Source organism: Macaca nemestrina, chromosome 7, assembly GCF_043159975.1.
Source record: "Macaca nemestrina isolate mMacNem1 chromosome 7, mMacNem.hap1, whole genome shotgun sequence".
Lineage (NCBI taxonomy): Eukaryota > Metazoa > Chordata > Mammalia > Primates > Cercopithecidae > Macaca > Macaca nemestrina.
In genome coordinates, this window is record NC_092131.1 from 176,558,132 (window position 1) to 176,662,781 (window position 104,650).

At 42.9% G+C, this 104,650-nt stretch overlaps 1 protein-coding gene across 5 annotated transcripts; it reads left to right on the forward strand.

Moving 5' to 3' along the window:
• Nucleotides 1–17,761: 17,761 nt before the first annotated feature.
• On the forward strand, nucleotides 17,762–99,242 carry LOC105497448 (gamma-aminobutyric acid type A receptor subunit alpha5). Of its 5 annotated transcripts, none has more exons than XM_011768543.2 (11): nucleotides 17,762–18,424; nucleotides 19,767–19,826; nucleotides 20,208–20,367; nucleotides 31,978–32,099; nucleotides 34,230–34,297; nucleotides 34,401–34,621; nucleotides 64,078–64,160; nucleotides 87,015–87,158; nucleotides 89,739–89,891; nucleotides 92,983–93,194; nucleotides 97,968–99,242. In XM_011768543.2, exons 3-11 carry the CDS (start codon nucleotides 20,282–20,284, stop codon nucleotides 98,265–98,267), a joined length of 1,389 nt encoding a protein of 462 aa, XP_011766845.1. In that variant the 5' UTR covers nucleotides 17,762–18,424; nucleotides 19,767–19,826; nucleotides 20,208–20,281; the 3' UTR covers nucleotides 98,268–99,242. The 5 variants fall into 5 exon arrangements, with proteins under 5 accessions (XP_011766845.1, XP_011766843.1, XP_024653607.1 ...); XM_011768541.2 differs by having other exon boundaries at nucleotides 18,045–18,151; XM_011768544.3 differs by having other exon boundaries at nucleotides 18,261–18,458.
• Nucleotides 99,243–104,650: the final 5,408 nt, after the last annotated feature.

Below are 104,650 nucleotides of genomic sequence, written 5' to 3' on the forward strand. Positions count from 1 at the left end.
AACATCTCAAAGTGTTCCTCCACCAATACTTCCTGTCTACTTTCATTTTATTTTTCTCCTTATCTTTTATCACTAGCTAACATACCATACCTGCCTTCTTTTGTGTTTGACATCTCTCCGCTGGAACATAAGCTCCGTAAAGTAAACATTGTTTTCCATTTTACAAACAGCAAGGCTGGGACTTAGGGAGTTGAAATGACTTGAACAACATGGCAGGGTTAGCAAGTGAATACACCTGGGTCCAAGTGATGATCTTTCTAGGATTTCCACTAAGCAGAGATGCCTTAGAAATGTGATGAAGAACTGGATAAAACTTATGTGGATGTGGACACATGGGACATGGGAGAATGTTTTAAGGGGACATTAAAAATGATACTTTATAACAATTCATGCTTTTTGGGGAAGCAGAGAGCGTTGTTTGTTTTCATTTTATGCCCGAACTTTACCTTCTGTGTCAAAGTGTATCCCCTTACTTGGATGAACACAGAGTGTCAAGCGAGCAAAAGAGTGGTCTGAGAGCTGAGAGTTTCTGGGCACTTGGACTAGGTGGGCACACCATCTTCACATGCATTATCTCAGTTTCTCCTCATCTCCCTCCTAGGAGGCAACTGTCATCATCCTATTTAGAGATGAAAGACCAAAGGGCCCAAATCCCTTGTGCAAGGTCACCCAAATGGTAAGGCGCAATGTCAGTATTTGGACCCAGATCCGTCGGACCCCAAAATCTGTATTCAGAACTGTTACTCCTGCCTGCCAATATTGTTTTTGGTAGAACAGAGTCCCGGGATTCTCAGTTTCCAGTCACTCAGCAGCAGCTTCCTCTGTTGAGTGTATATTGGAAGGCTTCTTTGCTTACGTTAGGAGAAATCATTATGTTTCTTTTAAAACTATGTGGCTCGTTGATGTTAATTTCTTCTAAGCGCTTAAGAAGTATTTTAATTTATGCTGGCATCTGAATTAGTATGGCATTATTTCAAAAGATGACAGTAATTCAAAATTCCGAAGGCTGGAAAACATCCAATCAAAACAAAACCCAAAGCTAACAAAGCCAACAACATCATAGCAGGCAGCACCTTTCCCTGAGGAAGGCAAAGTGTTCTGCAGGCACATGCCCATCCGGAGATGTCTCTGCTATTTTGACAAAGTGGGGATTTTAACCACATTTAGCAAGTGCCGCGATAGTCTGCGAATGTGAACGATTTAACTCAAATGGAAGTTTAGTGTGAGACTGCGTTTCCCGAGTACTTGCCACCTCTTTTGTATCACATTCTCAATTCAGATCAGTGTACTGCAGTCTATTTTTACCTCTCCCAACTCAACATACCGTTGGTTCTGTACAACTATGTATCGGGTGTTCCATTCATCAATAAAATAGTTTTATTGTTCTTAAAAATATACGACAAACTGGTCTTAGGTATCACTCAGCATCTTGTTTCAATGAAGAACTTCTGTATTTTATTCCTCAGCTTTCTTTCTCACAGAAATAGATACCATTCCAAATCTTCTGGTATTTATTTTATTTAATTAATTAATTTTTTTGAGACAGAGTCTCACTCTGTTACCCAGGTTGGAGTGCTGTGGTTCGATCTTGGCTCACTGCAACATCTGCCTCCCAGGTTCAAGCGATTCTCCTGCCTCAGCCTCCCAGGTAACTGCGATTACGGATGCCTGCCACCATGCTCATCTAATTTTTTTTTTTTTTTTTTTTTTTGGTATTTTTAGTTGAGACGGGGTTTCACCATGTTGGCCAGGCTGGTCTTGAACTCCCGACCTCAGGTAACCCACCCACCTTGGCCTCCCAAAGTGCTGAGATTACAGGCGTAAGCCACTGCACCCAGCCTCTTCTTTTAATTTTTTTAACCTGTCATGGCTTGCTAAATCAACGCAGCTGAATTTGATACAAGTTCCATGCTATTTCACTTAGGAATTAACTTGTTTTCCTGGGCTTAAAATATCAAGCAAGCAACACCTGACCTCATCCAAACTCTGCAGATATATTTTTTATCCAAAAAGTTGTGAATGTCAGCAAAAATCCTGGTCTCCTGAATGATAACTTTGTCGGGAAGGTGGATGCAGGCAACCTCATTTTGTAGTGGAGATCCTTGATCATGTTCGGTCAATGACAATATGGAGTGCAAAAAAGAGCTGATTTCTTTCTTTTTCCTACCATTCATCAACCCAGGGTTGCTTGTTTTTCTTTCCAGGGAAGCTGAGTTTCACCTTGATGTGATTGAGGTTCCTCTGCAGGACTCTTCCGGGGTCCTTCATAAAATGTGGATGTCCCTTCTAAGTGATGTTGACATTTTGTGAGAGGTCAACTGTCTGGTTGTTGAGAATGATGATCATTCTCACCATAGACGCTGCAAGAATGGACCACATGCTGTTATTCCCACACTCTCCTCTGTTACTTGTTCAGAGCCTTACCAATGGTGTGTGGTCAAGGTATGTTAAACTTTTACATTGGACCTGTTGTCTCTGCCCTTCCCAGCACCTCTACCCTCTTATCTATTTTATTTATCTAAAATGAACTATTCCTGGTGTGTGTGTGTGTGTGTGTGTGTGTATTTAAGCTACCAGACATGGATATTTCCTCTCCTTCTTGGCAAATATGTGGTCAACTCAACTCTAGATATATTTGAAGTCCTATTTTTAAATACAGGCTGAAACGGGTATCATGCGGTGCAACATTTGTGTACAGGGGAAGCAAACAGGGTGTGAAGCACTATATCCTGAAAGAAAATCATCTTACAATTCCTTTTAGAGAAGCAAAACATATTTATATCCTGACTTGATATGTAAGTTTCCAAGGCTTTCTATATGTGCACCCAGATTAGGCTACAAACACCTAAACCTTTAAAAATAGCATCATGGTACAAGCATTGTTGTGCAATTTGCTTTTTTAAAATTTAAGAATATGTGTATTGAAACAAAATGAATTATTTATAGATAAAAAGATATGATATCTTAGGTTTGATTAGAAGTAATTCTGGCTGGGAGCAGTGGCTCACGCCTGTAATCCCTGCACTTTTGGAGGCCGAGGCGGGTGGATCACGAGGTCAGGAGATGAAGATCATCCTGGCTAACATGGTGAAACCCCATCTCTATTAAAAATACAAAAAATTAGCCAGGCGTTGTGGCGGGTGTCTGTAATCCCAGCTACTCGGGAGGCTGAGGCAGGAGAATGGCATGAACCTGGGAGGCGGAGATTGCAGTGAGCTGAGATGATGCCACTGCATTCCAGCCTGGGGGACAGAGTGAGACTCTGTCTCAAAAAAAAAAAAGGAATTCTGAGGGGATGAGCGAGTGAGGGTAGAGATGTCACAGGACTGGCCGTGAGCTGAGCTGACAATAGTTGTGGCCGGGCCACGTGTGCAAGACAGCACATGTTTGATACTACTACCAAATGACCATGGTTATCCTCATAGAAATAGCGGTATGCATATGCATGATTATTTCTTTTTTTATTTTGAAAATATTTGTATTGTAAAACAAAATCACATGCAAAGTGCACACAACAAAATATTTAGGAAAACAATTTATCATCAAGCGAACATCTGTGGAGAAATGGTGGCAATTTGTGCTCTTGCTCTCTTGCTTCTCTGTGAGCTTAGTGATTTACATGAATCTTTTCTTCAGAAAGAACTTTTGGCTTAATTTTTCTGTTTCGTCTTCCATTTCATTGATTTCTGGCCTTATATTTAGTATTGTCTTTTTACTTGTTTGGCAGATACTGCCCTTTTTAAAAAAAATTATCTTCTTAAGGTAAAATCTTGGGAAGCTGAATTTAGATTCTGTTTCTTATCTAATAGAACCATTTAAAGTTATAAGTTTTCCCCTACACACTGCTTTATCTTTACCACATAAATTTTCATATATTGCATTTTCGTTATTACATTTAAAATATTTTCTAATTTTTCTTTTGTGTTCTTTTTTTTGTGATCAGTAGGTTATATAGAAATGTGTTATTAATTTCCAAAAACTTAGGGGACTTTTTCAGAAAGCTTTTAATTATTAATTTCTAACTTAATTACATGTGGTCAGAGAACATACTCTATATGATTCAGTTCTTTAAAATTATTGAGACTTGCTTACTGCTGCAGCATACGCTCTATTTTGGTGAAAGTATCATGCATACTTGAAGAAAACAAAAAAGAATATTTTGCAATTGTTGAGGGTGACCTTATGTAATATCAGCAAGTCCAGGAGGGCAGTTAGTGTTTGCCACTTGCGTGTTGCATATATATGTGTATATGAAAATTGGTTTTATGCATGAACCTTGTATTCAGCAATCTACTAAACACGTGTATTAATACTAATAATTTGTCTCTTGACACTTGGTTTTTCTATGGACATAATAATATAATCCAGTTATAATGAAAGTTGTATTTCTCATTTTGTTTACTTTTTTTTTTTTTTTTTTTTTTTGAGTTGGAGTCTCTGTTGCCCAGGCTGGAGTGTAGTGGTACCATCTTGGCTCACTGCAACCTCTGCCTCCTAGGCTCAAATGATTCTCACATCTCTGCCTCCTGGGTAGCTCAGATTACAGGTGCCCGCCCCCATGCCCGGCTAATATTTTCAGTACAGACGGGGTTTCACCATGTTGGCCAGGCCGGTCTCGAACTCCTGACCTCAGGTTATCTGCCCAGCTTGGCCTCCCGAAGTGCTGGGATTACAGGTGTGAGCCACTGCGCCCGGCCTTCTGATGCTCTTTCTTAAGTTTCTGTTTATTTTAACTGATGCGTTGATAACAGATCTTTCATCAGATTAAATATATTCCTTTAGATACTTCATGTGGTATTTTAATTATGAAAGATAATTTAATTTTTTCTATATTTACTAAAAGAGAATAAAGTTTTTTGGTTGTTGTTACTTGTGAGCTGTAAGAATTGTGCAAATGTTAAACTAACTTCAGATTCCAGAAATGAATCCCAAGTTGGTCATGATATTTAGAATTCTTATAAATTGCTGGATATTATCTGATATATATTTAATTGTACCTCTTTTTATCAGAGGGATTGTCCAGAACATTTTCTTTCTTATAATTTCCATTTAGATTTTGGTATTGCAGTTTGGCTTTAGAAAAATGTTAGAAAATATTTCTTTATTCTTTGAAGAATATGTGAAATAATTGTTTTATGTCTTTCTAAAATGTTTTATGGAATCTAGGCCTAGAGTTTTCTCCACTAATTTTAATTATGGATCCAATTTTGTTAGTAGTAATGGTATTCATATTTGTATTTTTAGTGCATCAGTTATGAGAAGTGTGTTTCTCTAGGAACTTGTTCATTTCACCTAAACTGTCAAATGTTGACATTAACTTTTATAATTTTTAAAATTATATTTTAATATTTGTAGGATCTGTAGTGATTACCCTTTTTAAATTCATATTAGCAATTATTTGTACCTTGCCTACCTTCCCTCCTTTGTTCCTGATCAATCTGGTCAGGAGTGAATCATTTTTATTTATCTTTTCATACCAACTTTTGGCCTTTTGGATGTTGCTATAGTTTGAACATTTGACCCTCCAAACCTCTGTTGAAACGTGAGCCCCAGTTTTCGAGGTGGAGCCTAATGGACAGTGTTTGGGTTATGGGGGCGGAGTTCTTGTGAAAAGATTAATGCCCACCCTAGGAGGGAGGGAGAGAGGCAGTTCTCCCTCTGTTTGTTCCCTGGAAAGCTTGTTAGAAAGAGCCTGGTGCCTCCCTCTCCTCTCTCTTGCTTTCTTTCTCACCATGTGATCTCATCACACAGGGGCTCCCCTTCCCGGTCCACCTTGAGTGGACGCAGCCTGAGCCCTCCCCAAATGCAGATGCTGGCGCTCTGCTTCTTGTACAGCCTCCAGAACCATGAGCCAAATAAACCTCTTTTCTTTATAAATTACCCAACTTCAAGTATTCCTTTATAGCAACACGAATAAAGACAGCTGTTATTTTAAATTTATTTCTGCTCTCATTTTTATTTTTAAGAGCCAAGTTCTCACTCTTGTCTCCTAGGCTGGAGTGCAGTGCTGTGATCACAGCTCAGTACAACTTGAACTCCTGGGCTCAAGAAATCCTCCTGCCTCAGTCTCCTGGGTAGCAAGGACTACAGGTGCATAATACTGTGCCCAGACAGTTTTTCTATTTTTCGTACTGACAGGGTCTCACTATGTTGTCCATGCTGGTCTTGAACTCCTGGCCTCAAGTGATCTTTCCACCTTAGCCTCCCAAAGTGCTGGGATTACAGCTGTGAGCCACTGTGCCTGGCCTCTTAGTTTTGTATATATTTCTTTTTACTTTCTTTGTATTTAATATGTTTTCCTTTTTGCAAAATTTTCTTATTATTAGGCTTTTTCTGTATATATGTAATTTTCAATTCCCATCAGATCATAACTTTGGCTGTCTCCTGAAGTATTGATGTGGCATATTTTTTTATCATTCAGTTTAAAATATTTTAAAATTTCTTTTGTGCATCCTTCTTTAACTCAAGAGTTATTTAGAAGTATGCTTTCTAACTTTCAATTATTTTGAGATTTTACAGGTTTCTTTTTTCTTATTCTGTGAGGCTTTTGCTTGTATGATTTTTGTTTTTGATTTTCAGCTTAATTCACTATACTCTGAGATCATACTCTTTATTTCTTTGTTACCCAATTGATGTGTTTTCTACCTTGTTGGGTACAATTGATGTGTATTCTACCTTGTAGGGGACAGTGTTTTCAGTGTGTGGCCATGTAACTTTAAACAGTGTTAAAAACAGGGAATTATTTAACTCTTCTGTATAGGTACTTGTTCTTTTCAGTTGCTTTCTAAAAATCACTGCTGAGAGAAGTGAGTAAAACCCTTCCATGATGATTGGAGATTTTTCTGTTTCCTCTTAAGTTCTGATAATTCTGACAATTTATATACATTTGAGTCTAATATTAAAAGATACTACAACTTTGGAATTATTCAGAAATTTGGAATTATTAATTATTTGAAATATGAAATTACTATATCTTCTTAGTAAATTATGGGATACCTCTCTTTATCACTAGCAAATCTTTTTGCTTTAAAGTCTAGTTTATCTGATATTAATATGACCATACTGGCATTCTTTTGGTTAGTGGCTAAATGGTCTATCTTTTCTCATCCTCTACTCTCAAACTTTCTAGATCCTTGCTTTTACTGTGTATTTCCTTCCACAGAACATATGGAAGTTATCTTTAGCACCTTTGCAGGGTTACTTTAGAATTTTATGTATCATGCAATATCAAAGTCTAAGATAAATAATTACTTTTACAAATTTCTAGACAAATGTTGAACTTCATGTTGTGACTTCAGTCTCACATGAGTCTCACTTTTCCCAAAACAATTAGTTGAGAACTGAGAAGTAACCCTAGTCCACAAGTGACTTGTAGGAATTACCGGCTTGATGTAATGGGCCATAAGACCTGCTTTTGGAGGGTGATCATGACCCTGCTTCTACTGAGCTTTCTACGGAGCTGGATAAGCTCCCCATTGTGTTTATTCACAGCTAAAACGTAAATGCTCACCCGCTTTACACAGAACTGGCCAGCTGGAGCTCATAAAACACAGAGGATGTGGTGCACACTCCTCGTTTATCATCAGAATACAGATGCATCTATTAAAGGTCAATTCACTGTCTTTCTTGGTCTCACAGTCACATAAAGAAAACATTAAAACATTTCTAAATGCAAGCTGCATTAGAATACGTATAAAACTAGAATAGAAACTTCTATTTCTGGAAATGTAATGGGATTCTTTAAATGGCTACCTACACAATGAAAGTAAATCAGGGATAAATTATGACAGACCTATTCCATGTAGTGATGTGCTTCTTAGAAAGTAAGTGACATTCCCAAGGGTGAATAACGAAGGAAACAACAAGCTGGATCTGCTGAGCGGTTACCTTGGAGAAACGGAAGATTATGCATTGGACCCAAAGAAAGAGGGGGCCCAACCGGATATTTCTACGTTGAATTAGGACACGTAAACTCCTACAATCGCAGTGAAGGGGAGGGCCAGCTAAAAAGCTGCTTTCCAGAAAAGGCAGCGTTTTAGGAAACTTGTTTCTGCTGTGGCTTCTGAAGAAAAGAAGAAAAAGGAGAAGAGAAGGAGGAGAAGAGAAGGAGGAGGAGGAGAGTCTATTATGAATATGTGAGGCTGTAGAACTGCCTTGGAGTTTGGAAATCAACACTCTACAACCTCTTGGCCAGAGAAAAATCCAAAACAACAACAAAAAATTAGATTAAAGTAAATCCAGGTCGGTAAACCCAACACAAGTAGAAAAAAACCCCAGAAATCCTCATGGAAGAAAAGTATTCCCAATTACAAGTTGCAGAATTTACACACATAAGTACACAATTACCCAACACTAAGTAAACGAGACATCATCACACAGGCAGTCAACGGGAGAAACAAATTAGACCGACAAAGACATCAGGTACTGGAATATTCAGACATCTGTATACAATAGCCATGCTGACATTACTATATATTTTAAATACAAAATTATATATATGATTTATGTGTACATGCACATAATTATTGTGTTTAGAATATATATAAATGTTAGAGGCCAGTGCGGTGGCTCATGTCTGTAATCCCAGCACTTTGGGAGACCGGGTGGACAGATCACTTAAGGTCAAGAGTTCGAGACCAGCCTGGGCAATATGGTGAAACCCTGTCTCTACTAAAAACACAAAAAGACCTATCAGGGTGAGGTGGTTCATGCCTATAATCCCAGCTATTCAGGAGGCTGAAGCATGAGAATCCCTTGAACCTGGGAGGCAGAGGTTGCAGTGAGCTGCACTCCAGCCTGGGGGACAGAGTGAGACTCCATCTCTAAACAAACAAACAAACAAACAAATAAATAAATAAGAAAAGTCAGCAAGGAACAGGAAACTATCAAAATGAGAAGGCACATTTGACAAATAAACCAAATACAACTTTTGGAAAATAAATGCTGTCATTAAGACTAGATTCTTATCCATAGCTTAAATAAATGAGGCAGCATGAAGGAAAATTCACAAACCGGCAAATAAAAATAAATGTAGCACGCAAAAGGAAGTTGAAAATATGTGAAGTTAAGAAATACGGATGACAGAGCGAGAAGTCTTAATGATAGCTCGTTAATATGCTGGAATGAGAAAATAAGTAAAACAAGGGAGCAGTCCGGATTTTTAAAACTGTATTAGAAACCACAAAATCATAGAATAGAAAAGCATCTAAAAATGTACACTGAGATACACTGAGTATACTCAAAAAACACTGAAAGAGAGAGGAAGAAAGAGAGAAGGGGAGGGTCTTACCAAGATATTTTTCAGATTGAAAAAATTCCCACACACACACATGCACACGTGCACACACACACACACACACACACACACACACACACTGAAGCATGTAATCCAACAGACATATACTAAGGAAATCTAAATAATGAACTTCACCAGAGAAGAGGAAGAAAAAAGACTCCAGGAAAAAGATATTCAACAGTAAAAATAGTGAAAGAAAAGGTAAAATTTTAAAAAACACTGTGTAGAAATCACAGTAATAATAGTGTCTAATCCATGGTGTTATAAAAAAGAGGGATTTAAAATAGTGACTGGAAATGGCATGTGTGCCTGGTCAGGGATGATAGGTGTTCAGATTTTAAAAGCACTTAATCAGACAGAGGGTGGACTCTTGATGAATTTTAGACTCTTGAAATTTATTTATTTATTTTTATTTTTTGAAATGGAGCCTTGCTCTTTCACCTAGTCTGGAGTGCAGTGGCATGATCTCAGCTCACTGCAACCTCCGCCTCCTGGGTTCAAGGGATTCTTGTGCCTCAGCCTCCGGAGTAGCTGGGACTACAGGCACCTGCCACCATGCCCAGGTAATTTTTTTTTTTTTTGTATTTTTAATAGAGAGGTGGTTTCATCATGTTGGCCAGGCTGGTCTCGAACTCCTGATCTCAAGTGATCCACCTGCCTCAGCCTCCCAAAGTGCTGGGATTACAGGCGTGAGCCACCGTGCCCAGCTAGACTCTGAAAATTTAAATGGAAAAACACTTAGAGAGTAGAGAAAAAATTCTTCAATTCATTAGAGGAAAAATAAGTGGAATCAGGAAAAAGATAAGAAGGGAAGAATAAAAACGACAGAGCAAATAAAAACATGAAATAAGACAGGAGAAAGTATAAAAATGAATGCAAATGTATACCTGATCATTATTACTGCAAATAGTGTAAACCAGGGGTCAGAACTTTTTTTTCTGTAAAGAACCAGGGAATAAGTATTTTACGTTTTGCAGACCAGTTGGTTTCTGTCACAATCACGCACCTTTGTCATTGCAGAAAGAAAGCATCCGTGGACAATGTAAAAATGGACAACTGTCTTCCAATAAAACCTTGTTTATAAAACTAAGCAGTAGGCTGGATTTCAACAATGGGCCATGATTTACTGACTCCTATTCTTAACTTATTTTAAAAATGCAGAAGTTAAGATTGGGAACAAGGCAAGGATGTCCTCTTTTACCACTTCCATTTAATTTCCTACTGAAAGTCCTAGCAAGTGCAATATGACAAAACAGGGAAATAAAAGGTATGCAGATTGTGAAAGAAGAAATAAAATAGTCTTTGTACATAGATTCCACATTGCAACTGATACTTGAGAAGCTATCAGTTTCTTAAATCTTAAATGTTCTAATCACACACACATGCATACACCCTGTAACCATGTGAGGTGATGGACAGGTCAATTTGATAGATTGTGGTAATTATTTCACAATATATATTTATGTCACATTGGGCTGGGGGCAGTAGCATGTTCCTATAGTCCCAGTTACTCAGGAGACTGAGGTGGGAGGATCACTGGAGACCAGGAGTTCAAGGTTGCAGAGAGCTATGATGGTGCCACTACACTCCAACCTGGGAGGCAGAATGAGGATGTGTCTCTCAAAAAAAAAAAAAAAAATGAGGCTGAGGCGGGTGGATCATGAGGTCAGGAGTTCGAGACCATCCTGACCCACATGGTGAAAACCTGTCTCTACTAAAAGTACGAAACTTAGACAGATGTGGTGGCATGCCCCTGTAATCCTAGCTACTCAGGAGGCTCACGCAGGAGAATCACTTGAACCTGGGAGGCAGAGGTTGCTGTGAGCCAAGATCATGCCACTGTACTCCACTCTGGGTGACAGCGCAAAACTTCATCTCAAAAAAAAAAAAAAAAAAAAGAGAATCAAGTGGAACGTCCTTGTTGAATGCCTGGGACATTCAATGGAGTCACCACAGGAGACACAAATTAGAGTGGGCTAAACTGGTTCTAGAATAAAGCTACTATAAACCTTCTGTAACAAAGCTTAAAAACAAGCTTCCAAAAGATCCACTTGAACTTCAAGTAATTTAAATTTCTGCCAGCATGAGGTACAACCTTCTTGAAAGGAAGACAACCAAACCTAGACACTCAACAACAGGATATGAACAATGCGTAACCTCCAATACGAAAAAGTAGCAGACATGACAAGAAGCACAAAAATGTAGTTCATAATCAGAAGAAAAATCAGTCAAGCAGTCTACATAAATAGAACCAAAAGATGACAAAGTTAGCAGGCAATGGCTTTAAAATGCTATGATAAATATGCTCTTAGATTTAACTATGAAAATAACAAGGAGAGACATGAAAGATATTAAGGAAAAAAACAAAACTTCCACAGATGAAAAATGCAATGCCTAAAGTGAAAAATACATTGAATAGACTCAATAGCAGTCCAGACACTGCAAAAGAAAAGATCAATGAACTTGAAGAAAGAGAAATAAAAAGTATCTAAAGTGAAGCACAGAGAAAAAAAAAAAAAAAAAAGCTGACCAAACTTCAGTGGCCTATGGGGACAATAAAAGGCAGAAAAGGAAGATGCAGAAAGAAAGATGTAAAAAAAAAAAAAAAAGTAAAAAAAATTTCCAAATTTGATGAAAACTATAAGCTAACATATCCAAGACTCAAAGAATTCCAAAACAGAATAGAAAAAAGAAAGAATAAAGGAAAGAAAAATACACCCAAGTCACAAATTCTAACTGAAATACTAAAAAAAAAAAAAGATGAACATCTTGAAATCAGACACAAAAAAAGACATATTGTTTATAGAGAAATAAAGAGGAGTATGACAGCAGTCTTCATGTTAGAAAAAATGCAAGCCAGAAGACAGTGGAACAGGGCTTTGAGTACAGTCATGGGTCACTTAATGATAGAAATACGTTCTGAGAAACACATCATTAGGTGATTGGTGTCATTGTGTGACTATCACAGTGTATTTACACAAACCTAGATGGTATAGCCTACTACATACCTGGGCTGTATGGCATAGCCTATTGGCATTAAAGATAAAAAATGCAACATCTGTTTAAGGCACTTGCCATGAGTGGAGCTTGTAGACTGGAAATTGCTCTGGGTGATTCAGTGAGTGAGTGGTGAGTGAATGTGAAGACCTGTGACACTACTGTAGACTTTTTAAAAACACTGACTATACACTTAGGCTACACTAAATTAAAAAACAATTAAGTAATTGTGTTGTGACATTACAATGGCTATGATGTCACTAGCTAATAGGAATTTTTCAGCTTCATTATAATGTGATAGGACCACCATTGAATATTCATTCCATCATTGACTGAAATGTCATTACACATTGTATGACTGTATGTGTTTCTTGACTTACAGTGGGCTCACATCCTGATAAATCCATTGCAAGCTGAAACTATTGTAAGTCGAAAATGCATTTAATAAACCTAACCTAGGAAACATCATAGCTTAGCCTAGCCCACCACAAACGTGTGCAGAACAGTTACATTAGCTTATAATTGGGCAAAATAATCGAAAACAACTCCTATTTTATAACAAAGTGTTGAATATCTCATGCAATTTATTGACTACTTACTGAAAGTCAAAGACGGAATGGTTGGTGGGTACTTAAAGTGTAGTTTCTCCTGAAGCATCACTTTTACTCTATCATAAAGTCAAAAATCATAAGTTGAACCATTGTAAGTTGGTGAACATCTGTACATATAAAAATATCTGTACATACAGACACATTCAAAAATTTTCAGAATTTTGGAATTCTATACTGAGAAAAAAGTATCTTTAAAAAGTGAAAACGAAAGAAAAACGTTTTCAGAGAAATAAGTTTGTAGAACTCACCACAGAACACCTGTGCTGCAGGAAGTAACGAAGGGTTTTCTATGAGCAGAATTAAAGTCATACCCCCCAAAATTGTTTTCTCATTTGAAAACCTATTTTAAAAATAATTGACTGTTCTACAAGGAACTCAAACAAAACAGCAAGAAAAACAAAGTGTCCCATTAATATGAGGGCAAATGACATAAAGAGACGTGTTTTAAAAGAAGATGTAAAAATGGACAATAAACATATGAAAAAATGCTCAACATAATTAATCATCAAAGAAATGAAAATTAAAGGTGCAATAAGATACCACTTTACTCCTGCAGGAATAGTCATTATTAAAAAGTCAGCAAACAACAGATGTTGGCATGCATGTGATGAAAAGCGAATGCTTATACATTGTTGGTGGGAATGTGAATTAGTACAACCTCTATAGAAAATAGGACAAAGGTTTCTCTGAGAACTAAAAGTAGATCTACCATTCCATCCAGCAACCCCATGCTGTACATCTACCCAAAGGAAAAGAAGTCACTAAATGAAAAAGACCTGCACATGTATGTTTATCACAGCACAATTCACAATTGCAAACATATGGAAACAACTTAAGTGCCCATCAACTGAGTGGATAAAGAAAATCTGGTGCATATATACACCACGGAATACTGCTTATCCATAAAAACGGATAAAATAACATTCTTTGCAGCAGCTTGGATGGAACTGGGGGGCCATTATCCTAAGTAAGTAACTCAGGAACAGATAAATAAATACTGCACGTTCTCACTGATAAGTGGGAGCAAAGCTCTGGATATGCAGGGACTTCCAGAGTAATGAATACTGGAGACTCAGAAGGGAGAAGGATGGGCGGGAGGTGAAAGATTACCTACAGATGAAAGATTACCTACTGGGCACAATGTACACTATTTGGGTGAAAGATACACTAGAAGCCTTGACGTCACCACTGCACGATTCATCCATGTAACCAAAAACAACTTGTGTCCTTAAATCTATTGAATTTTTTTTTAAAAAGAAAAGACATGTCAACAAGACTTGGCACCTTGATATTCTACATTCACAAACTGAAAAAAGAAAAGAAATTGTTAAAGCGAAATATAAGTCACTGAATGCAGAAGTCATATGTGTGACAACAAGAGTGAACAGGACAGGAAGTAAAAAAGAAGTATATTATTGTAAGTTTCATACACTATACTGTACATGAAGTGGTATTAATTAAAGGTAGACTGTAGGCTGGGCGTGGTGGCTCACACCTGTAATCCCAACACTTTGGGAGGCTGAGGTGGGAGGATTCCTTGAATCCAGGAGTTCCCTTGAACCCAGCCTGGGCAACATAGTGAGACCTGGTCTCTAATAAAAATTCAAAAATTAGCTGGGTGTGGTGGTGCATGCCCATAGATCCAACTAGTTGAGAGGTTAAGGTGGGAGGATCACTTGAACCCAGGAGTTCGAGGTTGCAGTGAGCTGAGATTTCACCACTGCATTCCAATCTGGGCAAGAGAGCAAGACTCTGTCTCAAAAAAAAAAAAAAAGAAAAAAAAAGAAAAAAAAAGGTTATGCTAAGTTAAAGATGCCTGCTGTAAACCCTAGGGCCATCACAAAATAAAATTAAATAATGGCATAATAGGGATATAAATACAACACTAATGAAGATAAAATAGATACAATGAAATTAGAAAAAAATTTAGTATCTTTTAAAAAGCCCCATTTGCCTCTATTTTCCTAGTTACACAAAGGAGGCAAAGTGTGAAAAAGAATAGACCATGTTCTTCTAAGGACCTATGTCAGGTGTCAGTAGAATGGAGGTGATGCAGGAGGGTGGGAATGGATGCCCAATGTTGCTAAAGCTGTGGGGTGTCTTCTCTTTTCATTTTTTAAAATCCAGAAATGTAGATATGTTCATTCATCCATTCACTGATGTAAAACCTGGTTTCTGAGGTGTTCAGCTTGCTGACTGATCTATGTATACGTCACCATCACAATCACACTCACTCACATTTCCATCACCTCGCAGAGCTGCCCTCTTTTGTGTGTGTGATGAGAACACATGAGATCTACCCTCTTAGCATGTGTCAAGTATACATCGCAGTGTTGTTAGCTATAGTCACAGTGTTGTACAGTGGATCTCCAGAACTTACTCATCTTGCATAACTGAAATTTTGTATCCTTTGACCAACATCTCCCCGTCTCTCCTTCTCCCAGACCCTGGCAACCACTATATACCCAGTAATCCCCTTTCTGGGGATATAGTCAAAGGAAATAAAATCAATATCTGAAACAGGTATCTGAACTGTCATGTTCATTTTGGCATTTTTTACAATAGCCAGATAATGGAACAATCTAAATGTCTGCCAATGGATAAATGAATAAAGAAACTGTGACATATACACACACACATATATATATGTATATATACACACACACATATATACACACACACGCATACACACACACATATAGGTATATGTATATACATACATATATGGCAGAATATTATTTAGCCCTAACAAGGAAATCCTGCCATTTTTGACCACATGGATGAACTTGGAGAACATGCTTGGTGAAATAAGCCAAGCACAGAAAGACAAATAGCACATGATCTCGCTTATACGACGGCACTGTGTTCATGTCTCAGCCACATCTACCACATCCACCCATGCAAACACAGCCACTGTCTCAATTCCCGCCCCTGACTGGGGTACAGGTGGGTGCTCTGTGAACACATGCTCTACTCCTGGCCCAGCTTCCTCATCTGCAGCTATTTCAGGCTGTCACACTGGAAATGAAATTCTTATCAAGACTGGGCCAAGACCGAGGTTGTGTGGAACTAGGGTGCCCTCTACTGTCTTCCACAACGATCACGTCATTGCTTAATTTCATTCAATAAAGAGAAAATGCTAATGGAACAAATGGGAATTCAACGGATAGCCCATTATTTCTCAGCACAAATACAGAATTCCATAGTAAAACAAAAATCATTGAAATGGTAGTAAGTACTCTTCTAGCAATGTGAGTTTCTATAAGGTTCTGATAGGCCTTACGATTTCACTGTCCCCTCAGGGCAGTCCATCTAAAGTGAGGCTATGTTATGTTACATAAACACTAGGAGGAGAGAGAGTGGCATAGCATTTCATTACAGGGAAGAGAAAAGAATGTAAGCAACATGCTGAAATACAATGTTAAAGAATGACTCTAGCTTAAGATGATTTTTATATATTCAATAATATGTGTTGTGTGGACATAAAGCTGATAGAAAGTGTACCAAAAAAATGGAAGTTTTAAAGATAATCCATCAAAAGAACATATTTACTTACAGCTGACATTTCTTTTATTGTTGAGAATTAATGTCTATAACCCTCACTAATACAAAAGTCATCCCTTGTTTATATACATTTATTTTTGCAAACTCACACTGAACGACTTTGTGTGACAAACTGTGAAGTTTTAAATTGACCAATTCTTCCAACTCTTTGATTTGCATTATGCTGTTTAATCCTGAGAGAAGAGCAGCTGTCGCTGGTATTAGGTGTTAGAATTCCAACACCTAATAGGTGAAAATTATATTAGGCTGATCATAAAACCATGTTGTTAACTTTCTAAAATTTAATGTCTACCAAGGAATTTCACCCTAGTGGTACATCTTTTGAGAAATTAGAAAACGAAGAAATGCATGCGTTCAATGGTCCATTTCAGCATTAGAAAATTCAAATTAGCATCTTATTTCATTCATATTTCCTGAAGAACCACTGGAAACAGTTATTTAATAGTGTGGCTAAATGTATAGTCAGAGAAACACTTCCTGTATATTTGCACATTTATGTATATTTATGTCCTATTCCTGGAATAGATTTACAAGTTCTGTTTTTCAGAAAATTTCAGAGTTTCTGGAATGTGCAGAAGTATTAGTAGGTAACTTAGATTTGGAATACACTGTATTAGAGATAATTGGAAAAATGAAAGGCTTCCTACACTGGAAGGTCAAAGATCTTTCCCGGAGGGGAGCTAAGAATTTGCCTTTGCTTACCATTATTCTGTTAAAAGAGACCATGAACAACGCAGTTTCACAAAAGGAATGGGAGAATGGTGTAAGTAAACCTCCCCATCACGTTCTCAGTGGCTTTCCTTTAAGTCTTGAACGTTTTCCACTGGGTGTTACAGTCGAGAGTCCCCCAACTCCTGAGGAAGCAAGAGCCCGCACCCCCGGACGATGCGCTCTTGCTTGTGTTGTTTGAAGGGTCCCTGCTGCCCCGCAGTTGTTATTAATGCCACCCTCACCTCCCAGGGACTGCACCACTAGGACCGACGACACACCGACGGAATGACCATAGTAAGACCCCATGTACATGGCTAACGAGGCAGTGACCCCATGTGGCTCGGAAGCCCTGCTGGGAAGATCCCGCCCGGTCACCCCAGACGCGCTCTCCGACCTGCACCCCCAGGGCCCTTTCCCGTTGCTTGTTGTCAAGAAACAGAACTTCAGAAAACCCCCAGATAAACACTGCATTAGGTGAGGATTTCATTCTAATCCAGTCCAGTGTGACCCTGGCTGTCCCTCCCTTAGCAATGCATACCTGTCTATGAGGGAGATGGAAAGAATGTCCAAGGCCAGTTTCTTTCAGAAGCGCCTAGAGATGCGCATGTACAGGGGTGTCATGGAGCACCCGGGAAGGACCAGGCCTGGGCAGGGAGGCGCTGGGGCAGACTCCAGGGAGCAAAGCTCTCCAAGTCCCGACCTCCGTCACCCGACTGCTGACCCTGCCTTCCCATCCCTGCTGCACAAGGGAGCGGTGGTGACTACTCGAGGCGCTGAAGATACTGTTGAGGGCCCTGAAGAAACTTCGGCAGGGCAGGGCCTCTCCCCTTGCAGGCCGAGCGCGGGCCCTGCGCCCTCCCCCTCCGCCGAGCCCGGCCGAGGGCGCGTTTGCGAGAGTCTGGCGGCCTCTACCGGAGCGCTCCGCAGAGGGCCGATGCTCCAGCCCGGAGACGACATGTGGCGCTCGGGCGAGGTGAGAGCGGGCGTGAGTGCGCCGGGGGCGCGGGGGGCTCTGCGGCGGGCGGCGCGCGGCCCCGGGCGCGGCGCGGAGCGGAGCTGCAGGGCGGCGGCGGGAGCGCGGGGCGCAGGAGCCGCTCCGCCCGGGAGCGCCGGGGAAGTTAGCGCTGGCAGCATGGGGCGGTGACGCCGCACCGGCCTTCCGCGTCTGCCAGCCGGGCGAGAGCAGGCGGAGGAGAAGGAGGATGCACCCTCACCGACGGCTCGCCTCCCGGGGCCGGCGCGCAGGGTGAGCCCTGGGCGCGCCGGGCCGGGGCAGTGGGGTAAGAGGACGCGAGCGGGGAAGAGAACCGGCGGCCCCGGCTCGGTCCGCACCCCTTCTCCTCGGGGCGCCGGAGCGGCAGGCTGCGTGGCCGGGGAGGAGAGGTGCAGAGCAGGCGGGGCGCGCGGCCAGGCCAGAGCGCAAACTTTACCCCGGCGACTGCGGGGCTGAAGCCGGGCACGGAAGGGCGCGGGGTCCGGGCGGTTCAGCCCTGCCGGACGGGGCACCGGGGTGCAGTGACCAATTGGGGGTGGGGGACACCCGCTGCCACCATCGCAGGAGCCGGAGGGGAGAGATCGCCCACCTGGAAGGCCAGCGTCAGCCCCGGGGCTCTGAGGCGCGCGGCGTCCCGGCGCTGCTCGCGGGGTGGACTCGGACCCCGCGGGGGTGGCGCGCGCGAGTCGCGCGGGGTGCTCGAGGCCAGGGGACTCGGAGCCGCCGCTGCACCGCACGCTCCCAGCCCAGGAGGAAGGCGCTGCCCGGCGGAGCGCTCGACTCGGACCCGGGGCAGGACCCGGGGAGGTCTGCGAAAGCCGGGAGCGAGCAGGGGAGGGCCCGGGAGCTGGAGACCCTCGGCGCGCCGCTGCGGACCGGGCGGGTGGCAGACCGCGGGTGCCAGGGCGACCCAGGCTGCGGCTCCGCAGTGCAGCCCCCGCGCCCACCTGCCCTGGCGCGCCGGCCCTGGTGAGCCTCTGTGGGGGTCGGGAGGGTCGTGGGAGCGCAGCCTCTCCTGGGGGTCCCTGGCTCGGGGCTGAGGGGCGGCTGGAGGCGCCGCCCGGGTTTCCCGCATGCAGCGCCGCGTGCTCGCCGCCTGGCTCTGGCCCGGGCCCCGCGACGAGCCCCAGGACGCGCCCAGGCGACCACCGCATGGCACCCTGCCCTTCTTGGCAGGAGTCGCAGAAGGCCTTCGCTTCCGAGGTGGAAGTACCTGTTGTGCCTCCCAATTCCGGAGTTTGCGGGGGTTGGGGGTGGGGGGGCTTGTTGGGAAAACGCTCTTTTCGAAGCATTCTGTTCGGATGCCGTGAGCACCTATTTGCGTTATGCGCATACTGAGAAATGCGCGTTTTCGCGAAGGTTGGTCGTTGAGCCCAGGGACAATGTCTGCCTGGATCTCAAATGCATTAATTAAGGTCCAGCACTGAGCGGAGAGACTTCCACAGATGCAGTGGTTAAGTTATGTAGTCACGGGGACCGAATGCCGGGAAAGTAGCCACACTCTTTTATAGGCAGTTGTTACAGTATTGTGATCCTGCAGAAAACCTGTTTCTTAAATGTGCTTTTCCCCACTTCTTTCCACATACTTTCTCAGTGCCTTGCAGAGAGAGGAGTAGCTTGCTGGCTTTGAACGCGTGGCAGATATTTCAGAAAGGTAAAATTATTGCACTTGTGGATTTGATGGATACAAAATACAGTCGCTCAGATAACTAAAGCGTTTATTTTAATAATTGGACTAATGGTTTATTTGATAACATACTGAAAGACAAAACAGACTATTTGAGTGGAAAACAATAAATTAGGATGATTCTGCACCCTGACTAGAAGCAAAAATAAGCCTTTTGTTACTTATTTTTATGTTCCAACTTACTGCCCAGTGAGGGTGGTGGAAAATACCTGGTGTGCAGCTGTCCTGGGGAAGGACAGCAGGCTCCTTTCTTTGCAAATTGTTGTGATAGCAGTGTGATTTCATTCCAGGAACTGTGACACAACAGCATTGATGTTCACGTGCTTCCCCGCTTTGTGTGCTTTTCAGCTTCAAGATCAGGCTGGAGAAGGGAAGAGTTATTCCCCCATATTCACCTGCTTCAACTACTATTCTTATTGGGAATGGACAATGGAATGTTCTCTGGTTTTATCATGATCAAAAACCTCCTTCTCTTTTGTATTTCCATGAACTTATCCAGTCACTTTGGGTAAGTTACCATCTGTGCTTTTATTTTATGATGTGAGGGACACTGGTGCCTTTCAGACATGTTGCAGGAGCAGCACATCCGTTGAGCAAGCCCTCGCCTGCCACCATTGCAGCCCCAAGCCCTTCACTTGTTGTAAATAAATGGAGTCCTTGCCCTGACCCACGCTTTCTTCCTGAGCAAGGCTGCTCCTCGCGTGGGGTCTCTGAAGTGAGTCAGAGAAAAAAAGGCAGATTATGTTTTCAGAAATGGAGCTGAAGATGAGATCCGAGTCAGCTGTGATTCTTCCTACTCAGGTTAAAACAAGATTCAGGAGTTCACGTGCATGAAGGATAGTCACTGCTTGTTAGACAAGGCAGTGCCAATATTTCAGTTGCCCTCCGCAGTTCCATTATGCAATCGAAGTTGCCTTGAAAGCTAGGCCCATGCTACTTGGCATTGAAAAGGACTCACAATGGTCCTGGCCTGAGCCAAGGTCCTAGAACTGTGACCATCTGAATGCAGGTGCAGACACTGTAAACCACAGGTGCCCGAAGATCTGAAAGACATCCCCGAGGTTCTGGCATTATCATTTCCAGTAACCCCTCTTTCATTTTAGCCTTTAGTATCCGTATACCAACTCTAACCTTTTTTTTCATGAAACTAGTGATAACCGACATGGTGGATGAATGTTCTTAGGAGGCTGCTGTTCCTGTTCTGACCTGTGCCCCAGAATTGTTCTGGTTAATCAAAAGGATTGTAACTTGAAGTTGATGGCATATAATTAAGAAATTAAATGTCAGGATGAAAGTTGCCAAGCATTAGTGCTGCAAAAATGGGGTCCAGAGGTTTCACAGCCTATCCGCATTTATGTTAATCATCACGGATGGAGAGTAGACAGTGGCTTGGCAACAGCCTGTAGACAGCCTTTCCATCCAGGGGAGAAAGAGGACATCCCCAGGGCCACGATGTTTTTTGTCTGTCCTCTGTACACTTTCTGCTCTTCTGACTCTTCTATGCAGAGGAAGGGGTGGATGTGGGGGCCTTGCTCAGGTGCAGTGGCTGGTAGAAGACCGCACTGGGACTGTAGTCCAGGTCCACCCGGGTGCAAGCCTGAGCCATCAGCTCAGACTTTGTCCAGCGGAGCTGAGCTAAGGAAGATGCCTGTCCCTCAGCAGCAGAAGCCAGGCAGTGTGTGCACTCTGACCCCACTGGCGGGAACAGGTGTGTGGCTAACCCCACTGACGGGGACAGGTGTGTGCACTCTGACCCCACTGACGGGGACAGGTGTGTGGCATGTCTCAGCGCTTTGAGCCATTCTAAGTATTCCCTTGGGAAAGAGCATGGGCTGTGAATATTGCCTTGCTTATCTTGAGTGGACGCCTCCCTTCCTATGCCTTGGGACTTTTTTTATCTGTTAAATGAAGGTTTTCCTTTACAAGTTCTCTGCAGCTGTCAAAGCCTGTAAACTAGCATGTTCACAATGTTCTTCTGAATGAAATGTCTGTACATAAGTGAAATCACACAGAATATTCAAATTTGTCAGCTAATGCATTAGGTAGTTGGTTTTTTTTGATAGACCACATATATTTGGTAGCATTTTGGAGGTGAAGAGTATGTCAGGATTGGAAACTTATATTTTCTTGTATTTTTTATATTTTCATATATTTTCTTTAAAAGGTCTTGGCTAGTGCAGGCGCAGTGGCTCATGCTTGTAATCCCAGCACTTTGGGAGGCCAAGCAAGGGGCGAATCGAGATCAGCCTGGCTAACATGGTGAAACCCCATCTCTACTAAAAATACAAAAAATAGCCAGGCATGGTGGCACATGCCTGTAATCCCAGCCACTCAGGAGGCTGAGGCAGGAGAATCGCTTGAACCCAGGAGGTGGAGCTTGCCGTGAGCCGAGATCATGCCACTGTACTCCAGCCTGGGCGACAGAGCAAGACTTTGTCTCAAAAACAAAACAAAACAAAACAAACAAACAAACAAAATCTTGGCCAAATGTATTACGAATTTTCATTGAATAAGCATGAAATGGTTTCACTGCCTGGTAGATGCAGGTCTGGAATAGGAAGTAATGTCTATAAGGACTTTAGCCCCAAGAAGCAGTTATGCTTTCTTCTTTAGTTCTGTAGCTTTCTGAGGTCATCTTCAAAATAGAGGGGTATCTTAGTCTCTGAAAGCTAACACTGAGTAAGTGGTAGAATACTCCTCAAATTTTCCAGAAAATTAACTGTTGGAGCAGCTTTTAATCTTTTAGGTATATGGCCAGTAGTCCATCATAAAACAGCACCTACTAACTGCAGCAAATACATGAGATACAGAAAACGATAATAAAAGGAATCTCTTTAATTCCGCCACCCAGAGACAACCATGCCTCCCGTTTGGTGCACTGACTTCCCCTTGCTTCTGCGCATGTTTTTATACAGTGGGATCAGGCTGTGCAGTTTGGTACTGTGCTTTTTTCATATCCAATCCATTTTTACAGTTTCTTTAAATGTACTAGTTTAAGTGGCTGCATATTTGACAGGGCAAGAGTGCCTTGTGTTAGCTTCTTCCCTAATTGGGGATGTTTACGTAGTGAATGATTTTGCTGTTATAATTTTTCCTGTAGTGAACGTATTTGGCTTGCAAGTTTTCTTAGGTATTTGAGATTATTTATATTAGAAGATATTTTCATAAGAGGAATTTTACATCAGGTTCTTTGAGCACTTTTCACTCTTGACCCTGCGCGCCCAGTTGCTTTTGAAGAAATGGGGTTTCTAGCAAAGCGGGAAGCCAGTTTCACACATTCTGGCCAGCAGGGCATGTTTTTCAACAGCCACAAAAGACATCATAAAATACATCAAGCCCCTATTTATTTCTCTTCCTATAGGAGGCTCCTCTCACTTGTATATTATCTAAATGGACTTAAGAATAATTGTGTCAAATCCCAATTGAAGTTTCCTAATATTGAGTTAACTTTAAATCTTGAAAAAATAGCTACCACAACGTGGAACACCTGTCTTTATGTTTCGTGTTTTGGTTTTGGATGAATCCTGGGAGCCACTGTATGAGCTAAGCACCGTTAGCCCATCTTCTGGCTGGGAAGGAGGGAGGATGAATGCCTGACCTCGGAAGTCGGGAGTCCTTACTCGGAGCTTCCTGTGTGACTGTGCCCCCTGTTACTTCTTGGGCTCCCTGACTTGAATGCACACAGTTTGCAGGGTAGCTCTGGATCAAACCAGTCTAGACAAGAGGGGATATAATTCTAAAAGGTAGTCCCTGCTTCAGAGTGGAGAGAGTTTTCAGTACTTGAGGATTAGGGGGAAAAAGAGTGTGGGTCAGCTCTGTTTATTTTCCCTCCAAAGAAAGAGTTTATGCGATTGGGTTCAAAAGAAAGGGGAAAGAAGAAACATCAAAGGGTTTAATTTGAACCTGATTCTAGGACAAGAGAAGTGCTCACTCCTGAGAGACCAGAGAGCTGGCACAGGGTGAGGAGGGCTACAGAGAATCAGGCAGGGGAGAAGAAGGAAAAAGAAAAAGTGTAGGGCTATGTGCGTGGACCAAGTCGAGATGCAGTGTTTATGAAATGTGTGTGGCACTGGCAGTTGGAAAATTTACAGATGTGATAAGTGTGCAATGTACTTGGTGATTATATGGGATAACTGATGTGAAATCACTTTGAAAATACATGAGTGTTCTTCTTCTTCTCGTGGTCATATTCTGAATTTGATTGGAGTCACCAGCAGCTCATTTTCAGTAGTCTTTCTAATTCTTCTGTTAGTTTTGACTTATAGAACAGAGCCCGAGTCAAGCACACAATACAATAAGGCCCTTTTTGGACACTCAGCCCTGTGCTAAGGTACTTTTGATGACCTGGGATTATTTGAGACATTCTATTTATTTTAGTAAGACCAGTAAACAAAAGTACATAGTATAGAAAAACCAGTACAGAAACAATATTGGCACCAATATAATGTCAAAATACATAATATTAAATTTAAACTGGAATTAATTTATCATGATTAAGAAAATCATACTTTATCAGACCTGATAGACCAGTGACAATTGTGAGATAAAATTGAGGATTATCAGCTTTAATATTAAAGTCTGAGTCCATTGATTTTATTGTCTTAAATATATTTTGGAGGTTTACTGATTGATAACAAATCTGCTGAACAATTTTATTATGTGGGAGCTGCAATTCAAATAGACTTTGGAAAACAATATTTTATAAGCAGCAATTAAAAGTGTAGGTTCTTGCAGAAGTGGCTTTTGAACATGAACAGATAGAGTCTTCTTTATCTGTCTACACAAGTGTGCCAGTGTGGACCTTTGGTTCTGTGAAGAGAGCCATTTCATACGCGCATTCAAGGACAGTTTCCTTCTTTTAAGTAGAGCAGAAAGTACATTGTCTCTGAATCATGCAGGTACTCACGATATCTTTTTAAATGGAAAGTTCTCCCTTGTGAATCCTCAGTTGACAAATTCTTCCTGCACCATAGCTGCAGGTTCATGAGGCCCGGGACAAACAGTCATGGTAACAATCCTAAAGGCACTCAGAAAGCCCACTGAAGCAGGTAGCGGGAACACAAGTGGTGGTGTGCCTACAGACTTCAGCGGCCCTCAGAAAGCCAAAAGGCAGTTCTTGCATGTGGCAAAAAAAAGTAGGTGGTTAAAAGAGGCCTCTAGGGGAATGTCCAACATTTTTTTAAAGGTACCCAAAGAAAATAATTCCCAGTTGTCTGCTTTATAAAGGAAACTTTCCGCGTGTTCAGCAGGCACTGAGCAGGCAGGAGAGTCGGCCAGCGCAGCGCTCCGCCAAGACCGTCTGGCAGTCAGCTCAGGAGTGAGTCACCGGCTCCCTTCAAGGGGAGAAGGAGCTTGTGGGCTTTGGGTTTTTACAAAGGTTCAAATTGCATAAGATGCTCATTTTAATTAATGAGAAATTTCAGAGGAAAGTACTAGAAGCAAAAATAAAAAAATATCTCATCAGAGAAGTCTGGTGGTAGCAACGATAATTATCAGCATGTATATGAGTGTATCTCCTTAATATTCAGAATGCATTTTTTTAAAAAATGCACCCTTTAATTTACACATAATTCTTGATTTTCAGGTGAAAAGAGCTCAGGCATTAGAGCTTAGAGAAGTGTGTCCAAGTTTCACCTTCTGAAAGTGGTAAAAGCAAGGGCTCCCTGAGAATGTAGGCTGGGCTAGCGCGCTCCACTGCAGGGCCTGCTCCAGAATGTCCTAATTTTTATTATAGCGCCCTGAAATGGGAAGGAATGAGGGGAGGACTATATATGGGAAACCAAAGAATATCCTAATCTAGAACTCACATGTTTACCACTATGAAAACATTGTCTACTGCAGCCCGAATAAACTCCACCACGGAATATAGATTGTGAACTGGAATGCTGTAGACAAAGATCATTTGCTAGTGAGAGGAAGACCTGCAGTGAAACAGCCTTCAGCGGTTCATTGAAAACTCCATTTTATTTGTATTTATTTAACAACCTATTTTAAAATCAAAGGCCAGTCTAAAAGTGAATGAAGCACAGAACCAGTTAATTTTCAGTTTTAATAAGAACAATAGGGCCGTCACTGTACTGTCAGTTCGGTTCCTGTTTCAGGACCGATGGTGAATATTTAGGATGGCATTAAGTGTCATTTTGACAGAGGGCAGTCTAGCTGCCCGGCTTCCATCTCTGTCCACACGCTCTCTGTGTGATGTCAGAAGAGTTACTTCTCCTGCCTGCAACTCAGTTTCTAATCTCAATGTGGGATTAATCATAGGTCCAGGATCACAAGGCTGGTATGAAGGATCCATTGTCAACCTATGCCAAATGCTTACGCAAGCCCAGGTCTGTCAGGGGAAGGTGTGCTAAGTGCACCAAGCCATTCTGGGTACTGTGACCAGGAGATTCCTGGGGTTTACTGGACCCAGAGTGTGAGATGGCACCTGGCCTCAGCCTGAGCACAGCAAGGTCATTGCCTTGCCCACATCTGCAATGTCTCCCTCACAGGGGCATCCTGGGGGACATTGACCTTCAACTACACCAACGTGGATGGTGCCCTCACCATGCACCAGGCACTGTTCCAGGTGCTGAGATGCACAGAGCAGAGCAGGGGCAGAGTGGGGCCTGCCTTCCAGGAGGGTGCACTCTGGTGTGCACGGAATAAGTGTCAGTAGGTTATGGTGATTGCTATGAAGAGTGATTCAGAGTAAGAGACAGTGCATGTGCTGGAAAGAGATGTTTGAGCAGAGATCTGAGGGAGGTGAGGATGTGAGCAAAGCTGTTGGCAGAGAAACCTGAACTGGCAGGAGGAATGGCGGGTGAATCCCAGGCTGTGTGGCAGGTGCATGCTTGACGTGTTAGGAACAGCGGAGGGGCAGGCATGAGGAAGTGAGAGATGGGGAGAGAGCATCATCAGGGAGGAAGGGCTGGGGTCAGGATCACGTTCGGAAAGTAGGCCATACAGGGGAACATCAGGAAGGACAGTTGTCTTTTATCTGGAAGGGCAGAGAGGGCCACTGAGTGGTTTCGAGTAGGTTTGAAACATGATCCAATTTAGACGTGGCAATGATGTGACTTAAACATTGAAACTCACTCTGGGTGCAGAGTGAAAGAATAGAATGGAATCTGGAGTGAGGTGAGAGGGGGTTAACCCAAGACACAGTGGGGACAGTGAAGAGGTGATTGCAGGGGCCCAGGGGAATGGCTGTTTTGGCCAGCAGCATTAGTTGATGGGTTATTGTGGGCATGAAGGAAAGAGAGAAGTCAGGGATGACCCCTAGGTATTTTACTAGAAAACCTGACAGGTTCACCTGCCTATGATTGAGCTGGAGAGGGCAGTAGGGAAGAGGTTTGGGTACAGAAGGCCACAGGTGCAGTGGTGGTATGGGAAGCCCCTGGAGACACTGCTAGGTCTCCCAGTGGATGTAGAGGTCTGGAGGACAGAGAGGGACTGGGCTGGAGGTGTGGACCTGAGGTGTTTCCATACATTGGGAAGTATTTAAGCCACTGGATTGGATGAGACAGTCAGAGGTTAAGTGTAGACAGAAAGGAAAGGGTGTCTGGATGGTGCCATGGAGCATGCTTGTGTTCTGAGGTCAGGAAGGTAAGGGCGGCAGCAAGACGGAGGGGAAGAGGCAAGTAGAGAGAAAGACAGAGCTGCGCCCTGAGGTCAAGCGGAAAGGGGTTGTAGGAATGTTGCCCACAGGTCAACTAAGCTGAGGACCAAGACTTGATCTTCAGATTTGGCCATGTGGAGTTCATTCCTGGCCTCCCGAAGAGAAGCTTCCTTGGGATGCAGGCAGTGAAGGCCTGGCAAAGTGATTGCAAGAGAAGGGAGGGGAGGCAGCGGGGTTTGCTCATACGGACAAACCTCCCAGTGAGTTTTCATGAGAAGACGGGCAGAGAATGGAGCAGTGACTGGAAGGGAATGTGGGGTGAATGAAAGGCTCTTTTAAAGAGTGGTGATATTAGAGCAGATGTGCTTGCTGATGGCCATGGCGAGAGAATGGGGAGAACGTGTGTAAGGACTGGGATGGAGCATCACTGTGTCATCACCTATGCAGGACCCCCAGTGTGTCTGGAAGGAGGGATGGGGCTGAGTTGAGGAAGGAGGGCAGGGTGGGAGAGGTGGCTCTGGCCTGTGGGACCAGAGGACTTGGGTTTTACCTTGTGGGCAGCAGGATTCTAAGCCGGGCAGCAGTGTCAAGGGCAAGAATGCAGAACCTCCATGAACAGTGAGGCATGCACTTCAGCAGGGTTTTGGGAGCTGCAGGGAGAACTGGGGGATTTTAGGATTTGGCAGGAATATCGGAGAGTTCTAGCATGGTGTTCCATGGCACAGACTCAGAGCTTCATAAAACAATGTGGCGTCTGTCCATGTTTTCTACCTTAAGAGGGGAAAGCTGTTATTTGGAACCCTAGGATTGACCCTCACTGTCCAGCCAGTGTGCATCTTGGTTTTGTTTTTCTGTTGCATTGCTGTTATTTTTCTAATATGATGCTTAAGTGATGGGTAATGGGCATTTGAGGAAAACATCACACAATGGTGCCATTTAGAGATACTCATTTAATGACCTGAAAGCAACGGACAAGTAAACGGAAGAGACCTTTTTTTAGAAGTCATTGAATACTGGGGAAGAACAAAATTTAAGAAGATGGATAAGCTGCAGCTTAAAACAAACAAACCCTGTTCAACGTCCAAAGTAATTTCCAATCAAAATACGTCTGCAGTTGCCATTATCGAACTCACTCTACGTAAGTCAGAAGCGGTCATCCATATAAGGAAGATTACATCACAAAGAAGCACATTACACACTGCCTTCACTAGCACCCGTCGTGGAATGACAATACCGAAATGACTTTTTCTTCTCCAGAAGTGACGTCACGACTTGTACTCTTTCAAGTACCAAATAAGGAAAATGTTGGAACTGAGAATATGGCATAAGTGGGACATGTTTTGTAGAGAATATGCATTCAATATAAGGAACTAATTCCTATTTTAAGAGAACCTAGTGAATTAACCCAGACTAAAATTGAAGGGTAAGTCACCAAATTTTCAAGTATTTCTATTATGTCCAAGACTGTTGTTAGTAATAGGGATATAATCTCAGCTCACAAAAATTCGCTTCCCCAAAGAGCGGAGACTTGACTTGTCCTTGAAGCATTCGTGGACTCTGGTGGACTCTGGTCGACCTCAGGATGAGCAGAGCTCCTGGGCTGTACTCAGTGCAGTTAAGCAAAGCAGAAGTGGAGTGTCGGTGAGTCCAGGCTGCCTGCTGACCCTAAACGGGGTGAGCGCTTCCTGGGCCGAGGACATCTCGGTTTCCACCCGTAGGACTCATCCGTCACACACTGCACAGAAGTGGCGTGTCGGCGAGTCCAGGCTGCCTGCTGACCCTAAATGGAGTGAGCGCTTCCTGGGCCGAGGACATCTCGGTTTCCACCTGTAGGACTCATCCGTCACAGGCTGCACATTATTGCTCACCAAAGGCGTAGCCCTGGATTTCTGTTTTTTTTTCCAGTGCTTTCAATGAGCCAAAATGGAACAAAGCCAGCTGAAGTTCCTCCTCAGCTTAGCAGCAGTTCTTAAAGATCATGTAGCTTGATAGAGGCCCTAGCCATTTCCCCAGGCATCTGTGAAGGTCTCCTGTATGAAGGCACTTACACACCAGGGGCTGAGAAAACATAGCATTTGCCTTCTGTGATACAGCAAGGGCCTTTCTCTCCATGGCTGTGGAAGCGGCGTATTTCATAACCACGCACTGCAGATGAAGCATTTTTGAGGATGGTCTATGGACAGAGGAGGGCCCCCAGTTCATGAAAAAACAAAAAACAAACAAACAAAACCCTCTGCTCCTACCCTGACAAGCATCGTCAGAGCTTTTTAAGAATCTGTTTCTTCCCTCCCAGCAGCTATCTTCAGTTAATACAGCAAGGACAACACTGCAAATCCCCTGCCGTGGCCCCTGTCATACAAAGAAAGGTCTACAGGTAAATGCAAAAGGCAGTTATGACAGGAAAGGGCAGACACTGAAATTCCTCCAAGAAAAGTGTAATTATGTGCAGATGTGTGTAGATATACCGAAACTAATTTTGATCAAGAAGTAGAATCCGAGCTTTGAAATTCTTAAGCATAGCATTCTGTTCCACCACTGTGGGAACTGATTAGGGTATTTGTGAGTGGAAATCAGAGCCTGGTGGGATGGTGTTTCCCTAAAACTGGCAGAGCAGTGTGTCTTTATCTCCGCTTCTGGAGAGAGCCACGGAAAACAATGTTCGCAGAGACATCACGGCGGCTGCACGGCCTCCGAATGGTCAGTCATGAAGTCAAGCCCTTGTCTCTGGACAGCCAGGGCTGTTACCATCTAACACAGTTTAGGAACATTTTCACAACAGAGAATGGAGTAGCTTAGAAAACTTTAATTTCAACATTAAGATTTGCTTTTTCTACTACTACCTCAATTGGTACGATAAAGAGACAACAAGGACCTTCCAAAAATTGAGCACCTGGACATGGCCTAAAATTGAGCTGCAAACTCGACGATAATTATGAAGTCCATCATGAGGCCAGATCTGGTTTGACCAATAGTTACACAACTGGGCAGGTACAAAATATAACCTTCTTTCTTCCTCCCACAAAACCCTGAAGAAGAAAGCTGTTCACTGGAAGGAGCTATGCTAGGCTTAGTGCTTTGTCTTTCCGAAGTGTGCAACTAACGGAATGTTAGAGAAAGGGGAATTTAATGTCTTCAAATATGAAATCACAGAGTTAAAAAAGTATACGTCTGTGGGCTCCATACTAACAGGAATGAATTTTAGCTTGTTAGAGCTTCAACTATATGCATTTTTATGGGGATGTGAAAATTAGATCAAAAGAACTTTATTCTTTTATTCTTTATTCTCTTATTCTATTCAAAAGGGAATAGCTTTAGGGCTAGCAAAGAATTGATCTGTTTAGATGCAATCAATGAAAATGACTGACTTTTAAGAACAGGGTGGAGCAGACCGGCATCGATTCTGACCTCAGCATCTCTCCACGTCTGGTGGCTCTCAGCCTGGATTTCAGCCCTTTCATGGGAGAGAAAGCGCCTTAAGCAGAGCTAGGGCCCCACAGCCAGGCACTTCAGGGAAGTACCAGGAATCACGTGTTCTTCTCCCAAGTGCCCAGGGCGCTCACTTCTTGGGAACCACAGCTGGCTTTCAGTTTGGTAAGTCCCCTTGAAGCCAAATTTGCAGTCAAGTGCTCAGTAATTCAAAACCGGTTGCTCTTTGCACATCTGAAAGCAGCTGTGGAAACCTGAGGTGGGATCCATGCTCTTCAGCTGTGGGTCTGTCTTCTGGGCCTGTGGTCTCTCTGTCCCCCCAGATACCATCCTCAGTTTGTCTAGATCTGCTAAGGCAGTTTCTAGTTTTGTTCTGTTCATACTACATAAGCTTTTGGAATCTGGATAACTTAATTGAACAAACAAAAAATGTTCTTGTGTCTTCCCTGAGGCTCAGCCCACTCTTCTCGAGGGTTTATTGTGACGCTGGGTCCCACAGAATGTGCTGGGAGCTGGCCCACTGAAGGGGCAGGACCCCAGAGATGACACAAACTCCATCATGTCTGTCACTCACTCCCCAGTCCTGGCATATCATTCACAGCACAAATGCTCCCAGTCCAACTAAGGATGCAGTGAGGTTTGGGCACAGTGTCGCCACCACGCCCCAGTGCCCAGTTGCAGGTGACTCTAGCAATACCAGAACTCGGTTTTTGTGTGTTTAAACCACACTTCTGAAATCCCCTGTGAGTGGATTAGGCTCTGCCAGTCCATGCGCAGTGGCTAATCGCTAATTGGTTGTTTAAAACGGCTAAAATATTGACATAAACCAACTCCTCAGAATCACAGAATGATAGACTTTGAGCCTCAGGTTAGGTGGTTGGATAACTAGCCCCAAGCAGAGTATCCTTGGATGTTCGAGAACTGAGGTGTATCGAGGCCAAATAATCCCCTAGGCAGTGTGGGAGCTGTGTTCTCAGATCCTGGTCTCAGGAGACAAGCCTCCACGTGACTCCCTGGTTTCTGTATCTTGAGAAGAATTTGTAAGAGATAATATGTTTTAATGCTTTCTCTTGTTTCTCTTTTTAAAAGCTTTTCACAGATGCCAACCAGTTCAGTGAAAGATGAGACCAATGACAACATCACGATATTTACCAGGATCTTGGATGGGCTCTTGGATGGCTATGACAACAGACTTCGGCCCGGGCTGGGAGGTGAGTGTGCTGTCCTCGGCTGAGCCCGGCGAGGATCTAGGAAGGGCTTACGCCTCATCTCAAGCTTGTGTTTGCGCTGATTCAAACGATTTCTGAAAGAGCTTCCCTGCCAGGATTTTGGTTTGATGGCTGTTCCACTCTTGCCAAGGATCATGCCTCCTCTGTTATTTTCTAGACACAAGAACCTGGGGGAAGTGGTCTCCCCCAAGCATCTTTGCAAAATCCCCTCTTCCCAGATAATCTGAATGTCTAGTCTGGTTAACTTAAGGAGGAACCGGCTTTTAGGTGTTACTAACGCTGAGATTACCCTATGTTAAGAAATAATATAAAATCAACCTCATACTCTTGTATCTATGCGAGTCCTTTTCAGAAATCCACTGTGGAACGCAGTCATCCTTTATAGCTTTATGGGTTATACATTTAATGCTTCACTGTGGCCACAGTCCTAGTATTTACTTTGACTTTATGGAATTCAATAAAAATGAACTGATGTAGATTGCTCTCGGTAGGGCACACCTGGCACAGCTTCACTGCTGCGCTAAGAATTGTGTGCAGTTTCCAGTTTAGATGTGGAGTCTGAACTTGTTGGGTTAGGTGAGGTAGATACTTTCCAGTGAATACATTCTTGGAGGAAAAAATTTAGTTCTCTAGTATTTGCATTTTTTTTTTTTTTGAGATGGAGTTTCATTCTTGTTGCCCAGGCTGGAGTGCAATGGCATGATCTCAGCTCACTGCAGCCTCCACCTCCCAGGTTTAAGCGATTCTCCTGCCTCAGCCTCCAGAGTAGCTGGGATTACAGGCGTGCACCACCAGGCCCGGCTAATTTTAGTAGTTTTAGTAGAGATGGGGTTTCACCATGTTGGCTAGGCTGGTCTCAAACTCCAGACCGCAGGCGATCCACCCTGCCTCAGCCTCCCAAAGTGCTGGGATTACAGGCACGAGCCACCGTGCCCTGCCTAGTATTTGCATTTTTAACAGGGAGATCCACTTAAAGCATGAGTGGCTACTCTTTGCCTTTTGGGCACAGGCTCCTTGACAGTCTCTTACTCTGCCCTCTGAATTATGTTCCTAGGCCTCTGTGCCCAGCGATCCAGTCCCTTGAACACACTCAGAAGGGTCAGAGCATCTAGAGGAGCCCTAAGCTGCCGTCAGTGCTTGTGGTATTCTGTCATCCTCCCTGCCTTCCAGTCCTGCAGAGTGGGAGGAGACCACGGAGAGCCTCTCAGGCCACCCTGCTGGGGCTGGCATCTCAATGAGGAGACAGGCACACTGCATCATACAACACACAGCATTACGTAGACACCTGCCCGCGCACAGATGCACTCCATGCAGACGGACGATCATCACACCGCCAGCTGCTGGAGAGGCAGCCCCACAGTGTGGCTGGAAGTTACTCGGTGTGGGCTGGGGTGCACTTAGAATTGCTTCATACTCATGACCTCGGGGACTTACAGGGCCCTGGTAGTACCCAGGGAACCACACAGGTTTTCCCCCAAATATTATTAGCCACTTTTATCACTTTACCTATTTGCAATAATTTTGTTTGAAATCATTGTCTCCCACGATAGGGCTTTCTATAATAATAATTCAAAATGCTACCTAAGGAGAAGTGGGTCTTCCTTCCTGTCTCAGGGCACACTGGGCACATTCTCATCATCCTCTCCCAGAGACCACCCAGGACCTCCAGCTTTGATTGGAAATTCAGCTCCCCTCATCCTGAATTGTCTGACCCTTTTTAAAGCCCCTCTCTGTGGTGATGGCATGGCTCTAAGCTGCCCAGCTGGCATCATTGTTCCAAGTTTACAGAGGAGGAAACGGAAGCTCAGGTGTTTGCAAAACCCCAAGGCCCCATAGCCAGGCCTCAGCCCAGCTGTTCCCAGGACTGCTCCCCAGGGGGCAGAAGGAGGAGGAGAGCCAAGCCGTGTTCTGTAGGATGGGAATTTCGTTTCATGGTATAGTGGGGAGCAGCTTGGTTTCATCCGGCGATTGTCAAGTCCTCCAGGTTCACGAAACGCACTGCAAAAGCCCCCGGTTGCAGAGGGTGGCACTGGTTGATGGACTGCGGGCACGAGCGTGTGACAGACGCGCAGGTGAGTCGCTGCAGCCGAGGGACCTGTGTCTGTGTTTCAGAGCGCATCACCCAGGTGAGGACCGACATCTACGTCACCAGCTTCGGCCCGGTGTCCGACACGGAAATGGTAAGTCCCGGGACACGGCTGGGCGGACAATGCTTCCTCCGCCCCGCGGACCCCGCCCCAGCCCCGTGCCCTCTGACCTGCCTCGTGCCTTCCTTTGCACTAGGAGTACACCATAGACGTGTTTTTCCGACAAAGCTGGAAAGATGAAAGGCTCCGGTTTAAGGGGCCCATGCAGCGCCTCCCTCTCAACAATCTCCTTGCCAGCAAGATCTGGACCCCAGACACGTTCTTCCACAACGGGAAGAAGTCCATAGCGCACAACATGACCACGCCCAACAAGCTGCTGCGGCTGGAGGACGACGGCACCCTGCTCTACACCATGCGGTGAGCGCCGGGCGGGAGCGGGCGGGGCAGGGGACGGTGCGGGGCAGGTGTGGGGCAGGTGCGGCAGGTGCGGGGCAGGTGCGGGGCAGGTGCGGCAGGTGCGGGGGCAGGTGCGGCAGGTGCGGGGCAGGTGCGGGGGCAGGTGCGGCAGGTGCGGCAGGTGCGGGGGCAGGCGTGGGGCAGGTGCGGGGGCAGGTGCGGCAGGTGCGGCAGGTGCGGGGGCAGGCGCAGGGCAGGTGCGGGGCAGGTGCGGGGGCAGGTGCGGGGCAGGTGCGGGGCAGGTGCGGGGGCAGGTGCGGGGCAGGTGCGGGGCAGGTGCGGGGGCAGGTGCGGGGCAGGTGCGGCAGGTGCGGGGGCAGGCGTGGCAGGTGCGGGGGCAGGCGCGGCAGGTGCGGGGCAGGTGCGGGGCAGGTGCGGGGGCAGGTGCGGGGGCAGGTGCGGCTGCCCATCCTGCGGCGAGAGCGGTGCCGCGGAGCTGTTCCGACGGCAGGTCTGAGACGGCAGCGCGTGTGTGCTGGGGGCTCCCCGTTGCCATCTGCCCACACCAGCGCTCTTGGACGTTCTTTTCCTGGGCTGCCATAGGTCCGTGGCCGTTTGTTGTTCGGACTCATTTATTCGGTTCAAGCTCAAGAGCATCTTTGGAACCATGGCCCAGATAATGTCAGACAGGGAAAAATTATTATATAAAAAACATCTAAGGAGGACAGGGCGTGGTGGCTCATGCCTGTACACCTGTAATCCCAACACCCTGGGAGGCTGAGGTGGGAGGATTGCTTGAGGCCAGAAGTTCGAGATTAGCCTAGGCAATATAGTGAGACCCTGTTTCTACCAAAAAAAAAATCGCCCAGGCGAGGAGGCATGCACCTGTGGTCCTAGCTACTTGGGAGGCTGAGGTGGGAGGATCGCCTGAGGCCAAGAGTTTGAGGTTGCAGTGAGCCATGATTGTACCACTGTGCTCCAGCCTGGGTGACAGAGATCCTGTCTCGAAAAAAGAAAAAGAAAAAAAAAGGAATTTTTTCTTTTCTTTTGTTGCAATTGTGTAGCCTTTGAAAGTTTTAAAAGCCCATTTCTCACATGCTTGGATAACATTCCAATGTTGAGGTTAAGTTTTAGTGTTTATAATTTAAATGGACTGTTAGTCATTTTTAAAATTTTGAATTATTCATTGCCTTGGGTAAATCAATAAATTGATCAATGAGAAAGGCTCCTTTAGAGTTTTTCAGTTTCCAAAGTGAGTCTACGGAAGTAGGCTTCAGAAATTTTTTTTTTTTTTTGAGACGGAGTCTCGCTCTGTGGCCCAGGCTGGAGTGAGTGGCGCGATCTCGGCTCACTGCAAGCTCCGCCTCCCGGGTTCCCGCCATTCTCCTGCCTCAGCCTCCCGAGTAGCTGGGACTACAGGCGCCCACCACCTCGCCCGGCTAGTTTTTTGTATCTTTTAGTAGAGACGGGATTACACCGTGTTAGCCAGGATGGTTTCGATCTCCTGACTTCGTGATCTGCCGGCCTCGGCCTCCCAAAGTGCTGGGATTACAGGCTTGAGCCACCGCGCCTGGCCCAGAAAATATTTTTTAAATTGAAAAAAACAGCATTAAAGTCAAGTTAAAAAAAGGAAGCACATTCCTTTTGCATAGGTATTGGAATTTCTCTATCTTGCTACAATTTTTCACAGTAAACTTTATATTTAAAAGTGTAATCATAGTAGAAACTAATATTGATGCTTTCGTCTTTGGAGGATCTGTGTTTCCTAGTATATGCTCTGGTGAATACTCTGACACACTGTGTCCTGTTGATTAAAGGGGAATAAAATCAAGCTTTTAAGGAACTAAAGTTAATTTTGTTCAGAGGTCTTAGAGGGGACTGCAGCCTGAGGCCTGTAGCCTGGGAGCCGCCCTTTGGAGAGGGTTTACCAGGGGCTCCTCGCAGTGTTTCATCCCGCTGCTGTGCACAGGTGGTGGATGATCAGCCTGTGTAACATCTCATCACAGCTTGGGTGCAAGGGCACATCTGGTTATGGTTTGCAGAGGCATAATCACTAACCCCCTCAGACCTTACTTCTGTGTAGGAAAAGGCAAGGACTGGTGCTTTTATCTTGTAAAGAGTGTAATGACTCAGGCAAGAGATGTGGGGGCTGTGTGCTCTATCCTGTTTGGGCTTCAAGGGTCTTTCTGGAGACACAATCAGGGGCTTTGTGAAATGATGCTGGCAGGTGGAAATGAGCAAAGGTGACTTCTCTCACATTTGTTGCCTCGTCTCACAGTTCTAAATCTATTTGGCAGCAGGACTGTCCTGGTAACAGCCCGATAAGGAGCTGTGATGAGGGAGCCTAGAGCACACATCTTGGCATTTTGTCTTTCCTTGCATTGATCTTCAACGTGTTTGCCCAAAGATGGAGATGTGAGTTTTGAGCATCAGTGTCCTTGGACATCTCCTTGTTGATGTAGAGAGGTTTGTTGAAAAGCTGAGAAATGTTGCAAGCGTTGAGAATAAGTCCTTAGCCATCAGTCCATGGAAAAAGGAAGGGTTTGGAGAGAAGCGAGTGTAGTCTTAGCCCTGTGTGTAGACAGCAGGTGTGGAGACAGAGGCCAAGGTGTTGGAGGATGTCTGAGAGTTCACGCAGGGCTGGGAGGAATGCTGGATTTGGTTACTATGGGGATGCCTGTGTTCTGATCATGGAATGAAAATACACTCCCAGTCCTCATCGGACTAGTGCTCTTGATTCTCATCCTAATTAAATCTAAATCAAATCTTTAGATCCAAAGCCTGAAAGGTGTATCACAAGATATGCAGTTTGTTGTTGTTGTTGTTGTTGTTGTTTTTGAGATGGAGTCTCACTGTGTCACCCAGGCTGGAGTGCAATGGTGCGATCTTGGCTCACTGCAACCTCCGCCTCCCAGGTTCAAGCAAGTCTCCTGCCTCAGCCTCCCAAGTAGCTGGGGTTACAGGTGTGCGCCACCATGACCGGCTAATTTTTGTATTTTTAGTAGGGAGGAGGTTTCACTACATTGGCCAGGCTGGTCTTGAACTCCTGACCTCAGGTGATCCACTGGCCTCGGCCTCCCAAAGTGCTGGGATGACAGGCGTGAGCCACTGTGCCCAGCCAAGGTATGAAGTTTTAATTCTAGGAGACAATGGGGCACACTCTCTCCTCTGAAACATTGTTGCCTGAATGGGATGGGGAGTTAGTGTCATTCCTTACAAGGGGGAGAGGCAGGAAGGGGGCCTCATACTGAGTCTGTATAGCAGGCAACTTCACAGACACAGCGTCCTTCAGCCCTCAGACAGCCCTGCCAGCCAGGTGACACTGTGACCATAATTAACAGGGAAAGTAAGGCTTAGGGGTGTTTGATAACCAGCCCAGGATCACACAGCCAGTGAGGAGGTCACAGGAATTTCAGCTCAGGTCTGAGCAGCGTTCTTGTCTAATCCACCACATCTGAAAATTCGAGGGACACAGCATCATTAGATCAAGAGTCGTTTTTTGGGAGTGTCATGCCCAGAAGGGAGCCAAGGAGAGGTGAGAACCAGAGCGACTTGCCAGTGGTAATTAGTGGCTGTTTGTGCGGAGGAAGAGTCTGCTAATGAGCTGCAAGGTTGATAATGAGTTTTCTTTTTCAGTCATATACAACATTTGGAAAGTGGAAATAGTTCCACTTCCAAGTGTTATGAATTTTAATATGATAGAGCTCTAGCTAGAATGCCACAGCAGTTTTACCCATGGATTTCGCAAAGCTGGTGAAACGGCTATGCAAACTACTGGTGAACTAGGAATCACTAAACCACTAGTTAGAATGCCACAGCAGTTTTACCCATGGATTTTGCAAAGCTGGTGAAACGGCTATGCAAACTACTGGTGAACTAGGAATCACTAAACCACTAGCTAGAATGCCACAGCAGTTTTACCCATGGATTTCGCAAAGCTGGTGAAACGGCTGTGCAAACTACTGGTGAACTAGGAATCACTAAACCACTAGCTAGAATGCCACAGCAGTTTTACCCATGGATTTCAAAGCTGGTGAAACAGCTGTGCAAACTACTGGTGAACTAGGAATCACTAAACCACGAATCACCCCATGGTCGAGCACTTCAGTGCCAGGGCCCTTCTGGTCGGGAAGACGCCACACTGTCAAGTCATGGAAAGCCGACGGTATACTTTGATCCAGTCATGCCCACATAGTATCCATCTCAAGGAAATAATTAGGACTACGGAATAAGATTTATGCACAAAGGTGTCTACTATATTACTTATGATACCAAACATCGGAAGAAATCTGAAAATTTGGTTAATTTTTCAAATAAAAATGTATCTTTAATTTTTTTCAGATGTTGGACCTAAGTAAAAAGACAAAATATGAAAGTGGAGAACAAACTAGGTTCCCATGAGGCCATTTATTTATTTATTTATTTATTTTTGAGATGGAGTTTTGCTGTCATCCAGGCTGGAGTGCAGTGGCGTGATCTCGGCTCACTGCAGCCTCCACCTCCTGAGTTCAAGTGATTCTCCTGCCTCAGCCTCCCAAGTAGCTGGAATTACAGGTGCTTGCCACCATGCCCAGCTGATTTTTGTATTTTTAAAGTAGAGACAGAGTTTCACCATATTGGCCAGGCTGATCTTGAACTCCTAACCTCAGGTGATTCACCCACCTCAGACTCCTAAAGTGCTGGGATTACAGGTGTAAGCCACCATGCCCAGCTCCCATGATGCCCTTTTAACCTGAGACAAACATCTAGAAATGTTTGCAGGAGTTCAGTTACCATTTTCTTAAAATTGACTCCATACAGGTTATTGTACTTAAATACAATTGCTTTTAAAAAATTCCCTTTTATTTTTAGTTGACCCATAAGAATTGTACATTTAGATGAAATACAGACCGATACATGTATTCAGTGTATAATGATCAAATCAGGGTGATTAGCATATCCATCACCTCAAACATGTACCATTTCTTTGTGTTGTAAACATTCAAAATCCTCTCCCTCTCTTCTACCTTCTTGCAAATATACAATAAATTATGGTTAACCATATTGAATAAGATTTTTAAATGGGAAATCCCTGCCATGCTTCAGAATTCCTTTAAATTAGTATTCAGAGATACGCACAATTGAGTGAGCTGGAATTCTTTACAAAAGAGATTCGAAAGAGGCTGAGGGAATGTATGCTGTTTGCTCCCCAAATGTCTGGCAGGGAGCCTGAGGCATTTTTCTGGAACTTATCCATGATATTGGCTCTGAAGAACTTCCTACCACGAGTGGGTCATGCATTCACTGAATTTTACCAGTGAAATTCAGCAGCTTCTCAGAATCAGCCCAAAGACAGCCGCAAACATCTCCTATTGCATCCTCTAGAGGCTGCCTATAAAGTACTGAACAATTTCTTTGAGGACCATCTTTCAGCAAATGGAATGAGCCATTTTACAGAGCCATGCCCAGAGTTAGGCTTCCAGCATTAGGCAGGGCAGTCAGATCACTCCAAGGAAGCGCAGAGCAGTTCCTCCCCACCACACCTTCCTCTGTAGGGCTGGAGAAGTTAGGGAGCTGAACCCCGTGACTGGCCTGAGGTCATCTAGGGTCCAGATGGATGACCGTCCCTTAATTATTTTCTTGGGTGAGGGGAGGTAGAACTTCTGGTTGTCATTGTGTAGCAGCAGGTCCCTGGTCCCCCCCAGATAAGTGCCTGAAGTACAGGGTGGCCACCTGTCTCAGACCACACCAGATCTGACCATACATACACCACTATGTAAGTTATAAAGAGCATATAGAGATAATAACCAAGTGAGTTGGGAGGCAGTGGCTCCCTTTCAGCTCCCGTCTTCCCACACCTTCTAAAAGTGCCAACTCATGTGAGAACACACAGTGAGGGTCACCTTAGGGAATGTCCCCCTCGTCTTTGGGCCCCTGGCAGGAGAGCAAGTCCCCTCCGTAGGCTCTTGTGACTGCAACAGGCAAGGAGGGAGTCCCTAGAAGGCTAGCTCTGTCTGCACCACGTGGTTCTGCCTGTCTCAGAGAACCTGGCCGCTGCTCCACCCAAGCTCACTTGCCCGTGCCTGTTTAATAGAAAGATCTGGGCAAACATTGTAGCGTGTTGACAGTTTTACCATTGTAGTAGAATACGCTGCACCAAGTAAAACAACACTAGACAGTCGTGCACTGAATACCACGCTGCATCATCTCTTTTGCACACTATGCTGCTTTTACTTTAAGGAAGACATATTTTTATGATTGCTTACACTCCATTTAGATTTTCCCCATGAATGGAAACCACTGCTTAATTCATGAATTGGGGAAATATGTAGTGAAAAGATTGTGGACTTTGGAGTTAGGCTGACTTAAATTCAGGTCCTGATTGTCATTTAGTAGTCATGAGTCCTTGGCAATTATATTTTAATCTCCTAGAGCCACTGTCTTTTTTTTTTTTTTTTTTGATTGGTTGGTTTTGGTTTTTTCTCTTTTCCAGTGCAGTATAGCCAGCTGCGGGGTCTGTTTCGTTCTTATTTGAAAACGGCTAGTAAATAGACATATTCCTTGAATGGCCTCTTGGGGGCAGCATTGTCACATTTTTGCTTCATGATTGGTATCAAAGAGCATATAGGTAAATATCAAATAGCATAATAGGTAACTTGGATACATATATATCTGGAAGTTTTGAACTAGACACTGAGATGTGTTTGTATATATATACAAGCATGCATAGTTATACATTGTCAAGTTCAAAGCTTCTTTCATGAAACCAGATGTATTGACTGACTTGCAATTTTTAAGGTAACACATTTTATATGGACAAGAATCAAAATATGATTTAAAAATTTGTAAAACATAGAAAATTACAAAGTGTGGAATATGGTTATGATAACACCAAGACCAAAGAGAATTAATTTTGGTGTGTATCATGTTTATATGTCTCTGCATATAGACATACATGAATACATATGTGTATGCCTGTGTATGCGCACATAGTCTCCTGTAGTTTTTGAGTGGCCTCATTCACTGAAAACTTTTGTGAATAGCTTTACAACTTAAAATACGCAGCATTGAAAAAACATTTTCCCATGTCATTAAACATTGTTATGAAACTTTGTGTTATAGCACATCCCATCATGTGGTTATACTGTGTTTATATGATTTCTGTAAAAAATTCATGATACATCTATTTTTTTTCTCTGTGATAACATTCTGATCCAAGCACCTACATATATCCTTTGAACAAATCCCAGGAATTGGACAAAACATAAATTTTTGATATTAATACAAATTTTCAAACTGTTCTCTAGAAAAATAGTACCAGTTTCACTTCCATGAACAGTGACAGTAGAGACCATGTAGTACTTCCTCTCTGGCACCTTATATATAAAAATGAAAATGAAGTTTCCGCCTGTTTTGCTACATGAGATCCAATTAGCCAGTCCATTAAAAACCATACATAACATTTACTCATCTCAAGATTTGTAGTCACTTCAATTTTTTTTTTTTTTTGCTTTGGGACATGCACAGTGCTCCCTTGCTCAGACTTAATTTGGAATGAGCCTTGTTCCCAAGATTGGAGATACGGAGCCTGCCTGGGACACCACTGTCCTTTCCTCTGTCTGGTCCCGCTGAGCTCCCCGTAGGCACACACCCACACCCTCCCTCATGTCCTCAGGCACTGAAGACAGAGGCTTTGCACCAGCCTGCTGTGGAGGCAGGCAGTGGGGCCAGGGGGTGGCACGTTGGGCACACTGCCTTTGACTTCCCAGCTGAAGTTCTGTGTTCCCTGCAGAGCGTCTTTTGGACATATATGTCTCAATCATGTATGACATATGTATGACACACATGTCTTCTGTGTCATTCCATATATTCCATGTCATTCCAGCACTGGGCATTCGGGAGGAACTTATGTGTGCTTGTGAATGAATGAACCATAATGGAATGAATGACATCTCCTTTTCCTATATGAGGCCATCTCACCACCCAGACCCTAGTATGAGGGACTTGGAAAGAGATCCAGAGAATGTCTGGTTCACAGACGTGTTCTGTGCTTAGGTTTTTGCCACTTTAATAAAGAGTCAGATTTATTTTTGCTAAAACTGTACTTGCAGCATACAAATAAGGACATTTCAACACACATTTCTTGCATATTTGGTTTGAAAACGTGACCAGACACACTCTGGGCCTGTTGAGAAGGCCATCAGTCTGCAGCCACTGCAGGCAGTTCCGTCTGGCCAGGCCATGCTTTGGACTGTCGGGCACACATCTCACACAGGACCACATCACCCTTTGCAAATGGACCATCTCCAGCACATATTTGCTTTCTTAGGTCCTGACCCCACAAAGGCTGCAGACATCCTCGTCCTAGTGGGAGAGGAACCTCAACTTCAGAAATATAAACCCATTTAAACTGCGTAACACCTTAACATTTGGTAGTATGTTTATCCCCCTTCACAGATGAGATAAACGAAACAGGTAAAATGAACACATGGTAATTAACCCATTGATAACGTCCAAATGCCAAACCTCCTGGCCTCTCCCTATTTTCATAGATATTTTCATTCATAGAATATACATCAAGCCTGCAACAGGAAGCTGTGCGCGCTATTCAGCCACGGGGATTGAAAATAACGTCCACGAGGTGGCGCCGTGGCCTCGTGCATCGCGGGGAAGACAGGCAGGAGGGCGTTCTAGAGCCCCGTAAAAGCCCCGGATTCCCGGAAGCACGTCCCGGGAAGACAAAGTGCTGCGCGTCTGCCCCGTGTTCCCGAGCTGCTTGGCGGGTCTGCGCGGCCTTGAGGTTGCTCAGAGCCAGGGAGCCCGCGCTCAGCCCCAGGTCCTCCCTAGTGTGCAGCCAGCCTGCACCTCCACTACGCTTCCGGACCCCAGAGCCCCGAGTCCGGGCCGCAGCGCTGCCGCAGGCATCCCTCCCGTCCCGGCCAGCCGGGAAAGGTGAGCCCGGTGACCCGCTCTACTCGTTTCCCTCTGACGGCGGTCCCCGCAGCAGGCCGAAGCTGCTGGTCTCATCTCCTGCACGCTCTCCGTTTGGCCTTGGGCTCAAATGCCCCATAAACGCCGGCCAAGCGCCCCGGGTGGTGGAAAATTCGGAGCAGCCGCCGCCTGGCAGGAGTGAGGCTGATGCAACTGGGATTTCCATGTTTACCCTGAGAGCAGTTAGGCGTCTGCCCCGTGCTGCTGGAGAAGGGAGACTTGGCAGAGGCCTCCGGGCCCCACGTGGTTCCCGGTTGGCCCGGAATCCGGCGTTGCTGTGGTCTTCCCTCCTATAATTTGTGCTGTCTGAAGCGGTGACTAGACGTTTATCACCCTTTAAAATTAAGGTTGAAAAACATTAATAATCCGGGTTCCCCGTCGTGCCAGCCACATTGCCCGCAGTGGGTAGCCGGCTGTGAACGGTGGCTTCCGCGCTGGCGGGCAGTGTGGACAGCGCAGTCGGCTACCCAGCCCCGGGAAAATGCAGCCCCGTGGCAGCCCCAGGCGCCCTTCTCCGGGCCCTGCCCAGCCCGCGCCCCGGGGCCCCGCAGTGGAGGCCGCCTTCCCCCGGCGCGCACGTGACCTGCGAGTCCGCGGACACAGGGAGGATTTAAAAGATTTCGAGGCACGTTAGAGCATTTATGCTACAATCTTTTAACGGAGGCGATTTTTCTAGAGCATTTTAGAAGTTTGAATGAGTCCCAGCTACTCAGGGGGCTGAGGCAGGAGCATCGATTGAACCCGGGAGGCAGAGCTTGCAGTGAGCCGAGATGACGCCCCTGCACTCCAGGCTGGGCGACACAGCGAGGCTCCATCTCAAAAAAAAAAAAAAAAAATATATATATATATATATATATATATATGAAAAGAGTTTTTCACAGCATCCAGGCCAGAGATATTCATGTAGCCCCTGTTGGCCATGCTGGGTACAGCCTCCCTGAGAGCTGGACCAGCCTCCCCCTGCCTCCATGCACAATGGCCCGGATCCCCTTCCACCCTTCCCTGCACCCTGTGGTTGCACATTCTTCCTCCGGGTTATCAGTGCCTGTTGCTCCCACGCTTCAGTCATTCCCCAGCCTCAAGTTGTCCTGGAACCAGGCACCCTCTGACCACTCCTTTGCCCTACATCATACAGAGTTTTCAATGATTTGGAATGTTTTTTTCTTCCTTTTTAAGGGCTCTGAAGTATCTTTGTGTCAGTGTGTTCATGTTGTCTCCAAAGAAACAAACATTTATTGGTGTCTCTGCAAGGTAGCCAAAAATAGCTTTTCAGGCCGGGCGCGGTGGCTCACGCCTGTAATCCCGGTGCTTTGGGAGGCCGAGGCGGGCGGATCACGAGGTCAGGAGATCGAGACCATCCTGGCTAACGCGGTGAAACCCTGTCTCTACTAAAAATACAGAAAACTAGCCGGGCGTGGTGGTGGGCGCCTGCAGTCCCAGCTACTTGGGGAGGCTGAGGCAGGAGAATGGCGGGAACCCAGGAGGCAGAGCTTGCAGTGAGCTGAGATCGCACCACTGCACTCCAGCCTGGGTGACAGAGCGAGACTCAGTCTCAAAAAAAAAAACAAAAAACAAAAAAATAGCTTTATAAAAGAGGTGTATGAAATAGGACATAATTTCTCTCAGAAATTCAAATGTTTTAACCCTGCTTTAAAATCTCGCTGACCAGCAATCACGATTTAAGTAATTGGAATAGATTTCCTCATGGTCTGTGTCAGTCTCTCTCTCCTATCATATGTCAGATTTGTCAGGCCGGAAACCCAGTGGGTTTTAATTAATTAAATGAAAATTAATTGGATATGACTATGGACTGAATTCTGTTGCTTCCAATTTTTTTTTTTTCCAGGGAAGAACAAATAATGTTTACTAGAAATAAACAATCACAAGACTTTCTCCATCTTTTAATTTAACCAGGTCCATGTGTTAGGCAATTACTACTTTGCAATAATTTTTATTATTTCAATTTATAGTACTCCAAAATAGGAGTTGGTAGGTCTGTTTTTACAATGAGAACTGCTAGTGTGATTATACACACTGGCCTACAGATGTTGAGAGAGTATATGAAGGAAAAAAGAAATTGCTGTAGTAATGAGTGTGAATTAAACATCAGAAGGACACTAATGTACCACCTGGTTAACTCAGTCATCACCAAGTTGGCCAAAGGTGATACAGCAAGTACTTCTATCACTGTTCCATTCCCTCAGGTGATTTATTTTTCTGTATGTTTTCAGAAAGTTTTGTTATGTGAATTTAAGCAGTGTAAATTAATATGTAGAGAAAAAAATCTCTACACCTGAGAGATGTAGAGGTGTAGATTTTTACATCTCTAGATGTAAACACATTTACAACACACCCCTTATGAGAGCACCTACTGACAGAGTTCCCTTCACTGCCATTATCATAGCGAATACATGAGCGTGAATTTTAACCAGCCAAAGCAGCTACGTGACATGCCTTTGTTGCTCTCAGTTGTCAGAATGTGACTGCATTTGGAGATGGGGTTTGAAAGAGGTAATTAATGAATTTGAGGTCATTAGGAAGGGCCCTTATCCAATATGATCAGATTCTTATACGATGAGGAGAAGATTAGGACACAGGCACACACAGAAGGAAGACCACGCGAGGACACAGGGAGAGGACGGCCATCTGCAAGCCAAGCACAGAGGCCTCAGAAGGAACCATCCCTGCCGACACCTTGATCTCAGATTTCTGCCTCCAGAATGTGGGAAAATACATCTGTAGGTTAAGCCACCCAGCCTGTGGTACTTTGTAATGGCAGCCCCAGCAGAGTACTACAGAAGCAATGAGAAGCTCCAGTGCTGTGCGAAGGAAGAGCCCTGACTCGGCGGATCTGCTGCACCAGCTTCACCCTCAAGGTGTCAATCCATTTCTTTACAAACTCAACAGGAGTACAAGTTCCTCCTTGATAACTCTTAAAGTTTCAAGAGTCAAATGTCTTTCAATCTTAAAGAGGGTGGAACAAGATACCTCTCGTTACTTTCCCTGTTACACGTCAGCTCCTCCATCACAAGTCTCTGATTCTTTGCTGCACTGACTTAAAAGAAGTAGACCAGTCAACATCACTTGTCAAACATCCCGTGTCCCGGGGATGCAACTGGCCCACCCGGAAGCTTTTTAGTGCCCATTTTATCACACTGTTTTCTAAAAAAAATGCATCTCTTCCAAGATCATGACACTTGGGCACTGGTAACCCTGAGCTCAATAATTTAAACGATGGCAAGAACAACCTGAAACCTTTCCTCATTCACAGAAACTCCAGATGGTCCCAGAATATTTGCCTGGCCACTTAGGGGGAATGAGAAACTGACATAAAACGAGTTGCCATGGTAGAAAATAAAGCATTTTTAGATGTTCAGTGGAAAGAAGAGATTTAGGGTCAGATCACTTTAATAGAAATTGAGAAGAACGCTACTGATTGGCAGATAGGTGGAAAATTGCTGTCAAGTCTCCAAGTATGGAAAAACGAATCCTCTGCTCAGTGATTCAAGGCCCATGGGAAACTTAACTCAAATATTTGCACAGTGGAGGATGCTGTACAGCTGTGCTGGTGAGGCTACCCTCAGGTGGGCTTCTGAGTGTCACTTTATACATCAAATATCTATCCACCCACCCATACACTTCAACAAGCACCCTTTCTCTCCACTCCCCAGAGGGGGATGTGGTGCCATCATTTGAAAGAGTCTGGGTTGTTAAAACAAAGTGCTTAAATGGCATTAAAATATCAGCTCAGGCCGGGCGCGGTGGCTCATGTCTGTAATCCCAGCACTTTGGGAGGCCGAGGCGGGTGGATCATGAGGTCAGGAGTTCGAGACCATCCTGGCTAACGTGGTGAAACCCCGTCTCTACTAAAATTACAAAAAATTAGCCAGGCGTGGTGGCGTGCACCTGTAGTCCCAGCTACTTGGGAAGCTGAGGCAGGAGAATGGCGTGAACCCAGGAGGCGGAGCGGAGCTTGCAATGAGCCGAGATTGTGCCACTGCACTCCAGCCTGGGCGACAGAGCGAGACTCCGTCTCAAAAAAAAAAAAAAAAAAAAATCAGCTCAAATTATTCATTCATTGTCAGAGGCATTCAGAATTGTGGAAGAGGAGATCCAGGGATTGAAAGCTGCAACACCTGTAGGGTGGAAGACTGGCACCTGTGGGCAGGGACCCTGTGGGCCTTCATATCCCCAGTCAGCATTCCCTCTGACCTGCCTGTAAGCCCAACAAGCTATGGGCTTTCTCGTTTCCATTTCATTTACCCAATCTTTACTTCCTTTTTTCAGTTACCTTTGGGCTTAGTGTGCTCTTTTATTTTTCTAGTTCCTTAATGTGTAAAGTTCAGTTATCAGTTGAAATCTTTTTTCTTTTTTAATGTAGGCATTCAGAGCTATAAATTTGACTCCAAGCACTGCTTTTGCTAGTCCCATAAGTATTGATAACTTGGGTTTTTGTTTTCATTTATCTAAACATTTTTTTCTTTTTTTAGGGACAGGGTGCCATCATAGCTCACTGCAGCCTAAACTCCTGGGCTCAAGTGATCCTCCCACCTCAGCCTTCCAAGTAGTTAGGCACATGCCACCATGCCCAGCTAATTTATTTTTATTTTTGTAGAGACAGGGTCTTGCTATATTGCCCAGGCTTGTTAGGAACTGCTGGTTTCAAGCAATTCTCCTGCCTTGGCTTCTTAAAGTGCTGGGATTACAGGTGTGAGCCACCATTCCCGGCCTCAAAAGTTTTTAAATTTCTCTTATAATGTATTCTTTGACCCATTTGTTATTTAGAAATGTGTTTAATTTCCACGTATTTGTGAATGTTTCAATTTTCCTTCTGTTATTGATTTCTAGTTTCATTACATTTGGTCAGAAGAGATACTTTGTATGATTTTAGATTTTTTAAGTATGAGATTTGTTTTGTAGTTGAACAGATTGTCTATCCTGGGCATGCTCCCTGTGCGCTTGAGAAGAATGTGTATTCTGCTTTTGTTGGATGGAGTGTTCTATATATGCCTGTTAAGTCCAGTTGGTTTATAGTGTAGCCAAAATCTTCTTGTCAATGTTCTCTCTAGATATTCTACTCATTATTGAAAATGGGATATTGAGGTCTCCAACTGATATTGCAGAATAGTGTATTTTTATTTGAAGTCTGTTAGTTTTGTCTGATATATTTTTGAGTTTCCATTTTGAGTTTCATATATGTTTATAATTTCTCTATATTTTGATGAATAGAGCCACTTTTTATCATGTCATATCTTTGTCTTTTGCAACAAATTTTGTCTTAAAGTTCTCTTTGGTTTTGATTTCAATGGAATGCCTTCTTCATCCTTTCACTTTTGACTTTTTTATGGTTTGGAACTAAAATGAGTCTCTTGTGCATGATAAAGAATTATTTTATATATCTATATTGATTCTGCCAATACCTGCCTTTTAATTGAAGTATTTAGTCCATTTACATTTAATATAATTGCTGAAAGGAAGGACTTTCTACCTTTTTCCTATTTGCTTTCTATATTTCTTATTCATTTCTTGTTCTACAATTCTTCCATTTCTTCCTTCTTTTTTGTTTGTTTTTTTTTAGTGTACTACTTTAATTTTCATCTAATTTTTTACTGATATTTTAAAATTTTTCACTTAGTACTTATCCTGCAGAATAAAATTAACATCTAAATTTATAACAATATAGTTTGGGCTAAAACCAACTTAGTTTCAGTCATATATAAAAAACTTTGCTCCAATAGCTCTGTCCTCCCATTGTTATTGTCATAAATTGTATCTTTTCACATAGTTTGTATAACATAGATTTATAATTGTATATTAACATAGATTTACAATTATTATTTTACACATTTGTATTTTTAAAATCATATTGGATAAAAATGGGTTACAAATCAAAAATATCATCACACTGATTTTATATTTACCTATGTCATTACCGTTACTGCTGTTCTTGATACGGTTTTGAGTTATCCTCTTGTGTCCTTTTATCTCTGCCTAAAGGATTCCTTTGGCATTTATTATATGGCAAGTCTTATAGCAACAAACTCCCTCAGTTTTTAAAGAATGTATTTTTTAAAAAATTTCATTTTTGGAGCAGTTTTAGGTTTACAGACAAATTAAGAATATGGTACAGAGATTTTCCATAAACCCCTGTCCCCACACATGCATAGCTTCCCTCCTTACACATCCCCAACCAGAGTGGCACATATGTTACAATTGATGAACCTAAATTGACACATCATTATTGCCCAAAGTCCATACTTTACATTAGGGTTCACTCTTGGTGGTGTACGTTCTGTGTGTTCAGACAAAATTATAATGACATGTACTCACCGTTATGATATCACAGAGTATTTTTGCTGCTCTAAACATTGTCTGTGCTCCGCTTATTTTTATCCCTCCCTCCCCTGAGCCCCTGACAACTACTGACCTTTTTTACTCTTTTTTAGTTTTGCCTTTTCCCAGAATGTCAAATAGTTAGAATCATATCGTGTGTCATATTTTCAAACTGGCTCACTTCACTTAGTAAAATGCATTTAAGTTTCCTTGGCATAACTCTGTATTATTTGCATATACTATAGTTTATCCATTCATCTATGGAAGGACATCTTGATTGCTTCTGAGTTTTGGTAGTTATGAATAAGGCTGGTATAAACATTCTTGTGAAGGCTTTTGTGTAGACATAAGTTTTCAATTTCTTTGGGTAAATACCAAGAGCACAATTGCTGGATCATACAGTACGGGTTTGTTTAGTTTTGTAAGAAGTTGCCAAGCTGCCTTCCAAAGTGGCTGAGACAATTTGCATTCACGTCAGCAGTTAATGAGCAAGCTTCTCTTGCTCCACATCCTCTCCAGTGTTTGCTATTGGCAGTGTTCTGGATTTTGGCCATTTTAGTAGATGTGTAGTGATATCTCAATGTTGCTTTAATTTGTATTTTTCTGATGACATCTGTCTTGGAGCATCTTTTCATATGCTTATTTGTCATCTGTATCTTTTTTAGTAAGATGTTTGTTATGGTCTTTTATCATTTTTTAATTGGGTTATTTGTTTTCTTATGATTGAGTTTTATGAGTTCTTTGAATATTTTGGATAACAGCCCTTTGTCATATATGCCTTCTGCAAATATTTTCTCCTACTGTGTGACTTGTCTTTTCATTCTTTTCACAGTGTCTGTCACAGAACAGAAATGTTTAATTTTAATGAAGTTCGACTTATGAATTCTTACTTTCACAGATTGTGCCTTTGGTATCTCATCTAAAAAGTCATTACCAATCCCAAAGTCATTTAGATTTTCTCTTGTGTTATAGGAGTTTTATAGTTTTGCATTTACCATTTAGATCTGTGATCCTTTTGAATTAATTCTTGTGAAGCGTGTAAGGTTAGTGTCTAGATTCATCTTTATACACGTGCATGCATGCCCATTTGGTCCAGCACTTGTTGAAAAGACTGTCTTGTCTTCAGTGTATGGTCTTTTGCTCCTTTGTCAAATATCAGTTGACTGTATTTTTGGGTGTCTATTTCTGGACTCTTTTCTCTTCTATTTATCTGGTTGTCTATTCTTTCACCACTTCTACACTGTTTTGATTACTATAGCTTTTTAAGTCTTGAATTGGGTGGTGTCGGTCCTCTGACTTTGTTCTTTTCCCTCAATATCATTATGGCTGTTCTGGATCTTTTGCCTCTCCATATCAATATTAGAATCAGTTTGTTAATATCCACAAAACAACGTGCTTGAATTTTGATTGGCATTGCATAGCATCTGTAGATCGAGTTGAGAGGAAGTGAAATCTTGACAATATTGAGTCTTCCTATGAATGAACATGGAATTTCTCTCTATTTAGTTCTTTAATTTATTTATCAGAGTTTTCTTGTTTTTCTCCTAAATATTATATACCAATTTTGTTAGATTTATACCTAAAGATTTCACTTTGGGGTGCTAATGTAAGTTGTATTGTGTCTTTAAAATTTCATTTATTCATTGCTGATAGATAATAAAATAATCGACTTACATACATTGACCTTGTATCTGCAAGCTTACTCTATTCATGTATTAGTTCCAGGACTTTTCTGTTGTTGATTTTTTCAGATTTTCTTTTTTTCTTTCCTTTCTTTTTTTTTTTTTTTTTTTTTTTTTTTTTTTTTTTAGACGGAGTCTCGCTCTGTTGCCTAGGCTGGAGTGCAGTGGGGAGATCTCGGCTCACTGCAACCTCCACCTCCCGGGTTCACGCCATTCTCCTGCCTCAGCCTCCCGAGTAGCTAGTAGCTGGGACTACACCCAGCTAATTTTTTGTATTTTTAGTAGAGATGAGGTTTCACTGTGTTAGCCAGAATGGTCTCAATCTCCTGACCTTGTGAGCCGCCCCCCTTGCCTCTGAAAGTGCTGGGATTACAGGCGTGAGCCAATGCACCCGACCCTCTTTCAGATTTTCTACATAGACGAGCATGTCATCTGTGCTCAAGGGCAATTTTGTTTCTTTTTTTCTTTAATCTATATAACTTTTACTTCCTTTACTTGTCTTATTACATTAGCTAGAACTTTCAGTATGATGTGGAAAGGGTAGTGAGAGTAGACATCCTTGCCTTGTTCCTGATCTTAGTGAGAAAGCTTTTAATTCCTCACTATTATGATGTTAGCTGTAGGTTTATGGTAGATTTAAAAAAAATCAAGTTGAGGAAGTCCCCCTATGTTCCCAGTTTACTGAAAGTTTGTATCATGAACACGTATTAGATTTTTGTTAAATGCTTTTTCTGCATCTATTAATATGAACATGTGATTCTTCTTGTTTAGTCTGTTGATGTAATGGATTAATTGATTTTTGTTTTTTTAAAACCTTCATATGAGGTTCAGGGGTACATGTGCAGGTTTGTTGTATAGATAAACTGTGTCACAGTGGTTTGTTAACATATTATTTTGTCACCCTGGTATTAAGCCTAGTAGCCAACAGTTATTTTTCCTGATCCTCTCCCTCATCCCACCCTTCACCCTCAAGTAGGCCCCAGTGTCTGCTGTTCCCCTCATTGCATCCATGTGTTCTCATCATTTAGCTCCCACTTATAAGTGAGAACATGAACATGTGGTATTTGATTTTCTGTTGCTGCGTCAGTTTGCTAAGGATAATGGCCTCCAGCTCCATCCATGTCCCCACAGAGGACATGATCTTCTTTTTGTCACTGCATAGTATTCCATGGTGTATATGTACCACATTTTCTTCATCCATTCTAACTTTGATGGGCATTTAGGTTGGTTCCATGTCTTTATATTGTGAATCATGCTGTAATGAATGTAAGTGTGCATGTGTCTTTATAATAGACTGGTGTATATTCCTCTGAGTATATACTCAGTAACAGAATTGCTGGGTCAATTATATTTCTGCCTCTAGGTCTTTGAGGAATTGCCCCACTGTTTCCACAATGGTTGAACTAATTTACACTCCCACCAACAGTGTATCAGCATGCCCCTTTCTCCACAACCTCACCAGCATCTGTTATTTTTTGACCTTTTAGTAATAGCCATTTGACTGGTGTGAGAGGGTTTTGATTTGCATTTCTCTAATGATCAGTGATATTTAGGTTTTTTTCATATACTCGTTGGTAACATGTATGTCTTCTTTTGAAAAGTGTCTGTTCACATACTTTGTCCACTTTTTAACAGGATGTTTTGTTTTTTTTCTTGTAAATTTGTTTAAGTTCCTTATAGACTCTGGATATTAGACTTTTGTCAGATGCATATTAGACTTTTGCAGATATTTTCTCCCATTCTGTAGGTTGTCTGCCTGCTCTGTTGATAGTTCCCTTTGCTGTACAGAAGCTCTTTAGTTTAATTAGATCCCATTTGTTCATTTTTGCTTTTTGTTGCAATTGCTTTTGGTGTCTTTGTCATGAAATCGTTGCCAATTCCTATGTCTAGAATGGTATTGCCTAGGTTGTCTTCTAGGGTTTTTAGATGGTTGTAGGTGTGTGGCCTTATTTCTGGGCTCTCTGTTCTGTTCCATTGATCTATGCATCTATTTTTGTACCAGTACCATGCTGTTTTGGTTACTGTACATCTGTAGTATAGTTTGAAGTTTGGTAGTATGATGTCTCCTGCTTTGTTCTTTTTGCTTAGTATTGCCTTGGCTATTCAGGCTCTTTTTTGATTCCATATGAGTTTTAAAATAGTTTTTCTAGTGCTGTGAAGAATGTCATTGGTTGGTTGATAGGAAATAGTGTTGAATCTGTAAACTGCTTTCAGCAGTATGGCCATTTTAGTGATATCGATTTTTCCTATCCATGAGTGTGGAATGTTTTTCCATTTGTTTGTATTGTTTCTTATGTCTTTCAGCAGTGTTGTGTAGTTTTCATTGTAGAGATCTTTCACCTCCTGGGTGAGCTGTATTCCTAGGTATTTCATTTTTTTTTGTGGTAATCATGAATGGGATTACATTCCTGATTTGGCTCTTGGTGTGACTGTTCCTGATGTATAGGAAGGCTACTGATTTTTTATGTTGATTTTGTATCCTGAAACTTTGTTAAAGTTATTTATCAGCTGAAGGTGCTTTGGGCTGAGACTATGGGGTTTTCTAGATGTAGGATCATGTCATCTGCAAACAGGGATAGTTTGACTTCCTCTCTTCCTATTAGGATGTCCTTTATTTCTTTCCCTTGCCTGATTGCTCTGGCCAGGACTTCCAGTATTATATTGAATAGGAGTAGTGAGAGAGGGCATTTTTGTCTTGTGCCAGTTTTCAAGGAGAATTCTGGCAGCTTTTGCCCATTCAGAATTATGTTGACTGTGGGTTTGTCATAGATGGCTCTTATTATTTTAAGGTATGTTCCTTCAATACATAGTTTATTGAGAGCTTTTAACATGAAGGGTACATTAATTGATTTTGGAAAGCTCCCTCAGCAGCTATTTATCTGAAATATCATAATTTCTTCTTCATTTTGAAGGATCATTTTGTTAGAAATAGAATTCTTGGTTGACAAGTTTTTTTTTCAGCACATTTAGTATTTCCTCCCACTACCTCTGGGCTTCTGTAGTTTCTGATAGAAATCACTTATTAATGTTACTTAGGATCCCTTGTGCATAAATTGCTTCTATCTTGCTGCTCTAAAGAGTCTCTCTTCATCTTTGGCTTTTGAAAGTTTGATTATAATGCATCTCAGTCTGGATTTCTTAAATTTATACTACTGGAAGTTCATTGAGTTTCTTTTCCTTCATAAAATTTGGGACATTTTCAGCCATATTTTTTTTCAAATATTCTTTCTGTCCCTTTCTTCTTTTTCTCTTGTTCTGGAACTCCCATTATGCATAATTTAATACTGTTGATGAGGTCTTGTTAAGTCTGTTAGACTCTGTTCATTTTTCTTCAATGTTTTCTTTCTGCTCCTCAGAATGGATAATTTCATTTGACTTATCTTCAAATTTGCTGAATCTTCATCTTTATTCTACCTGAACAATCCACTGTTGAAACCTTCTAGTGATTTATTTACTTCAGTTGTTGTTTTTTTTTTCATCTCCTGAAGTTTTTTGGTTCTTTTCATAACTTCTTTTTATTTATATTCTCTATTTGTTGAGACATTTTTCTCCAGGTTTCCTTTATTTTCTTATTTCTTGTTTCTTTTAGATCTTTGATATTTAAGACAGTTGATTTAACATGTTTTCTAGTAAGTCTAATGCCTGTGTGTTCTCAGAGACAGTTTTCATTCATTTATTTTTCCTTTTGAACAGGCCATTGTTTCTTTGATGTCTTTTGTTTTTTTTCTTGAAAACAGGACATTTTGATTATTATAATGTGGTGACTCTGGATGTTATATTCTCCCATGTCCATAGTGTTTTTTGTTTGTTTGTTTGTTTGTTTATGCCTGTTGTGATTATTGTTGTTTGCTTGGTTGGTGTGTTTTTGAGCTAATATTGTAAAATCTGTATTGTTTGTTCTATGGGGCTACTCTTTCCTTAGTTCATTGGTCAGCTAATGATTTGACAGACATATTTTTAATGCCTGAAACCAAAATTTAAAAACCAAAACAATTAAAGCCTCTCTCAGTCTTTGCAGATAGGGTCTGCATGCATGTTGAAACACTCTTTCAGTGCCTAGCCAGATAGTTTACAACATTGCTATAACTTCACTTTCTTCTTATGTGGAGTTTGAAGGTCAGCCAGACGTGAAAACTTTGGGTCTTTTTAGGTATATTTTTAGTATGTGTCCAGCCCTGGGCATGCACGTGACCGCTTAGATTTCCTGGTATAAGTGGGAATTTTACAGCCCTTGTTCTTTATGTATACCTTTCCCCAGTCTCTTCTTTCCTAGCTTTTTGATGAAATAAATGCTTTTATTTCTTAAAGTTAAACTTTGAATTTTATTTTGAGAAAGAACCTTTTTTGTGGATTTGTGCTATTTCTCTTTTGTAGTAATTTTAAAAAAATCATTCAGGCTTATGTGTATTTTCCTACATTTGATCTGTTAAGAAGATTTATTGTGGGGTGTGTAGATGCACATAACAAATTAAACAAAAATATTTCCATTTCATGTCAATTGTTATGATGTCCTCCTGAGAAACATGAGCATTAGAAAAAAGCAACAGCTATGTTAATCAAAATAGATCAATATACTTTATACCTCTTTTGGATAAGAAATATATTAACATCTCAAAATTATCAAACTTATGCTGATTTTCCCAACATAAATAGGAATTGCTGACATCTTATTTTCAGTGGCCAAAAAGGAATGAGACTCCTAATAGTGAAAAGCACAGTGAAAAGTTCTAGCCCAGTATAATTCTGGTGGTTGGTCTCGTGTATCTCCTTACTACATGCAGGGATACAAAAGAAATCCATTAGCCTTAAAATAATTCATGAAATATGTAATTCAAACTCAAAGTAAGTTGTAGAATTTGGATCTATTTTTAAAAAGGAGACAGTCACTTTGTTATCTCAATAGCAGATTTTTTTAAAGCAAGGAAGTCTACAGTCTATAAACCAACACATGGATCATTTTAGTGTATTCTTATTTGAAAGTTTTAAAATTTCAGTAATACATTAAGCTGATTTTTACAAGCTTGCCCTTCACTGAGTTTTAATTCTATTACGTATAAAATAGGTCGCTGTGCACTTTATTCTTCTAGCTCTCTGCTGCCTACTCCCCATTCCCGCCCCACAGCAGGACTTGGTGTCTCATCTATTTCTTATCACAGGCAAAACCCTGCTTTGGATTTGATGGGGTCAGGCTTAGTGCTAAGGTAAAGATCCCTTAGGAGATTGGTGAACCAGGACAATCACAATGGCCAGGCCCTGAAAGAAACTAGGTCTGCAGTTCTTGTGTGGATCAAACACAACTGCAGTGGATCTACAACCGTCACAGAATGGGACCAGTACACACGTCACAGTCAGAAAAAAAGGCGAGGGAATTGCTGAACCTGGCAGTGACCTTTGGGTTCCAACATACACTGTTCCTGACTTACCAACGTTTCTGTTCCCAAAGTTCAGTTTTCATTTGGTTGACTGAGCTTCAGAATCCTTTTTTCCTTGAAATGTTGTAAGCTGAAGCTAGGTTCCTAGAAAATCAAGCAATGCCTAACTACAGGTATACAAATAACACATATGGTTCATCATGATACTGATTGCATATAATAAAACAAATACATCGTGCATTCTGTTCCTTAGTAAACAAGTTTGGAGTTATTTTTATGAGCACAGCAGTACAGGGGAGAAAGGTCTAGCCAGGCAGGATTTAGGCATCAGGCAGGGCTCATGGGAAAGTTTCTGAAGGAGAAATAGGCCACCTGTATTGCTAGCATCAGTAAATTATTAAATATATATGCATGTATGTATGTATATATGTATACATTTGTATGTATGCCTATGTATGCCAGTTCTTTTTAATTGAATATTTGGATCAGTATCTCTTCATTTGCCAATCTTGATCTGAGTCAGTTGTAGGGAAACAGGCCTATAATCCTTACAGCTGGGTTTCCTTTCCAAGACGTCCCACTCATAGCACACACTGTGCTCCCTGTGCATGCTGTGAATCTCCTCTTCCATCCTTTCTGAGGATGTGACTCAGGTGTAGAGTGAAAATTCACCAGCAGCATCCCTGCTGGCGTGCTGAATAAGCCCTGCACAGATCTGCAGCTATGAGTACACCAGAGGCGCCAGAGTCAGGCGCAGCCCAATAGAAGAATAGTGCCTACCGTCATGCCAGCTGCAGAGTGCCAAACCCTGTGTCTCCAAACCCTGCAGGCTTTCCGATGGCCACAGCTCTGGTGCACAGGAAGTTTTCTCTATTAAGCACTGGTGTGTTTTTTACAAGGCCTCTCAGGACTAGACAAAGATCGTGATGAAAGTAAGCCTTATTTCTTTTCTGTGACATCAATCTTTAGACACTGTGTCGATACTGAATTTCAAGGGTCTCTAAATAAATTCCCTATATTGCCTGAGAGTCACGGGTAGCATCTTCACAGGGAGGTCATGTTTCCAGTAATTCCGGCTGAGGCACAGCATGCTGTTCAGTAACCGACCCAGCTAGGACGCCTCGCATGAGACGTCTGTTTCATTATCAAAGTCGGAATTTTCACTGCAGTGAACGTGGTGTCAGCTACTTACAAATTGGCTAATATTACTACATTTATTTGTCAACTTTGTGAAAATGATTTCAAAATATGCATGGGGCTGCTCTTCAGCACAATAACTGCTGGTCATTAGACTTGTATGAGTTTCCTGTTGCTGCTTAACAAATTACTACAAACTTAGTGGCTTTTCAACACCAATTGATTCTCTCACAGCACTGGAGACCAGAAGTCTGCAATGGGTCTTGTGTGTCTAAAATCCAGCTGTGGGCAGGACGGCCTCTCTTCTAGCTTCTCTAGGGGACAGTCTGTGTCCTTGCCTCTCCCAGCCTCTGGATGGGCCAGATTCCTTGGTTCATGGCCCTGCATCACTCTTGCTTCCGCTCCTGCCATCAGATTTCCTGCTCTGATTCTGACACTCCCATCTTCCTCTTCGACGTGGCCTCATGATGACATTTATCCCACCCAGATAAACCAGGAAAACCTCCCATCTCTAAAGCTTTAACTTCACCACATCTGAACAGTCCTTTGTGCTATGAGGGAAACATATTGACAGGTAGGAAGGGTTAGGACATGCACATCTTTGAGTACCACCATTTTGTCATAGCATCAATAGGAAATACAAATTTTGGCTTAAAACACAACAAAGTTATTGTCTTATAGTTCCAAAAAGGGTCCCAGGAGGCTACAGTCAAGCTGTTGACAGGATTGCATTTCTTTCGGACACTCTAGGGGAGAGGATGTTTCTTGCCTCTTCCAGTTTCTAGAGGACACTTGTATTATTAGACTCTTGGCCACTTTACACTGGCCTCTGCTTCCTCATCACATGTCTTTCTCTGAATCTGACACTCTTGCTTCCTTCTTAGAAGGAGCCTTGTGATTATATTGGGCTCCCATGGAGAATCCAAGATTATCTCTCCATCCCAAGATCCTTCAATGAATCCCATCTGCGAAGCCCTTCTGCTGAGTGAGGTAGCACACTCACAGGTTTGGAGTTTTGTGCATTGGCACACGGACATATTTGCAGTGCCATAATTTTGCCTGCCACTGTCACACCTACTGCACCGATGCAGGATTTCCATGAGAATGAAAAAGGCTTTCATTTGAAGAAGATTTTAGTAGAATTTTGGAGACTTTCTTCAGTCACCTCATTGTCATCGAACTGGTCATAGCCAAAGCCATTTTACCCTTTTTATACCTATCATTTATTTATTTCAGAGAATAAAAATTTTTTTTTTCTTTTTTTCACACAAGAAGACTGGACCAGAGATATTAGGCAGTTTTACAAAGGTCACACAATTAGATAATAGCAAAGCTACTCTAGAATTTGGCCATTTTACCCATCATAAAGTACTCTTCAGCCATGAGCTGCTCCTGACCAAGCAGAGAGCGCTTTCGTGAGTTTAGGACCCTAAGCCCTCAATTACGATGATATAAATCCGAGTTGAAGCAATTATCTTAAATTATAAAAATGCGCGACTGGGCATGGCGGCTCTTAATCCCAGCACTTTGGGAGGCCGAGGTGGGTGGATCACAAGTTCAGGAGTTCAAGACCAACCTGGCCAACATGGTGAAAGCCCGTCTCTACTAAAAATACAAAAATGAGCTGGGCGTGGTTGCGGGTGCCTGTAGTCCCAGCTACTCGGGAGGCTGAGGCAGAGAATAGCTTGAACCGGAGAGGTGGAGGTTGCAGTGAGCCGAGATCATGCCACTTTACTCCAGCCTGGGTGACAGAGTGAGACTCCATCTCAAAAAGCAAACAAAACAAAAACAAGCAAGCAAGCAAACAAACAAAAAAACCCTTCTTCTTATCCTAAAATCAAGATGCTCTTCAAAAATGGGACATTATGCTTCAATAAGTGAATGCTTGAATGTCTTAACAGAAATTGGAAGTAAAACAGAAATGGGACCTTTGGAAAACTGGATTCCTGGGTCTTCCAGTAATTCAGTGAAGTCTTTCCACAGTCAAGTTTCTGAACCTTTTGGGCTTGATTTTCTTTATCTAAAAAGTGAGGGTTTCAAGCAGGTGACCTGGCTGTCTCTCTCGCACTGTGACGGTCACCTCCAGCACAGCGGCCTTGATCTCAGCTCTGTGTGGAGGCGGCTGGTTCCACATCAAGGCATTCCACGTTTCAAGAGCCCCATGAATAGAAGGCCTTCTTTCACAGAGAGATCCTTTGTGAGTGTTATAAAAGCATAGGCCATTTTTGAAATGTGTAGAGGGATCGAAAATTTAAATTTATTTCCTGACTGAGGCTGAAACAGTTCTTATTGAGAGATTTATCTGAATAAAACATTCATGTGTTAAAAGAGAGAAACTATCATAGATGAAGTATACTTTCCTGAGGTTTAGAATTCTAATTCTAAGGCGCTCTATAAAATTGGGAGAAGTCACAAGGCTCTAATAATAGCATTTATTGAGATGGTAATGTAAAAAAAACTGTCTTTTTTACATTTTTACTGGAATTATTTTTTCTTTAAAACTGGCCTTTTTTGTAGATCCAGCTAAATGCTGTCCACCTGTGTTTGTGTACCATCACTGTCCCCGCCCTTGCACGCACACACACACACACACACACACACACGCTCCTGCAATATGCTAAAAGCCACCTCCTTGGTGTACATTCCTTGTTAAAATGCCATCTTTCAACATTGTCAGTGCAGTGATTTTCGGAAGGTGGGCAGTTCTCAGGGCCAAACAGCTAGAATGAAGCTCACCGTGGCAGAAAGAGTGGCTCTGGTCCCTTTGCAAACACATGGTGTTGGCCAGGAAAGGAGGAGGAACAAACCAGGAGCTGGCAGAGTGCCTCATGGGCCATTTGGGATGAGGTTTCCCTGGGGTCTGCTCTGAGAGTAGGGGCATGCAACAGAAACGTCAGGTCTGGTGCCTGCAGTGGCCTAGTGGATTGGAGCTGGACACCAGCACAGAGCAAGGGGGCGAGGGTAACTCAGACTCTCCAAGTTGTCAAGAACTCAGCCCATAGACTGGCTTCTAGGCAGCCTCCAGACCCAGTGGGAAAGTGAGTGCCTGCTGGGGGCTGGCAGACATGTTTGTGTCTGGAGAGAAGACAACCATCTCCACATCCACCCTGATGATGGCGTAGACCATGTGGGGTTGTCAGTATCGTTGTCGGGAGACTCAGAGAGTAGAGCTAGGGCTGCTGGTTGAAGTCTTCAGTAGCGCAGCTGGGCTAAGACAGTCGGGTCACTTGAAACGCCCTCCCCTCCACCCCACCTCAGACTGCTCCCGTGCGGGCCCCACGTGCTCCTGTTAGAGCCGAGGCCACAGGCCAGCGCAAAGCATGCCTCTCCTGATCAGAAGTGTTCTCTAAGCTCCCGCAGTGCTGTTTCCTCGCGTGCTCATCTTCACATTTATCGCTATGTATCTAATCTTACAGCTTTGTATACACTTCCTATTTCCCGACTAAAGTCTTCCTTCTTAAGGAAATTCTAGATATTTTGAACTCATTGTGATTTTGTCCCCAAGAACACATCTGACCCCTTGAGATTCTCTGCTCCAGTAACTGCATCACTTGACAAATTGCTTGAATTTGCTCACCACCATATAAAGTAACCTGTTTTCCTTTGTGTTGGCTGAATACCGTCTGTATAGGCATTTTTTTTGAAGTTCTAATTTTCCTAATTCCAATAAGTTTTTTCTTTATTTACCTTACCAATTTCATAGTCTCTAATAACAGCCCTTTTTGATAATTTATGATTGAAGTGGTCAATTGCAGGCTATTTATCAGGTAAAATAATATAAAAGTCCAGCAACAGCTAATTGAAAATTACACATACAGACAGAAACACACACATGCATGCACGCTAGAATCAAATATTTAACCTTTTAATGTCACGATTATATAAAGATTTTGGTGATGGGGAAAGTACTTCTGCTCTAATGTTAGGTGTAAAGAAGACTGACTTATATACCAAGAATGAAAAGAAAATATATGTACATGTCGAAAAACTCAGGGCTAAATGAAGGTGAAATCATAAGTGAGGTGGTAGATGTTTATAATTTTCTTGTTATTCTAGGGATATGTGTGGAATATCATTTAAAAAATCCTCTCCCAGCCAGGGGCAGTGGCTCACACCTATAATCCCAGCACTTTGGGAAGCTGAGGCTGGCAGATCACCTGAGATCAGGAATTCGAGATCAACCTGGCCAACATGGTGAAACCATGATCTCTACTAAAAATACAAAATTTAGCCAGGTGTGGTGTTGGGCGTCTGTAATCCCAGCTACTCAGGAGGCTGAGGCAGGAGAATTGCTTGAACCTGGGAAGTGGAGATTGTGGTGTGGCAAGATAGCACCAGTGCACTCCAGCCTGGGCAACAGAGCAAGACTGTCTCAAAAAAAAAAAAAAAAAAAAAAATCCTCTCCCTGCCTGAATGTGAGACTTTTGTGTTGTGTTCTAGGTTATCTAACACACAGGCCTCTGTGAGTTACTCTATCTTTGGGGAAACTGTCCGTCAAAAGTTTTGGCAACAGAAGATTTCCTATCTTTGAAGGACACGGATCTTCCTTCCACTGACATGTATTTTAGTTTCATTCAGAGAATGCACACACTGACTTCTCAGTCTGCAATTACCGTGTGAATTATGTGCCCAATTTAACAGCAAAAGGTTAATCTGTTTCACAGAAGGAAGTAGTAAAAGCAAAAATGGATGTTTACGTTTTGATTCTCACCCTAGGCTAATCAGGGACATTCAGTCTTAAATAACAAGGAATGAACAATAGCACTAATGTAACCTTGAATTATTATTTGCTCTAAAAATAGAATTATAACATGCACTCGAAGTTGAGCGTTTTGTATCTCCATCTTTCATTGTATGTAATCTCATTTATTTTAAATAATGGAAAGAAGAACTAAGGAACAGAAGATGGACTCATTAATAAAATTTAGAATCATCCCTAATTGGCAAAGGTGGTAGAGAAATGAAAGCACCACGGTGTGGCAGCTCTGGGAGTGCACTGGCTTCCTACAGAACAGAGCCCTGCCTATGCCGCATGTGGTGGTGCCTTTCAGGGACCTCTGCAGCCAGGGCCAGGCAGCCTGGGTGATTGTCATGGCTCCACCACTGAGCAACTCTGCGTTCTTGGCCCCAAACTCCTTAATATCCACACCTCACTTTTCTTCTTTGTATACTGAGATGGTCATAGCACCAGATTCTCCCCGTGCTGTTAGGGTGAGATGAGTCAATGCAGGTAGAATCCCTCACAGGCTGCCTGGCACAGACATGCCAGCACTTGTTACCATCACTATTGTAGTTACCGGTGACAGTGGTAGTGCTCGGTGATACTAGAATTTGGAAGACTAGGCCTGGATTAAAAAATAATAATTCAGGTGTACCAGAAGATTGTTATTACGGGTTCACTTACTATACAGTTTCATATTGGCCCATTACACAATGGTTATAGCCAGGTTCTGGTCAAAATTTGGGCATGTAGGAAAACTCTGCGCTAAATGTACCACGTGAAGTTATAAGTGAAATAGTAGATATTTGTAATTTCATTAAACTTTTTCTGTATTTTCCCATATTCTACAAATATATGTGCATTTATTCTACATTTATATTTTTTGAGCTTATAAGCCATTTTAGAAAATGCTTATGTTTTCAGTCCTGTCAAGGAAAGCTTTATGATAATGCTCAATAAGGGATAGGAAACAAGGAATAAATAACTTTTAAGGGCATCTTAAATTGTTTTACAGGCAGTAATGTATGTATAGACACACACCCTAAGCCACTGAACTGCTGAGTAGATTTGATTTAAGCGTTGTTTCTGAATGATACTCACCTACAACACAAACTTATGCAATTTGGTGGGGTAGTTCAGATAATCTCATAAAAGACATTAAATTTTAAAAGTACTTAATATGGCTTTCTGGGACATGATGGTGGCTCAGTGAATGGCTAGAGTGAGAGAGTCATTGAAAGGTCTTGATCTTTTATTTTTCAGCTTGACCATCTCTGCCGAGTGCCCCATGCAGCTTGAGGACTTCCCGATGGATGCTCACGCTTGCCCTCTGAAATTTGGCAGCTGTAAGTTATTTTCACAAGTAAGAGCCTTGGACATATACTTTGAGTATCAATTCCACATTTATTCAGAGGAATTTAGGTTCTGCATATACATAAGCACAGTAGGATGCAGTCTGTTTAAGAAGCCTGGAGAGTGTTTTGCTCTCCCCAGACTAGCTTTCTTGTTTGTAAAATGGGGTCATTAACACCTGCCATACATCACAGATTAGGATAAACTATGACAATGCCAGTGACATCACTGAACAATCTGGGATGTGCCCCTCTGGAGGTGTTTCTCCTCAGATCTCCAGCAGGCAGTTCTTTTTTGTTTTTGCATCTCAGACTACAGGTCACCTCGTCAATGGTGACCAGTACCCAGTACCCAGCCAGTGGTATTTTTTATTGTGCTGTAATCATTGCTGTGTTGACTCACTTCTTCTAGAATGTTTCACAAGAGTAACAGCCTCATCTGTCATGTTCATAGTCAGTGCTCACCCAGAACGCTCAGCTTTTTAGGAAATTTGTGTTGCTTGAACAAATAAACAAATTATCTGTATCACAATACTATAGATATATACTTACACAATTCTAATAGGAATTCCTGGATTCCAGCCATTCCAGACAGAGGAATTGACAGTTGAGACAGTTGAAAAGTTCTGTGTCTTATGGGAAAATGTAATCTATTTTCTTTACTGTGACAATTAGAATGTTTTAAAATATTCTTGAAATATTTATTTCTCCAGATGTTAAATTTTGTTACACTTATTGTTTCAGCATCATCCCCACATGTGAGATATTTGGAGCAGACTTGAAATTGATCTAGTTCCCATCTTTCTTTTTACTCTTCACTTGCGCACATGCTATATGAAGTTTTCACTTTGAAAGCACAATGTTCTCGTTGAGATGAAGCATGAAAACTATGGGTTTGAATCCTGGCTCTCCCACTCCTCTGCTGAGTAACTGTGGGCAAGTTAATTAGACTCTCTGAGCCTCTCTCCTCATTTGTAAAATAGATGAGAGCTGTTGTAATATGTTTGAAACTGGCAGAGTAACACCAGTTAAAGTGTTCAATAAATGCCCATCATCATCATTACTATAAAAGTTCATTATATTTATAGCTTCTTGACAGGATGCATGTCTCATCACTATAAATCATCTCTCTTTGAACATATAATGCCTATGCAACTAAATTTTGTCTAATATTAATATTGCCACACTAGTTTCTTTAATTCTTGCCTGGGATATCTTCTATCCTTTTTTTTTTTCTGTTTCCTGTTTCATTATATATCCAAGTTGAAAAGTTCTATGCCTTACTGGAAAATGTAATCCATTTTCCTTACTGTGAAAATTAGAATGTTTAAAAATATTTCTGAAATATTTATTTCTCCAAGTATCAATTTTTTTACACTTATTGTTACAGTTATTTTTCCCTTCCTCTTTAAAAAGAAACATCACTTGTTGAAGAGACTATCTTTTCCTCATTTTTGTATTCTTGGCACTCTTGTCAAAGATCAGTTGACTGTGTATGCATGGATTGATTTCTGGACCTTTTATTTTGTTCCATTGGTCTCTATGTCTGTCTTTATGCCCATGCCATACTGTTTTAATTGCTGTAGCTTTGTAACATATTTTGGAATGCCTCCAGCTCTCTTTTTTCCCCAAGATTGTTTTGGATATTTGGGGATTTTTGTTATTTCATATGATTTTAAACATTGCTTTTTCTATTTCTATAAAAACTGCTGCTGGAATTTTGATGGGCATTGTATTGAATCTACAAATCACTTGGGGAGTGTGGACATTTTAATAACATTAAGTTTTTCATCCATGAATGAGTGGTGTATTTCCATTTGTTTGTGTTTTCTTGAATTTATTTCATCACTATTTTGTAGTTTTCAGTGTACAGATTTTTCAACTCCTTGGTTAAGTTCATTAATAAGTATTTTGTTCTATTTCATGCTGTTTTAAGTGGGATTGTTTTTCTAATTTCTTGTTCAGATACTTCATTGTTAATATATAGAAATGGAACTGATTTTTGATGTTGATTTTGTATTGTGCAACTTTAATGAATTTATTGACTAATTCTAACAGTCTTTTGGTGGAGTTTTTAGGGTTTTCTGTATGTAAGATCATGTCATCTATAGATAGGGAGAGTTTCTTCCTTTATGATTTGTATGTCTTTTGGTTCCTTTTTTTGTGGAATCGTCCTGGATAGGTTCTAAAGTATTATACTGAATAGAGGTGGTAATGGTGAGTGGGCATCTTTGCCTTGTCCTGATGCTAGAGAAAAAGTTTTCAGTTTTCCACCATTGAGTATGCAATTCACTGTGAGATTTTCATATGTGGCATTCATCATATTGAGGTAATTTTTTTCTATTCCTTGTGTACCAAGAATTTTTATCATGAAAGGGTGTGGAATTTTGCCAAACACTTTTTCTGCATCTACTGAGATGATCAAATGATTTTTGTTCTTCATTCTCTTAATTGTATTACATTTTGTTCTTCATTCTCTTAATTGTAATGTATTACATTAATTGATTTTCATGTGTTGGACCTTCTTTGCATCCCAGAGATAAATTCTGCTTGATATAAACCTCTTAATGTATTGTTGAATTCAGTTTGTTGAGACTTTATTGAGGAGGTTGGCATCTATATTCATCAAGGACATTGGCCTCTTGTTTTCTTTTCTTGGAATATTTTTGACTGCTTTTCATATAAGAGTAATGCAGGACTCATGAGTGTGAGTTTTGCTCCTCTTTAGTTGTTTTGAAGAATTTGAGAAGGATTGGATTAAATTCTTCCTTAAATGTTTGGTAGAATTCACTAGTGAACTATCTGGTCCTGGGCTTTTCTTTGTTGGGAGGTTTTGATTATAGATTCAACTTCCTTACTAGTTATTGATCTATTTAGACTTCCTGTTTCTTCGTGATTCAGTCTTAGTAGATTGTATGTATTTAGGAATTTACCCATTTCTTCTAGATTATCCATTTTATTGGCATATAATTGTTCATTGTTGTCTTTTACAAATCTTTTCATTTCTGTGGCATCAGTTGCAATGTCTCCTTTTATTTCTAATTTATTTATTTGACTTTTCTTTTTTCTTAGTTTACATAAAAGTTTGTCAATTTTATTTTTTTTTCAAGGGTCAAACTCTTTGCTGATTCTCTGATTCTTTTTTATTGTTTTTATATTCCCTACTTCGTTTATTTCTGCTCTAATTATTATCTTCCTCCTTCTACTACATTCAGACTTAGTTTGTGCTTCATTTTCTAATTCCTTGAGGAGTTGTTTATAAATTTCCCTGTTGGTGCTGCTTTTCTTATATCCCATAAGTTTTGATATGCTGCATTTTCAGTTTTTGTCTGTTTCAAGATATCTTCTAAGTTCCCCTTTGATTTCTTCTTTGGCCCATTAGTTGTACAAATGTGTGTTGTTAAATTTCCACATATGTATGAATTTTCTAGTTTTTCTTCTGCTGTTGATTTCTGGTTTCATTCCATAGTGGTAGGAAATTTCTGTCTTCTTAAATTTATTACATTTGTTTTGTGACATAAAATGTGAATGTTCTGTGTGTGCTTTAGAAGAATGTGTATTCTGTTGCGGTTAAAGTGTTTTGTGTATGTCTGGTGTTGTTCCAGCCCACTGTACCTCTTTGTTGATGTTCTGTCTGGTTTTTCTATCCATAACTGAGAGAGAGGTATTGAAATCTCCTACTATTATTGCACTGCTATTTCTCCCTTCAGTCCTGTCAATGTTCGCATTATATTTTCAGTTGTTCTTACGTTGGGTGCGTATTTACTTATAATTGTTATATCTCTCTGGTGAATCAGTCTTTTTATCATTATATATTGTTCTTATCTCTTGTGACAGTTTTTAACCTAAATTTATCTTGCCTTATGTAAATATAGCCACCCCTGCTCTCTTTTCATGGCCCTTTGTCATGAGATATCCTTTTCCATCCCTTCATTTTCAGTCTATGTGTGTCCTTAAATCTACTGTGAGTTTCTTGTAGACAGAATAAAGTTGTGTAATCCCAGTACTTTGGGAGGCCGAGGTGAGTGGATCGCTTGAGCCCAGGAGTTCAAGACCAGCCTGGGCAATGTGAGAAAACACCATCTCTACAAAAAAAAAAAAAAAAAAAAAAAAAGTTTTAAATTAGCTGGACATGGTGGTGCATGCCTGTAGTCACAGCTACTTGGGAGGTGGAGGTAGAAGGCTCACCTGAACCTAGGAGGCAGAGGCTGAAGTGAGCAATATTTACCCCACTGCACTCCAACCTGGGCAATAGTGTGACACCCTGTCTCAAGAAAGAAAGAAAAAAAACACAAAAAACAGAGTTGGATCTTGTTTTCTTATCCATTCAAACTCTCTTGTGTCTTTTGATTGAGGAGTTTAATTCATTTACATTTAAAGTAAATACTGATTGGGAAGGATTCACTATTGCCATTTTGGTAATTGTTTCTATTTGTCTTTTATTTCTATTGCTCCTCTTTAACTCTCCTGCTGTCTTTGTGCTTCATTAATTTTTTTTTGTATTGATATGCTTTGATTCCTTTCTCTTCTGTAACTTCTATAGTTATTAACTTTGTGGTTACTGTGTAGCTTACATAAAATACCTTAAACATGGCTGAGTGTGGCAGTTCACACCTGTAATCCCAGCACTTTGGGAGGCTGAGGCGAGCGGATCACGAGGTCAGGAGATCGAGACCATCCTGGCTAACAGTGAAACCCCATCTCTACTAAAAATATAGAAAAAAAATTAGCCAGGCATGGTGGCAAGCACCTGTAGTCCCAGCTACTCGGGAAGCTGAGGCAGGAAAATGGCGTGAACGTGGGAGGTGGAGCTTGCAGTGAGCCAAGATCGCACCACTGCACTCCAGCCTCAGCGATAGAGCAAGACTCAATCTCAAAAAAAAAAAAACATCTTAAACGTGTAACAGTCTATCTTATGATAATATCTGAACTTCAATCACATATAAAGACTGCACATTCACTACTATTTCCCACACACTTATTTACATCCATTTATATTGTGCATCATTAACATTTTTAGTTATAATTATTTCTAATACTTTTGCCTTTTGACTTTTATATGAGAATTAATAGTGACTTATTCATCATTGTTACAGTAATACAGTATTCTTTATTTATCTGTGTATTTACCTTTCCCAACAAGTTTTATACTTTCTTATGCTATTGTGTTGCCATTTAGCATTCTTTTAACTTGAAAAAACTCTCTTTAGTATTTCTTGCAAGTCAAGTCTAGTGGTGATGTGTACTTTCTGCTTTTGTTTTTCTGGAAAAGTTTTTGTCTTGCCTTCATTTTTGAAGGAGAGTTCTTCCAGGTATACTGTTTTTCAGCACTTTGAATATGTTTTATCATTCCCTGCTGTCCTGCAAGATTTCTGATGAAAGAAATCCACTCATAATCTTATGACATGACTGTAACAAGTGGCTTCTTTCTGGCAGCTTTGAAAATTCTTTGCCTTTGACTTTTGACAATGTGTTTATAATGTGTCTTGGTATGGATTTCTCTGGGTTTGCCTTATTTGGAATCCTCTGTACTTCCCAGATCTGTTTCTCTATTTCCTTTCCCAGATTTGGAAAATTTCAGCCATTATTTCTTTAAATAAGCTTTGTTGTTGTTGTTGTTGTTCTTTCTCTCTCTCTTCTCCTTTTAAAACTCAGTATACTTATTAGTCACTTGATGGTGTCCCATAAGTCTCTTAAGCTTTCTTTTCTCTTCTTCGTTCTTCTTTTTGCTCCTCTGACTGAATAATTTCTGCTGACTTATCGTTAAATTCATTGATCTTTCCTTCTACTTGATCTAGTCTGCTGTTGAATCCCTCTGAGGATTTTTTCAGTTCTGTTATTGTATTCTTTAGCTCTATGATTTCTTTCTGGTAATTTAAAAATATTTGCTGTCTTTTTATTGAAAATTCACTTTGCTCATATATTGTTTTCAGTAAGTATCTTTATAATGGTTATTTTAAATTCTCATCAGGTGAATTATATAACTCCATTTCATTAGGATCAGTTTCTGAAGATTCGTCTTGTTTCATTTTATTGAACATATACCCCTGTTCCTCATTTCTTTATATTCTGTATTTGGTGTGCACATTAAGTAAAACGTTCACCTCTCCCAGTTTCACAAACTGGCATTGTACAGGGAAAGACCTTCACCAGTCCACCTTTGCCAGAGATTCTGGAGTCCTCTCCAACCTTGGTGCTGGTCAAACTCACTTCCTTTATTCTAAGCAGCTCCTAGGCATCTAGGGTATGCTGGATCCCACTAGCACTCAGAGACAAGCAAGACTGAAACCAGTTCCTCAGACAGCCCTCAGAAAAGCTGTCTTTCCATGTTTTCTGCATCAGGTCATATAATCATGTGAGTTTTCTTTAGCCAGTTAAAATGGTGGGTTACATTCCTGCCTTGCAGCCCTGGAATAAACTTTATTTGGTTATCACATATAATTATTTTTATGTATTGTTGAATTCAATTTGATAATATTTTGTAAATGAGTTTTTGCATATCTATTCTTTTTTATAATATCTTTTGTTTTGGCGCCAGGGTAATCTTGGCTTCATAAAGTGGAAAGTATTCCCACCTATTTTATTTTCTAGAAAATACTGTATAGAATAGGTGTTGATTTTTTTTTTTTTTTTTTTTTTTTTGAGACGGAGTCTCGCTCTGTCACCCAGGCTGGAGTGCAGTGGCCGGATCTCAGCTCACTGCAAGCTCCGCCTCCCGGGTTCACGCCATTCTCCTGCCTTAGCCTCCCGAGTAGCTGGGACTACAGGCGCCTGCCACCTCGCCCGGCTAAGTTTTTGTATTTTTAGTAGAGACGGGGTTTCACTGTGTTAGCCAGGATGGTCTCGATCTCCTGACCTCGTGATCCGCCCGTCTCGGCCTCCCAAAGTGCTGGGATTACAGGCTTGAGCCACCTCGCCCGGCCTAGGTGTTGATTATTTAAGATATTTGTTACAATTCTTCATTGAAACCACCAGGGCTTGAAGGTAACTGTTTAGGGAGATATTTATGCTTTAAATTTTCTTAGTGTTTAAGACTGTTTGAATTGGGTACCTCTTATTAGGTGAGTTTGGGTAAATTGTGTTTTCTGAGAAATTGGTTCATTTTATCTAAGTTATATTAAATTTGTGTAGAGTTATTCATAGTTGTTATATTACTGTCTTGATGTCTGCAGTGTCTCTAGTGTTATCTCTTATTTCTGACGTTGGTAATTTGTGTTACTCTCTCAGCAAGATTGATAGAGGTTTGCAGTTTTATTGATCTTATTATTTGTAGCTTTTTGTTTCATTGATTTCTCTATTGCTTTTCTGTTTTTTATTTCACTGATTTCTGCTTTCATCTTTTTATTTTCTTTCTTTTGCTTACTTTGCATTTAGTTCGCATTTCTTTTTTGTAGATTCTTAAGGTGGGAACTTAGGTTATGATTTGAGATTTTTTTCTCTTCTAATGTATGCATTTAATGCTATAAATGTTTCTATAGCACTGCCTTAACTGTTTTGCTCGAATTTTTAGTCGTCGTATTTTCCTTTCATTCCATTAAATGTATTTCTAAATTTCCCTTAAGACTTTTCCTTTGACCCGCATATTGTTTAGATATATGTTATTTAGTTTCCAACTGTTTGTAGATTTTTCTGTTATCTGTCATTGACTTCTAGTTTAATTCCACCATATCCAGAGAATGCCCTCTGTGTAATTACAATTCTTTTAAATTTTTGAGGATTGTTTTATGCACAATATGGCCTACCTGATATTTATTCTGTGAACATTTGAAAAGTATGTGTAGCTTGTGGTTGCTGGGTGGATTGTCTACAAATTTTGATTAGATTATCATGATTATGATGGCGCTGAGTTCACCTCTATCCTTGATGATTCTGTCTCATTGTTATGGATCAGTTCTTAAGAAAGGGGCACTGAAATCTTTAGCTGTAATTGTCTGTTTGTCTATTTCCACTTTCAAGTTAATCAATTTTTGTTACACATATTTTTTAGCTGTGTTATTTGGTGCATACACATATACAATTGTTGGTGTCCACTATTTAATATTTCTCTCTGTCTCTGGAAAATTTTCTCTGCTTTGAATTCCATATAACTTGATTCAATGTGGCCAGTCTTGCTTTCTTTTGATTAATATTTGAATGATAAATATTTTTTCATTTTTTTACTTTCAGCCTCTATATATCATTATATAAAAAGTGAATTTCTTGTAAATAGCATAGCTCAGATTTTTAAATTTACTTTTTCTATCTTTTAATTGATATATTTACACTCTTTATATTTAATGTAACTATTGAGATGTTAAGGCTTAAATCTGCCATTTCTTTGGCTTTCTGCTTTTTCTGTGTTTTTATTTCTTTGTTTTCTTTTGTCTCTCTTACTGTGGACATTTTTTACTCTTCCATTTTGATTTATTTATAATGTTATCATGTGCACATTGCTGTATAGCTTTTTCAGTGGTTCTTCTAGGTGTTACTTTATTAATTAATTAGTTAATTAAAGAGACAGGGTCTTGCTTTGTTGCCCAGACTGGAGTGCAGTGGGGTGATCATAGCACACTGCAGCCTCAAACTCTTTGCCTCATGCAGTCCTCTAGACTCAGCTTCCCAAAGTTCTGGGATTATAGGCATGAGCCACTGTGCCTGGCCAGCATTACTTTATATATACAAAATTTATAGCTGTCTACTGTATACTCATTTTGCCAGTTCAAGTGAAATAAGAAAACCGTACCTCCCTTTATATCCCTTTACCTTTCCCTAATTATAACACAGTTGCCTTAAACATTTCCTCTACATACATCTTGAACCACATCAGAGACTGTTGCAATTTTTGCTTGAACTTTCAAACTTAATTTTGAAAACTCAATAGACAAAGGAAGTTTTATTATATTTATCCATATTTTTACTTACTGTGTTTTTTTTTTCCTTCTCGGTGTTCTAAGATTCATTCTTTTATGGTTATCTTTCTGTTAAGCAAACTTTCTCTAGCCATTATTTCAGGGTAGGTGTGCTGGCAATAAATTGTCTTAGTTTTTATTCATCTAAGCATGTCTTGACTTCTGCCCTTGATTACTGAAGGATATTTCACTGGATATAGGATTAAGCTTTGACAGTTCTTTTGGCACTTGAAAAATGTGCCACTTCCTTCTCCAGGTTTCTGATGAGAAATCTGCTGTCTTTCAGATCTTTTTTTCTTTATAAGTAAGGTCTCATTTCTGCCTTGTTACCTTAAAGACTTGTTTTTTCTTTGTTTTTAGTGTTCAGAAGTTTGACTATGATGTTTATTGGTATAGGCATATGATATTTATAGGTTTATTGGTCTACACCAGTAACCTTTTTGGTGTGCTTGTTTGTTTCTGTAGGTTTCCGTCAAGTTTGGGAAGTTTTATGAATTAATTATTTGAACACTCTTTCTGGCCCAGCCTGTTTCTGTTCTTCCCTGACCTCCAAGGCGTGGATCTTAGCTTTTTTGTTATACTCTCACAAGTACTTGAGGACCTTTTCATTTCATCTATTTTCTTTCTGTTTTACAGATTGGACAATTTCTGTTGTTCTCTCTTCAATTCTCTGATTGTTTCCTTTTTCCCCTCCATCTTATTTTGTTCCTCTAAGGAACTTTTTATCATGGATATTTTATTTTTTAATTCTGAAACTTCCTTTTTTTTTCCTATAGCTTCTGTTTCTGTGTTGAGACTTTCAGTTTTTTAAAAGTTTGTTGCAAGCATGTTTGTACTTGGTCATTGCATCATTTTACAATGGCTGCTTTAAAAACGCCTTTGTCCAGTAATTCCGACATCTCTGTCATCTCTGCTTTGGCATCCATTGATTTATTTTTATTCAGTTTGATCTCCCTTACTCTTGGTTTGACGAATAATTTTCTATCATAACCTGGTTATTCTGTATGTTATAATACAAGGCTTTTTTTTTTTCTCACTGTTTTGTCAGGGGAAGGTGCGGTACAGCCTCATTACCACTGGTTCAGGGTGAAATCAGGTTCCAGCTTAGCCTCTATTGATCCAAGAGTGCCTGGGTTTCCTTGTTAATGCTGGTGTGTACAGGACTTCCAGATCCATGCTAGGCCTCGACTGATACTTCCCTAGATGAGAGGAGCTGGGGTGACTTCCGCTTTCCACACAGCTTCCACTGACGCCATATGCATGGCCTCATTACTGCCAAGCGGTGGAGAAAATTGGAACATCTACTAATCCTTTGTCATGATTCCCATAAAGAGCAGGAGGGAGTTGCACCTACTGGTTTAGATGAAACTCCAGGCTTCCCACATGGCTTTTATTATCACTGGGGGATGGGATGGGCCTCACTGCAGCTTGGCAGGAATGAGTGTCCTGGCCCCTTACTATGTGGCCTTCTCTGGTGTCACTCCGTCAGTGGGTTGGGCCCCTGGTGAGGGCAGGAGTCTTAGCTGTCTGTTCAGCATTTGCTGGCCTGGAGTGGAGTAGGGCCACGGTTTTTTTCTGGGATGCTTGGTTGGAGTACACTGGCCAGTGTCTAAAAGTTTCTCGTCCTACTAGGTTGCACCCTTTCTGGTCCTGTGGTTAGACACACAGGCGTCAGTTTTCGTTTGGCCCATTGGTGTTTCCAAGTTGCCAGTTTCTTTAGCTTCCAAACCTGGGATGTGTAAGACACTGTTTGCAGCTACCACTGGGCCATCCCTTTGGTCCCAAGGCCTATCTGCCTGCTTCTTTCTACCATTCAGATTTTTCCTACATTTATTTTATATATAATATGCACTTTTATTTATAAACATAAATATGTGATATTTATTTTTAGTGGGAGGAGTAGAGGAAAATGCATTTTCATCTTTCTGAAAGTGGCAATCCCCCTAGATTTGTTTTCATTTTAATTTATACTTCTTGTGGTTTGCTGAGCCTCTTGACTCTAAATTTGTCTTTCACCAAATTTGAGGCATTTTGACCATTATTTTCTTCTAATATTTTTTTTTTCTGTCTCATCTTCTTTCTCTTTTTTATGTGAGGTTCTAATCACATGTACTGTTCCTTTTGGTGTAATCCTATAGATCACTAGGGGTGTGTCCATGTTTTTCACCATTGTCTTCCCTCTCTATTTTTTATATTGGATAATTTATATTTAGTGCCTCAAGTTCACTGACTCTTTCTTTAGTCATTTCCAATCTGCTCTTAAGCCTAAACAGTAAATTCATTATTCAGTATATAATATGTGTCAGGTTTAGAATTTGTATTGGATTCTTTTAAAGTTTCAATTTCTCTACTAGGATTTACTGTTAGTTTTTTATTACAGCAATTTTTTATTATAAAGTATTACATATTCTCTTTTGTATTCTGAAGCATATTTGTAATCGCTACTTTGAAATTCTCATATGCTAAATCCATCATCTGAATCCTGTTGGGATTAGTCTGCACTGATTGCATTTTCTCTTCAGCATAGGTCCTTTTTTCCTTTTTCTTTTACGTATAATAATTTTGAATTGTCTCCTGGATATTTTATTGTTACATTGCACAGGCTCTGGATTCTGTTAAATTTAAAGTGTTCATTTTATTAATTTGTTTTTAAGCCAGTTAACTTGGCTGAGTGTGAACTCCCAGCTCTGTCTTTCCTGTGGCAGGTAAGCCCTGAAACGCAGGTGGTTCTTGCTCTGGAGTTGGGCTCATAGAGGCTTATGCTCCCCGCGTGCATATGCATAACTGAGAGGCGAGTCAGAGATCTGGGGAGAGATTGTGTACATCTGTATACATCACTGTGGGCCTCCCTTGTGGCTCTTTCCCTTCTAGGATTTTGCACCTCACTCTCCAGCTGCTGCTTTGATAGTTCCAGCCTCTTTAGGTTCTTCAAGCTAGGGAGACGGAGGGATCCTATCTGAGCATCAGCTGCCTTACAGCGCTGACCCACAGCGTCTTAAGTGAAAAGCCGTTCCTTCGTCTAAGTGGCAACTCCTGTCCGTTTCTGCTTGTCTTTGCGTCTCTCTGGGGCTTTCAGGGAATAGTTTTTAATCTGACATCCAGAGATAATGGATGTTACCTAATAGCAGGCGTTCTGCCATTCCTGGACGCGGAAGCTGTTTTGATTTCAAGAATTTCGTTTTATATTACTTCCATCATTACAAAGAGAGTTTTGGAATTAGGAGATGAAGTATACGTGATGAGCCAAAAGTTAGGTTAGATGGAAATAATTCAACATTTTTCAAACTATGATCTTTAAATGTATACAGAGATTAAGATACACATTTATTTGAGGGGACCAGTATAATGGAAAGGGACTATCTCTGGGATTTATTGAAATCATTTGCTCCCATTGGGTGGCTGGGAACATCATTACTTGGAACAAAGGACCTCTGAAGATCCCTGAGGCCTTTCATTTGGGAATCACTGATTGATGTCTTTGAAAGAAAATTACTTGTTTACATCCTCAGAGGAAGTGGAGTTGTACAACTTGAAATTATGCCACTCTTTGTATATGAAAATTATGCTTTTGATGTGATCAAAAACAAAACACTCAAAGTCAAAGATGATTATCTTTTTGATCATTGGTTAAGTTCAAGTCAGCGTGATACCCAGATGTAATGCTCATGGTGAGCAGGGCAGGTAGCACAAAAGTAAGTTTGGGTAAAGAAAAACTACGTGATGACCTGATTATTTCCTAAATTATCATATTTAACAACGCACCAACTGCAGTTAAATCATTTATCACACTCAAAGTTAAAATACTCATTGAATGAGAACTCTTCACTTTCTATATTCAATCACATAAAATAAGATTTATATTATATATAAGAAATAAAACCAATAGAAGTGTTTCTTGCACTCAGTAGGAGTTTTGAACTCTTATGTCAAATTTATTTTTATCTGCCTGCTACTTTTTTTTCTTTTTTGAGACGGAGTCTCGCACTATCACCCTGGCTGGAGTGCAGTGGCGTGATCTCCGCTCACTGCAGCCTCTCCTTCCCGGGTTCAAGGGATTCTGCTGCCTCAGCCTCCCAACTAGCTGGGATTACAGGTGCCCGCCACCATGCCCAGCTAATTTTTTGTTTGTTTGTTTGTATTTTTAGTAGAGTCAAGTTTTCACTATGTTGGGCAGCCTGGTCTTGAACTCCTGACCTCGTGATCTACCCACCTTGGCCTCTCAAAGTGCTGGGATTTCAGGTTTGCACCACTGTGCCCGGCCTGTCTGCCTGCTCTTAAGATTGATTTGATTTGCTTCAGAGGTTGATAATTCATTTATATTTACTGTTAATATTATTACTATGAAAAACAATAAGAATGATTTTATTCATGTCATGTATTGTGTGTATACTGTTGACCAAGAGCTAGAAAACTGTACACACTTCACCTTCCCTCAGTTATATGATTTCAACTCAGTACATGATAATTTTAAGAGAAGAATTGCTATTCAACAAAGATTTTTTCTTTCTTGTCTTTCATCTTTTCGATTTACTAAAAATAGATGCTTGGCCAACTTGTTCACTTATACCATTGGCATCTGAGCATGCAGAGGCTAAATGTGATAGTATAATGAGTTTCAAATTACTCAATTCAACAGTTCTCTGCTATTAGGAGACAAAGGAACGCAATATGTGTCATTATTCTCATGAGCCACGTGCTCCGGTTTCTCTAATGCAGAGCTGAATTAACAGACATTTCTGTTATTGCTATCTCTACGCTCAAGAATGCCAGCAAGTCTTGAAATTAGTCTCAGCTTACAAAAGGATGTTTCTCAGTCCATAAGGAAATTCCTTAAAGATAATGGCATGGTGTTCATTTGGAAGCAAATACTTAAACACGACAAGACTATTTAGGAAAAGAATATATTTAGACTATGTCATTCATTTTATTTGTGGAGTGATTCATTAAATATTAGCTTAAGTCATGAGATGATATCTGGATTCACGAAAATACATACTAAATTAGAACTGGAAGCTTCTTTGGTAGTTATCCAGTGGAGAGAATTTCAGGAAATGAGGGGTGAATCTCACTGGAGTGAGCTGCTATTCCATTCAGACACATGAATTATGCCTGCTGTTGCATTCATCATCCCCAGTTTCTACTGACTCAGGATGAGCGTGGATGACCCAGAACTCAGGTTTCTGAATGCCTCGTGTGAACATGTTACAGTCTCAACACTTGTAGAAACACACTGAAGTTTGAACTGTGTGGTGTCTGAATTTAGATTGTTTCAACAATCACGTTGATGTGCTAGTTACCCTTGGTTGTCACTGGAATCTGAATGTTTGTCTCCTCCCCAAATCATGTGTTGAAACCCAATCCCCAGTGTAGGAAGAAATGTGGCCCTTACAAGGTGATTAGGACATGAGGGTGGGGTCCTCCTGTGTGGGATTAGTGCTTTTATAAAAGAGGCCCAGAGAGCTCTCCCGTCCCTTCTGCCATGTGAGGACAATGAGAAGGCACCCAAGCAGACTAAGACAGTTACCATCTAAGAGGTACTCTGAGTGTTGCTTTAGTCTGGTCTGGCTGTTATAACAGAATACCATAAATTGAGGGACTTAAAAACACCAGAAACTTATTTCTCACAGTTCCAGAGGCTGGGAGGTTTTGGATCAAGTTGCCAACAGTTTCAGTGTCTGGTGAGGGCCTGCTTCCTGGTTAAGACAGCACCATCTCACTGTGCCATCACATGGTGGAATTCCCAGGGGCACCTTTTATAAGGGCATTAATCCCATTCATGAGGGCTCCATCCTTATAAACTAATCACCTCCAAATGCCCCACCTGCTAATGCCATCATCTTGCAGCTGAGGGTTTCAACATATGAATTTTGGGGGGACACAGTTATTTAGTCTATCACATTCTTCCCTTGGACACCCAACATTCATGCTCTTCTCACATGGTTTCAATCCAAAAGTCTAAAGCCCAAAGTCTTAGCTGAATGTCATCTAAACCAGATATGGGTGAGACCCAAAGTACGATTTATCTTTGGGCAGAATTCTTTTCAAGCTGTGAAACTGTGACCAGACGAGTTGTATGCTTCCAAATACAATGGGGGCAGGCAGAGGATAGACATTCCCATTCCAAAAGGAAGAAGTAAGAAGGAAGAGGGGAGGGAGAGGTGCAGAGAAAGACCAGAACCCAGCAGGACAAGTTCCATCAGACCTTAAAACTTGAGAATAGCCCTCCTTGGCCCACGCTCTGCCCTGCAGACCCATGGGGAAAGAGGTCCCTATCTTCCAGTCACACTGGGGCAGCAGCTGTGTCCCAGCACTTATGCCAGGCAAGGATTGGGCTGCATGACTTTGGGGATCCCCTGCCCCTGTAGCAGCTTGTGCCTGTGCCTGTGCCCCACAGCTCTCTGGGACTGGGGTTCTAATGGCTGTGCTTGGAACCCCGGTGCTTTGACATCTAGGTGGAGGCCATCGTGCCCCCTCTGCTCTGTTGAGTGCAGCCCTCACCACACCAGGGTCCCCAAGAACCCCTGCTGGGGTGGCTGAGGAGTGTGGTGCTGGAGAGCAGGGAGCGGAGCCCAAGAGGTAAGGCAGTGCACATCAGGGCAGGGCAGGGCACCTCTCCGTCCTGCAGGTACCAGCATCCCTCCTTTGCCTTCTCCCATTGTCTTGCACAGCAGCTCCTGGCTTCTGTTGGGATAGCTGACTAATGAATGTCTTTATTAAATGGTCCTTTGGCCACACCCCACCCCTGGTATTCTCTCCCAAACAGGCTTTCTCATTCCTTTCAAAATAGATAGGTTGAACATTTCCCAAATCTTTAAATTCTGCTTCCTTCCTTTTACTTTTTTTTTGTCTTTTGTTGTTGTTGTTTTTTGAGACAGAGTTTCACTCTTGTGACCCCGGCTGGAGTGCAATGGCACGATCACTGCAACCTCCACCTCCCAGGTTCAAGCGATTCTCCTGCTTCAGCCTCCCGAGTAGCTGAGATTACAGGTGCCCACCACTATGCCTGGCTAATTTTTGCATTTTTAGTAGAGAAGGGGTTTCACCATATTGGCCAAGCTGGTCACAAACTCCTGACCTCAGGTGATCCGCCCGCCTAGGCCTCCCAAAGTGCTGGGATTACAGGCGTGAGCCACCATGCCCGGCCTGCTTCCTTCTTAACTAACAATTCCATCTTTAAGTCATTTCCCTCTTCTCCCATTTTACAATAAACTATTAGAGAAACAGGCCACTTCAACACTTTGTTTAGCGTATTTCCTCAGCCAATTTTCAACTTCATTACTCCCAGTTTCACCTTCCACAAAAACTGTGAACAGAACATGAACATGGTGCAGTCAAGCTCTCTGCCACTTGGTAACGAGGATCACCTGTCCTCCAGCTTCCAGTAACATGTTTCTCATTTTTTATCTGAGACCTCATTGGAATGACCTTTACTGTCCATATTCCAACCAACATTCTGCTCAGGATTGCTTAGATATTCTCAAAGAAAATGGAGACTTTCTCTACAACTCTCCTCTTTTCTTTCTGGGCCCTCACCAGAGTTGCTGTAAACAGTCCATTCATGAAAATGTAGGCTTCTTCGAGCATACATCTCTTCCAGCCTCTACCCATAACCTGGTCCCAAGGCCACTTCCATATTTCGAGGTATTTGTTACAGCAGCACCCCACTCTTGGTGCCAATTTCTTTTTCTTTCCTTCTTCGTTTTTTTGAGACAGATTCTCACTCTGTTGCTCAGGCTGCAGTGCGGCGGCAGGATCTTGGCTCACTGCAACCTACACCTCCCAGGTTCAAGCAATTCTCCTGCCTCAGCCTCCCAAGTAGCTGGGATTACAGGCACCTGCCACAATGCCCAGCTAATTTTTGTATTTTTTTGGTAGAAACGGGGTTTCACCATCTTGGCCAGGCTGGTCTCGAACTCCTGACCTCAAGTGATCACCGCAGCCTCCCAGAGTGCTGGGATTACAGGTGCTAGCCACCGTGCCCAGCTGCCAACTTCTATCTGTGTTCATTCAGGCTGCTATAACAGAATACCAAATGTTGGGTAACTCATACATAACAGGAATGTGTTTCTCACAGTTCTGCAGGCTGAGAAGTTCAAGACCAAGGTGCTAGCAGATTTGATGTCTGATCAGAGTGTGCTTCCTGGTTCACAGACAGCCATGTTCTCATGTGCCCTCACATGGTGGTAGGAGTGGGGGGTCTCTCTGAGACCTCTTTTATGAGGTCTCCCCCTTCATGACCTAATCACCTCCCAAAGGCTCTTACGACCAATCCCATTTAGGATTAGATTTTAACATAAGAATTTTGTGAAAGACACAAACATTCATTCTATAGCAGGTGTGTTAAGCATTCAGCACTCAGCTAGGTGCAGTGAGGATCACAGAAGCGTGAACCATGGTCTGTTTCCAAGGAGCTCATTTGGGCACATTTGGAAAATTGGGTTAAATGCCTTTGTGCAGTTGAAACCATTTGGAATTCATAGATGGGAATATTTATTATGAGGACCATGCTTTGAGCTGAACCTGGTAGGACTGGAATAGAAAGAGGTATAACGGAAAACAGAACAAAACACAAATGACCACCAATCAGTTGTTAAGGTATTGAAACAGAAGAGAAGCCTTATCTGGGGAAATGACAGGGTAGCATTACCACTCAAACAGGAAGGGTCTTAACTATGAAAGAGTCAAAGTAGCAGGCAGGATATGCAGAAAATTGAGAGTGGACCCCTCCCTTACACCTTATACAAAAATCAAATCAAGATGGATTAAAGACTTAAATGTAAAACTCAAAACTATAAAAACCCTAGAAGAAAATCTAGGCAATGCTTGTCAGGATATAGGCATGGGCAAAGATTTTGTGACAAAAATGTCAAAAGCAGTTTCAAAAAATGCAAAAATTGACAAATGGGATCTAATTAAACTAAATAGCTTCTGCACAGCAAAAGACACGATCATCAGTGTGAACAGACAGCCTACAGAATGGGAGAACATTTTTGCAAGCTCTCCATCTGACAGTTGTCTAATATCCAGAATCTACAAGGAACTTAAACAAATTTACAAGGAAAAAACAACCCCATTAAAAAGTGGGCAAAGGACAGGAACAGATAATTCTCAGAAGAAGACATTCATGCAGCCAACAAACATGAAAAAAGCTTAACATCACTGATCATTAGTGAAATGCAAATTAAAACCACGATGAGATACCATCTCACACCAGTCAGAATGGTGACTATTACAAAGTCAAGAAACAACAGATGCTGGCGAGACTGTGGAGAAACAGGAACGCTTTTACACTGTTGGTGGGAAGGTAAACTAGTTCAGCCATTGTGGAAGACAGTATGGTGATTCCTCAAAGACCTAGAACTAGAAATACCATTTGACCCAGCAATCGCACAACTGGGTATATACAAAGGAATATAAATCATTCTATTATAAAGATACATGCATACATATGTTCACTGCAGCACTATTCACAATAGCAAAGACATGGAATCAACCCAAATGCCCATCACTGATAGACTGGATAAGGAAAATGTGGTACATAGACACCATGGAATACTGTGCAGCCACGAAAAGGAACAAGATCATGTCCTTTGCTGAAACCATCATCCTCAGCAAACTAACACAGGAACAGAAAATTAAACACCGCATGTTCTCACTCATAAGTGGGAGCTGAACAATGAGAACAGATGGACACAGGGTGGGGAATAACACACATTGAGGCCTGTGGCAGGGTAGTGTGGGGAGGGAAAGCATCAGGAAAATTAGCTAATGAATGCTGGGCTTAATACCTAGGTGATGGGTTGATAGATGCAGCAAACCACCATGGCACGCGTGTACCTTTGTAACAAACATGCACATCCTGCACATGTATCCCGGAACTTAAAAAAAAAAGGTAGCAGGCAGGGTGAGTGATGTTTGTTGAAGCAGAGGAAGAATATGCAAAAATCACTATTTGTGGAGCTGAAACCAAAAGCTGGGAATTCCCGTGAAGTCTTTAGAAGTGAGGGAGCAGAGAGCAGGGTGGTGGCCAGATATGAAAAGTGGATGTAGAGGGGAAAAGAGGGATGTAATTCAAAGACAGCAGCTTGATTTTAAGATCAGATGACTTGGGAAATACTGCTTTCCATGAGGAAATTGGAAATAATTGGAAGGAGCTGGTGAATTGAAGGTAAAAAAGCCAATTGGCGAATGAGGGAGGGGTAAGCAATTGTTACATGAGGGATTTCTTCCTAAACACTGCTGGCCTCCTGCCTTGTTTCTCACTGCTGTCTGCAAGGCAGACAGTCTTTTCTGCTGGCAGAGCGACAGTTCTTTTTCTTCTTTCCTGATCTGGGCCCATTAAGTTCATAAACAGTAACAGCATGGTCTCTGACTCTCTCCGTCAGGCCAGTCATGGCCATAACCCTATGTGATTCTGCAAGGTCTTACTGTGGCGCAGTGATGAGAGTGTATCTTCATTGGTACCTGGGCAGACATGTTATCTGTTCATCCCCATTGGCTTATTCCTCTTACCTTCCATTTGATCTTGGGCAAGGCAAAGGGTGTGGCCAAACCCCACTGATGTCATTTTTACTGTCAAATTTAAAGCAGAGATATTGGGTATCCAGTAGGCCATCAGAGATAACATGTCTTTATCCATTTGTGTTTTTCAAAGTTTTACAATTGACGTGTTAGGTGCCGACCTGTTGTTCAGCTCAGGAGGCTGCAGATGGTCTCACTGGGGTGCTGTGACAAGGTCTTGTGCTGTTGTTACTCTGCTCATTCCTGCCCAGGCTTTCAAAGAAGGGGAGGCCGAGGCGGGTGTATCACTTGAGGCCAGGACTTCAAGACCAGCCTGGCCAACATGGCAAAACCTGTCTCTACAAAACATACAAAATGATCCGGGCATGGTGGCATGTGCCTGTAATCCCAGCTACTCAGAAGGCTGAGGTGGGAGAATTGCTTGAACCCAGGAGACAGAGGTTGCAGTGAGCCAAGATCGTGCCACTGCACTCCAGCCTGGGCGACAGAGAGAGACTGTCTCAAAAAAAAAAAAAAAGAAAAAAGAAAAAAAGGAAACAAAAGAAAAAGAAAGAAAGAATGGGAAGCCTAGAGATATGCGTTTAGGTAACTCAAACCCTGTACATTTTCAAATCCCAAAAATTCTAAGAACCTGTTACATTCTAATCTGCATTGTCATAGGCAGCGAACACACAGAGTCACACAGTTGCCTGAGCTTACCAGAGACTGACAAACTGAGTTTGCTTTGGACCAACAATAAGAAAGTAAATTAAAGTAAAAAGACCTTTTCAGATTTGACACCAAGCAAAAATCATTGCCCACACAGTTATGTCCATTATAGCTGCTGTTGATGACATACCTATTGTGAGTCAGGTGTGTGCTAAATACTCGACATTCACATACCCACTTTGTCACGAACTAGTGAACTAGCAGATGGAGATTATTTTGCCCAATCTACAGATGGGGAAATTGAGGCCGAGAGCTCAAAGAGGTTGCTCAAGGCCACCCTAGTAATGAGTGTCAGGCCCACGCTGCCTTACTTCCTTTGTAGTTATTCAGAAGACCCACGGTTTCTGAAAGACCTCGAGAATTTGCGCCACTGCTACCTCCCAGTCAGGATTCGCAAGGCTAGGAGAGGACAGGCAGGGTCAACCCAGGGGAAGAAGCCTTGAGGAAATCGGTAATGAATTTCCAAGTTCGATGCGAGTGAAAATGTTTCAGACCGTCTTGCCTGGCTCTGCTGATGTGTGGTCAGAGGCGGGCGAGCTCTATGTTTCCCAGAGCTCTAAATCAAGACAAATGCTGGCACTGCAACCCTGATTGCCTCATTTACTCTTGTCCCCGCAAAAAGATTGAACGCCACACTGCTGACACAGAGAAGGAATTTAGTGTTGGTTGCTGAACAGTGGAGCTGAAATGGACACGAGAGGTCATTTATTCCCAGCCTTAATGTGATGAGGAGAGCAGAACTTGGTGATGTCAGCTGACGCACTGCAACCACACTGTCTCTTGCTGCTGTCATTATTAATGCTATTGGCATCATCAATATCCATAGGCCATTTAATAGTCACTAGTAGTTTGAAAAACAAGATCATGTGAATTATGATGATGCGTTATATGTCACTCAGTGATTCTAGGTATCTTTCATCCTTACAATGATAATTTCATTGGATTCATTGGTAAGGATTATCATCCAAGCTCTGCCCCTAACCGTGGAGAAAGGGGCTCACGGGATTTGCTCCCAGCGAGGCCTCAGGTCAGGCTGGCCTCGGCCCCAGCCGGCCTCCCCACAGCTCTCCCTGCTGGCAGTGCTCAGGCACGTGCCCCTGGTCCCGGGTTAGTATGCCACTTGGCCTTGAGCCCAGGAGGAGCCATCAATGACTGTGTGCCGTCCCCAGTCCCACCAAGGAAAGTGATGGGTGGGCCGCAGCCTCCACACTCCACGAATCCCATCGCGTCTCACGTCCTCAGTCTGCCTCCCTCCAGGCCTTTGCAGGAGGCACCTCCACCCTCAGACCTCTGCCACTCCCAGAGGACCCCTATGTCCTCCTCCCTGCGTCTCTCCTTCTCTTCCCTCCCTGCTTCCCTTTCATCCTTGAGCAGATTTGGCACTGAGTTGTCAGGTCCTCATCAGCTGACGAGGGAAGCAGTGTTTCCTGTGCTCTGCACGCTGTGTAGATGAACGTTTGTGTTCTCAGGTGGCCCCTGATATGGTTTGGCTGTGTGTCCCCACCCAGATCTCACCTTGGATTATAATAATCCCTACATGTCAAGGGCGGGACTAGTAGAGGTAATTGGATTATGGGGGCAATTCCTCCATGCTGTTCTCGTGATCGTGAGTGAGTCTCACGAGATCTGATGGTTTTATAAGCGTCTGGCATGTCCCCTGCTGGCACTCCTCTCTCCTGCCACCCTGTGAAGAGATGCCTTCTGCCATGATTGTAAGTTTCCTGAGGCCTCCCCAGCCATGTGGAACTGTGAGTCCATTCAACCTCTTTTCTTGATAAATTACCCAGTCTTGGGTATTTCTTCATAGCACCATGAGAACGGACTACTACGGTCCCTGACTGTCAGAACTGCCCTAAGCTTTGGGCTCCTTTGCAAGCTTCCAGATTCGTATATTCCAGCCTAGTCACATCTTCTAGAGGCTGCCCACTCTCCTTGGCTTATGGCCCCCCTTACCCCATCCTCAAGCCAGCAGTGGTGAGTGGAGCCCTTTTGTCATGCTTCTAATCTCTCTGATTAGGGAAGTTCTCTGTTTTTAAGGGGGCAAGTGATTAGATTGCACCCCCTGGGAAAATCATATATAATCTTCTGATATTGAGGTCCAGAACCTGAATTCCATGTGCATAGTGTCTTTTGCCAAGTAAGGTACCATATTCACAGGTGTGACACCAGGGGTGCAGGTCCTGCTTGCCACAGCACCTTCACACCCAGGATGGCACGGATAGCAGGTGCCTGCTGGAGAGTGGAAGGCTTGGAGTAGGGAATGCGGCCGGGTGCTGCTTCAGGCACTCCGTGCTTGTAAATCTTGATGTAGGTCATGCAGTCATAGCCAGGGCCCTCAGACATGGTTGCTGTTTTAATCCCATTCTATGATGAAGGCACTGAGGCACAGAGAATAAGTGACCTGACAAAGTCACAGAGCTGGAGGGACCCAGGCAGTCTGGTCTCAGAGCCCACATTCTCACCTGCTGCACCATCGTGCGCTCTGCAGAGAAGCACCACGTATCAGGAAGTGCCAGACAGCAGCCCGGCACCCAGGCCTTTAGACATGGGAAGAAGCTGAACTGCAGTGTCATCTGCCCTGGTCCAACCACCCTATGCATTCTTTAGGTCGTGGAACCTTGACTTTTCAAACGTTCTCATCCTCTCTCTTGCTACTTTAGTAAAAGCTTCTGTGTTTTCCAGGCTGGGAATGATTTCATGTTTATGTCACTTCTGCCCCCTCCTCATACAGATGCCTACCCTAATTCTGAAGTCGTCTACGTCTGGACCAACGGCTCCACCAAGTCTGTGGTGGTGGCGGAAGATGGCTCCAGACTGAACCAGTACCACTTGATGGGGCAGACGGTGGGCACTGAGAACATCAGCACCAGCACAGGTGAGGGCTCCCAGGTGCACTCCGGACACCACACCCCCGGAGAGCTCGCTGCTCCCAGCACCCCTCTGCAGGGCCCACGTGGGAGGTGGCACAGCAGCCAAGCACACCCTGTCCTGGACAGCTGTGCTCTCCCTGGGCCACAGCTGCGTGAGAGCTGGCCAAGGGAGTCCTCCCAGCCCGCCCCTCCCTGCAGCGGCACGCAGAGGCACCAGCTGTGGCCGGCAGTTGCAGTGGACCTGCTTATATAACACACCCCTAGGCAGGAAAGGTAGACAGCTTCCTACAAATACCCCCAGTTACCTGCTGCCCCACCTCCGGCTTTAAACAGCGCAGAGATTTCCCTGGAGTTGAAGTTGGGAAAGCACAACCAGGCAGCCTACAAAGAAGAGCTGAAATGTACACGAAGGAAGCAGACACTCTCAATGCCAGGTGCCCTGGGCTGGCCTGAGCCCTGCAGGGTCAATATCCCAGCCTGGCTTCCCCAAAAAAAAGTTGGTGGGGAGACCAAAGGAACAGGACACATTGCATCTCCAGAGCCTGCAAGTTCTGTGGCCAGATATCTCCAGGGCAGGCAGGCCCAGCCATAGGGGTCAAGGTCACCAGAGAGTGCCGTGAGCAAAGGAGGGGGTTTTGAGCTCCAAAAAGCTTCTGCAGACTTGGAGAAAAGCCTAAAGGGAGGCAGGGAGCCCTGATGGCAGAATGAGCTCTAAGCCCCAGAGGATATTTTCAAGGGAGCGCTCTGTCAGCACGGCTGATTGTCAGCACCGCTATCCTTGCAGCTGGCCGAGCACACAGGCCGTTGAGTGCATAGCCTGTTCTGGGTGCACACACAGGCAGTCAGCACCCTGTTGACCCACAGGCCTGCGCACTGGGCATCCCTGGGGGATATGAGAGTCTGGGAGGATGGCTTCACCGTTTGGTTACCACGCTAAAGGGAAAGGCAGAGGGAATGGGCCGGTTTTATGGAAACCAGTGGAAGGTAGCGTAGCAAGAGTTTGGTGTAAGCAATTGCGATGCTGAGGGAGGATATTCCAGTTTGGAACTGTTTCATATAGTTCTTTGAATATTAATAACTGGGATTTCTACTCCTGTTTGCATTCTACAATCTTTTAAAACAAACACGATCGAATTTTCCTACCCTCAACTCAAAAATATAACAAAATGAAAAGAACTACCAGCAAAAGAATTAGAAGTAGGAGAGTAATTTCAAGCCCTACTGTAAAACAGAATGCCATTTCACTTCTTCAAGTGCTAAGAAGACACAGACTTGGATCACTGGTAGAGATCCAGTCCTTGCTACCAACATACCCTTTGCCTCTTCTTTGCCCATTTCTCTCTCTGGTCTTCGAGCCGGCTCTGCTCCCTCACCTGCTGCGGACTATGGGAAAAGTGCACCTTTGCATTGCCGGCCTGTCCAGGCACGGCTGAGATTGTTGGCTCCTCTTGTGTTAGAGGGCAGATTTTGCCACATGTGATTGCTATGGTTCCTTCATCTCCTACATACGACATGTTTTGAGTTGACACTCAGTGAAGCAGCCACAGTGGGCCTTGCTGAGCTGTGGGCTTCCATCCCAATAGTAAACACTGCAACTGTGATGTCAGACTCTTAATGTCCCAACACGCAGTCCCTGCAGCCGCAGACCACTACTGTAACAGACCGGGGCCTGGGCTGATGGAGTCCCCAAGCCTATTCTCCCCACGTTCACAGTGCATCGCAGCTCTCCGGCCACACCATCCACTCCTCACAATTCAGCCAAAGTTTTTTGAATTGCTCTTCCTCCACCCCTCAAAGAACACTTCCCATCTCCCCAGGGAGAGGCAAATCCAGGCAGCAAGAAGACTGGCCCAGCAGGGCTCACACTCCCTGACCACAGCCCCCGACCTCAGCTCCTTACCAGTTCACCATGAGGACGGCATCATTCTCAGCAATGAATGGGAGGTCTCCTCGTGCCTCCCACACAGCCAGGCAAATCCAGAGAAGGCACTGGGGCATCGCCAAGGAAATGCCCCCAATTTCAGAGAACAGGTGACACAACTCTGGTAGGTGGCAGAAGGGATGAGCTGCCAGGACCCAGGGCCTCCGGAGCTGCTGCATCTCACTCTGCACCTGGGACGCAGCCAGCACAGGGCCTGCTGCTGGTGGGAACGGTCGTCTCACCTCCCTGGAGCCTGTAGACTGGAAACAAGAAGGACTCTGTCCACCCTCTGCAGGGCTCTGTGAAACCCTGAGTTATATCCGGGGAGGCTAAATCCTGAAATCCTAATTGCAGAAGCAGGCGAGCGAGTAGGGGGGAGAGAGGCACAGATTGTGACCGGAGATTAGTAAAACACACAAATCTGATTTCCCCCAGGAAGAGCATCCGTCAGCAAAGGCTCTTCAGAGACCAGGGGTCGTAAGACTTATAAAATGACTGAGAAAAAATTCAGGCATCCTCCTGTGTCCTCTCCTTAACCCAGATCATACAAATGAATGCTTGTCCAGCCTGACAGGGGAGTGGAAGGGAGGCTCCTGGTGAACTCCCTGGATGCAGCAAGCAGAGACTCTAGGGGACTGATGTGCAGTCATTTGCTTATTTGCAGGCGAATACACAATCATGACAGCTCACTTCCACCTGAAAAGGAAGATTGGCTACTTTGTCATCCAGACCTACCTTCCCTGCATAATGACCGTGATCTTATCACAGGTGTCCTTTTGGCTGAACCGGGAATCAGTCCCAGCCAGGACAGTTTTTGGTGAGTGTCCCCAAGCCAGGCCTGGACACTGGTGTTTTGCCACTGACCCTAACCACCCCAAAGCAACAGCAACAACCTCCATGAAACTTCTAGTGCTGCCTCTGTGTTGTGTGACCTGGAAAACAAATTGACCAATTCATTAAGAATTTAATGTTAAGGATTAGGGTTTAGGATTTCTCTCCAAAGAAGGATTTAAGGAATATCACATGGTCTATTTATAGTTATTTCCTTGCTGAAAAGCCTTTTTGCGTGGTTTGACCTTGCAGGCATGTATCTGTTTTATGTGAGATTTTGCTATTCAGGTTGAGCGTCATTTATCCCAAATGCTTGGAACCAAAAGTATTTCGGATGTCAGTTTTTTTTAAATTTTGGAAGAATTGCATGATACCAGTTGAGTATCTCTAATCTGAAAATCTGAAATGAGCTCCACGGAGCATTGTCTTTCAGCGTTATGTCAGTGCCCAAAAAGTTTTGGATTTTGTAGCATTTCAGGTTTCGGATTTTTGAAATAGGGATACTCAGTCTGTAGTATTTTTGGTTCTCATCAAGTATGACTTTGTAAGTTATCAGGCAGTTTTCTTTGAAATGTGCATGCCACTTTAAAATTAATCACCAAATAACAATCAAAGAGATGCAATAGGAATAAATTAAATCTGTATACCTGATGCAAACCTAGAGCAGCATCATTTTACGTCCCTAAGACATCAGCTAAGTTGGGAGAACTCTAACTCAGGAGGTACCGCGGCTCAGCAGACACAGTTGATCGTCTGAGTCTTAATTACCTCGAAGCTCAGCTGCCTCTGATTCAGGAAGATACGAAAGGCACTTTTGCCAGTCAGTTGTGATCCTAGATGCTCACATCTCTGTAGACTGTAAAGTACGATTCACACATCAGCATTTGCTATTTCAGTTTCCTTTCCAAAGCAGGAAAACGTTAGCATGCGTTTTATCTTAATGCTCCCCCAGAGTGTAGGCTGACCAAGAGCTCAGGGAGTTCAGGAGTGAGGGGCGCAGGGGTGCTCCCGTCTCCTCATCACTCTGCCTCCAGCCAAGAGTCCAGCTTCACTTGCCAAGCCCGAGCGAGCGTCAGGATTGTTTCAGGAGGGTGTGGAGGTTGGCTGGTGACCAGGCCGTGCTCCCCAAGTTAATGTGCCTCATGAACTCTTTAGGGGAATTTAGTTGGTAGGCAGAAAGAAAGCGGGCAGGGGATTGCCTGTTACTGTCGGGGTTTTTTGGCAGGGAGTGGAGGGAGATGCATGTTAAGATATTAAAGGCCCAAGAAGAAGACTCAAGAGGCTCGTTTAAGATCCTGCACAGAGCTCTTCCCCCTCAACACAGTGATTAACTGGATTTCTAAAAAAAATCAAAGATCTCTATTGATTCCTTTGGCAGTGTTGATTTCATGCAGGGAATGACGTTCGCTGTGTACTTGTATTGCTGTGAAGGATGGCGTTGAATGAAACCCCAGGCATACTACGTGTCCTTGGTGCTGTGCTGGTCTCCTGGGACTGCCCTAAGCAAGTCCCACACACTGGGGGCTTAAACAGCAGAAACGTATCAGCTCACACTTCCGGAGGCTGGAAGGCTGGGATCAGGGCGTTGGCAGGGCTGGCTTCTCCTGGGGCATGCAAGGGAAGGATCTGTTCCCGGCCTGTCTCTTGGCCTCTGGTAGCTCTTTAGCTCATGGCAGCATCACTCCAGCCCTCCCACGGCATGCTGCCTGTGTGCATGTCTGTCTCCAAGGTTCCCCATTTTATAAGGGCGTCAGTCATAGCAGATGAGGGTCCACCCCAGTGACCTCATTTTAACTTAATTACTTCTTTAAATACTGCATCTCCAAATAAGGCCATAATGTAGAGTACTGGAGGTTAGGACTTCAACATACGAATTTTACAGGCCCACAGTTTTTAGTTACACCCCCATCGCCCACACAGGTGCATGCTTCTGCAGAAGGCAGGGCTAGCAGGTGGAAGCTTTGTGAACCGCGAGAGTCCACAGGCCTGGCTCCCAGTGTGGGTAGTCTCACCTCCTTGCTGGCAAGCTTGGGCACCTTGCTAACTACTTCCAAATCTTCAGGCTCCCCAACCTGCCAAACAAGGATACTGACACCCATCCAGAATGCAGCTTAGACCAGGGTCTGACACTCAGCGGACCCAGTAGCTGGTGCATAGTCTGCCAGTCCTAAGGAACGTCCTCTTCCAGGGATCCAGCCTGGCTGTGTGGTCACTGCAGAGTTTTCCTAGTGGCCACAGGCTCCAGGCACAGCAGCCTCCAGGGGACACTGTTCCCGCTTTGAGGGACTGACATGCCCAGACCCAGATTCAGATATGGCGCTTCTGACAAGTCTGCAGTCAGGTGAAGGTCTGTCTTCCCTGTTTGCAGGGAGCCGTCTGCTTCCGGGTGCCTAGTAAATCACTGGGAGGCACCTGCTGGCTGCGGTGTGAATGTGACTGTCATTCTGCCTTGGATCTTGCCTTCGTGCTACAGAAACACATCACTCGCTCTACGTGTCTTTGTGGAGCACTGGCTGTTTGCCTGGCTTTGTTCATGGCAGTGGGAGCCAAAATCAGACCGCAATCCCTGCCCTCCTCAGTTCATATTCTAAAGGGAAGGGACAGTCAAGACACGGAGCGTCAGCAGTTGTCTGTCTAAGTGCTGTGAATCTGTTAGGTGTTAGCAAAACAGTAGAGGAAAGCGCAGGCTGGGATTAAAATCACCAGTCCCTTGGGAGGCCGAGGCGGGCGGATTGCATGAGGCCAGGAATTCGAGACCAGCCTGGCCAACGTGGCGAAACCCCGTCTCTACTAAAAATACAAAAATTAGCCAGGTGTGGGGATGCCTGCCTGTAATCCCAGCTACTCAGGCAGCTGAGGCACGAGAATTGCTTGAACCCCGGAGGCAGAGCTTGCAGTGAGCCGAGATCACGTCACTGCACTCCAGCCTGGGCAAGACTCTGTCTCAAAAAAAAAAAAAAAAAAAAAATCACTGGTCCCCTTTGTGTCTATCATTTTGGGCATGTTGTACTGGGGTCCTGGGTGCCGGCACTGAACCCTGTTTCCGTTTTCCACTCTGCCCCGCCTGACCCCCGCAGGGGTCACCACGGTGCTGACCATGACGACCCTCAGCATCAGCGCCCGGAACTCTCTGCCCAAAGTGGCCTACGCCACCGCCATGGACTGGTTCATAGCCGTGTGCTATGCCTTCGTCTTCTCGGCGCTGATAGAGTTTGCCACGGTCAATTACTTTACCAAGAGAGGCTGGGCCTGGGATGGCAAAAAGGCCTTGGAAGCAGCTAAGATCAAGGTACTGACTGTTTCTCCTCCCTTCTTCCAGGTCCCCTTGACAGAGAAAGTGTGCCCGATTCTATCCAAACATAAGACAAGGTGCTGCTCTTTCCTCCCCGGCAGCTCCCAAATGCTCCTTCCCTTATACTCAAGGCCCTCACCAAGTCTTACTGACAACAAGTCCAATTTCACTCCAGCAAAAGGCGACAGGATGTGAACGGCTTGGGCCTGTTTATATTCAAGCCTGTTATTTTGGCAGAAGTAACTCCTGTCTCTTAAGGGATGACACGTCTGGTTTTAATTGTGGAATCTGTTCTTCTGCTCGTTTTATCCCCCTTCACCACGCAGGCTGTCCTCTTCAGGTGGCCTCAGGTCGAGAAGGGGGCGCCGACGTAATGGAAGGAGTTCATCAGCAAAGCACACCCAAGCCCCGCTGAGTCCATGATTTGACCCCCTTTTACCAGGCACATAAATTGTTGTGAAAGCATTACTCTGTTCAAAGCAAAGCACCATCAAGTATTGAAAGGGTGATTTATGCCCAAATCTTAAGAACATTTGAAGAAAAAAGATTTACCAAGATTCCAAGCTGCATTGTTTCCTTGGGGAGATAAGAATAGCATTCATGGACAGTAAATAAAGCAGCATATGGTGAACTGCTAATTTCACCACACAGAAAACAAACACACACATCTCTGTGAGGAGAGAACAGGAGGTCAGAGCCATCGGGGTGACCTGAAAGTAAAACTTAATCTGTCCTTTGGAAAATCAGCATGAAGGGAGTCTTGGAAGGCATTAGAGAGGCCTCGAAGTGTAAGTCCCGACCTCCCAGCCAGGGACCACAAGCCAGTTACAGCAGAGCAGGAGGCCCTGGTTCTACCGGGAGAACTGCCTCCATCCCATCCACAGCCCTGTGCTTGCTCTGAGGGTTGGACTCTGCTGTCAGGAGTTCTGGCCTGACCTCGCCATTGTGCCTTCACTATTTCCACGTGCCAGGAGTCCCTCCCCTGCTGGAGTTTCAGCATAGAAGCCGCACTTCCAAGCCTAGCTCCCTGGCTGCGGGAAGGCCTGGCAGGACCCCTGCTGGGTGCTCTCATGGAGGGAGGAAAGGAGGAGCTGGAGGAAGGGCCTCGGGCGTGGGTGTGCTTTGAGGGCTGGGAGGAGGGACAGGAGTGATCTGACCGCACTGGGTGATAGGGACTGGGGAGCTGGGAGCAGGCTGTTCTCAGATGATGGAAGTTCTTGGCCGACACGTTTGAACTTGTTCCTGCAGACCAGGGGGCCAGAGAAGGTGCTGTGCGGGGAGGAATGAGAATGGAGTTTGGGGAGATGGGGCTTCCCAACACTCCGCACTGTGTTGCTGGAAGGTGCGTGTGTGTCACCTGCCTGGGACATAGACGGTGCATGAAGGATAGTGGGCTGGAGCCTGGTATGAAGTCAGGGAGCAGCCAGAAGTTCCTGACAGTCACCAAGGTTGTCGGGCTCATGCCTGTGAGTCCAGGAGGAACATGAACCCCCGGTGAACGGAGAGAGCACGCATGTGGTTGGGTGGTGTTGTTGGGTGTCGCCATCACTGGCTAATCTAATCGACGTAGATCTGAATTCTGAATGGAGGGTTGGAGGGAAGAGAGAGGATGAGGGTGACCTGCATTGTCTCATTCGATGAGAGTGAGGGTCTTCTAGAATAAGCAGCATGCCTCAGGCTGGCTTGTGGAATGTCAAGACTCTCTCGTTCCCGGAAGGCAGTGACGCTAGGGGTTCCACCCCTGCCGCCAGGAAGGGTCTGTGCCTGGAAGGCATGGAGCATGTGCAGGCAGCACACCCCGCAGTCAGACTCCGGCCACAAGCGTGAATTCCACAGCCTGGGGTCAGCCTACACCCGAGTAAACTGTTCCCTGGAAGTAGAGAGGAGTTTAAAAAAACAGACTGTGTTCACCATTGTTCCAAGTTGGGATCTCCAGAAGCAAACACTGGGTCAGCGTTTGGGGTGTGGCAGATTTTAGGAGGGAAGGTTTGGGAAAGGAAACTGGGGGCAGTGAGATTCGGAGAGGAAGAAATCAAACCGTGACGCAGGCCTAGCAAAGCCCAGGCTCACCCGCTGGGGCGTGTGGAGCAGGTGGCCAGTGGAGGTGCCCCGTGTCAGGGATGTGGCCAGGGCTTTAGACTCCTGCGTCGCTGCCCAACAGATGTGTCTGGTTTCCCCAGGAAGGGCATGAGTCTGGCCAGACCGCCCTCTGCAACTCAGGCTACCAGAAGAGCTGATTCCCGGCCGCACTGCCTGCCGCTGGGGAGCACGTCCTTCCGGACAGGCGGATTCCGGGGCGCGTGTACATCTCCACCACCAGCGCTGTGACTGTGCTGAGTCCCAGGCGGGTGTTCCCTGCCACCTGCCCCCACCCCTCTGCACATTCCTTCCCAGTAAAAACGCGCACCCTCAGGACAGAGCGGTATCTTCTAAAGGGCTTGCCCTTCACTTGGTTCCACCCAGAGCTAGAACCATTCTAAGCAGTAACTCACATGTATGGGTTTCTTCTGGCGGATCTGCATGAGCGCTCACATGACGGTGGGGAAGGCGGGGCTGGCAAAACTGCCATCGCATTTCTGAGGTGTGGCCCGCCTCCCTCAGGCTCCGGCACGGTTTCCCCAGGAGGTCCTCATGCCCCTGCCCCTGGCCTGGTTTTGGTTTACCTGTTTCACCTGTTTCCCCTGACTCGTGCTCTATGCTTGGCCTTTCTGCTTTTTATCTTTTCTTTATTCTTAACGTTTGATTTATTTTCTTTACTCTCTTGTGTTTTTCAAGTTTTAATTAATGAGACTGTATTACTTTAGTAGTGGAACACAGGTTGTCTAACATTTTATTGTGCACATTTTTAAACATACAGCAATGTTTAAAGAGGTTTACAGTGAAACCGTCTGCTGTTAACATTACCTGTGGCTGTGTCCTCACCACCTGTCACCTCTCCCTCTGTCTGTCCACCAATACACCCATCCTCAATCTGTGATTTTTTTTGCTACATTTCAAAATAAATTTCAGGTGGCAATGCATTTCCCACTCCATATGTCAGCATGCATGTCATTATAACTACAGTCCAATACTAGCTTACTGTTTTATTCCTTTGAAGCAAAATTTGTAGTGTGAAATGCTCAAGTATTAATGGCACCTTTGTTGCGTGTGCCCAAATATGTACATTGTGTGTAACTCGAATCCCTGCCACAGTAGAGGACATCTCCAGCCTCCAGAAAACTCACCATGCCTCTTTCCAGGCAGGGCTTGACCCCACCTGTCCAAACATATCCACTATTTTTATTTCTTCCACCATAATGTAACTTACCTGTTTAGAATTTTATATCCATGGCTCAAGCCTGTAATCCCAGCACTTTGGGAGGCCGAGACGGGCGGATCAGGAGGTCAGGAGATCGAGACCATCCTGGCTAACACGGTGAAACCCCGTCTCTACTAAAAAATACAAAAAACTAGCCGGGCGAGGTGGCGGGCGCCTGTAGTCCCAGCTACTCGGGAGGCTGAGGCAGGAGAATGGCGGGAACCCGGGAGGCGGAGCTTGCAGTGAGCTGAGATCCGGCCACAGCACTCCAGCCTGGGCGACAGAGTGAGACTCTGTCTCAAAAAAAAAAAAAAAAAAAAGAATTTTATATCCAAAAAAAAAAAAACTTCACAAAAAACGTATACAAGAAAGTTCATAACTGCTTAATCCGTAAGAGTTAAGATTAGAAACAGTCTAGGTGTCCATCGATTGGAGAGTAAGCAAACGGTGGCACATTCGTGCAAAGATACATCACTCAGCCATGAAAAGGAGAGGATGACTGATAGACACAGCAAATGGGCGAGTCTCAAAAGTCTTGTGCTGGGTGGAAGGCACCTTGTCAAAAGAGTGCATTCTGTACCATGAGGTTTAATTGCGTCCTTTCCTCCTTCCCCGCAGGCCACACCTTAGGGCTTCCCTTATATCCACACACCTTATTCCCTCCCGCTGGTGCACTCGAAGGTAAAGAAGTGATGGCTGCCTTTGCAGGGGGGAAGTCCTAATTCCGTTTATGCCAAGATCTTGAGAAATGCCAGACTTTAATTTTTTTTTTACTTTTATTTTAGGTTTAGAGGTACATGTGCAGGTTTGTTGTAGGAAAATCAAGTCACAGGAGTTTGTTATATAGATCATTTTGTCACCCAGGTACTAAGCCTGGTATCTAATGGTTATTTTTTTCTGCTCCTCTTCCTCCTCCCACCTTCCACCCCAATATCTGTTGTTTCCCTCTTTGTGTTCATAAGTTCTTATCATTCAGCTTCCACTTGTGGTATTTGGTGTTCTGTTCCTGTGTTAGTTTGCTAAAGATAATGGCCTCCAGTTCCATCCATGTTCCTGCAAAAGACAAGATCTCATTCTTTTTATCATTCTTTTTTTATGGCTGCACCATTCCATGGTGTATATGTACCACACTTTCTTTATCCAATCTGTCATTGATGGGTGTTTAGGTTGATTCCATGTCTTTGCTATGTGAGCGGTGTTGCAATGAACATTCTCATGCATGTGTCTTTATGGTAGAATGATCTGTATTCCTCTGGGAATATATCCAGTAATGAGATTGCCAGACTTACATAGCAATCATAGCTCTCATGTGTGCCCTGTCTGCAGGCTACCTGGAGACATCAGTGGAGGAGGGCCCTCTCCCAGGCTAAGCAGGTGTTTCTCTCTTTTGAAAGGTGCACCTTTAGAACTCCAAGGTGAGCTGACCATTGCCTGTAAGCGGCGCGTCCTTACATTCCTATTATATTTTGCAGAAAAAGCGTGAAGTCATGCTCAATAAGTCAACAAATGCTTTTACAGCTGGGAAGATGTCTCACCCCCCAAACATTCCGAAGGAACAGACTCCAGCAGGGACGTCGAATACAACCTCGGTCTCAGTAAAACCCTCCGAAGAGAAGACTCCTGAAAGCAAAAAGACTTACAACAGTATCAGCAAAATTGACAAAATGTCCCGAATCGTATTCCCAGTCTTGTTCGGCACTTTCAACTTAGTGTACTGGGCCACGTATTTGAATAGGGAGCCGGTGATAAAAGGAGCTGCCTCTCCAAAATAACCGGCCGCACTCCCAAACTCCAAGACTTCCAGCGAAATGGTATCAAGGGGAGGGCTTGCTCGCAGGGGCGTTCCATATGTGAGCACTATCTTTCAGGAAATTTTTGCATGTTTAATAATATGTACAAATAATATTGCCTTGATGTTTCTATATGTAACTTCAGATGTTTCCAAGACGTCCCATTGATAAATCAAGCAAACACCTTTCTAGGAAAACGGGATACAATGACCGACACTCAGATGCCCAGTATCATACGTTGATAGTTTACCAACAAGATACGTATATTTTTAACTGCTTCAAGTGTTACCTAACAATGTTTTTTATACCTCAAATGTCGTTTCATACAAAATTTCCCAGCGAATAAATATTTTAGGAAACTCTCCATGATTATGACTTGACCAACTCTATTGTGAGAAACAGGGATCATAAAGAGCACGTTTTTCATGACCAGGAAACTTGGACATTTACGTACAAAATGAACTGCCTCTGATCATTCTTACTGTTCTGAAATTAGGAAAGTGCTGCATGATCTTACATGAAGAAATAGAGTTGGCAAACATTTATGCAGGCAGATTAATAACAGAAACACATCATATGTTAGACACACAAATACAGTATTTCCCTGAGGAAAAAAAATTAACTGCTTAAATTTTTTGGGAGGAAAAAGACACATTTCTTACCCCACCCCACACCACCCACTACCTGAACAACAGCCAAGGAAAGAAAGGAGATGTTCAAACAAACCACTAACAGTGTGTTGACGGCACTCTCAGCCCTTGGCCCGTGTGATCACTGTCTCTGAAACACCGACCACCTCCCTCTGCAGCCAGCGTGCAGCGCTTCAGTGGTGAGAAATTGTCCTTGAGTTATTTTCCATTTTATTTCCTTGTATGTATTTCATGACTGGACTTCCTGCTCTGTCAGCTTTTGTATATGAATCTTAAATGTTCATTAAAAAATAAAAAATGAACCGATCTTGTGGACATATATGACTCTTTTTAAAAAATTTCGTGTTTTGGTGGACTCATTTCCTGAAAGTGACATAAATGGAACCCATCATGAAATTGCTTGGGAACGAAGCAGAACAAAACAAAACGTTTACTTGGTGGCTTGTCTCTGGTCCAACCTAATTCCATAGAGTAGCACCTGGAGAGAAAACTTGTTTAAACCACGGTGAGGGTAGACAGGTGAAAGCAGGTACAGCCCATCACAAATTTCTCAGTGGTGCAATGCCGCTTGGGCCTCGACTTGATAGAGTCTTCTCTGAGTGTATTTCAGGGTGGGTGTTTGTTGTGGGCATGGTGACTACCTGGTTCTTTACATATGGGAAGATTTAATTATCCCCCCACCCCCCTTTATTTTTTTGAGCCAAGGTCTTGCTCTGTTGCCCAAACTGGCGTGCAGTGGCTCAATAATGGCTCACTGCAGACTCAGCCTCGTAGGCTAAAGCAATTCTGCCACCTCAGCCCCCTAAGTAGCTGGGACGACAGGCGTGTACCACCATGCCTGGCTTATTTTTAAATTTTTCATAGAGACCAGGGTCTCACTCTATTGCCCAGGTTAGTCCTGAACTCCTGCATTGCCCCTTCGTTGGTTTTAGGGTCTCACAAATGGAAGGGTAAAGGCCAGCAGAGAAGGCATCTTCAGTGTTCACATGAGGAAGCATTTCCCTATTCTAAATGATGATGATATTTGTATAATGAGAGTGCTCTCTGTTATACCACAGCAAAAATCCCAGCAAAACAAAAAACAAACTTAAGGCTCAATAGAAGATCCTGTTTTCATATACTATGTAGTTACATTTCTCTCCTATAGTCTGTAGAGTTTAGCTTTGTGCTGTAGTTTGGAGAAAAATATACTGTAAGTTATGTCCAAATGGCTACATGCATGAACACCCTCTTTGAACATCTCAGTCCATCGATAGAAGAGTAAGCAACAGGTGACCTCACCACCTGTCACCTCTCCCTCTATCTGTCCACCAATACACCCATCCTCAATCTATGTTTTTTTTTTTTTGCTACATTTCAAAATAAATTTCAGATGGCAATGCGTTTCCCACTCCATATGTCAGCATGCATGTCATTGTAACTAGAGTCCAATACTAGCTTACTGTTTTATTCCTTTGAAGCAAAATTTGTAGTGTGAAATGCACAAGTATTAACAGCATCTTTGCTGAGTGTGGCCAAATATGTACATTGTGTGTAACTCAAATCCCTGCCACAGTAGAAAACAATGTCTTCCATATCAGGTTGCAGGAACTTTCTTGACAAGGTCTAGCCTTCATTACAGAAAACCTCCAATGAGCTCCAGTTTGAAGATAGGCTAACCACATTTACAAGCTGCTGAACCTTAATTCTGATGAATGTTTAGTGAAAAAGGTCACATTCGTTTTCTACTTTCTGATTTTGTATTGTAGATATTTCAGTGTTTGTTATTTTTAATGAGAACATAATAAGAATCACCTTGGGGATAATGATAATAAGGCAAAAAATAAAAACTTCGGAAAATAATTATAAATTACAGTACCCTACTTTTAGAGCAAGGATATTTAAATGTATCTCTTTTGACATCACAAATAGAGAGAATATTCTAATATGTTGTTAATCAGTATTACTTCTGGACTTTCTTTGGAATCTAAAGACCTATCCAGGAAAAGCCTTGACTAATGTTGGCCTAAAAGTGTGTGTCTGTCTACAATAATTGGGTTCAAATGCCTCTGGAGTAACTATCAAACTTAAAATAGCACAGCAAACATCCTCTGTTGAAGATTGACAAGGAAGTTGTAAATCTTCTGACCTACTTGTCATGCTCATGTCTTAGAAATAATGCTTTATGTCTCTCATGAGACTGTGAAAATAAAATAAATCTCGAGACCCCAAAATCACTAAAGCAAGGGAAAAGTGAAACTGGGAACTATGTCAGGCAAACCTGCCTCCCATTTTATTTCTAAATAAGATAGCTACAAAGATAAGAAGCTACATACCTCCCTCACAGTTTGCCCACAAGGAAGTTCCTTGTGAACAAAGGACAGGCAAAACTCAAAATCATCCCTCTGCTCACATGAGACAAACACATATCTGATTGCTTCCTTTGCTTTACTGTTTCACTAAGCCAGGTTGTCTAGCTATGACCTGGAAGCCCCCTCCCCACTTTGAGTTGTCCCACCTTTCCAGACCAAACCAGTGTACATCTTACATATATTGATTGATGTCTCCTGTTTCCCAAATATTTATAAAGCCAAGCTGTGCCCCAACCACCTTGGGCACATGTTGTCGGGTCCTCTGGAGGCTGTGTCATGGGTGCATCCATAACCTTGGCAAAATAAACTTCCTAAATTGATGAAGACCTGTCTCAGACACTCTTGGTTTATAGGACAAATTGTGAGAAGCAGGTACACTAAATAAGTAACCTCTATTTTATAAACAGGAATACTGCCGCCCAAAGAGGTTAATCCATTGGCTCAGAATCGTATCAAAAGTTAGGAAGACACGCAGGCCTAGATCCTAGTCCTCATAATTTCTAACCCAGGGCTCACAACACCATGCAATTGCTTCCAGATGGAAGGTGATTTAGAACAAAAATGTAACCTAAAATGAAAAATCTTGCTTCAAACCCTGGTTGAATTATTATCTATTAACAATGCCCTAGAGAAACTTTTTTTGTTTTGTTTTGTTTTTTTGCACTGAAAACATGACCTTTAAGTTTGCCCCTTCTTATATAAAACGTGTGCTTCTGTGATCTTCAAAACCTGTCTTGACGGAATGGATCTGTGTTAGGGTAGCACTCCCCCCAACTACCCTTCAAGGAGAGAGAGAGAGAGAGAGAGAGAGAGAAGCACTGATTGACTAGAGCCAAGGATCTTGATGTGATTTCTCCTCCCAGAGCTCCCACCTGAATGATGATGTGACTGCCTTGGGAGGGGTCTGCCTCCAGGGAAAGCATAACTGACTGTGACACTGAGTCTTCAATCAACATCATCCTTCATTGTAAGAACTAACTTCAAATCAAAAAGAACCCTTTCTTTGGAAAATTGGAAATGCCACAGTTTACTCAGGGAAAACAGTATTTTAAATATTTAAAAATTAGTCTTAATGTCTTTTTACCATATACTAGCACATCTGGGACAATCAGTGCCCTGAGCAAACACATTGAGCATTTGAATATGAATTACTCTGATCACTGAAATTACTTGCCAGGTTTGCAGTGATATAAGGTAATGATTTTGAAGTCTGCGAAAAGGTTCATTTCATCAAAGATTTACATGATTATCTGTTTGTCACTGTCATTTTCAATAGACTGTCTCAACTCTAAATTCAAATGCTCTGTAGCCTGTTTTGAAATGAGTATGGGTTCTTTATGGAAACTTGTGATTTGAAAAATATTTACTGCTCACAATTTCCCTAATATAAAAGTCTGAAGAGATATTTAAGGAAGAAAAAAGTCTGAAGAAATGTTTGCTTAGCTTTTCTGAGTTATTTGAAAATCAAATAAACCAAGGATCAGGCACTCTATTTTGCAATGTGAGACCTCAGAAGGAAAAATTTGAAGTGAGCTCTAATTGATCCAATATACTCATTTAAGTCCAATTTATTCTGCATTCTTCATGTTGCTATCGTTGTCTCCTCACCAGCCAGCATTATTCCAGGCCAGTAGCAGGAGCTAGATGAATGTGAACTGACAGAATAAATCAGTCCTGATAAGTGGGTGGACTGGATCTGATGAAACTCCTTCAGTTAAGGATTGCAAATTGGTGGTAATATTATACCTGATGGAAATCCTTTCTTAAGAATTTATAAAATAAGAATTTCAAAGATTTGTATAAACCTCTCCATAGCTGACCTAACAACACTAGGAACACAATCCCACAGGGTGACAGTTGTCTGGGCTTGAGTGACAGGCTGCTCCTTTAGGTCAGGTGACCATGTAAATTTATCACCCAGACATGAGACTTGCAGAGTGTTGGACTGAGGTCCTCTGTAAATCCTCTCCCCACAAAAAGCAATGAAAACACTGGCAAGATTATATCAAAGCAATTTCAGAACTCTGGAAATAAAATCAAAGGCATACAACACATTAAAAGAGTTTATTGAAGAAACAGTACTGAACTTCAATAAGAACAGTGAGGTCTATGCCATTTTAACTTAGAGATTTCCCTGTCTCCCTATCAGCTCCTTGGCATGGTACCATGAAGACCAGAAGCCTTGTTGCCACCCGAGGGGGATGATTTAATTTGGAACTCTAAAAAATGCCCCATCCCCAGAGTTTTGCCACTATTTGACCTGACCTGGAGCCCCATGGGAAAGTTTTATTCCCAAAGCATTGTTGATGATAATGATGATCGGCATCACTTGAGGAAGGTGAACACTAAAGCCTTCAAGGCAGTGATGCCACAGCTAAGGCAAGAAAGAAACCAGCCAAACATGTACAAGGAAGGTCTGGGGAATCAGATCTAGTTCACAGTGGACTATAAACATCTCAGACATATTCCTGAGGATCTGAAAGTCTGTGTGTATGTGCAGGGTCGTGTGAACAGTCAAGAAAGGGCAGAGAGAGTCTTAGTTACTTACTCATCCCTGGCTGACCCTGATGTCCTGTGAAAGCAAAAAGTGAAAGACAAGGAAGACTTAATCTGCTTAAACTTTGAAAGCGTGCTCCAAACTACACATAGATCCTCACGGCAAAGGGTGAAAAACGTATCACCATAAAGCATTCAAGAGAATTAAAGACCAATCATTGACTGCCCTAAGCTGTGCTGACATAGGGGTGACCCCTATAAAGCCAGGACTAAAAATGAAAACAGACGGAGACTTCAGTCTAGGGAATGCAAACACTAGCATACTTGTCCGGGAAAGTAATTAAACAAACAAAGCCTAACCCCAACAACAACAAAATACAACAACAATAAACAGTGGGAGAAAGGGATGATCAGATTTCAAAGGTATAAAAATATATGGCTAGTGTTTCCAGTTTACTAGGAAGCATGCAAAGAAATTGGGATGTGCAGCCGGTATACAAGAAACAAAACCATCAAAACGTACTGGTCCTGAGGGTGCCCAGCAGTTGGATTTAGTAAATAGACTTTAAATCAGCTATTTGATAATAAGAATAAATAATATAATATATAATGAGAAGAAGTAATGGTTGAACATCCCATAATTTATTAAAAACATTAATTTACACCTCCAAGAGGCTCAACTAAGTCTTAGTATAGTAAGCTTAAAGAAATATACACCCGGATACAATGTAATTATTCTGTTGAAAGCCAAAGGCAGAGAGAGAATCTTGAAAGCAAGAGAGAAGAGACTCATCATATACAAGGATCCTCAATAAGAATAACAGCTGACTTCTCATAAAAAACCATGGAGGCCAGAAGGCAGTGAGAT

Coding starts and splice junctions, on each gene's coding strand:
- LOC105497448 (XM_011768543.2), top strand. CDS start 20,282: ATGGACAATGGAATGTTCTCTGGTTTTATCATGATCAAAAACCTCCTT. Junction 34,298..34,400: donor CGGTGTCCGACACGGAAATG/GTAAGTCCCGGG, acceptor CCTTTGCACTAG/GAGTACACCATAGACGTGTT. Junction 34,622..64,077: donor ACCCTGCTCTACACCATGCG/GTGAGCGCCGGG, acceptor TTTATTTTTCAG/CTTGACCATCTCTGCCGAGT.